General features: G+C 45.0%; 1 protein-coding gene across 6 annotated transcripts; it reads right to left on the bottom strand.

The window, feature by feature from the left end:
- Nucleotides 1-28,274: 28,274 nt before the first annotated feature.
- On the bottom strand, nt 28,275-107,950 carry BCL3 (BCL3 transcription coactivator). 6 transcript variants are annotated; one of them, XM_056542450.1, is made up of 9 exons: nt 107,878-107,950; nt 94,354-95,380; nt 76,537-76,705; nt 62,132-62,240; nt 54,025-54,220; nt 52,035-52,123; nt 49,814-49,903; nt 46,849-47,016; nt 28,275-29,256 (listed from the first exon to the last, which is right to left on the bottom strand). In XM_056542450.1, exons 2-9 carry the CDS (start codon nt 94,739-94,741, stop codon nt 29,116-29,118), a joined length of 1,350 nt encoding a protein of 449 aa, XP_056398425.1. In that variant the 5' UTR covers nt 94,742-95,380; nt 107,878-107,950; the 3' UTR covers nt 28,275-29,115. The 6 variants fall into 6 exon arrangements, with proteins under 6 accessions (XP_056398425.1, XP_056398423.1, XP_056398421.1 ...); XM_056542448.1 differs by lacking the exon at nt 107,878-107,950 and adding an exon at nt 101,134-101,220; XM_056542446.1 differs by lacking the exon at nt 107,878-107,950 and adding an exon at nt 100,352-100,418.
- Nucleotides 107,951-122,128: the final 14,178 nt, after the last annotated feature.

Raw genomic sequence — 122,128 nt, 5'->3', positions numbered from 1 at the left:
GAAGGATTAAAGGGGTACTCCGGCACTAAGACATCTTATCCCCTATCCAAAGGATAGGGGATAAGATGCCTGATCGCGGGGGTCCCGCCAGCGGGACCCCCGCGATCAGGCATCTTTTCCCCTATCCTTTGGATAGGGGATAAGATGTCTTAGCGCCGGAGAACCCCTTTAAATCTGATTATTAAATATTGATTGTAAGATGTGTATTGTGGTTGCTACTAGTGTTGCTCACGAATATTCGCAATTCGAATATTATTCGCGAATATCGCATATTCGCGAATTCGCGAATTTCGCGAATATAGCGCTATATATTCGTAATTACGAATATTCGTTTTTTTTTTTTTTTTTTTTCACAGTACACATCACAGTGATCACCCCTCTCTGCTTCCAGCTTGTGTGGTGTAAAGAAGGCTGTAATACTACTGTGTGAGACTGGCGTGCGAAAATTCGCATATACGAAAATTCGCATGTGCTACTTTTCGCATATGCGAATTTCCGCGTGTTATAATTTTGCATGTTAATATTCGCTTATGTTAATTTTCGCATACGCGAATGTTCGCATATGCGAAAATAAAACGAGACTATAACGAATATGCGAATATTCGCGAATATATGACGAATATTCGTCCATATATTCGCGAATATTCGCGAATTCGAATATGGCCTATGCCGCTCAACACTAGTTGCTACATTATTTTTTATTATTATTATTATTATTATTATTATTATACATTGTAGTTGTGTAGCTGAATAAGGCCTTGACTCTCCAATGAAAAGAATGCTGCATTTTTTATTTTATTTTTACATGCTAAAAACACAGTGAAAAAAACCACACTATGTAAACTATGTCTTGTATTTCCCATTGGAATCAATGGTTTTCTTAGTATAGTACGCTTATATAGAACACGTATATGCATTGGTATAGAAAGCAGCTTAAAGGGGTACTCCACCCCTAGACATCAATCAAAACCCCTGCGATCACTGTGCAGCACCCGACATTCATTTAGAACACTGGGTGTCAGGCCACGCCCTCTCGATGCAAGTCTATGGGAGGGGGCGTTGTCGGCCGCCACGGCCCCTCCCATAGACTTGCATTGAGGGGGCTTAATGTGACATCACTAGGGGCGTGGCCGTGGAGTCATGACTCCTCCCACCAGCCTCCAGGGTTCAGAATGCTGGGTCAGCGGAGTAACCCTTTAAAGGGGTACTCCGGCCTAAATACATCTTATCCCCTATCTGAAGTATAGGGGATAAGATGTCTGATCGAGGGGGTCCCGCCGCTGGGGACTTGAATGGGGTCTGTTGGGTGTTTGGTATTTAAAGGGGTACTCCGGTGAAATTTTTTTATTTTTTAAATCAACTGGTGCCAGAACATTAAACAGATTTGTTTTTTACTTCTATTTACAAATCTTTAATCTTAATTACATTTTTTTAAATTTATTTACAAATCTTAATCCTTCCAGTACTTATCAGCTGCTGTATACTACAGAGGAAGTTTTTTTCTCTTTTTAAATTTCTTTTCTGTCTGACCACAGTGCTCTCTGCTGACACCTCTGTCTGTCTCGGAAACTGTCTCGGAAACTGAAAATCCCCATAGCAAACCTCTCCTGCTCTGGACAGTTCCTGAGACAGACAGAGGTGTCAGCAGAGAGCACTGTGGTCAGACAGAAAACATTTTGAAAAAGAAAAAACTTCCTCTAGAGCACACAGCAGCTGTTAAGTACTGGAAGGATTAAGATTTTTAAATAGAAGTAATTTACAAATCTGTGTAACTTTTGGGTAGCAGTTGATAAAATATATATATATATATATATATATATATATATATATATATATATATATATAAAAAAAAAAAAAATATATATATATATATATATATATATATATATATTATTTTTTATTTTTTTTACCAATATGCCAGGACATGTCTTCATATTATGGAGCTGCACAGCTCTGCTATGTGTGAAACAATTGACTTGCTTATAGTATTAGGTAACATCACATATACAGTGACCCCCCCCCCCCAACCTACGATGGCCCCGACATACGATCATTTCAACATATGATGGTCTCTCAGAGGCCATCGCATGTTGAAGGCAGCATCAACATACGATGCTTTTGTATGTCGGGGCCATCGCATAAATGGCTATCCGACAGCGCAGACTGCTTCAGCTGCCACCGGATAGCCGTTTACGGTGCCCCGTTTGGTCCGGTGATGATCACTTACCTGTCCTCGGGGCTCCGGCGCGTCCTCTTCAGGATCCCCTGCATCGCCGTCGCTCTCCATCGTCGTCATCACGTCGCCCCGCACGCCGTCCCGTCATCCAATAGGAGCCGCGTGCGTAGCGACGTGATGACGGCGATAAAAAGCGACGATCCCGGCCAGCAGAGACGGTCTGGAGCGGCGGGGACAGGTGAGTATAACATCCTATACTTTTCATTGCACGGATCCATACTACGGTTTTAGGTCCGGTCCAAAACCACCTACGGGTCAAAACTGAGCCGACCGGAGTCACCGTTTGACTCCGGTCGGATCATTAAAGTAAATGGAGTCATGGGCTGATCCGGCCGGGGTACGGGAGCGCCCGTTTTGCCCCTCCTCCCCCCGCCGGATCCGGCACCCGTATGTACAAGACGTGGTGTGAATGCAGCTTTCTGGGAAACAAAAAACGTTGACAGTTACCAATATGCAGCGATTAGTTATCACTACTTTCAAACCAGATATAGAACTTCCGCTAATTCCGTTTCAGCCTTTGTAATGGTGATATTTATTATGGAGATTGATATAGTACGGAGGTCATGTTACCTGTGTATTATCTGATAGTCACCAGCAGAGAGAGCAATATGATTGATATTGTATGAAAGGAAATAAAACGTTATGATGAAAGGAATTATTAGAACTTCTAGAACTTATCATCTATCTATTGGATAGGCAGGGGCGTACCTAGAGAATTTGGCACCCGGGGCGGACCCTTTGTTTGCCCCCCCCACCCACACCCCTCCTTAATTACAGCCCCCCAAAAGCACCCCCTCCTTAATTATACCCCACTCCCTCCCCCCAATTACACCCCCTTTAATTACACCCCTCCCCTTAACCCCTTAAGGACCAGACCAATTTTATTTTTGCATTTTCGTTTTTTCCTCCTCGCCATCTAAAAATCATAACTCTCTTATATTTCCATCCACAGAGCCATATGAGGGCTTGTTTTTCGCGTCACCAATTGTACTTTGTAATTACATCCCTTATTTTACCATAAAATGTACGGCGCAACCAAACAAATATTATTTATGTGGGAAAATTGAAAAGAAAACCGCAATTTAGCAAATTTTTGGAAGGTTTTGTTTTCGCGCTGTACACTTTCCGGTAAAAATGACATGTTTTCTTTATTCTGTGGGTCAATACGATTAAAATGATGCCCATGATTATATTCTTTTCTATAATTGTACCGCTTAAAAAAAATCTCAAACCATTTTAACAAAATTAGTATGTTTGAAATTGCCCTATTTTGACTACCTATAACTTTCTCATTTTTCCGTATATGGGGTGATATGAGGGCTCATTTTTTGCGCCATGATCTGTAGTTTTTATCAGTATCGTTTTTGCTTAGGTTTTACTTTTTATAAATTTTTTTGGAATAAAATGTGACAAAAAAACAGCAATTTTGGACTTTAAAAAATTTTTTTACGTTTACGCCGTTCACCGTACGGGATGATTAACAATATATTTTAATAGTTCAAACTTTTACGCATGCGGCGATACCAAATATGTGTATTAATTTTTTTTAACACTTTTTTGGGGATAAAATGGGAAAAACGGACGTTTTACTTTTTTATTGGGGGAGGGGGATTTTTCAAATTTTTTTACTTTTTTATTTAAAAATTTGTAACTTTTTTTTTTTTTACACTTGTTATGTCCCCATAGGGGACTATTCATTGCAATCAGTTGATTGCTAATACTGTGCAGTGCTATGCATAGGACACAGCACTGCTCAGTATTACCTCCGGCACCTCCGGCCGCCATGCTGGATAATCGGATCCCCGCGGCAGCGCCGCGGGCGATCCGATCATCCATTCAAAGTACCGAAATGCCGCAGATGTCGTGATCTGTATTGATCACGGCATCGGAGGGGTTAATGGTGGACATCCGGTGATAGGCCGGTGATAGGCTGAGCCCACTGTCATGTAAGGAACTCTGGCCGGCTTCTTGCACTCAGCCTATCACCGGCCGGGGCGGGACATCGCTGCGGCCGGTGATACGCTGACGGCTCTGTGACATCTCTGTCCCCAGGAAGTTGAATGAGGTTCGCACCGCTGGACCATGAGGCCGGTACCGGACCGACGGGGGAATGTAAGAAGGGATGTTAAAGTTTATTTTGTTTATTTTTGCAGCCCGGTGTCAGCAATAAATAAAAGTCTTGCACTACAGAACGGCCTTGAAACATGTATGTTTTTATAGAGTTAAAGGGGTACTCCACCTCTAGACAGCTTATCCCCTATCCAAAGGATAGGGGATAAGATGTCTGATCACGGGAGTCCCGCCGCTGGGGACCCCCGCGATCTCGGCTGTGGCACCCCAGACATTCGGTGCACAGAGCGAACTTTGCTCCATGCTGGATGACTAGCGGTGCCGGGCAGAGGCTCGAAACTTCAGGGTCACACCCTGCTTGTGACGTCACACCCCCTCCCATAGACTTGCATTGAAGGGGCGTGGCCATGATGTCACATGCTTCTGGAGCTGCACCCGACGCTCTAAACAAACGCCGGGTGCAGCAGGGAGATCGCGGGGTCCCCACGATCAGACATCTTATCCTTTGGATAGAGGATAAGATATTTAGGGGCGGAGTACTCCTTTAATGTCTATGTATCCACCAGATCATGGCAGCACCCATTATTCCCTGGAGGAGAGAGTGCCCATTGCCCATCACATGACCAGGGCAGATTACTCTCGGTACAGCTTAATGTGGGTTCGTGTTAAGTGACAGCAAGCAGAGATATTAAAAACAATGAATAACAGATACAGAATATACAGTATATTGGAAAAATGTTTAACGTTTCATTACACAGTGAGTAACATTTATTGGTTGACACCAGAATACCCCTTGTAGTAGGTTTGGTGCTATCTATAGCTGTTCTTTTGAGCCTTCATGGCTGCTATGTGCACGGTAAGCTTCATGTTAGGAGACAGCAGATTGAATCACTAGTAACTGAGTCATTGAGGAGACATTACTGACAAACCCTCTGGAACATTTGTGTAGTAGGGATTCCCCTGAGATAAAGAGGCTCCTTCTGCTGATACAGTGTAGGTGGCTTCTTTTGACTTTGTAATAGCGATTTGTGAAATGTTGTTAAAGTGCAAAAACCCACGCGGCAAAGCTTACGGCAGGAGACCGCGAGACTCCGTTCATGTGGGTTACCATATGCAATTGCTGAATTTGTAGTCTCAGAGGACCCGGGGACTTCAAAAAATAAATGGGGCCCCATAGCAAAAAAGTAAAGGGCTCCCATTATGGTCCTGGAATGTAGAAGAACCTACTCCCTTGACCATTGGGCCAATTATCTATTCCCATATTGGCTAATGATGCAGCTCATCTGTTCAATAGAGTCTGGCGGGCTATCCCTACCCAATAGCATAGCCATGGAACAACTCCTGCTTCTCTTGGACGGCCGGGTAGCTCTGTGTGTCCCCTTGTAGCGGTGGATTTCTACAGTGACTGCCATTGGTTCATCATCAGAGTCAAATGTGCCCCGTGTGACCCCCTGCCCTTAGGACAACAGGTCTCACCATTCAGGGCTTGGATAAGACACAGACTCACAAGACTGTTGAGACCCCATTACCTCTTACCATAACCAATGTAACTAAACCCACCCCCCCCCCCCTTTTTTACATACTAAATAAATAAATAACTGACAATGACACTTATTAACTTTTGGGTGGTGAGGGTCGGCCACAGCGTTATTCATAGATAACAATTTAACAGTAAAAAGCAAGGCACCGATTGGCTTCTTGTCAACCTGTCCGGTGTGCAGGTCTACCCCAGGTTAACCCCGCTTTCTCTGTCTTCTTACCGCCAGCTGTGATATACAAAACAAACAGATATATAAAATGGGAGGAAGGGCAAACACTCTGGGTCCAGAAGAGATTGAAAGGGGAAGTTGGGGGGGCACACAAAATCGATTAATAATGTGAAAGTGATCAATGCAAAAAATTGGGGCTCACAGAAAACTGCTACATGTACAGACTCATTTACTGCAAAAAGTTATCAATAAAGTGCATATAATGGCTCTGGATCATATACTGAAGTATACTGCAAATGTATTCAAGTGATTTAGTTAAGGTGCCATAACTACAGCAGCACTCACACACTGCTAGGCATTGCCCAGATAAGTAATATTCCTAAATAGGAATGCACAGTGCCCATTAATATATAACACATAAGTCCTATTCCAAACTACAATGAGTGGTAATACGTATGTGCAGATATGAATCAGGGAGATAAGTGGCAGTGACAAGTAATACAAACACACATTTCTTACCCATGTGGGATAACAGCCTGCTCCCCGGCCCCTACGATCATTTTGTTTCCCTTTCTCAAGAGGAATGGAAATACCCCACATGTGGATGTAAAGTGCTCTGCGGGCGCACTACAGGGATCAGAAGAGAAGGACCGACAATAGCACTCCTTCTCTTCTGAGCCCTGTAGTGCGCCCGCAGAGCACTTTACATCCACAAATGGGGTATTTCCATACTCAGAAGAAATGGTGTTACAAATTTTGGGGGGCATTTTTCCTATTACCCCTTGTGAAAATGAAAAATTTGGGGTAACACCAGCATTTTAGTGAATAAATTTTCATTTTCACATATAACTTTAACAGAAATTCGTCAGACACCACTGGGGTGTTAAGGCTCACTATACCCCTTGTTATGTCCCGTGAGGGGTGTAGTTTCCAAAATGGGGCCACATGTGTTTTTTGTTTTTTTCTTGCATTTGTCAGAACTGCTGTAACCAGCAGCCACCCCTGTGCAAATCACCAGTATAGGCTTCAAATGTACATAGTGCGCTCTCACTCCTGAGCCTTGTTGTGTGCCAGCAGTATAAGTGTGTGTGTATATGTAGTGTGTAGTGTTTTACTTTTTATTTTGTGTAGTGTAGTGTTTTTAGGGTAGATTCACACGGGCGGTTTGTTCACAGCAAGTTTCCCGCTGGAAAATTTGCCACAGCTCAAACTTAAAGAGGGAAACTCGCTAGTTCAAACCTCGAGCTGTTGCAAAACTACAACTCCCAGCACTAACAGACCATGCATGCTGGGAGTTCTAGTTATGCAACAGCTTGAGGCACACTGGTCGAGAAACACTGAGTTAGGTGACAGACTACTTCAGTGTTTCCATATCAGTGTACCTCCAGCTGTTGCAAAACTACAACTCCAAGCATGCATGGTCTGTCAGTGCTTGCTGGGAGTTGTAGTTTTGCAACAGCTGGAGACACACGGGTTGGGAAACACTGAGTTAGGAAACAGACAATGTTTCCAAACCAGAGTGCCTCCAGTTGTTGCAAAACTACAACTCCCAGCATGCCCGGACAGCCTAAGGGCATGCTGGGAGTTATAGTTATGCAACAACTGGAGGAGAACAGTTTGGAGACCACTGTGTAGTGGTCACCAAACTGTGGCCTTCCAAATGTTGCAAAACTTCAACTCAAAGCATGCCCAGACTGCCCAGGCATGCTGGGAGTTGTATTTCTGCAAGGCTGTCTGGGCATGCTATAGTTGTAGTTTTCCAACCACTAGCACACTTACCAGCGATCGCTGACGGACAGGAGCTGCTGCACAGCGTGATTGCCGCTCGGTAACCGCGGCCTGCTGCCTGCTGATCGCCACCAGGAAACCGATGCCCACCGCCAGCACATCCCCCTGCTTTGCGCACCTTTGGTGGTCCAGGCAGAGTGGGGGATTAACTCTTAAACCCCCCCCCCCCATCTGCCATTGGTTGGTCAGTCCTGACCAACCAATGGCAAGGGATAGGAGGAGGTTTTACCCCTGCCACCTCACTCCTATCCTTCACCGTGATTGGCTCGGACAGACACTTATTTCCTATCCAGAGAGGGGATAAGTTGTCTTCGGCTGCAATACTCCTTTAAAAAGTGAAGAAAAATAAATAAAAGTAAAAAAAAAATTATATGTGGTCAGCCATGGGTGTAGTGGGGTAGATGCCGGGCAGATGTTAGTGCTCAAGGGGTAGATGGTATTAACCCCTTCATGTTCGTGATGCCAGGGCATGGTTTTCCTATATAACCACCCGAAGGTATTACACTAATTCTAGGTCAGGCAGAGGCAATAAAGAGTCCAAGGCCAGGTTAAGGGTAACAGTAGCTTTTACCGATGTAACAGGTGGTCCAGTCTATACAGTTCAGCCAGTATCCCAGAGAGGTGGACAGTGACACAGGGGGACCTCGCAGCTTTGTGGGACTTGCAGTGACTTGACTGACTATATTGCAGGCCATGTTGAACAGACGGTAGACTTGACGTGACTGACTTGATGAGTGACAATTAGATGACTTTGGCTTACTTTTGACAGGTAGCTGCAGACTTTAGGCTTGAGGCTTCCAATGCTCTTGTGATAGCCTGGGGGATGTAGGGTATGGGGAGCATAGCTGTGCTGTAATTAAAGGGTGTTTTTTTAACAGGGTGTAATTAAAGGGCTCCTCAATAACGCTTGTCCTACCGCCACCCTTCCCAAGAGTGATAGGGAGGTAGATAATAATAGATTGTCCACAACCGGAGAGTTTTCTGAAACAGGATTAACTTTTACTGAAGAATTTCTGTAAGCTTCAATAACAGAACAGTCTCTAAGCATAACAACTGCTTTCCTTGGAGATTGACAAAGGTTGGGACTTTAGCATTTAGAGTCTTTTAGTATTGTGCGCTGTTCCACTAGATTTAGGGGTTTAGTTGTGGTCCAGTAGTCACGCTAGCATTAGCGGGGATTTAGGTTTGAACTCACGGTTTTGGTTCAGCTAAGGCCGGCAGGTTTTTCAGGCCTAGCGTGTCTTTGAAAGTTACGCAGAACCGTCCTGTTAGTCCGGCATCCACGAGAGCAGCAACCCAAGAGAGCGATAATTGGATGCAGCTCCCTTATATGGGCAGGGGCTGGACTAGTGCTAATTGGTCCACACTGGTGTAAATCACCATTACAAAAGACTTGTGGGTAACACATGACCCAAGGACCTCCAAAGGTCCTCCAACATACCATAGAGGTTGCCAGCATGGTCAAATGACCAAAGGTCCTGCGTCGCTAAACAAGGTAAGTACTATACATTATCATAAAATCTATATAATTATTAAATATATACATGTATTATCATTAGAGAATTAGACTTAAGGAGAGGCGACTAGGGGCTGTCCCATCTGAGGAACCCTACCTGAACGTAGTTACTCTGACTTTGGGGACCTCTACACTAGGTACGGTATGCAATAGCAATGAGCAAAGAGAGAGATTGCAGCTCCTTCCTATCTTATATAGGGGGCTGTGCAGGAGCCCATAGGTCACTAGAGAGGTCACCTGGTCACTGGGTTCTCTGGGTAGCAATCATATGACTTAAACACAATCATGTGACTAATAATAAAGATTTACTTTACTCATTATATGAAAACCTTCATGGAAAACCTATATACACAGGGGGAGATACTGCAGGAGAGCCCCGGGGACAGACAGGGACTCAACCTGACGGGATAGAAGGACCATACGAGACCATATCCCGTTCTGGGACACCACATAGATATCAAGTGTTATCCTTTATTTGGCTCATCACAAAAACAGCATTTGCTTCTACACACACAGCTATATCGATTTTTATTTTGGCTTGTAATACTAACAACTTACCACTAGAGGACAATGTGTAAAAGATACTGTAAATATGATCCATGTTCAGCAGCACAAAATGTAGGAAAGTTCTTCACCATGCTAGGTGATAGGGCAGGTGGAATTTTAATTGTTGAAGCCTGAGCCTATATAAAGAGCCCTGACCTCCACCATCATTGTGTTGTTTTTTTAGGACAGGTGTTTTTGTCGCTTTTTATTTCAGACTCTGAGAACAGAGAAATGTTTTTTCCATCTTTAGCAGTACGTTTTTGTGCAATACGTGTGTTAGCTACTGTTGAGCACGAATATTCGTAATGCAAATTTTTATCGCAAATATCGTCACTTCGCGATTTTGCGAATATTTAGAATATAGTGCTATATATTCGTAATGACAAACATTCGTTTTTTTTCACATTGCATGGAAAAAAAAGTGAACCAACATAGCGAATATGCGAATTTCATATACATAGGACGAATAATCGTCAATATTCACAAAATATCATTAATTCGAATATGGCCCCTGCCGCTCATCACTAGTCAGCGCCTGCAGCCACTGATGCTGATCTCAGTAGGTACAGCGCAGAGGACCTCAGGAGAATGTCAAATCCACTGAGAACCCCTGCACCTGAGCCTGCTGGCAAGGTAAAAAGAATAACAGAGGAGGAGGGAAGAGGAAAAGTGATGTGGCATGAGGAGGGGTGGGAATGGGATAATTTGGCACAGGTAGAATAAAGTGGCATAGAGCGATAAAGGGGGAATGAAATGGCACGGGGAGGGGAGAAATGGCACAGGGGGTGGTAAAGAGGGGGTGATGAATTTGCACAGAGGGTAATAAAGGGGGAATGAAAAAGGGGGTAAGGGTGGAGGATTTGGCACAGGGGTAATAAAGTAGCACAGGGTATTAAGGGGGAAGGAAATGGTTCAGGGGGTGATAAGGGGTGATTAAAGGGCACTGGGAGCTTCTCCTGCAATATTGCATATTATCATGTTTTGTAGGTAATTACACTCTGGAGTGAGTACAGTACAGTATTTCGTCATTTAGAAAGATTTTCAAGGACACTCCCGGACCTTGAAATGCTTCCTACAAAGCCACTCTTTCATTGCCCGGGCGGTGTGTTTCGGATCATTGTCATGCTGAAAGACCCAGCCACGTTTCATCTTCAATGCCCTTGCTGATGGAAGGAGGTTTTCACTCAAAATCTCACGATACATGGCCTTTTATCTTGGTCCCTTTGCTGAAAAACAGCCCCAAAGCATGATGTTTCCACCCCCATGCTTCACAGTAGGTATGGTGTTCTTTGGATGCAACTCAGCATTATTTCTCCTCCAAGCACGAGTTGAGTTTTTACCAAAAAGTTCTACTTTGGTTTTATCTGACCATATGACATTCTCCCAATCCTCTTCTGGATCATTCAAATGCTCTCTAGCAAACTTCAGACAGGCTTGGACATATACTGGCTTAACCCCTTAAGGATGCAGCTCATTGTCACCTTAAGGATGCAGTCCTTTTTCGCAATTCTGACCACTGTCACTTTATGTATTACTAACTCTGGAATTCTGCTACCTTTCATTCTGATTCCGAGACTGTTTTTTCAAGACATATTCTACTTTAACATATTGGTAAATTTTTATCGTTACTTGCATCCATTCTTGGTGAAAAAATCCCAAAATTTCATGAAATTTTTTAAAATTTTGCCTTTTTCTTACTTTGAAACTCTCTGCTTGTAAGGAAAATCAATATTCCAAATAAATTATATATTGGTTCCCAAATGCAATATGTCTACTTTATGTTGACATCATAAAGTTGACGTGATTTTACTTTTTGAAGACATTAGAGGGCTTCAAATTGTAGCAGCAATTCTCAAAATTTTCACGGAAATTTCAAAATCTGAATGTGTGTATGTACTGTATGATAGATTTATGTACGTATGATAGATGTGTGTATGTATGATAGATGTTTATATGACTGGTGTACGTATAATAGATGTGTATATGTATGATAAATATGTGTATGTATGATAGATGTATGTATGGCAATGTGTGTATGTATGATACATATGTGTATGTATGATAGATCTATGTACATATGATAGATGTGTATATGTATGATAGATGTATGTATATTAGATGTGTATATGTATGCTAGATGTACGTATGATAGATGTGTGTATAATAGATGTGTGTATGTATGAAAAATGTGTATGATATGATACACATACATACACACATCTATTATACATATACACATCTATCATATAAATATACATTTATGATAAGTATACCAGTCATATACACTTATCATACATACACATACTGTACATCAGTCATACATACATCTATTATACATGCAAACATCTATCATATGTACAGCAGCCATATACACATCTATCATGCAACACACACATACTGTACATCAGTCATACATACATATACTGTACATCAGTCATACATACATATACTGTACACCAGTCATTTATACATACGTACATATACTGTACACCAGTCATACATATATGTACTGTACATCAGTCATACATACATATACTGTACACCAGTCATGCATACATATACTGTACACCAGTCATACATACATGTACTGTACATCAGTCATACATACATGTATTGTACACCAGTCATACATACATACATACATACATACATATACTGTACACCAGTCATACATACATGTACTGTACATTAGTCATACATACATATACTGTACACCAGTCATACATACATGTACTGTACATCAGTCATACATACATGTACTGTACACTAGTCATACATACATACATATATACATGTACTGTACATCAGTCATACATACATACATATACTGTACACCAGTCATACATACATACATGTACTGTACACCAGTCATACATACATGTACTGTACATCAGTCATTACATACATGTACTGTACACCTGTCATACATACATGTACTGTACACCTGTCATACATACATGTACTGTACACCAGTCATACATACATGTACTGTACATCAGTCATTACATACATGTACTGTACACCAGTCATACATACATGTACTGTACATAAGTCATACATACATGTACTGTACATCAGTCATACATATACTGTAGGTCAGTCATACATACTGTCTCCTGGCCAAATGTCAGTGCTGCAAAGTCAGGGCTATGACGGCATGCTGGACGATGAGATCATCAACATGGCTCAAGATCTCCTCCAAAGGCAATTCCCCGACTCCGATGGCCTCCAGCCTGTGGCCGCTGTCCTCGTGCCTGGGTATGAGGTAATAAAAGATGCCGTTCAGATCCATAACGATTGGGAAAGAATGCATTGGCTAACCACCTGCTATAGAGATGGAAAGATCATGGTGACCAATAGCATAAGAACCCACAATCTGTCACCTTCCATACGTGACCAGATAACAAACTTATACAGCGGAGTGGTACACAAGCCCCTTAATCATCTGCACTTTCTGGACGTAGACCAGCAGAAGAATAACTACGACTGTGGAGTCTTTGCCATCGCTTTTGCCTACAAGTTGCTGGCGGAGGATGGAGACCCAGAGGTGACATATGACCACACGGCAATAAGGGGACATCTCATAAACTGTTTACAGAACGGAAGCAAAACTACATTTCCCAGAATTGAAAAGACCACCACTGAGTCCACTGCGCAATTACAGTGCTGACAGTCAATGGACCAACTAAGTGCTAGTGTGTGCCTTATAATAAATATATATACCTAAGAATATTGTGCCATATTGTGTACTAAATATACATGCAAAAGGTAAAAGTGAAAATCATAGAATTAAAACATTCAACAACATTGATGACACGGTCAAAATACATATAAGCCTAGAGTTCTATTAGCGGCTCTAGACTCGGCCTCGGGTCCCCGCTCACCAGGGGCGCACATAGGATTTTCTCACAGGTTGGGGTTTAAAAACATAAAATAATACCGCTACACCAGGACAACATATTTGTCACGGTGCCGGCTGGCAGGTGGTGGATCCTCTGTGCCAGAGAGGGATTGGCGTGGACCGTGCTAGAGGATCGGTTCTAAGTCACTACTGGTTTTCACCAGAGCCCGCCGCAAAGCGGGATGGTCTTGCTGCGGCGGTAGTGACCAGGTCGTATCCCCTAGCAACGGCTCAACCTCTCTGGCTGCTGAAGATAGGCGCGGTACAAGGGAGTAGACAGAAGCAAGGTCGGACGTAGCAGAAGGTCGGGGCAGGCAGCAAGGATCGTAGTCAGGGGCAACGGCAGAAGGTCTGGAATCACAGGCAAGGAACACACAAGGAACGCTTTCACTGGCACTAGGGCAACAAGATCCGGCGAGGGAGTGAAGGGGAAGTGAGGTGATATAGGGAAGTGCACAGGTGTAAACACTAATTGGAACCACTGCACCAATCAGCGGTGCAGTGGCCCTTTAAATCGCAAAGACCCGGCGCGCGCGCGCCCTAGGGAGCGGGGCCGCGCGCGCCGGGACAGAACTGACGGGGAGCGAGTCAGGTACGGGAGCCGGGGTGCGCATCGCGAGCGGGCGCTACCCGCATCGCGAATCGCATCCCGGCCGGAGGTGGTAACGCAGCGCCCCGGGTCCGTGGAACCGACCGGGGTGCTGCAGTGAGGGAAGTGTAGCGAGCGCTCCGGGGAGGAGCGGGGACCCGGAGCGCTCGGCGTAACAGTACCCCCCCCCTTGGGTCTCCCCCTCTTCTTGGGGCCTGAGAACCTGAGGATCAGACTTTTGTCCAGGATATTGTCCTCAGGTTCCCAGGACCTCTCTTCTGGACCACAACCCTCCCAATCCACTAAAAAAAAAGTTTTTCCTCTGACCTTTTTTGAGGCTAAGATCTCTTTGACAGAGAAGATGTCCGAGGAGCCGGAGACAGGAGTGGGAGGAACAGATTTAGGAGAAAAACGGTTGAGGATGAGAGGTTTAAGAAGAGAGACGTGAAAGGCATTAGGGATACGAAGAGAAGGAGGAAGAAGAAGTTTGTAAGAGACAGGATTAATTTGACACAAAACTTTAAAAGGACCAAGATAGCGTGGTCCCAACTTATAGCTCGGGACACGGAAACGGACATATTTAGCGGAGAGCCATACCTTGTCTCCAGGGGAAAAAATGGGAGGAGCTCTTCTTTTCTTATCTGCGAATCTCTTCATGCGAGAAGAAGCCTGTAAGAGAGAATTTTGGGTCTCTTTCCATATGGTGGAAAGATCACGAGAAATTTCATCCACAGCGGGCAGACCAGAGGGCAAGGGGGTAGGGAGGGGGGGAAGAGGGTGACGGCCGTACACCACGAAAAACGGAGATTTGGAGGAAGATTCAGAGATTCTGAAATTATACGAGAATTCGGCCCAAGGTAGAAGATCTGCCCAGTCATCCTGGCGGGAGGAAACAAAATGTCGTAAATAGTCACCCAAGATCTGGTTAATTCTCTCTACTTGTCCATTGGATTGAGGATGGTATGCAGAAGAAAAATTTAATTTAATCTTGAGTTGTTTACAGAGAGCCCTCCAGAATTTAGACACAAATTGGACGCCTCTATCCGAGACGATCTGTGTAGGCAACCCGTGAAGACGAAAAATGTGTACAAAAAATTGTTTAGCCAACTGAGGCGCTGAAGGAAGACCAGGAAGAGGGATGAAATGTGCCATTTTGGAGAATCGATCAACGACCACCCAAATAACAGTGTTGCCATGGGATGGGGGTAAGTCAGTAATAAAATCCATACCAATCAGAGACCAAGGTTGTTCGGGGACAGGTAGAGGATGAAGAAAACCAGCGGGCTTCTGGCGAGGAGTCTTATCCCGGGCACAGATAGTGCAGGCTCGCACAAAGTCCACCACATCAGTCTCTAGAGTCGGCCACCAATAGAAGCGAGAGATGAGTTGCACAGATTTCTTAATGCCCGCATGACCTGCGAGATGGGAGGAGTGACCCCATTTGAGGATCCCAAGGCGTTGGCGTGGAGAAACAAAGGTCTTTCCTGGAGGAGTTTGCCTGATGGAGGCTGGAGAAGTGGAAATCAGGCAGTCAGGAGGAATGATGTGTTGAGGAGAGAGTTCAATTTCAGAGGCATCTGAGGAACGAGAGAGAGCATCGGCCCTAATGTTCTTATCAGCAGGCCGAAAGTGAATTTCAAAATTAAATCGGGCAAAGAACAGAGACCACCTGGCCTGACGAGGATTCAGCCGTTGGGCAGACTGGAGGTAGGAGAGGTTCTTGTGATCGGTGTAAATAATAACTGGAAATCTTGATCCCTCCAGCAGATGCCTCCATTCCTCAAGTGCTAATTTAATGGCTAGAAGCTCTCGATCCCCGATGGAGTAGTTCTTCTCCGCCGGAGAGAAGGTCCTGGAAAAAAAACCACAAGTAACAGCATGCCCGGAAGAGTTTTTTTGTAGAAGGACAGCTCCAGCTCCCACTGAGGAGGCATCAACCTCCAATAGGAAGGGTTTAGATGGGTCAGGTCTGGAGAGCACGGGAGCCGAAGAAAAGGCAGACTTGAGTCGTTTAAAGGCGTCTTCCGCTTGAGGAGGCCAAGACTTGGGATCGGCATTTTTTTTTGTTAAAGCCACAATAGGAGCCACAATGGTAGAAAAATGTGGAATAAATTGCCTGTAATAATTGGCGAACCCCAAAAAACGTTGGATGGCACGGAGTCCGGAGGGGCGTGGCCAATCTAAGACGGCAGAGAGTTTATCTGGGTCCATTTGTAGTCCCTGGCCAGAGACCAAGTATCCTAGAAAAGGAAGAGATTGGCATTCAAACAGACATTTCTCTATTTTGGCATAGAGTTGATTATCACGAAGTCTCTGAAGAACCATACGGACATGCTGGCGGTGTTCTTCAAGATTGGCAGAAAAAATCAGGATATCGTCCAGATATACAACAACACAGGAGTATAGGAGATCACGAAAAATTTCATTAACAAAGTCTTGGAAGACGGCAGGGGCGTTGCATAGACCAAAGGGCATGACCAGATACTCAAAGTGTCCATCTCTGGTGTTAAATGCCGTTTTCCATTCATCCCCCTCTCTGATGCGGATGAGATTATAAGCACCTCTTAAGTCCAGTTTGGTAAAAATATGGGCACCTTGGAGACGATCAAAGAGTTCAGAGATGAGGGGTAGGGGGTAGCGGTTCTTAACCGTGATTTTATTAAGACCGCGGTAGTCAATGCAAGGACGTAGAGAGCCATCTTTTTTGGACACAAAGAAAAATCCGGCTCCGGCAGGAGAGGAGGATTTACGGATAAAGCCCTTTTTTAAATTTTCTTGGACGTATTCAGACATGGCAAGAGTCTCTGGGACGGACAGAGGATAGATTCTGCCCCGGGGTGGAGTAGTGCCCGGGAGGAGGTCAATGGGACAATCATAAGGCCTGTGAGGAGGTAGAGTCTCAGCTTGTTTTTTGCAAAAAACGTCCGCAAAGTCCATATAGGCCTTAGGGAGACCGGTTACATGAGGAAGCACAGGGACACGGCAAGGTTTACTGGGAACCGGTTTTAAGCAGTCCTTGGAACAAGAGGGCCCCCAACTCTTGATCTCCCCAGTGGACCAATCCAGGATTGGGGAATGGAGTTGAAGCCAGGGAAGTCCAAGAAGGATTTCAGAAGTGCAATTGGGGAGGACCAACAGTTCAATCCTCTCATGATGAGATCCGATGCACATTAGAAGGGGCTCCGTGCGGAAACGTATAGTACAGTCCAATCTTTCATTGTTTACACAATTGATGTAGAGGGGTCTGGCGAGACTGGTCACCGGGATGTTGAACCTGTTGACGAGAGAGGCCAAGATAAAATTTCCTGCAGATCCAGAGTCCAAGAAGGCCACAGCAGAGAAGGAGAAGGCAGAGGCAGACATCCGCACAGGCACAGTAAGACGTGGAGAAGCAGAGTAGACATCAAGGACTGTCTCACCTTTGTGCGGAGTCAGCGGACGTTTTTCCAGGCGGGGAGGACGGATAGGACAATCCCTCAGGAAGTGTTCGGTACTAGCACAGTACAGGCAGAGATTCTCCATGCGGCGTCGTGTCCTCTCTTGGGGTGTCAGGCGAGACCGGTCGACCTGCATAGCCTCCACGGCGGGAGGCACAGGAACAGGTTGCAGGGGACCAGAGGAGAGAGGAGCCGGGGAGAAGAAACGCCTCGTGCGAACAGAGTCCATATCCTGGCGGAGCTCCTGACGCCGTTCGGAAAAACGCATGTCAATGCGAGTGGCAAGATGGATGAGTTCATGTAGGTTAGCAGGGATTTCTCGTGCGGCCAGAACATCTTTAATGTTGCTGGATAGGCCTTTTTTAAAGGTCGCGCAGAGTGCCTCATTATTCCAGGATAATTCTGAAGCAAGGGTACGGAACTGTACGGCATACTCGCCAACGGAAGAATTACCCTGGACCAGGTTCAACAGGGCAGTCTCAGCAGAAGAGGCTCGGGCAGGTTCCTCAAAGACACTTCGAATTTCCGAGAAGAAGGAGTGTACAGAGGCAGTGACGGGGTCATTGCGGTCCCAGAGCGGTGTGGCCCAAGCCAGGGCTTTTCCAGACAGCAGGCTGACTACGAAAGCCACTTTAGACCTTTCGGTGGGGAACTGGTCCGACATCATCTCCAAGTGTAATGAACATTGGGAAAGAAAGCCACGGCAAAACTTTGAGTCCCCATCAAATTTATCCGGCAAGGATAGTCGTATTCCAGAAGCGGCCACTCGCTGCGGAGGAGGTACAGGAGCTGGCGGAGGAGATGATTGCTGGAGCTGTGGTAGTAACTGTTGTAGCATAACAGTCAGTTGAGACAGCTGTTGGCCTTGTTGCGCAATCTGTTGTGACTGCTGGGCGACCACCGTGGTGAGGTCAGCGACAACTGGCAGAGGAACTTCAGCGGGATCCATGGCCGGATCTACTGTCACGGTGCCGGCTGGCAGGTGGTGGATCCTCTGTGCCAGAGAGGGATTGGCGTGGACCGTGCTAGAGGATCGGTTCTAAGTCACTACTGGTTTTCACCAGAGCCCGCCGCAAAGCGGGATGGTCTTGCTGCGGCGGTAGTGACCAGGTCGTATCCCCTAGCAACGGCTCAACCTCTCTGGCTGCTGAAGATAGGCGCGGTACAAGGGAGTAGACAGAAGCAAGGTCGGACGTAGCAGAAGGTCGGGGCAGGCAGCAAGGATCGTAGTCAGGGGCAACGGCAGAAGGTCTGGAATCACAGGCAAGGAACACACAAGGAACGCTTTCACTGGCACTAGGGCAACAAGATCCGGCGAGGGAGTGAAGGGGAAGTGAGGTGATATAGGGAAGTGCACAGGTGTAAACACTAATTGGAACCACTGCACCAATCAGCGGTGCAGTGGCCCTTTAAATCGCAAAGACCCGGCGCGCGCGCGCCCTAGGGAGCGGGGCCGCGCGCGCCGGGACAGAACTGACGGGGAGCGAGTCAGGTACGGGAGCCGGGGTGCGCATCGCGAGCGGGCGCTACCCGCATCGCGAATCGCATCCCGGCCGGAGGTGGTAACGCAGCGCCCCGGGTCCGTGGAACCGACCGGGGTGCTGCAGTGAGGGAAGTGTAGCGAGCGCTCCGGGGAGGAGCGGGGACCCGGAGCGCTCGGCGTAACAATATTATTACTGTAAGAACTAATACATCATACTGTTACTTAATATAAAACACTATACATGGACCAAAAACACCACTATGCAAGGCCCAAATAATTGTACAGTAAAATCTCCCTTAGCCTCCCAATAGTGGTCTGTTTTTAATTCCTCAGCAGAGTCCCATAAGACTTAATGTATTTGCACCTTCCAAATAGGGGAAACTCCCAATAGTGGAGGCGAACACACCCAATAAGGGACAAAACACTATGAATAGGGGACAAAAAACTCCCAATAGGGGATAAAAAACTCACAATAGGGGACAACCAGGCTTATGTGCCGGCCCTACCTTGTACACAGGGCCACGGTCAGGACGGTGCAGCCAATACCCCAGTAAGGAGCCCTTGCCCCTGCTGCACCCCCCTGCAGCAGCCCCAGCACAGAAGCAGAAGACCGCTGTTTAAACAGTGGCCTCTTGCTTCTGTACGCCTGCCAGACACATCATTCGCCCCCCGAACCCCATCCCCCCCCCCCCCCCCCGTGCCACTTTATTTCCTCAATAAAGGACGTTCTGATATGTGGTGAGCACTGACGAATGAAGCACCTAAAGTCACTTGTCAGTGCTAGAGTTGAGCACAAATATTCGTAATACAAATTTTTATCGTGAATATCGGCACTTCGCGATTTCGCGAATATTTAGAATATAGTCTATATATTCGTAATGAAGAATATTCTTTTTTTCACATGCTAATTTTTATGCAACTTTTATGCGAATTTTTCATTCGATGTTTCTGCATGGAAAAAAAAAAGGGAACGAACATAGTGAATATGCGAATTTCTCGAACTTAGGATGAATAATCAATATCATCGTCAATATATTCGTGAAATATTGTGAATAATATGTAAATAGTAAAGTAGCAATCTTTGTAGATGATACTAAACTCTGTAAAGCAGTTAACACAATAGAGGACAGTGCACTGTTACAAATAGATCTGGATAGGTTGGAGGTTTGGGCTGGGAAGTGGCAGATGAGGTTCAACACTGATAAATGTAAGGTAATACACATGGGGAAGAAAAATCCGGCCTGGGATTATGTTTTAAATGGGAGAACACTTGGGGCGACTGATGTGGAAAAGGACTTAGTGGTCTTAGTTAGCAGTAAATTTAGCTGTAGTGACCAGTGTAGGGCAGCTGCTGCCAAGGCAAATAAAGTAATGGGGGGCACAAAAGGGGCATAGATGCCCACGACAAGGAAATAATTCTACAGCTATACAAATCCCTAGTCAGACCACACATAGAATACTGTGTACAGTACTGGTCAGACCACACATAGAATACTGTGTACAGCACTAGTCAGACCACACATAGAATACTGTGCACAGTACTGATCAGACCACACATAGAATACTGTGTACAGTACTGGTCAGACCACACATAGAATACTGTGTACAGTACTGGTCAGACCACACATAGAATACTGTGTACAGTACTGGTCAGACCACACATAGAATACTGTATACAGCACTAGTCAGACCACACATAGAATACTGTGTACAGTACTGGTCAGACCACACATAGAATACTGTGTACAGTACTGGTCAGTAGTGTTGCTCGCAAATATTCGCAATTTGAATATTATTCCCGAATATCGCATATTCGCGAATTCGGGAATTTCGCGAATATAGCGCTATATATTCGTAATTACGAATATTCGTTTTTTTTTTTTTTTTTTTCCTTCACAGTACACATCACAGTGATCATCCCTCTCTGCTTCCAGCTTGTGTGGTGTAAAGAAGGCTCTAATACTACTGTGTGAGACTGGCGTGCGAACATTCGCATATGCAAAAATTAGCATATGCGAATTTTTGCGTATGCTAATTTTGTATGTGCTAATATTCACATATGTTAATTTTCGCATACACGAATATTCGCATATGCGAAAATAAAGCGAGAATATAACGAATATGCGAATATTCGCAAATATATGACGAATATTCGTCCATATATTCGCAAATATTCGCGAATTCGAATATGGCCTATGCCGCTCAACACTACTGGTCAGACCACACATAGAATACTGTGTACAGTACTGGTCAGACCACACATAGAATACTGTGTACAGTACTAGTCAGACCACACATAGAATACTGTGTACAGTACTGGTCAGACCACACATAGAATACTGTGTACAGTACTGGTCAGACCACACATAGAATACTGTGTACAATACTGGTCAGACCACACATAGAATACTGAGTACAGTACTGGTCAGACCACACATAGAATACTGTGTACAGTACTAGTCAGGCCACACATAGAATACTGTGTACAGCACTGGTCAGACCACACATAGAATACTGAGTACAGTACTGGTCAGACCACACATAGAATACTGTGTACAGTACTAGTCAGGCCACACATAGAATACTGTGTACAGTACTGGTCAGACCACACATAGAATACTGTGTACAGTACTGGTCAGACCACACATAGAATACTGTGTACAATACTGGTCAGACCACACATAGAATACTGTGTACAGTACTGGTCAGACCACACATAGAATACTGTGTACATTACTGGTCAGACCACACATAGAATACTGTGTACAGTACTGGTCAGACCACACATAGAATACTGTGTACAGTACTGGTCAGACCACACATAGAATACTGTGTACAGTACTGGTCAGACCACACATAGAATGCTGTGTACAGTACTGGTCAGACTACACATAGAATACTGTGTACAGTACTGGTCAGACCACACATAGAATACTGTGTACAGTACTAGTCAGACCACACTTAGAATACTGTGTACAGTACTGGTCAGACCACACATAGAATACTGTGTACAATACTGGTCAGACCACACATAGAATACTGTGTACAGTACTGGTCAGACCACACATAGAATACTGTGTACAGTACTGGTCAGACCCCACATAGAATACTGTGTACAGTACTGGGCACCAGTGTACAAGAAAGATAAAGTGGAACTGGAGAGGGTTTAAAGACGGGCAACCAGGGTAATACGGGGAATGGGAGGACTACAGTACCCAGAAAGATTATCAGAATTAGGGTTATTTAGTTTAGAAAAAAGAAGGCTTAGGGGAGACCTAATAACTATGTATAAATATATCAGGGGACAGTACAGAGATCTCTCCCATGATCTATTTATACCCAGGACTGTATCTATAACAAGGGGGCATCCTCTACGTCTAGAGGAAAGAAGGTTTCTACACCAGCACAGACGGGGGTTCTTTACTGTAAGAGCAGTGAGACTATGGGACTCTCTGCCAGAGGAGGTGGTCATGGGGAACTCTGTAAAAGAATTTAAAAGTGGCCTGGATGCATTTCTGGAGAGTAATAACATTACAGGTTATGTATACTAGATTTATAGGGACATAATGTTGATCCGGGGATTTATTCTGATCCCATATTTGGAGTCGGGACGGAATTTTTACCTCTAGTAAGAGGGTTTTTTGCCTTCCTCTGGATCAACTCAGTAGGGACACATTAGGGTTATAGGTTGAACTTGATGGACTCTGGTCTTTTTTCATCCTTATGAACTATGTTACTATGTTACATGGATCTAGGTAGGCGAGAATCAAAGACTCCTGGAAGGAGGAGCAGTCATTGATTCTTTCTTACCTAGGTCCATGTATTTGTTTGTTTTTGATATTCTAGTGACTCTTCTTCCATGTACTTTCCATTAGATGCACTTGGCACTTTATATGGACTTTGCACATTGCACTTGGTTTACTTGTAGCAGTTTGTATACCCTCTATATAAATATCTGCCCATGTTGCTCTGATGTTGTAATTCTTATCCTCTTGTGTGGAGTGAGTACTCCGCCCCAAGACATCTTATCCCCTATCCTAAGATGTCTGATCGCGGGGGCCTCGCCGCTGAGGACCACCACGATCTCCCTGCAGCACCTGGCGTTCATTTAGAGCATCGGGTGCAGCACTGGAGGTTCGTGACATCATGGTCACCCCTACTCGAGATGTCACATCCACGTCCCTCAATACAAGTCCATGGGAGGCAGGTCATGCGACACGCTCATCACGAGCGGGGCCTCCACCCTGCATCGCCAGTCATCTGGCACGGAGCTAAGTTCTGGGGTGCCGCAGACCAAGAACGCCACCAGACATCTTATCCCCTATCCTTTGGATAGGGCATAAGATGTCTAGGGGCGGAGTACATCTTTAAAGGGGTACTCCGCCCCTGGCATCTTATCCCCTATCCAAAGGATAGGGGATAAGATGTCAGATCGCCAGGGTCCCACTGGTGGGGACCCCGGGGATCGCCGCTGCGGCACCCCGCCATCATTACTGCACAGAGCGAGTTCGCTCTGTGCGTAATGACGGGCGATACAGGGGCTGGAGCAGCGTGACGTCATGGCTCCGCCCCTCATTACATCACGGCCCTTCCCCTTAATGCAAGTCTATGGCAGGGGGCATGACGACCGCCACGCCCCCTCCCATAGACTTGTATTTACGGGGGCGGGCCATGACGTCACGAGGGGCGGAGCCGTGACGTAACGATGCTCCGGCCCCTGTATTGCCCATCATTACGTGCAGAGCTATTTCGCACTGTGCAGTAATGATAGCGCAGTGTCGCAGCGGGGATCCCCGGGGTCCCCAGCAGCGGGACCCCGGCGATCTGACATCTTATCCCTTATCCTTTGGATAGGGGATAAGATGTCTAGGGGCGGAGTACCCCTTTAAGAAGATACATTCCTTTCTTCTCTCTGAATTGATAATAGAATCCTCCCGACCTGCCCTGTGGTTCTTTCTGACACAAACACATCCCCACTGGGTAGCCCATCTGGATTCCATAAAATCAGGGCTCGTGGTCTCCAGAGGAAATGTCAGAGAACTATAGAAGGCCGTTCATTTAAGGTGGGGATTAGAGATGAGCGAAGTTACAGTAATTTTATTTTGCACGAACCTCGTGGCTCGGCTGTTGCGGACTTTATCCTGCATAAATTAGTTCAACTTTCAGGTGCTCCGGTGGGCTGGGAAAGGTGGATACAGTCCTAGGTCAGTCTTCCTTTATTTCCAGGATGTCCTTTTTCAGAAAAGACAAGAATCATCTCCTCTCTATATCTGGATCATTTAAAGGGGAATTCTGGTGGAAACAAGTGGAAAACAATTTTTTTTCAAATCAACTGGTGCCAGAAAGTTAAACAGATTTGTAAATTACTTCTATTAAAAATATTTGTCCTTCCAGTACTTATTAGCAGCTGTATACTACAGAGAAAATTGTGAAGTTCTTTCCAGTCTGACCACAGTGCTCTCTGCTGACACCTCTGTCCGTGTCAGGAACTGTCCAGATTAGAAGCAAATCCCCATAGAAAACCTCTCCTGCTCTGGACAGTTCCTGACACGGACAGAGGTGTCAGCAGAGAGCACTTTGGTCAGATGGGAAAGAACTTCACACATTTCTCTGTAGTATATCTGTAGTATACAGCAGCAGCTAATAAGTACTGGAAGGATTAAGATTTTTAAATAGAATTAATTTATAAATCTGTTTACCTTTCTGGCACCAGTTGATTTGAATATTTTTTTTTTCAACAAAGTACCCCTTTAAGCTACTATATACACATGTTCCTTTGAATTGGGTCCAATAAGGAAAAGAAAGCCTTCAAGATCTCTATAGCAAGGTGAATTAGAGACACTATAGCTAATGTGCCAGCGCTCATTTCACATGGTCATTGCTAAACTTTATGGCAGATGGTTTACTACAGGGCCGGTGCAAGGATTTTTGACGGATAGATAGTAGTGTTAACGAATATTCATAATGCTAATTTTTATCACGAATATTGTCACTTCACGATTTTGCGAATATTTAGACTATAGTACTATATATTCATAATAACAAATATTCTTTTTTTTTAGTTTTTTTCATATGCAAATTTTTATGTGAATTTTCCATGCAAACATAGCGAATATGCAAATTTCGCGAACATAGGACGAATAATCGTCAATATTAGAGATGAGCGAAGTTACAGTAAATTCGATTCGTCACGAACTTCTCGGCTCGGCAGTTGATGACTTTTCCTGCGTAAATTAGTTCAGCCTTCAGGTGCTCTGGTGGGCTGGAAAAGGTGGATACAGTCCTAGGAAAGAGTCTCCTAGGACTGTATCCACCTTTTCCAGCCCACCGGAGCACCAGAAAGCTGAACTAATTTATGCAGGAAAAGCCATCAACTGCCGAGCCGAGAAGTTCGTGACGAATCGAATTTACTGTAAGTTCGCTCATCTCTAGTCAATATATTCACAAAATATCGCAAATTTGCATTTGGCCCCTGCCGATCATCACTAATAGATAGTTAAAGGAGTAGTCCAGTGGGGATTCAGTGGTGAGCAACTTATCCCCTATCCTAAGGATAGGGGATAAGTTGCAGATCGCGGGGGGTCCGACCGCTGGGGCCCCCTGCGATCTCCTGTACGGAGCCCCGATAGCCCGCGGGAAGGGGGCGTGTCGACCTCCACACGAGGCGGCGGTCGACACGCCCCCTCAATACAACTCTATGGCAGAGCCGAAGAACTGCCTTCGGCAATCTCCGTCTCTGCCATAGAGATGTATTGAGGGGGCGTGTCGGCCGCCGCCTCGTGCGGAGGTCGACACCCGCTATCTCGGCGGAGAGCCGGGGCCCCGTACAGAGAGATCGCAGGGGGTCGGACCCCCCGCGATCTCAAACTTATCCCCTATCCTTAGGATAGGGGATAAGTTTTTCACCACTGGACTACCCCTTTAATGGCCCCCTGGTAGGTAGATAGTGCCGGTAGGTAGGTAGATAGGTAGATAATGCTGGTGGTAGTGCAGGTAGAAAGTGTAAGTAGATAGTGTAGCTAGGTAGGTCGGTAATTAGGTAGTGCAGGTAGGCAGTGTAAGTAGATAGTGGAGGTAGGTAGTGTAGGTAGATAGTAAAAGTAGGTAGTTCCGGCGCCCTAAGGCAGCTGCCTTAGCTGCCTTATGGTAGCGCCGGTCCTGATGTGATCAACTTGACAAATTGGTTGTTTATATCTGGTAAGATGTTGATGGTCTTTTAATTTTATGAGTTGCTATTGTGCAAAGAGAGTGTGAGGTGGTCTAAAATCTAAACATTCATCTAGATTGGTGGTCTCCAGACTAAGGCCCTTCAGATGTTGAAAAACTACAACTTCCAGCATGCCCGGACAGCCAACGGCTGTCCGGGCATGCTGGGAGTTGTAGTTTTGCAACAGCTGGAGGGTCATAGTTTGGAGACCACTGCTCAGGAGGCTTGCACTGATTCATTGTCCATAATTGTTGATACTGCCGCTCAGCCCATTCAGAATGGCCGCGAGCCCCCCACAGACCCCCCCCCCCCCCCCCCAGGAACACAGAAAACATATTTATCTTCAAAGCTGCAGAGCGTCGCTAGACATAATCTACTACAATTTTAATAATTCGACAAACTTTCCCCTAAGAGTAATCACAGCGTAGGTCTGAAACAAAACAAAAATGCAGCTCGAGTTGATAAAAAAATATTTATTGTACAAAAAAAATATTAAATAACTTATAGGAATGCAAAGCTGACACCATAACTCGTATCACATTTCACCCACCCTGCAGCAAAAACACATAAGTCAAAGACAAAGGGAGTGGAAGGCAGGAGACATTTCCTTGTCTGTGTTCAGTAGAGATGAGCGAACTTACAGTAAATTCGATTCGTCACGAACTTCTCGGCTCGGCAGTTGATGACTTTTCCTGCATAAATTAGTTCAGCTTTCCGGTGCTCCGGTGGGCTGGAAAAGGTGGATACAGTCCTAGGGGACTCTTTCCAAGGAATGTATCCACCTTTTCCAGCCCACCGGAGCACCGGAAAGCTGAACTCATTTACGCAGTAAAAGTCATCAACTGCCGAGCCGAGAAGTTTGTGACGAATCGAATTTACTGTAAGTTCGCTCATCTCTAGTGTTCAGTCACGGTGAGTGCTGGAAAAACGGAGCGGGATTATGGTCTTTACAAAAAAATGGCCACCGGTGGGGTATCACCAGGATATGCCACCAATCGGACAATCCCTTGAAGTTGTAGTCCAAGCTGTAGAGCTTTATCTCGGAACCATGTAATGCTCTGGTTATATGTAGTCTATGATAATAATACATGTACATAAATCTTAAAGGGGTATTCCAGAAAGTTAAACAGATTTGTAAATTACTTCTATAAAAAAATCTTAATCCTTTCAGTACTTATGAGCTTCTGAAGTTAAAGGGGTATTCCAGGCAAAACCTTTTTTATATATATTTAAATCAACTGGCTCCGGAAAGTTAAACAGATTTGTAAATTACTTCTATTAAAAACTCTTAATCCTTCCAATAGTTATTAGCTTCTGAAGTTTTCTATCTAACTGCTCAATGATGATGTCACGTCCCGGGAGCTGTGCATGATGGGAGAATATCCCCATAGGAACTGCACAGCTCCCGGGACGTGAGTCATCAGAAAACAGTTAGACAGAAAACAGCAACTCAACTTCAGAAGCTAATAACTATTGGAAGGATTAAGATTTTTTAATAGAAGTAATTTACAAATCTGTTTAACTTTCCGGAGCCAGTTGATATATATATAAAAAAGTTTTGGCCTGGAATACCCCTTTAAGGTTGTTCTTTTCTGTCTAAGTGCTCTCTGATGACACGTGTCTCGGGAAACGCCCAGTTTAGAAGAGGTTTGCTATGGGGATTTGCTTCTAAACTGGGCGTTTCCCGAAACACGTGTCATCAGAGAGCACTTAGACAGAAAAGAACAACCTTAACTTCAGAAGCTCATAAGTACTGAAAGGATTAAGATTTTTAATAGAAGTAATTTACAAATCTGTTTAACTTTCTGGAGCCAGTTGATGAGTCTTCTCATTGGTCAGGCCCTCAAAGTGACCTTTTCGTAGTCCTCAATTTGTTTGTTCTTCTGGAAAGTTGGCACTGATTGACTCTAATAGCCTATGTACCCAGTGTTGGTGCAAGGATTTTTGCCACCCTAGGCAAAAGCTAATTTTGCCACCCCATTGACTCCGCCCATTGGCCCGCCCCACCTTACTACTGGGATGACACACTGTAACAAACCTCCTCCTCATGCTGCCGGCTGAGCGAGGGGTTCAGATGCTGGTTGTCTAACTTTCTTGTGGCAGGCAGAGTGGCGCCCCCCATCAAGAGGGCGCTCTAGGTGGCTGCCTATTTTGCCTATTGGCAGAGCCGGCCCCGTATGTACCACAGAAGCAGAGTATACCATTGCTGTGGGACCAGGCAAGTAGGCAAGTATGGACACCAACCAATGTCGCCTCCAAAATACAGTATCATGACATCATGTTTCAGTATCCCTTTAGCACCTGTCCTTCTACCTGCTTCTACGAGTTTCAAAGGTCTCTGGGCCTTGTAAGTCTATTCTGGTCTTTGCAGGTCATTGGAGGTGGAAGAGGTGCCACTTGACCCGGTTTGTGGATCTATTGGTTGAGTCCAGCATTCCAGATCCAAGGATAGGAGGGATGGTGAGTTCACAGTCTGGGGTTTTGGAGTAAGTAGTTGAGTTGCTTTCTACATAGTCATTCCAGGGACGATACAGATCCCAATGGGCAGTGATGGTGATTTCTCAGAATGGAAGACGTATTTGGAGGCCATGATGAATGTTTTGAGGTAGGGAGTATAATGGATCCAACTCCCTTTATGGAGGAGGACTTACAGATATATTACCGGATGTTACTCCTGGGGAGGTCGGACTACATGACCGTCCTTTAAAAGATCCTCTTAGTCTTTCATTTTGACTACGTGGAGAAGATGACTTGCCCCGCAGGATATCTACAATCTGAAACGAGAACAGAAAATAAATGATGAGTCACAACAATCTGTACTGCTTTAACGAACATCATATTTCATCCATCTTAAAGGAGTTTTCTAGGATAGGGGATAAGATGTCTGATTGTGGGGGTTCCGCTGGTGGGGACCCCTGCATTCTACCATGCGGCACCCACCAGTTATGGCTTCCGGAACCGCTGGAGGCCCTCAGGCTAATACCATCCCGACCACGAGAACGGAAGATCGTGGCGTCACGACTCCGCCCCCGTGTGATGTCACACCCGCCCCCTCAATGCAAGTCTATGGGAGGGAGCGTGACAGCTCTGGTAGAATGCAAAGGTCCCGGGTGCCGCATGGTAGAATGCGGAGGTCCCCAGCGGCGGGACCCCCGCCATCAGACATCTTATCCCCTATCCTTTGGATAGGGGATAAGATGTCTAGGAGTGGAGTACCCCTTTAAGGGGTATTTCTTCTCATACAGATATGTGTTACAAAGAGAAATGTATCAGAGGCATTAGGAACCAAAATTAAACAATCAAAACCAGAAAATTACACATTGTGGGGGAGATTTATCAAAATCTGTCCAGAGGAAAAGTTGCTGAGTTGCCCATAGCAACCAATCAGATCGCTTCTTTCACTTTTCAGAGGCCTTGTTAAAAATGAAAGAAGCGATCTGATTGGTTGCTATGGGCAACTGGGCAACTTTTTCTCTGGACAGGTTTTGATAAATCTCCCCCTGTATTCTTAAAACTATCTCCCTTTGTGACTATTGGACAAAGCTTTATTTTTTTTTTTTCATTTTCTGCTAAAATGATATAAAGCAGATTTATTAGGAACCGGCCTCGTATCTATCGGGGATTTCCAGCCCGAGCTTCCTCTTATGAAATATTTTGGTGCATTGCTTTAATATTAAGATTAGTAAAAAAAAAATATTACCCATAGCCTGCAATTATTCTCCACAAATACCAGGCGAAAGCTGCTATTTCCCAGGAATTCACAATGCTGGAGATCAATGGGATTGGTCCGGTTTGAGGCGGCTTTATTGCTTTGAGTTTTTTATGATATTTTCGTACTTTTTTATTACACTACTCACTTTGCCTTCGCATTGCTACACTTGTCACGTCTCCTCCTCATTTCAGACATAGACTTCTATAGCAATCTAATCTTGCTAAATTGGTTCACTTTTATGGCAGTCTGGCACACTGTGGTCAGGCACAAAGGAACAACTCAACTTCCTGTGGAGCATACAGCAGCTGATAAGTACTAAAAGGATTACGATTTTTTAATAGAAGTAATTTACAAATCTTTTTAACTTTCTGGAGCCAGCTGATGTGATTTTTTTTTTCCCAACGGCGTATCCCTTTAAAGGGGTATTCCAGGCAAAAACATTGTATCCCCTATCTCAGCAGCGGCCCCCCCCCCCCCCCCCGCGTTCTCCCTGTAGCACCCACATTCTATGCGGGTGCTGAATCTCCAGCTTTGGAAACCTCCGGGTTTCCGGGACTGGGGACGTGATGTCACGCCACGCCCCCTCCAGACATGAATGAAGGGGGCATGGAGTGACGTCACGTCCCCAGTCCCGGAAACCCGGAGGTTTCCGAAACTGGAGATTCAGCACCCGCATTCTGCAGGGAGATCGCGGGGGTTTCAACAGCAGGCCCCCTCCCCGTGATCAGACATCTTATCCCCTATCCTTTGGATAGGGGATAAAATGTTTTTGCCCGGAATACCCCTTTAAGGTTTCTTGCTCCAACATCTCATAGTGCTGTGCATAACTATTCTGTCGTCTCCCTACTTTTCCCCTCTCACAGTACGCAGTTGCACAGCAGTAAATAGAGATATACAGGGTGACTAAAAAAGGATGATGCTAAATGACCGCCTCTGTATTCATAAGTATTCATCTGGGAGCCATGTAGATGTGTTAGGTAAGATGGATAACATTTGGGGCACTGGAACCACTTCAGTGAGGTTTGTAATCCATGCTACTGATAAAACATGATTTTTTATATAGATGTCTCGTGATCATATCCTATAGGCCTGGGGGAATCTTAGTTGTCAAATGACCATGCAGTGTCCCACTGTTTGTTATTTATTCTGCCTATTGGTTGTCAGATGTGGTGCCCCTATATTTGCACTTTTTGTGTCACTGTACCTCACCATGTTTGCACCTTATGCATTGTATGATTAATGCTTGATTAAAGGAGTACTCCGGTGCACACTTTTTTCATGTTATCCCGTCCGGGCTGCAAAATAAAAGAAAACACACTTTCTCTTACCTGCCAACGAGCCCCTGGAGCTCCGGTACAGGCGTTCGGTCCCCGGGCTGTATTCTTCTTACTTCCTGTTAGCCCGACACGTCACACGGAGCTTCAGCCTATCACTGGCCGAGGTGGGACATTGCTGCGGCCAGTGATAGGCTGAAGCTCCGTGTGACGTGTCGGGCTAACAGGAAGTAAGAAGAATACAACCCGGGGACCGAACACCTGTACCGGAGTGTACCAGAGCACCGGGGGCGCGTTGGCAGGTAAGAGAAAGTGTGTCTTCTTTTATTTTGCAGCCCGGATGGGATAACATGAAAAAAGTGTGCACCGGAGTACTCCTTTAATGTTCTTATATATTGAGAATGATGCTGCCACCTAGTTGCTACATTGTATTGAAGGGGTACTCCGGTGGAAAACATATATATTTTTTTTTTTTTAAATCAACTGGTGCCAGAAAGTTAAACAGATTTGTAAATTACTTCTGTTTAAAAATCTTAATCCTTCCAGTACTTATTAGCGGCTGTATACTACAGAGGAAATGCTTTTCTTTTTGGATTTCTCTTCTGTCATGACCACAGTGCTCTCTGCTGACCTCTGATGTCCATTTTAGGAACTGTCCAGAGCAGGAGAAAATCCCATAGCAAACATATGCTGCCAAAAATGGACAGCAGAGGTCAGCAGAGAGCACTGTGGTCGCGACAGAAGAGAAATCCAAAAAGAAAATCCTTTCCTCTGTAGTACACAGCGCCTAAAAAGTACTGGAAGGATTAGGATTTTTTATTAGGAGTAATTTACAAATCTGTTTAACTTTCTGGCACCAGTTGATTAAAAAATATATATTTTTTTCAACTGAAGTACCCCTTTAAGACTAGGAGCAAGTGAGCTATGCACATACACAGGGTGGGAGAAAGCCCTAGAAAGTGGGAGGTCTTTTACTGTGTTCCATTCCCTTTCAGGCTCGCAAAAGGAAATCTCAGACCTGTTGGGCTTCAGGCCAGGCCCAGTCTTTAATATAACTAAAGAGCTGCACTTTGAGTTGCATGCACCCCACAGATTTGGGCATTGCAGAATGTCAGGGAATACTAAGAAAAAAATCTTCTAGCCATAGAGAATAAGTTGAACAAAGTGTCCCCCTTACACTGTAAGACCTGTTGGGCTTCAGGCTGGGCCAAATTTCAAGCAAGTCATTGTTTATTTTTAGAAAGTTTTTTAGTTTGTAATTTCCATAAAATACAAATCCATTTTCATGATGGAGAGTATATGGAGAGGTACATGTAAGAACACATGGGTCGCCTGCGTTACAAAGCCCTATGTAAGCTTGCAGAAAGGAATCTACTGTATATACTCGAGTATAAGCCGAGTTTTTTCAGCACGATTTTCAGTCCCTGTGCGTTGTCGTCAAGGCAACGTCACTAGTCCGGGGCCGGGCCCGGAGAAGAGGCCCCCCCCCAGTGAAAATGGACAGCCCGGAACGACTAACCCTCCCCACCGAACGGTCCCTGCAGCATAGATGGCCCGGACCAGCTCACCCTTCCTTCCCACCGAGGGGAGGTCAGTAGAAAACTAAAGGGGTGTCTGGATGATAACGAAGGCCTCAGTGGTCTTCAACCTGCGGACCTCCAGAGGTTTCAAAACTACAACTCCCAGCATGCCCGGATAGCCGATGGCTGTCCGGGCATGCTGGGAGTTGTAGTTTTGCAACATCTGGAGGTCCGCAGGTTGAAGACCACTAAAAGGAATTGACAGGCGGTGATGATGAAGGGGGGGGGGGGATGATGATGGGGGTCTGGATGATGACGAAGGCCGCAGTGGTCTTTAACCTGAGGACCTCCAGAGGTTTCAAAACTACAACTTCCAGCATGCCCGGACAGCCGATGGGATTGACAGGCGGTGATGATGAAGGGGGGGGGGGGGATGATGACGGGGGTCTGGATGATGACAGGAGGGGATGATGTATTTCCCACCCTAGGCTTATAGTGGAGTGAATAACTTTTCCTGGGTTTTTGGGGTGAAATTAGGGGCTTCGGCTTATATTCGGGTCGGCTTATACTCGAGTATATACGGTACCAATTGGGACCCCTATGAAATCTCCACTCTTGTCTCAAGGTGTCTTTCAAGCCAAACTATTTCCTTAAAAAATTACTTAGACATCTTAACAAATCGAGGCTGTGGGGGATCCTTGTATCGAGGAGTCTTCTCCTTTGCTGACAGTTATGAATTCCATCCCAGGACACTTTCGCAATGACTACCGTTGTGGTGTGAGTGGGTGGGGACTGTTTGTTGAGTTCTTCTGAAAGTCAGGCATAGAGTGAATGAAAAAGGTGTTTCGTGCCTTCTGGCAAAATGTCAGTAAAAATGAAACTATCTTTGTTGTGTATTATGCTGGGTTTACACTATGGGGTGCTGCACAGTTTTTAGCATAGCTCATGTTCTGGAGAATCGGCTGAAGACCAAAAAGAGATATACCTAAACCTATCTTCTGCCGTGAAATATGAACCCAGTCCCCTAGAAATGGAAACCCCCAAGAGAACACCGAAGAGAATGCAGTTTATTCCAGTGGTGTTCTTAGTTTGCACGTACATGTATTGTGTTATTGAACTCTCCAAGCAGTACATAAGTGTAATGCCAGGGAGCAGTGCTGAGCTTCTCTGTGTCCTGGCTGCAGTCTGAGATTTAGGACTCCAGCATGAGTCTGAAATCTACACAAAAAAAAAGGCTTGCGGCCAGGACTGATAGGGAAACTTCTAGTGGTAATTTTTTCATTTTTGGAAAATTAAATAGAAAGAAGCATATTTTTTAATAACATGCTATTGGAAAGTTTTTTTTTTTTGATGAAAGGTACCCTTTACGCTGTCAGTTTAGGCCGACTGTAAAGGGGTATTCCAAGAATTTTTTTTTATTTGACTGCGCTAAAGGGGCTGCCCCAATATTTTTTTTTTACAGGATACAAAATTAGTGTCATCTCAAGTTTTCCCAGGTTGCAGTGCGGCTCGCGACATTACATCACTAGTAAGTTGTTTAGAGGGAGCCTATTTTCGCTTCAATGGGTGAAGCGACCGCTGTGTGTGTGTGGGAGGATCATTCTCCACAGGGCTGCAGGGAATTGTCCCAGGCGTGCTTCAATAGGTGGGGTGGCTGATGTGTGGAGAGGAGAAAAGTGACCTCACACTTACAAACAAGGGATCCTGGGACTTGTAGTTGGAGGAAAGGAACTCCAACAGGAAATAGCCATTTCACAAAAACTAAGCAGTAGCATTATGGTGGACTCACAACACAGCCATTTAGCCCCAAGACAAGCACAGATCATTCCTAAGCATGTCCATCACTGTCTGGCAGGTAAATATTAAAATCCCTTCATGGAGGATAAACCCTTTAAGTGGTTTGTCCCCCTTCCCCAAATATAAAAAATGGATTGTATGGTGAGAAGTTGTGATAAATGTCATAAATGACTTTATCCTTAAAAAGATCATTGTGAAATATTGCATCAGCTTGTTTATGTTTTCAGTAACTGGAATTTGTCTTCCTACTCTAGAACCTCTCAGAACTTGCATTAACCACAATGGAAATTTATGTAAAAAAAAAAATAAAAAAATACTGTCATACTACAATGGAAAGCATAACGACTGCCTGCAGAATAGAAATGGCTGTAACCGAAGTGCAGTAGTTGTGTACAGGTAGAACGAGGTACAGCCGTTTCACATGTCAGTGCTTCATTGGGCTTCTGAAGCACTAAGACGTGTGAAACGACTGTAGCCTCAGTCTACCTGTACACTCCTTCTGCATTTCGTCTCCCCCCTGTAAATATATGTCATGAGTAAGCAACTCAATAAACAGAAGATCTAACCATTGATGGTGAGTGCTGCTATTCTATTTTTCTATGTTAAATTGCATTGCTGAAGACTCACCCGCTCCAGCTCGGAGAGGTTACATACCTTTGTGGAACCTGATATGTGAGGTTGTGCCACTGCCAGATATTTATCTTTTCTTTATATTGGATTCTTTCCTGTAGAGCCACTCTCTTAAAGGGGTATTCCGCCCCTAGACATTTTATCCCCTATCCAAAGGATAGGGGATAAGATGTCAGAACGCCGCGGTCCAGCTGCTGGGGACCCCTGGGATCCCCGCTGCGGCACCGCGCTATCATTACAGCACAGAGCGAGTTCGCTCTGTGCGTAATGACGGGCGATACGGGGGACGGAGCAATGTGACGTCATGGTGCTGCCCCTCATGACATCACGGCCCGTCCCCTTAATGCAAGTCTATGGGAGGGGGCGTGATGACCGCCACGCCCCCTCCCATAGACTTGTATTGAAAGGGGCGGGCCGTGACATCACGAGGGGGGCGGAGCTGTGACGTAACGATGCTCCGGCCCCTGTACTGCCCATCATTACGTGCAGAGCAAACTCGCTCTGTGCTGTAATGATAGCGCGGTGCCGCAGCGGGGATCCAAGGGGTCCCCAGCAGCGGCATTGCAGCGATCTGACATCTTATCCCCTATCCTTTGGATAGGGGATAAAATGTCTAGGGGCGGAATACCCCTTTAAGGGCTCTGGCCGTTTAATCAAAGGCGCACCATGTAATACCTCATTCCTCCTGTAGTAGCCACTGTGCAGCCAGCTGCAGCTTCCCACAGCTATTTCTGCAGATTTCTGACAGTTTCAGATGCTGGTTCATCAAGTCACTGATTCATGGATGGTGGACCGATGGAATGTTACTGTATTCCATGTATGTAATTGGATACAAGGCTTTTCCTCCATAATAACAAGACATAAGAAAAATCCAGAGAACTCAAAGCATTCTCTTTCACCATTGGGACAGACTTTATAGATGAAAGAGATGAAACCTGAACATCAAGAGGATAGCCTCCGTTATACAAGAGGATCATGCACATTTTTATGTGTAACATCTATAGCAAAGATATAATGGATAACGGAGCACTCACGCGGTGACTTATGTTCGAGGCGGGAAGATAGCTTTCAATCCCGGTCTTCCATAGCGGGGAGGTGGAGGATGGTACGAGGGGAGCGTCAGACGCTGGCCAAGGACCGTATCATGCCCTCTGGCGCTTCGTCAGGCCGTGTACACGGCCTGACGAAGCGCCAGAGGGCATGATACGGTCTGTGGCCGGCGTCTGAGGCTCCCCTCGTACCATCCTCCACCTCCCCGCTATGGAAGACCGGGATTGAAAGCTATCTTCCTGCCTTGAACACGGCCTGTTCCTGCCTTGGCCACGGACCGTATCATGCCCTCTGGCGCTTCGTCAGGCCGTGTATACACGGCCTGACAAAGCGCCAGAGGGTGTGATACGGTACATGGCCGGCGTCTGAGGCTCCCCTCGTACCATCCTCCCCTCCCCGCTATGGAAGACCGGGATTGAAAGCTATCTTCCTGCCTCGAACATAAGTCACCGCGTGAGTGCTTCGTTAACCATTATCTCTTTGCTATAGATGTTTAACTATTACTTTAAAACGTGAGCACCTCCAGACTTCAGAGTTCCCTCCGGTCCATAGTTATGGTTCATGAGCTTTGAGACATTACCGCCTGCAAACCTCAGCTCTATGTTCACATTAGACAAGTATCTTTGTTCTGGTGCCGTTTCGGAATTTTCTCTTTGCTGCTGAACAGATTTTTTATGTGGTTGTTGTACCTAGTTGGATTTGAACCCAGATCTTTAGGGCCACCTTAAAGGGGTACTCCCATGGAAAACTTTTTTTTTTTTTTTAAATCAACTGATGCCAGAAAGTTAAACAGATTTGTAAATCACTTCTATAAAAACATCTTAATCCTTCCAGTACTTTTTAGGGGCTGTATAATAAAGAAAAATCCAAAAAAGAAATGCATTTCCTCTGATGTCATGACCACAGTGCTCTCTGCTGACCTCTGCTGTCCATTTCAGGAACTGTCCAGAACAGGAGAAAATCCCCATAGCAAACTGGACAGTTCCTAAAATGGACAGAAGAGGTCAGCAGAGAGCACTGTGGTCATGACATCAGAGAAAATGCATTTCCTTTTTGGTTTTCTCTGTAGCATACAGCCCCTAAAAAGTACTGGAAGGATTAAGATTTTTTAATAGAAGTGATTTACAAATCTGTTTAACTTTCTGGCACCAGTTGATTTAAAAAAATTAAAAAGTTTTCCACGGGAGTACCCCTTTAAGGGGAGGTCCTACCTACACGGGGCAAATGGCCAACCACTGAGCTTTCATGATGTAAAGCATAGCCTCTGTACACCATAATGTAAAGCCAATGAATAACCACCACATCACACTGGCATAGACAAAAATAAAGATGTATGGAGAGCTATATGTTCTACGGATGACCTTCTGTAGATGTGCACTGGGCAAACAAAGGGATTTTTGTGGTGTTTTCGCATAAAGTGAAACAATTGTTCCCTTTTGAAGAACTTGATATGTTGAAGATAGCAGAAAATAAACCCAGTATAAGAGGACAGAAGGGCCCATTTACTGTTTTCATGAGTCATGGAATAGTACAAGAGGAACTAAAGTTTAACTGTGTTAACGTTTTTTTATATGCCGTACCTACCCCCGGCACATTGTGATACACACCATGCTTCAATATTCTTATCTCTATAACTCTATTAAATGAGTTATATGGAGGTCACCCATAGTGGCATGCTCCAACAAATGCTCTGTTTTCACGACACCATACAAGTCCTTGCACATGGCTCTGGGGCCTTACTCTCTTGTCCCCTTATGACAGTGTCACTTTATGGCTAAAGCTCCATGGTAACTTAAAGGAGTACTCTGATGCAGAGTATTCCTGCTCCGTTGTGCCCGGGCTTCAAAATAAATGAAAATAAACCATTTCTCACCTTCCTGGGTTCCCGCGGAGCGCCACTACAGCTGATCTGTCCTCCGGTCCATCCTCTTCATACTTCCGGGTGTAGCAAAGCATCACATGGCGCTCAGCCCATCGCCGGCCGCCGCGATGTTCCGCCTCGGCCCATAATAGGGTGAGCGCCATGTGACGCTTCGTTACACCCGGAAGTATGAAGAGGATGGACCGGAGGACCGATCAGCTGTAGTGGCGCTCCGCGGGAACCCAGGAAGGTGAGAGATGGTTTATTTTCATTTATTTTGCAGCCCGGGCAGGACGGAGCAGGAATACTCTGCACCAGAGTACTCCTTTAAAGGGGTACTCCAGTGGAAAATTTTTTTTTCTTAAGTGAACTGGTGCCAGAAAGCTAAATAGATTTGTAAATTACTTCTATTAAAAAATCTTCATCCTTTCAGTACTTATTAGCAGCTGTGTGCTATAGAGGAAATTCTTTGCGCTTTGAATTTTTTTTGTCTTGTCCACAGTGCTCTCTGCTGACACATCTGTCTGTGTCAGGAACTGTCCAGAGCAGGAGAGGTTTACTATGAGGATTTTCTCCTGCTCTGGATAGTTCCTGATACGGGAATCAGGTGTCAGCAGAGAGCACTGTGGTCAGACAGAAAGGAAATTCAAAAAGAAAAGAATTTCCTCTGTAGCATACACCTGCTAAAAAGTACTGGAAGGGTAAAAAAAAATTAATAGAAGCAATTTACAAATCTGTTTAACTTTCTGGCACCAGTTGATTAAAAAAAAAAAAATGTTTTCCACCGGAGTACCCCATTAAAGGGTTACTTTGTCGGAAAACCTTTTTTTTTTTTAAATCAACTGGTGCCACAAAGTTGTGTAGATTTGTAAATGACTTCCATTTAAAAATCTGAATCCTACCAGTACTTATCAGCTGCTGTATACAACAGAGGTAATTCATTGTATTTCTTTCTGGAGTTCTTCTCTGTCTGACCACAGTGCTCTTTGCTGACACCTATGTCCATGCCAGGAACTGTCCAGAGCAGGAGAGGTTTGCTATGGGGATTTTCTTGTACTCTGGACAGTTCCTGATATGGACAGAGGTGTCAGCAGAGAGCACTGTGGTCAAACTGGAAAGAATCCCAGAAAAGAAATACAACTTCATCTGCAGCATACAGAAGCTGATAAGTACTGGAAGGATTAAAGGGTACCTCTCATCAAATAAACTTTTGATATATTTTAGATTAATGAATGTTGAATAACTTTCCAATAGCATGTTAATGAAAAATATGCTTCTTTCTATTGTATTTTTCCCGATCAGTCCTGTCAGCAAGCATTTCTGACTCATGCTGGAGTCCTAAACACTCAGAGCTGCCAGCCTGCTTTGTTCACAGCCAAACAGGCTGTGAACAAAGCAGGCTGGCAGCTCTGAGTGTTCTCCTTTGTGAACAAAGCAGACTGGCAGCTCGTAGTGTTTAGGACTCTAGCATGAGTCTGAAATGCTTGCTGCCAGGACTGGTAGGGAGACCCCTAGTGGTCATTTCTTCAAAGTGGAAAATTAAATAGAAAGAAGCATATGTTACGCCGAGCGCTCCGGGTCCCCGCTCCTCCCCGGAGCGCTCGCTTCACTCTCCCCGCTGCAGCGCTCCGGTCACATCCTCTGACCCGGGGCGCTGCGATTCCGCTGCCAGCCGGGATGCGATTCGCGATGCGGGTAGCGCCCGCTCGCGATGCGCACCCCGGCTCCCGTACCTGACTCGCTCTCCGTCTGTTCTGTCCCGGCGCGCGCGGCCCCGCTCCCTAGGGCGCGCGCGCGCCGGGTCTCTGCGATTTAAAGGGCCACTGCGCCGCTGATTGGCGCAGTGGTTCCAATTAGTGTGTTCACCTGTGCACTTCCCTATATCACCTCACTTCCCCTGCACTCCCTTGCCGGATCTTGTTGCCATTGTGCCAGTGAAAGCGTTCCTTGTGTATTCCTAGCCTGTGTTCCAGACCTTCTGCCGTTGCCCCTGACTACGATCCTTGCTGCCTGCCCCGACCTTCTGCTACGTCCGACCTTGCTTCTGCCTACTCCCTTGTACCGCGCCTATCTTCAGCAGCCAGAGAGGTGAGCCGTTGCTAGTGGATACGACCTGGTCACTACCGCCGCAGCAAGACCATCCCGCTTTGCGGCGGGCTCTGGTGAAAACCAGTAGTGGCTTAGAACCGGTCCACTAGCACGGTCCACGCCAATCCCTCTCTGGCACAGAGGATCCACTACCTGCCAGCCGGCATCGTGACAGTAGATCCGGCCATGGATCCCGCTGAAGTTCCTCTGCCAGTTGTCGCTGACCTCACCACGGTGGTCGCCCAGCAGTCACAACAGATAGCGCAACAAGGCCAACAGCTGTCTCAACTGACCGTTATGCTACAACAGTTACTACCACAGCTTCAGCAGTCATCTCCTCCGCCAGCTCCTGCACCTCCTCCGCAGCGAGTGGCCGCTCCTGGGCTACGCCTATCCTTGCCGGATAAATTTGATGGGGACTCTAAGTTTTGCCGTGGCTTTCTTTCCCAATGTTCCCTGCATCTGGAGATGATGTCGGACCTGTTTCCCACTGAAAGGTCTAAGGTGGCTTTCGTAGTCAGCCTTCTGTCCGGAAAAGCCCTGTCATGGGCCACACCGCTCTGGGACCGCAATGACCCCGTCACTGCCTCTGTACACTCCTTCTTCTCGGAAATCCGAAGTGTCTTTGAGGAACCTGCCCGAGCCTCTTCTGCTGAGACTGCCCTGTTGAACCTGGTCCAGGGTAATTCTTCCGTTGGCGAGTATGCCGTACAATTCCGTACTCTTGCTTCAGAATTGTCCTGGAATAATGAGGCCCTCTGCGCGACCTTCAAAAAAGGCCTATCCAGCAACATTAAAGATGTTCTGGCCGCACGAGAAATCCCTGCTAATCTACATGAACTTATTCACCTAGCCACTCGCATTGACATGCGTTTTTCCGAAAGGCGTCAGGAACTCCGCCAAGATATGGACTCTGTTCGCACGAGGCGTTTCTTCTCCTCGGCTCCTCTCTCCTCTGGTCCCCTGCAATCTGTTCCTGTGCCTCCCGCCGTGGAGGCTATGCAGGTCGACCGGTCTCGTCTGACACCTCAAGAGAGGACACGACGCCGTATGGAGAACCTCTGCCTGTACTGTGCTAGTACCGAACACTTCCTGAGGGATTGTCCTATCCGTCCTCCCCGCCTGGAAAGACGTACGCTGACTCCGCACAAAGGTGAGACAGTCCTGGATGTCTACTCTGCTTCTCCACGTCTTACTGTGCCTGTGCGGATGTCTGCCTCTGCCTTCTCCTTCTCTACTGTGGCCTTCTTGGACTCTGGATCTGCAGGAAATTTTATTTTGGCCTCTCTCGTCAACAGGTTCAACATCCCGGTGACCAGTCTCGCCAGACCCCTCTACATCAATTGTGTAAATAATGAAAGATTGGACTGTACCATACGTTTCCGCACGGAGCCCCTTCTTATGAGCATCGGATCTCATCACGAGAGGATTGAACTTTTGGTCCTCCCCAATTGCACCTCGGAAATTCTCCTTGGACTTCCCTGGCTTCAACTTCATTCCCCAACCCTGGATTGGTCCACTGGGGAGATCAAGAGTTGGGGGTCCTCTTGTTCCAAGAACTGTCTAAAACCGGTTCCCAGTAACCCTTGCCGTAACTCTGTGGTTCCTCCAGTAACCGGTCTCCCTAAGGCCTATATGGACTTCGCGGATGTTTTTTGCAAAAAACAAGCTGAGACTCTACCTCCTCACAGGCCTTATGATTGTCCTATCGACCTCCTCCCGGGTACTACTCCACCCCGGGGCAGAATTTATCCTCTCTCTGCCCCAGAGACTCTTGCCATGTCTGAATACGTCCAGGAGAATCTAAAAAAGGGCTTTATCCGTAAATCCTCCTCTCCTGCCGGAGCCGGATTTTTCTTTGTGTCCAAAAAAGATGGCTCCCTACGTCCTTGCATTGACTACCGCGGTCTTAATAAAATCACGGTTAAGAACCGCTACCCCTTACCCCTCATCTCTGAACTCTTTGATCGCCTCCAAGGTGCCCACATCTTTACTAAATTGGACTTAAGAGGCGCCTATAACCTCATCCGCATCAGAGAGGGGGATGAGTGGAAAACGGCATTTAACACCAGAGATGGACACTTTGAGTATCTGGTCATGCCCTTTGGCCTGTGCAACGCCCCTGCCGTCTTCCAAGACTTTGTCAATGAAATTTTTCGTGATCTGTTATACTCCTGTGTTGTTGTATATCTGGACGATATCCTAATTTTTTCTGCCAATCTAGAAGAACACCGCCAGCATGTCCGTATGGTTCTTCAGAGACTTCGTGACAATCAACTCTATGCCAAAATTGAGAAATGTCTGTTTGAATGCCAATCTCTTCCTTTTCTAGGATATTTGGTCTCTGGCCAGGGACTACAGATGGATCCAGACAAACTCTCTGCCGTCTTAGATTGGCCACGCCCCTCCGGACTCCGTGCTATCCAACGCTTTTTGGGGTTCGCCAATTATTACAGGCAATTTATTCCACATTTTTCTACCATTGTGGCTCCTATCGTGGCTTTAACCAAAAAAAATGCTGATCCCAAGTCCTGGCCTCCTCAAGCAGAAGACGCCTTTAAACGACTCAAGTCTGCCTTTTCTTCGGCTCCCGTCCTCTCCAGACCTGACCCTTCCAAACCCTTCCTATTGGAGGTTGATGCCTCCTCAGTGGGAGCTGGAGCTGTTCTTCTACAAAAAAATTCCTCCGGGCATGCTGTCACTTGTGGTTTTTTCTCTAGGACCTTCTCTCCAGCGGAGAGGAACTACTCCATCGGGGATCGAGAGCTTCTAGCCATTAAATTAGCACTTGAGGAATGGAGGCATCTGCTGGAGGGATCAAGTTTTCCTGTTATTATCTACACCGACCACAAGAACCTCTCCTACCTCCAGTCTGCCCAACGGCTGAATCCTCGCCAGGCCCGGTGGTCTCTGTTCTTTGCCCGATTTAATTTTGAGATTCACTTTCGTCCTGCCGATAAGAACATTAGGGCCGATGCTCTCTCTCGTTCCTCGGATGCCTCAGAAGTTGAACTCTCTCCGCAACACATCATTCCACCTGACTGCCTGATCTCCACTTCTCCTGCCTCCATCAGGCAGACTCCTCCAGGAAAGACCTTTGTTTCTCCACGCCAACGCCTCGGAATCCTCAAATGGGGTCACTCCTCCCATCTCGCAGGTCATGCGGGCATCAAGAAATCTGTGCAACTCATCTCCCGCTTCTATTGGTGGCCGACTCTGGAGACGGATGTTGTGGACTTTGTGCGAGCCTGCACTATCTGTGCCCGGGATAAGACTCCTCGCCAGAAGCCCGCTGGTTTTCTTCATCCTCTGCCTGTCCCCGAACAGCCTTGGTCTCTGATTGGTATGGATTTTATTACTGATTTACCCCCTTCCCGTGGCAACACTGTTATTTGGGTGGTCGTTGATCGATTCTCCAAAATGGCACATTTCATCCCTCTTCCTGGTCTTCCTTCTGCGCCTCAGTTGGCTAAACAATTTTTTGTACACATTTTTCGTCTTCACGGGTTGCCTACGCAGATTGTCTCGGATAGAGGCGTCCAATTCGTGTCTAAATTCTGGAGGGCTCTCTGTAAACAACTCAAGATTAAATTAAATTTTTCTTCTGCATATCATCCCCAGTCCAATGGACAAGTAGAAAGAATTAACCAGATCTTGGGTGATTATTTGCGACATTTTGTTTCCTCCCGCCAGGATGACTGGGCAGATCTCCTCCCATGGGCCGAATTCTCGTATAACTTCAGGGTCTCTGAATCTTCCTCCAAATCCCCATTTTTCGTGGTGTACGGCCGTCACCCTCTTCCCCCCCTCCCTACTCCCTTGCCCTCTGGTCTGCCCGCTGTGGATGAAATTTCTCGTGACCTTTCCATCATATGGAGAGAGACCCAAAATTCTCTCTTACAGGCTTCATCACGCATGAAGAAGTTCGCGGATAAGAAAAGAAGAGCTCCTCCCGTTTTTTCCCCTGGAGACAAGGTATGGCTCTCCGCTAAATATGTCCGCTTCCGTGTCCCTAGCTACAAGTTGGGACCACGCTATCTTGGTCCTTTCAAAATTTTGTGTCAAATTAATCCTGTCTCTTATAAACTTCTTCTTCCTCCTTCTCTTCGTATCCCTAATGCCTTTCACGTCTCTCTTCTCAAACCACTCATCCTCAACCGTTTTTCTCCCAAATCTGTTCCTCCCACTCCTGTTTCCGGCTCCTCGGACATCTTCTCTGTCAAAGAGATCTTAGCTTCCAAAAAGGTCAGAGGGAAAACTTTTTTTTTAGTGGACTGGGAGGGTTGTGGTCCTGAAGAGAGATCCTGGGAACCTGAGGACAACATCCTAGACAAAAGTCTGCTCCTCAGGTTCTCAGGCTCTAAGAAGAGGGGGAGACCCAAGGGGGGGGGTACTGTTACGCCGAGCGCTCCGGGTCCCCGCTCCTCCCCGGAGCGCTCGCTTCACTCTCCCCGCTGCAGCGCTCCGGTCACATCCTCTGACCCGGGGCGCTGCGATTCCGCTGCCAGCCGGGATGCGATTCGCGATGCGGGTAGCGCCCGCTCGCGATGCGCACCCCGGCTCCCGTACCTGACTCGCTCTCCGTCTGTTCTGTCCCGGCGCGCGCGGCCCCGCTCCCTAGGGCGCGCGCGCGCCGGGTCTCTGCGATTTAAAGGGCCACTGCGCCGCTGATTGGCGCAGTGGTTCCAATTAGTGTGTTCACCTGTGCACTTCCCTATATCACCTCACTTCCCCTGCACTCCCTTGCCGGATCTTGTTGCCATTGTGCCAGTGAAAGCGTTCCTTGTGTATTCCTAGCCTGTGTTCCAGACCTTCTGCCGTTGCCCCTGACTACGATCCTTGCTGCCTGCCCCGACCTTCTGCTACGTCCGACCTTGCTTCTGCCTACTCCCTTGTACCGCGCCTATCTTCAGCAGCCAGAGAGGTGAGCCGTTGCTAGTGGATACGACCTGGTCACTACCGCCGCAGCAAGACCATCCCGCTTTGCGGCGGGCTCTGGTGAAAACCAGTAGTGGCTTAGAACCGGTCCACTAGCACGGTCCACGCCAATCCCTCTCTGGCACAGAGGATCCACTACCTGCCAGCCGGCATCGTGACAGCATATTTTTTAATAACATGCAATTGTGAAGTTATTCTGCATACATTAATCTATAATATATCAAAAGTTTTTTTGATGAGAGGTACCCTTTAAGATTTTTTTAATAGAAGTAATTTACAAATCTGTATAACTTTCTGGCACCAGTCAATTAAAAAAAAAAAAAAAAAAAATGGTTTTCTACTGGAGTACCCCTTTAAACAGAAGCCCCACCATCCCAACCAATGTGTTTTATTGTTACAATGAATGGATTGTTATGGCTCCTATGGCTCTCCAGGGTAACAGACTACAAACTGACATTGTGTAGTCTGATCCTCCAGTCCTACGACTACCCAGCTTTACTTCTTGCCCCTCAACTAAATATACATTAGTTATAAGTAGATGACAGATGGAAAGAAGTGTGACCTGAAGAATCAGACAACGTACGGTGTCTTTGTAGACTGGCACTAGAGATGAGCGAACTTACAGTAAATTAGATTCGTCACAAACTTCTCGGCTCGGCAGTTGATGACTTATCCTGCATAAATGAGTTCAGCTTTCAGGTGCTCCCGTGGGCTGAAAAAGGTGGATACAGTCCTAGGAGACTCTTTCCTAGGACTGTATCCACCTTTACCAGCCCACCAGAGCACCTGAAACCTGAACTAATTTATGCAGGATAAGTCATCAACTGCCGAGCCGAGAAGTTTGTGACAAATCGAATTTACTGTAAGTTCGCTCATCTCTAACTGGCACCCTGGAAACGCATCGATCTGTATAGGAGCTGTAGAAACAAAATAATATATTTTTTTTAACTCCTTCCTGACCGATGACGACCATTTAACTAATTACCGTAACCGATCTAATTTACTACGCCTAGTTTACATGCACTGAAGGGATATAACAATTTGCATGTGAAGGCGAACCATCCCTTTAAAACAGTGGCCTCAAACTGGGGCCCTCGAGATGTTGCAGAACTTCAATTCCCAGCATGCCCGGACAGCCGTTGGCTGTCCGGGCATGCTGGGAGTTGAAGTTTTGCAACATCTGGAGGGCCACATTTCGAGACTACTGCTTTAGTTGCATTTCTGGGATTCTTTCCAGTCTGACCACAGTGCTCTCTGCTGACACCTCTGTCCATATCAGGAACTGTCCAGAGTACAAGCAAATCCCCGTAGCAAACCTCTCCTGCATTGGACAGTTCCTGATATGGACAGAGGTGTCAGCAGAGAGCACTGTCGTAGGATTCAGATTTTTTTAATAGAAGTAATTTACAAATCTACTCAACTTTGTGGCACCAGTTGATTTAAAAAAAAAAAAACATGTTTCCTTCCTCAGAAGACTGTCCCTAAGGCCGGCTCACCTTTCTGTCTTTTGCTACTGTCATGGCCGTGTCATTGTGACAATTCTTTATGCTACTATCTGCTCCACTCCTCAGTAGTATCCGTGCTATCTCGGTAAGCCCTCGTCCACTCGCCACATGCAAAGCCGTATTGCCTGCATAGGTCAGTCCATTGACTTCCGCTCCTTTCTGTAGGGAGCAAGTAAACTGGTGTTAATGGCAAGGCCTAGAATCATTGCACGTCAACATTTCAACAAGACAACATTTACCTATAGAATTGTTGTTAAAAATAATTTACTTCTTACCAAAATTTCCTTACAGGTCCATTTTATATACTCATAGGCACACTATGGACGTGTTCATAATATTTCATGCATGGTTCCTAGGGCGAGCTGCACTGCCTAACCCTTTGTGTGTTAAATGGGCACTGTCCGATGCAAAAACTTTTTTTATGTTGTACATCTTGGCTAAATATTAACCTTTTTTATATATTGCATAAGAAAATTTTATTTCCTTTTTTTTATAGAACTCATGGATTATAAAATCATGGCTCTGTCAAAGCTGAAGCACAGGCATGGATAAAGTCCAGTAAGTGAGGGTGGGCTACCACTCCTCTGTGCTCTCTCCTGTCTGATAGCACTCCTCTGTACTCTCTCCTGTCTAATAGCACTCCTCTGTGCTCTCTCCTGTCTGATAGTACTCCTCTGTGCTCTCTCCTGTCTGATAGTACTCCTCTGTGCTCTCTCCTGTCTGATAGTACTCCTCTGTGCTCTCTCCTGTCTGATAGCACTCCTCTGTGCTCTCTCCTGTCTGATAGCACTCCTCTGTGCTCTCTCTTGTCTGATAGCACTCATCTGTGCTCTCTCCTGTCTGATAGTATTCCTCTGTGCTCTCTCCTGTCTGATAGCACTCCTCTGTGCTCTCTCCTGTCTGATAGCACTCCTCTGTGCTCTCTCCTGTCTGGTAGCAATCCTCTGTGCTCTCTCATGTCTGATAGCACTCCTCTGTGCTCTCTCCTGTCTGATAGTACTCCTCTGTGCTCTCACCTATCTGATAGTACTCCTCTGTGGTCTCTCCTGTCTGATAGTACTCCTCTGTGCTCTCTCCTGTCTGATAGTACTCCTCTGTGATCTCACCTGTCTGATAGGACTCCTCTGTGCTCTCTCCTGTCTGATAGGACTCATCTGTGCTCTTTCCTGTCTGATAGTACTCCTCTGTGCTCTCTCCTGTCTGATAGTACTCCTCTGTGCTCTCTCCTGTCTGATAGTACTCCTCTGTGCTCTCTCCTGTCCGATAGCACTCCTCTGTGCTCTCTCCTGTCTGATAGCACTCCTCTGTGCTCTCTCCTGTCTGATAGCACTCCTCTGTGTTCTCTCCTGTCTGATAGCACTCCTCTGTGCTCTCTCCTGTCTGATAGTATTCCTCTGTGCTCTCTTCTGTCTGATAGCACTCCTCTGTGCTCTCTCCTGTCTGATAGCACTCATCTGTGCTCTCTCCTGTCTGATAGCACTCCTTTGTGCTCTCTCATGTCTGATAGCACTCCTCTGTGCTTTCTCCTGTCTGATAGTACTCCTCTGTGCTCTCACCTATCTGATAGTACTCCTCTGTGATCTCACCTGTCTGATAGGACTCCTCTGTGCTCTCTCCTGTCTGATAGGACTCCTCTGTGCTCTTTCCTGTCTGATAGTACTCCTCTGTGCTCTCTCCTGTCTGATAGTACTCCTCTGTGCTCTCACCTGTCTGATAATACTCCTCTGTGCTCTCTCCTGTCTGATAGGACTCCTCTGTGCTCTTTCCTGTCTGATAGGACTCCTCTGTGCTCTCTCCTGTCTGATAGGACTCCTCTATCCTCTTTCCTGTCTGATAGGACTCCTCTGTGCTCTCTCCTGTCTGATAGGACTCCTCTGTGCTATCACCTGTCTCATAGTACTTCTCTGTACTCTTTCCTGTCTGATAGGACTCCTCTGTGCTCTCTCCTGTCTGATAGCACTCCTCTGTGCTCTCTCCTGTCTGATAGGACTCCTCTGTGCTCTTTCCTGTCTGATAGGACTCCTCTGTGATCTCACCTGTCTGATAGGACTCCTCTATGCTCTTTCCTGTATGATAGGACTCCTCTGTGCTCTCTCCTGTCTGATAGGACTCCTCTGTGCTCTTTCCTGTCTGATAGGACTCCTCTGTGCTCTTTCCTGTCTGATAGGACTCCTCTGTGCTCATTCCTGTCTGATAGGACTCCTCTGTGCTCTCTCCTGTCTGATAGCTCTCCTCTGTGCTCTCTCCTGTCTGATAGGACTCCTCTGTGCTCTCTCCTGTCTGATAGGACTCCTCTGTGCTCTTTCCTGTCTGATAGGACTCCTCTGTGCTCTTTCCTGTCTGATAGTACTCCTCTGTGCTCATTCCTGTCTGATAGGACTCCTCTGTGCTCTCTCCTGTCTGATAGCTCTCCTCTGTGCTCTCTCCTGTCTGATAGGACTCCTCTGTGCTCCCTCCTGTCTGATAGGACTCCTCTGTGCTCTTTCCTGTCTGATAGGACTCCTCTGTGCTCTTTCCTGTCTGATAGGACTCCTTTGTGCTCTCAACTGTCCTATCAGACAGAAGAGAGCACAGAGGAGTGCTAGCCCACCCTCATTTACTGGACTTTGTCCATGCCTGTGCTTCCGCGTGGACAAAGCCATGATTTCTTAAAAAAATAAGAGTTTAAATTTTCTTATGAAGTATATTAGATGGGTTACTGTTTGGCCAAGATGTACAACATATAAAAAGTTTTTGAATCTGACAGTGCCCATTTAAATATAGCAGTAACATACACATCTCCCTTCTGTCCCAGGCTACTTTGATGTCCTCAGCACCATCAAAAGGACAAGGTCGTGGTGGCTTTTCAGATGTAATTTCAGCATTATATTTTGGTAAACAGACAGTATTGTACTATACATATTATGATACTTGGTATACAGATTACAGTCTGATCATAACTATATGACTTATTCACCTGAAGCAAAAGTGACACCAGCTCCTCAGAACCATTCTCCACAGCCTGGATTAAGGGGCTCTGTCCACTCTTCAAATCCTGTAGTAGAGACTGGAATTAACCACAAAGGGATGGGACAGGTTTCTATATGAGAACTCAAAATATATGCAACATTTTCCCTATATGAATTCCCCTATGTCATACCAGAAAAAGAGGGACAGGGCTGGCTCCAAAATAATTTTGCCAAATAACTGGGCCCCCCACAGTTCTGCTCACATGAACCAGTAGAGGACAATCCCATCTAAACCTGACAAAAAAAAGCAAATATTGCTAGGTTTATTGGGGGTAAATGGAAAGACCTATTTACTAGTCCGAACGGCTCCTGTGGCAGGTACATAATTTATCAAATTGTTGGCCTTCAGAATCCTGTGCGGTGGCCCAGTACGAGATGGTGTTTTCCCATACCCTTCTCCTGCCCTGTCAGGCAAAGTCCCTTTATGTCCCCAGGGTCCCCTGCAGTGTTATCCCCTATCTACATATGTTATATGTTAAAAGTGTAATTTAATTACTGTGAGCATGTGCTTGTTACCCAGGAGGCACTAGTGGCTAGGTGACCCCTCAAGTGACCTATGGGGTTGGGTGGGGTGGAGCTACAATCTCTCTCTTCCAGCATTCTTGCTCCTGCTGAGGTCCAGTGCAGTAGTCTCAGTGTCTGTGTCCGGAGCATTTCAGGCCTCAAGCCAAAAGTCTACAGGCACAAAGTCAGCTCAAGTAAGGTCAAAGTCATCTTCATGTCAATTGTCAATGTCAGTCAAGTCAAGTCTTCTATATAGTCACCGTGGCCTGCACTAAAGTGTCTCTACATACTGCAAGTCCCGGCAAACCTGCGAGGTCCCCCTGTGTCACTGGTCACCTCCTTGGGATATTGGCTGTACTGCATAGACTGTATCATCTGTCTACCCTCAGAAAGCTACCGTTGTCTGTAACTTGGCGTCAGTGTCTTCATTGCCCCCCCCCCCGTGCCTAGCCCAGGACCAGCGGTATTACCTTCAGGTGGTTAAGGCTAAACCACGCCCTGGCGTCACAACAAGAAGGGGTTAATAACATCTGCCCCCAGGGTTACAACATCTGCCCTACATTGCACCCTCCCCATTACCACACCTGTTTACCCAGTTTTATACTCCAAAATTAGATGGTTCCGAGCTCCATTTGCAGGTTTAGTTAAAATGACGGGATTGAGCAGAGAATTTTACTGCAGGTCAGTTCTCTTCTGCGCTTAACTCAACAACAGACGGAAGCCTGACGGATCCCATTCAAAGTTAATGAGACCTGTCATGATCTGTTGGTGTCCGCTGTGCGGTCGACTGTCCGGCTCCCCTGTTTTGCTCGGTAATGGACTCTGCGACTGCCAAATGGATCTCCGAATGCAGATGTAAACAAGGCCTTAGATGTTGGGTTACATAAACCAACATCTATGTGTACTGAGGGAGTTAAAGGGGTACTCTGCCCCCAGACATCTTATCCCCTATCCAAAGGATCTCGGCTGCCGTGCCCCAGACATCCGGTGCACGGAGTGAACTTTGCTCCATGCTGGATGACTGGCGATGCATGGTGGAGGCTTGTGACGTCACGATCACGCCCCGCCTGTGATGTCCTGGCCACGCCCCCTCAATGCAAGTCTATGGGAGGGGACATGACGGTCGATTATAGGGGTACTCTGTCCCAGACATCTTATCCCCTATCCAAAGGATCTCGGCTGCTATGCCCCAGACATCCGGTGCACGGAGTGAACTTCGCTCCATGCCAGATGACTGGCGATGCAGGGCGGAGGTTTGTGATATCATGGCCATGCCCCCTTAATGCAAGTCCCCTTAATGCGTGACGCCCTCTCCCATAGACTTGCATCGAGGGGGCGTGGCCGTGACGTCTCGAGCCTCCGACGCTGCACTTGTTGCTCTAAATAAATGCCGGAGATTGCGGGAGTCCCCAGCGGCGGGACCCCCACAATCAGACATCTTATCCCCTATCCTTTGGATAGAGGATAAGATGTCTAGGGGAGGAGTACCCCTTTAAATCAGAATAACAACATACAGAAATGGGAACAGATACCAGGAATAAGGTTGGCCTGAAGCTCTTCCTCTTCCAAATTATAAACAATGATATAGGTTAAATACTGTGTAACCGATACCAACAATCTAAACAAGACCAAAGCCAAGAAGTAAGACATTAAAGGGTATTGTACCACAGCATTCACGTCAGCTCCATGCTCCAATAAACATGCAGTGATATCCCGACGTCCTGACCTGACGGCCACATGTAATGCGGTCATACCTGAAGGAACAAAGAAAACAGCTATGATGAGTGATGTGGAGCCAGTTGTATTACAATACAAACATACTAACACATTAAAGGCACCATCTAACCGAGCGAAACCTCAAAATACCGTACAATGCGGAGGTTGCTGTCGCTTATGCAGTTATTTAGTTGCCGTGTTGGTCATGTATAGGAGAATGCAAAAAATACAAAGTTTATTAACACACAGTCACAAAGTGAATGGACATTCACCATCATATTGTTTAATGGTCGATGGGACCATAACAATTGCATCGGTGGATCTGGTGATAATCTAACACTAAATGTAAAATGTGTTAAATGTAACGTGCTAAGGAACGTAGACTATTCATGACATGTTGTCATATACTGTAAAACGTAGGGGACTTCCTCTGTGAGGTCACTAAAATGATCACGAAATAACTTTAAGAAACAAAAAGTGTAAAATGGCAGTTACCTTTCATAGCCAGTAGGGGCAGAGTAGTGCAAATACGTTATCCAAACAGAGTACAGTGATCCCTCAACATACAATGGCCTCAGGTTACAATATTTTCCACATATAATGGTCTTTTCTGGACCATCATAACTTGAAACCAGACTGAACATACAATGTACAGACAGTCCAGATACGTGAAACATGTCAATGGCTGGAAGATCTGACCAATGAGAAAAGGCATTCACTGGTAAAACCTCTGTATTACTAAGGCGTATGCACTGAATTCCTGTCTGGTAGCGCCCCCTACAGTACAGGGCGGTACTACATATTCTGTACTCTTTACCTGTACCAGGGTTAGCTGCTCCTTTGGACACCAGGTGATGGCGGCTCCATGTTACTTTTTTAGAGCACTTTGTACTGTACAGGACCCTGAAGAAGCTCCTGTCCTCTACATAGACAGTGATTACAGCTCCCAGCAGATCTTTATTACTTTTATATGTAAGGATTTGCTTTATCTGTATTAGTTATCTACTTATTTTTCTTTAATCCTCACTTTTTCCTATTTTTAGATGACATTTTGGGGCTTCAGAACCAATTACCATAGAGTTATGGTCTCGACATACAATGGTCGTCCTGGAACCGATTAATATTGTAACTTGATGCACCACTGTATCATCTACAGTGGTCTGCAAACTGCGGTCCTCCAGATGTTGCAAAACTACAACTCCCAGTATGTCTGGACAGCTATCGGCCAACATGCTTGGAGTTGTAGTTTTGTAACGTCTGGAGAGCCACAGTTTGGAGACCACTGATCTACATGTATATTAGAAGTCCTAGATGATTTATTTTTATCTTGTTGTTTTCTTTAGGTCTTTATAGATGTAAAGCATTTCTGACCCCAATAGGTTATTTGGATATTTTTTTTTTTTTTTTTTTAATATCACCTCTAGGTGGCAGTGTCCCAACACTTGTGTTCCATCAGTATCAACAGATGTCAAAAATAGAACATTAAAAGGGTACTCCGGTGCTTACACATCTTTTCACCTATCCAAAGGATAGGGGATAAAATGCCTGATCGCCCCCGTGTGACGTCACGCTCCGCCCCTCAATGCAAGCCTACGGGAGGGGGCGTGATAGCTGTCACACCCCCTCCCGTAGGCTTGCATTGAGGGGCGGAGCGTGACGTCACACGGGGGCAAAGGTGTGACGTCACACGCCTGCCAGCCCTGTGGTCGCCGGTAATCAGACTACCAGCTCCGGGGACTGATTACAAACGGGGTGCCACGTGCAAGATCACGGGGGTCCCCAGCGGCGGGACTACCGCGTTCAGGCATCTTATCCCCTATCCTTTGGATAGGGGATAAGATGTGTAAGCACTGGAGAACCCCTTTAACTTATAAATTACATTGCCACATGCATTGACCGGGTGGATGACATAATTACATAATATGACATAGTCTCACACCATGGTAGTTAGTGGCCTCCAGGTCTCTGATGCCGGCCCTCATCAACACCTCCAGACTCCCCATGCTCCCATATTCACACGCCAGGTGAACGCACGTCTGTCCATTGCGGTCCAGGATTAGAGGGGAGGCTCTGTGCTGCAGGAGAAGAGCTACAAATTCTGGTTGATCAGTTATAACTGCAAGGTGAAGAGGTGTCTGGAGGAAGATGAGGAGATACAAAGAGATAGTGAGGAGGAATAGTGGATAAAGTGTAGTCATATTGCAATTTTATTTTTTCTTATTGTCCTCCCACATTTACATGCACTTCAGCAGAAGAGTCTCAGAAGACCGATACAAATTACACAAATTAGTTGAAATCACCTTGTTATTTGAAAAAAAAAATAATAATCAAAAAAAAAAAAAAAAAAAAAAAAAAAATATATATATATATATACATATATATATATATATATATATAAATGTTTTTTATTTCGTTTTTTTTATTTCCTTAAAACAATTATAATTATTTGGTACAATTAAGTTTACAAACCATACTTGTTTACATGTTTATCCAAATTATTACTTTAAAATTACTAAGTTTTTACAAATGCAAATTACAAACCTTTTGTAATATGTTTGTTTCACAATTTTCTAGTAGTTTATTAAGTAAATGGCTCATCAGAATCCCACCACTAGGGGTCCCCATACCTACTGGGACACCAACCAGTTGTGTAGCAGCCTCAGGCTTCTCCATGAGTCATAGACACAGCTGCATGAGCAGCCACCACCACAAGGAGGGACACACCCCCTCCCACCACCGCAAGGTAGGGACACACTCCTCCCACTACCACAAGGAGGGGCACACCCCCCCCCCACCACCGCAAGGTAGGGACACACTCCTCCCACCACCACAAGGAGGGGCACACCCCCCCCCACCACCGCAAGGTAGGGACACACTCCTCCCACCACCACAATGAGGGGCACACCCCCTCCCACCACCGCAAGGTAGGGACACACTCCTCCCACCACCACAATGAGGGGCACACCCCCTCCAACCACCGCAAGGTAGGGACACACTCCTCCCACCACCACAAGGAGGGGCACACCCCCTCCCACCACCGCAAGGTAGGGACACACTCCTCCCACCACCACAATGAGGGGCACGCCCCCTTCCCCTTGTCAGATTTATAACCCTGTGAGCTAATGAAAAGATGTAAAATGAAATGTAAAATAAAGGACATTCACAATGAAGCTGCAGTAACACACAAGGAATCCTAGAACTGTTACCTGAAAGTCATTTCTGAAATTGCACTAAATTTATAGCCCGACTTGTGCCTTTTTGTAAATTTGGTGCAGTGAGTTAAAAAGCCACCCATGAAAAAAAGGAGTAAAAACACACATACCACAGCCATTATTCGTAAATACCCCCCCCCCCCCCCCCCCACGATCTTTCACCAAATCCAAGCACATCGGAATATCAGAGGCATTGTCAGGGTTGCAGGGCATCAGAAGAAAACCCCATTTGGAGGTGACATTATAGCCAATGACTTGTTAGAGAGGATTCATTCTATTAGATGTTACATCTTGCTTATGTAATGATAAGTACCATTTATCAGTACAGAGAGTGGGTGACCCCTTCAGATATTTTAATGTGGGGAGCTTGAAGAACCATCAGAAAGCCAAAATGATCATACTACTCCATCTATTGAAAATGGCAACCACGTGATGGAGCCTTGGAACACATATGAACTATGGGATTTGCAGAGACTGTAATTGCCCCTTGGCCTAAGGGCTCTAAGTCAAGTAATGTAAAAACAGTGCAATGAAGTGCAAGAGAAGAGATGTAAAGGTATATTATATATATATTGTGATGACTCGCTCTTGCAGACAGGTGCGGTTGCAGTATAGAGGCAAGGAAACGGTACTTTTCAAATCAAAGTTCAGTGTTTTATTCACACTTGCCACACAGTAAACAGTATTTAAATGCAGAACAAAGGAAAATGTAACAAACACCTAAGAAATACAGGTGGACTTTTGTTAACACCTGAGTTTGTGCCGTGCGGCACCAAGCAAGTCTTTTCCAGGCCTCCAGGAAGACTGTTCACCAGCTTAAAACCTTAGCACGAATGCAGGGAAGAACTCTACTTTCAGCTCTCTCTGGCAGTGTGAGCTGCAACTAGCAAATCCCCCTCAGCTGGTGAAGCAGGCTGCCTTTAAAGGGGTACTCTGGCCCTAAGACATCTTATCCCCTATCCAAAGGATAGGGGATAAGATGTCTGACCGTGGGGGTCCCGCCGCTGGGAACCCCCACAATCTTGCATTCGGCACCCACCTCTTTGAGCTGCACGCTGCACTGCCAGCTCTCAAACTGCCGGGTGCCGACCACGGGGCCGGAGTATCATGGCATCACGACTCCGCCCCTGTGTGATGTCACCTCATGCCCCCGCTATGCAAGTCTATGGGAGGGGCGTGGCAGCCATCACGCCCCCTCCCATAGACTTGCATAGGGGGGCGGGGTGATGTCACACGGGGACGGAGTCGTGATGTCATGATACTCTGGCCCCGTGGGAACTGTATGTAGAACTATCTTCTAATCAACTGCATACATTTTCAGATGCAGATATAGCTGCAAGATGCGAGCCAGCTCTGTGAACGGCCACACTGTGATTTCTGCTAAGGCACTTCCTCTGTGTACACCCGGGGTGAGATATTCTGCAGGACTGTATTCATTCACAATATTCTCTGTGTTCATCTGGAGAATGTTCCTTTGGAACTGAAATGCTGCAGATTTGTTGCAGATATAATGTACACTTGTTGGGAATTTGTTCTACACTTTGCAAATCTGTGCCACTTTGCCCTGTGTGAACATACCCTAAATGTTTAAATGGGCACTCTCATTAAATTTTTTTTTACTATTGCACTCCTTATGGTAAATAAAAAATCTTTCTTATGTACTTTGTTTAAAAAAATAAAAAAAATAAAAAATCAAGTTTTCTATGTTTTATTTGTGTTTAAAAATAGCTGCCACTAGGTGTCTCCCTACTTGTCCAGAGCACATTTCCCCACATCTCATGCACAGACTTTGGACTCCTGCTGGCCTGGCAGAAGTCCAAAACCAGGAAATGCAATCTGGAGTGCTGAGGGGTGTATGTGCAGTCGTATCCAATCATAGCTCATCTCACACTGAACTGCTCTGGGCTGTGTGTAGCAGAGTGAGGGAGGAAGTTCTCCCCTGTATGGCTTCAGATGATGTCACTCCTGCTGGGGAACGCCCCTTCCCAGTCTGTGCATCTGACTGAGACTGAGCAGAAAATACAGAGCAAAATCAAGATAGAAAACTAACAAAGAATAAAAATAAAGGCAGGGGGTGGTTTATCATGATGGGGGCAGTGAACTGGGGGGAATATAAAATTTAACAAAATCATGAACGGCACTCTTTAAAGGGGTACTCCCATGGAAAAATTTTTTTTATTTTTTTTAAATCAACTGGTACCAGAAAGTTAAACAGATTTATAAAAGTTCCTAAAATGGACAGCAGAGGTCAGCAGAGAACACTGTGGTCGTGACAGAAGAGAAATCCAAAAAGAAAAGTATTTCCTCTGTAGTATACAGCCCCTAAAAAGTACTGGAAGGATTAAGATTTTTTTAATAGAAGTAATTTACAAATCTGTTTAACTTTCTGACACCAGTTGATTTAAAAAAAAAAAAAAAAAAGTTTTCCACCAGAGTTCCCCCTTTAATGATAAAAATTAATGTAAAACATTACATTTTAATGGGTGCTTATGAGACAGCTGCCTGACCTTTTCACTGACTTCTGTTATTAACTACGTCTTATGTACATTGTAGAGGGAGAAAGTCTCCAGCTCAGGACCTCATGAGCTGGTGTTGAGCTCTGCTGCTCCTGTTTAGACCAACATGCATCACACGGACCACCCTAAATCGAAAGTAGCCTATCTCAGGAACTGGACATGGCCACCAGCTGCAGATCACACGTCTTTGATAAGATCTGATGTGATGCAACACTCCGATCACGTATGTAGTGCACATGTAGCTAAGTTTGAAATCTAGCTGTTTCTTTTGTGCTCGGAAAAGGTTTTTCTGCAGTCCCATGTAAAACCACATTAAACCGGCTTTGCTACATGTCTGTTCCTCCGAACCAGAATAAGGCTTTAGGTCACAATGTGCGGGTTATTTCACTATTACGCTTTTTGTTGTGTTCTTCATCCTGCAGCCACGTCTGTTGTGCGGTATCACTGGTTCTCACCCATACTGCTGCAGAAGGAGGAAACGTAGATAAACAGCCAAGGGGGATCCCCCGGGTCATGTGACTTCCAGCAAGAACGAGAAACACTGAACTAATAATAAAGTGCACGTCTGCCGATGCCGCAGAATCCACAATGATGGGTTTTATTGGGCAGAATTAGACAGGGCCGGGGACAATTGTGTTATATAAAAGTTATTCATTAAGACTTGTCGTACCAGGCTCTATGCTTGTTAACAAAGGAGGTTTATGTTTTTTTATTTTTATTTTTTGTGGTATTTCTTATTATGTATTTTCCTTTTGATTTTAATAGGTGACCTGCAGGGATGCACTTATGGGGGTGCAAAAGTACCAAACCCCTGATGTTAGGGTGGGTTCATACCACGATTTTGCTATACGGTTTCAGCATACAGTTTCATAAAAAAAAAAAACATATGCAACCGTACCGAAAACCATGCCCATAGACTTCCCATTCAAAACTGTATGCACCATAATGTATACAGTTGTCTTTATTTTTCAAACCATACGGTTTATTACTTTTTTTTTCTTCGGACAGAAAACCATGGTTTTTGGTCTGGGTGAAAAAACGTATTAAACCGTATACATTTTTTTTTTTTAACATGGGAGTCAATGGGAACTGTACAGAACCGTATGTGCATACAGTTCCCCCTGGTTTTCACCATACAGTTTTTGACATAACAGTTTTTTTTTCTTGAAATTTCAATCAAACAAGTGAAACTTTATTCATAATGGAGAGAAAAGTTAAAAATGTATATGTTTTTTTCTTAAAAAACGGATGCAACTGGACATCATTTTTCAAACCGTATATGGTTTTCAACCACTTCCATAGACTTGCATTGCGGGGCCGGGCCGCGACGTCACAAGGGGGCAGACCGGTCATTACGAACAGAGTTAGTTTGTTCTGTGCAGTAATGATAGCGGGGCGCTGCAGCGGAGATCCCGGGGTCCCCAGCGGCGACATCTTATCCTTTGGATAGGGGATAAGATGCTAGGGGCGGAGTACCCCTTTAAATGAGCACTGTCAGATTTAAAAACTTTTTATATTTTGTACATCTTGGTAGAACATTAACCTTTTTAATATACTTTATAGGAAACTTTTATTTCCTTTTTATAGAAATCATGGTTTATGAAAAAAAAAGACCACTAGGGGTCCCCTTACCATCCAGAACATAATCCTATCTGGCTGCAACATCATTTTTGTCCCGGCTGAAGCACAGGCAGGGACAAAGTCAAGGAAGTGACGGTGGAGCTAGCACTTCTCTGTGCTCACTCCTGTCCTATCAGAATACAATATGAAAAGGAGGAAAGGGATGCAGAGCAGCCTGCAGTGATTTGATGAAGGGACACAGCATAGCACAGTAGACTCAGGGAAGAAGATGAGTCATACAGAATGAGGACACACTTCTGTAGAGCACAGGATGACAAACCAAGTGAGCAACAGATATAAGATATTTGTTAGAGAAATATAGGCGCTAGACACATAAAATCTACATAAATGTACATGATCAGGATTAGATACTGAGTAACATATTTTTTTTTTTACAACAACAGGGCAGATTGCAAGAAGCCTATCATTGGAAAGTCTGTCAGTCACACCTTAATATATTGAAGTTACCATGTCTCCAGAAGCTATTAATGTGCTGTATTATACGACAGTCATACAAACCACTCTAGCCAGCTGATATATGATGACTAACACCATGGACCGTAAGCTTTACAAGCAATGAATTATTTTAGAATCACTTAGTTATTGATTTGCCAAATCCACATAATAGCAAGATAGAGAATTATGTTTTATAGCCAGTTAAAGGGCAAAGTAACCCAGAAATCCACAATATTGTAAGCATCTGCCAATGCTTCTGGCTGTTGTCCTGTAACTATGCCATTTGGCTGGGAGTTTCCTGCCCTAGCTTTCACCTTCGACCACTGAGATCATAAAAAACCATCTTGGCATGTCGGCGCCTTATATGGGCAACCAACTGGCTGCAATAAAAGTTGTGAAATCCTCTGTGGTGGATTTGCAGGAGAACTGAACACTTACTGCCAAATTCCTATACAGAATACAGGTGATCGTGAGAGTTGCAGCAACGAGAGACTCTGTAATCATCCGAAGTGTAATTTTAAAAAAATGGGAAAAAAAATGGTGAAAAATAGACAACCCTTTAAGTTTTAATGAATTTTTACTTTATTTAATTCAAGTTATTCTTGTTACTGAGACAAGTCAAAAAATAGCATTGGTGGTGTTCTATGGTCAACAAGACATCCAAGTTATAAAAGTATTGGACCTGTGTAGAACCAGGGCCCACCGGACAATCTTCTGGGGCTTTGTTTGGCCATTCCGACTGTGGACTCTGATGACTACCAAAGAGCGCTGACCGCATGTCATACACTCGTTGGGGGAGATTTATCAAAACCTGCCCAGAGGAAAAGTTGCTGAGTTTCCCATAGAAACCAATCAGATCGCTTCTTTCATTTTCAAAAGGGCCTCTGAAAAATGAAAGCAGCAATCTGATTGGTTGCCATGGGCAACTCAGCAACTTTTCCTCTGGACAGGTTTTGATAAATCTTCCTCATTGTGTATTTCAATGACTTTGGTTACATTCACCCTACCGTTGCACGTGTTTGACGGCTGTCTTTTTGACAGGGCACAACGGGCAACAGCGGGTCCTGATGGACCCCATTATAGTCAATAGGCCTGTCGGGCGCCGTTGTTTTTCAGCGGGAGTAGCGGTAGAAAAAGACAGTGCAAGCTGTATTTCCCCCCCCCCCCCTCTATTTTCCCGGTGGCCCTGATGGCCGTCACACTGCCGTATGACAACGGTAGGGTAAAAGTAGCCTTTGAGTGATTTTTTTCAAATTAACTTTTATTTTAAAGGAACGTTTCATACCAGAATAATAAGTAAAATTTCAACTCTACACCCACTCAAAACTCCAAAAAGCCTATCATTTTGTAAGAATAAGTGAAGTAAGGATAGACTCAGGATTGATGTTTCTACTTTGTGATTCAGGCTGGAGCAACTTGATATAGAAAAGGTCAATCTTAGCTTCAAAGGACAGGATGTGCGAACCCTTTGGGATAGGCTCAACCTATCCAAACCTTCACCCAATGCTTATAGAGTACCTGTCATAATGAGCTTGTTAAATTTTAGAATCCTCCCACTTCACTGCCCCCATCATGATAAATCACCCCCGCCTTTATTTTTATTATTTTTTAGTTTTCTACCTTGATTTTGATCTGTATTTTCTCCTCAGTCTCATCTGAGGCCATACAGGGGAGAACTTCCTCCCTGTGATACACACAGCCCAGAGCAGTTCAGTGTGAGATGAGCTATGATTGGCTAAGGCTGTACACACACCCCTCAGTACTCCAGACTTCATTTCCTGATTTTGGACTTCTGCCAGAACAGCCAAAGTCCAAAGTCTGTGCAAGAGATAGGGGAAATGTGCTCTGGACAAGTAGGGAGACACTTAGTGGCAGCTTTTTTTAAACACAAATAAAACATAGATTTTTTTTTTTCAAACAAAGTCAGTTTTAATGACAGTGCCCATTTAAGGTTCTTAATGGATAAAGAAGGTGTAAGCTGCTACCAGACTGCTCTGTTGGTGGCTTACTCTCTGAGGACAACATTTTTGGGAAGTTGAAATCCAATATCCCTTCTTTCCCTCAATATCACCTTCAGGGAGATTTGGGGGGCCACATACACATTAGACAGTCGGCCGGTCCCACCAAAGTCAGCAGGTTTGGCCAACTATTGGGTAATGCTCATGGGGACCTTTTGAGACTTTACCTAAAATGACATCTACCAAGTGTTCACAAGCCAAATACAGAAATTCCCCGTGATTACCTGTCTAAGGTTGTTGAGGACATCTATATCTCTTCTACCATGGTTTAGTATAGAGAGAACTCGCTGGGCTATTGATAGATTTCCATGTGCAACAGCAATGTGCAATGCCCTGAAAATGAAACACAAGGCAAACATATGAATAAATAGACAAAAATAGGGAGGTTGAAACTATTCTGGAAAACGGAAGAAAAACAATGTGCCACACCACATAGTCAGTGGGGCATGGTGGCTCAGGACCAGAGTGGTTTGTCTATAAAGAAGACAGGCCTTGAAGAAGTCAGAGAAGCAGACATGCAATAGATAAAGCAATGATATGCAGAGAAAAAGACAGCAGACCAATAAATCAGCACACCTAGAATACCGCTGTATACGTACCCTCATCTAGGGGTCTTAGCACCCGGACCCTCACAGTTTAAAACTTCTGACATATCACTATGACATATAAAGAGTTTATCAATGTGCTGTTTAAAGGAGTAGTGTAGTGAAAGAGAACTTATCCAATATCCAAAGGATAGGGGGTAAATTACAGATTGCGGGGGGGCAACCGCTGGGACCCCCTGCGACCTCCTGAATGGGGCCCCGGCAGTCTGCTGGAAGGGGGAGTGCCGACATGACCCCTCCATGTATCCCATAGAGATACACTAGGGGGTGTGTGGGCCACTGCTTCCTGCGGGGGTCAGTAAGTCCACTTTCGGCAGACTGTTGAGGTCCCATTCAAGAGGATGCGGGGGGGGGGGTCGAACCCCCCCACAATCTATAACGAAGTTATTTTTCACTGCACTACTCCTTTAAAGTGTCTTTGAAATTCCAGCAGGATATAGTACACAAGAAGCATTGTGAAACATACACATAAAATATATTTAAAGGGGTACTCCGATGGAAAACATTTTTTTTTTTAAATCAACTAGTGCCAGAAAAGTAAACAGATTTGTAATTGACTTCTATTAAAAAAATCTTTACCCTTCCAGTACTTTTTAGCAGCTGTATGCTACAAAGGAAATTCTTTTCTTTTCTTTTCTTTTTGGTCTTGTCCACAGTGCTCTCTGCTGACACCTGATGTCCAGAGCAGGAAAAAATCCCCATGCAAACCTATGCTGCTCTGGACATTTCCTGACACGGACAGAGGTGTCAGCAGAGAGCACTGTAGACAAGATAAAAAATTAATTCAAAAAGAAAAGAATTTCCTCTGTAGCATACATCTGCTAAAAAGTACTGGAAGGGTAAAGATTTTTTAATAGAAGTAATTTACAAATCTGTATAATAGAAACAGAGTCCGGCACTGCTTAAGTGGAGATAGGCTAGCACTCGAGCGCAGGTGTGGAGATAATACAGCCAAATGGGGGTGCTCAGTCCAAATAGCAGAGGATATTGTACAAACAGTCCATGTAGAAAAGAGACGGCACTCACCCAGGTAGTTGCTGATGAATATACTTTATTTCAAATAGGAAATCAAACGGGGAGGTGCAGTGTCAAGCAGGTATCACGGCAGGGACGCAGGAGTCCACAGCGTGATGGCAATCACGCTGTGGACTCCTGCATCCCTGCCATAATACCTGCTTGACACTGCACCTCCCCGTTTGATTTCCTATTTGAAATAAAGTATATTCATCAGCAACTACCTGGGTGAGTGCCGTCTCATTTTCTACATGGACTAATTTACAAATCTGTTTATCTTTCTGGCACCAAAAATTCAACTGGAGTACCCCTTTAAGCAATAATAGTGCACATTTATCTCTATTACATCTGAGGAAGGGATAAGCTGCAAAACCAGAAAAAGCCTGTGAACAAGGGTGGCGCTTCACCAATGTTGAAAAGATCAATGACATGATGGAAGAAATGTGCATCAGACGTTTTATTGTGGTGGAGCAAAGACCAATTAGACCAGTATTTCCCAACCAACGTGGCTCCAGTGGTTGCAAAACTACAACTCCCAACATGCTCAGACAGCCAATGGCTGTCCGTACATGTTGGGAGATGTAGTTTCGCAAACCGCTTGAGCCACACTGGTTGGGAAACACCAAGTTAGACAATGAGGAAGCCACATTTTGACCCTGATGAAGGTTTTCTGTAATTCTATGACATCCCTTTTGTCAATTGTGCATCTTCTGCTGCCATAGCCACTGGTTGGGAAAAATTGATGCACACATCATGTTGTAAGCAATAAGTGTTACCGAAGTAGACATGTACTAAGACTGACCTGGGCCTTTTTGGCTGGAGCCTAACCTTGATCTAATGGAAGATGATTGACTGGTTATACACCTTCAAGCATTGGCCTACCACTATGTCCCATGTGGGATTGAGCTGTAGACTCCAGGCCTCTTCAGTGTATGTGTATGTATGTATGTATGTATGTGTGTGTGTGTGTGTGTGTGTGTGTGTGTGTGCAGCATAAAACCAGAGAGGAAAGGGTTACAGAGCAGGGCTCCAGGCTCACTCCTGAGAGCAGTGAGTCAGCAGAATGAGGGAGGGGGAGGAGTCATCACAGTGCTGGCAAGAGAACGACATGCCCCCTCCCTTTGGGTAAATGGAAAAGACATTGTGCAGCTGTAATATGTTTTTTTTTTTTTTTAGCAAAATATCAGTGATAGCTACATAAAAATTATATGTACAGGATTAAAATGAGGTACTGAGTAACATATAACAGTTTTGCTTTTTTTGTGGGATCTGACAGGTCCGCTTTAAAGGGGTACTCTGCTGCTCAACGTTTTGAACAAACTGTTCCCAATGCTGGCGCCAGCGTTGGGAGCTCGTGACGCCCCCTCCTATAGACTTGCATTGAGGGGATGGGGCGTGACATAATGAGGGGCGGGGCTATGATGTCACAAGCTCCCGGCACTGACTTCAGCTTTCGGAACAGTTTGTTCCAAACGCTGAGCAGCAGAGTACCCCTTCCCCTACTATTATATGTGTTTGCAGATCTCTGGTAAGTAAACTTTTAGGGGAGATCATTGTGTACGTTGAGTCGGAATTTCCCTCAACAATCATGTAGTGTAAATGCGCCTGTTTCTAAACTTCCACCGATATAAACAATTCAAAACTTTCCAAACATGAACATTGATTCTACACAGAACGTCTATGAGGTCTTTGAGGTTTTCTGCAGCAAATGCATCTATATGAAATGGTAGTGCAGCTGCTACCCGTGCAAGATTATCTTCCTGTCACAGTAAAATATAGAGTACATGGGAAGGGGGCACGCACAGGCTGGGGGTAGAGATGGGGTGGGGGTAACAAAGTCAGATATGTGTCAGCATTAGGAAGTGAAGGGATTTCACAGAAAAGGTTCTTACTATAAAATGAAACTTAAGACTCGAGTGGGAGAAGCTGAGCAATGACGCCATCGGTAGATACAAGCACAGATAATGTAGAGACGAAAGAATAAGGGGGGTATAGAGGGGTTTTAATGAAATAGGAGAACTCTCAACTGCATGAAAAGTATAGAAGTAAAGCATGGTGGGGGAGAGATAGAGAGATAGATAGAGATAGAGAGAGAGAGAGAGATAGATAGATAGAGAGATAGATAGATAGATAGAGAGATAGATAGAGAGATAGATAGATATAGAGATAGATAGATAGAGAGATAGATAGAGAGATATGACATAGATAGATAGGTATGAGATAGATAGATAGATAAATAGATAGATGATAGATAGATAGATAGATAGATAGATATGAGATTTACGAGGCCTCGGAGTCCAGCTTAAAGGGCTACTACTGGGGGGGGGGGGAGGTTCAAATCAACTGGTGCCATAAAGTTATACAGATTTTTTCATCTCTTCTATTTAAAAATAGTGCAAGTGAAAACCATAGAAAAATAAGTGGCACCGATACCTCACAAACGTAGACCCTCAGAAGGACAATAAGGCATTTGGACAGGTAGCCAAGCAATCTCCAGCAGCGGCGGTGCTAGAACAAAGTGAACAGTAGTCACCAATATGAATGCCAAAGAAAACAAAGGTGCTCTGCACTCACCGCTAGATGCTGGTTACTCCGGCACGGTTCTCAGGACAGTGTGGGGCAAACAGAGCCTCTAAGCGCCCCACGCTGTCCTGAGAGCCGTGTCGGAGTATCAGCCCGAGATGGAAGCCGTATAACCAGCATCTAGTGGTAAGTGCAGAGCACCTTTGTTTTCTTTGGCATAACAAATTGTAATCCCTCTAGTTCTTATCAGCTGCTGTATGATCCAGAGGAAGTTGTGTAGTTCTTTTCAGTCTGACCACAGTGCTCTCTGATGCCATATCTGTCCGCATCAGGAACTTTCCAGAACATGAGCAAATCCCCATAGCAAACCTTTCCAACTCTGGACAGTTCCTGACATGGACAGAGGTGACAGCAGAGAGCACTGTGGTCAGACTGGAAAGAACTACACAACTTGAAGGGTTAAGATTTTTATTTAGAAGTAATGTACAAATCTGTATAACTTCCTGGCTCCAGTTGATTAGAATTTTTTTTTTTAGGTGCTCATAACCTTAGACTAAAGTTGGCAGAACCTGCTGCCTTCCACACTTGTGGACGACTGTCTAAGGTGTATGACAACCTCAGCGACAGATAATATTAATGGAAAGAAGGGTTCGGTATGTTGGATTTTCATCACCCAACTATTGTTCTGCGAGAGCTGTCTGATTGCAGATCAATCCTCCCCTCCCTATAGACAGAAGGTGAACGTTTGGCAGTGCCTAATGTTCTTGTGAATGGGGAGGTCGGGAGAAACAACTGTCGGCCAAACAAATGTTATTGAAAGTGTATAGCCAGCTTTAATCCTTTATGGCATCTCTGTGAGGAGGTAGAACGGGCTATTCAGAGCATGTCAGTATCTCCAGCTAATGCGGGATAACTGTGAGAATCACTTCAATGGGACCTGAACTGCAGTAACCCTACACAGCCACTACACAATACACTAAACATTCTACTTCCAGCCCCATTTATTATAAATATTCACAGCATTTCCAAAGGTCTATCGCAAGCCCTTCTCCGAAAAGAGAGAGGCCCCCCAACAAACCTTACTCTTCCCCTCCAGGCCAAAAGGCACCTGCGAGGTTCCAGGTTCAATGTCCCTTTTTGTCAAAGCTACTAATGGACCACAAATGCTCCCGGCATCAACCTAGGCATTAACCATGGTATCTGCCTGCAGAGCTTTACATGGTCGGGACCCTGACCATGCAGGAGTACCCGGGGTTTTTGCAGGGAGTTGAGGAACCTGATGGCCACACACACCTCTCCTAGACCGGAAGGAGGGATACCCAAAAGGGCTACCGCACCCTGACCAATCCTGTGAACACACAAACATGCAAAGTGGCACAGTGACAAACAAAAAAGAAATAAATAAGTGGATGAGTGCAGATATACTGTCCGGACATCTGGCTGGATCTCTAAAAATGTCCCTGATCCTGTCCAGAAGGCCAAGATGACAAAGGGGGAGTGTAATGGTGCTTCAACTCAGTGGGCCCCATCCTCGCAGTAAGTTTTGGTTCCCCAGTGTTACCAATCCCTGAGGCACAAAAGTACCTCGGCTCTAGATCGGCCTATGGCCAGACCCGGAGGAAGGCAGGTCTCATTGTGACAGCTGTTGAGCAAGCTTTGGGACTGGCTCCGGAACGCCCTGGTACACCTACTCCCTCCATGCAGCATCCATTCCAAATCAGTGTGTCAAGCCACTGATAAGAACAGACACTACACTTGATCATAGCCAAAACACCGAGATCTGATCAACAAAGGTGCTGAGTGTAAGGTCCATCAGACATGGATAACCATCAATGTAAAAGTTCTGGAAAACCCCTTTAATGGCTGGACAACTCCTTTAATGCATTTCATGGAGAGAAAGGCCGTAGGGTTCCAGAGTAGGCAACACTTCCTTTGCACAAGCATGCAAGAGTGTCATGCTGGATGTAAGAAAAAAACTTAAAAAAAAAAAAATATGTATGTCTCCGGCCATACAAGAGTTCCCCTCTGGAAGGAAGGTAACAATATGTACGTGAGACTTGGAATGAATATCTGGTAGGTGTTTATCCACAGATAAAACTTCTAGCCTATGGTTGTGCCCCTAGGGAGAGACTTATCAAAACTTTATTAAAACTTGTGCAGAGGAAGAGTTGGCCTTACCAAAAAGGTTCCAAGATTCCAAAAAGGGGAATAAAATATAAAGAAGAAGGCTGGCACTCGTGATCTTACTTGATATGATGGATATAAGTATTCATTTGTTTAGGAACAAGGGGTGTTTGTGCAAGCAAATTCATTAAAGGGGTACTCCAGTGGAAAACATTTTGTTTTTAAATCAACTGGTGCCAGAAAGTTAAGCAGATTTGTAAATTACTTCTATTAAAAAATCTTAATCCTTCCAGTATTAAGGAAGAAATGCTTTTCCTTTTGGATTTCTCTGATGTCACGACCACAGTGCTCTCTGCTGACCTCTGCTGTCCATTTTAGGTACTGTCCGGAGCAGCATATGTTTGCTACAGGGATTTTCTCCTGCTCTGGACAGTTCCAAAAATGGACAGCAGAGTTCAGCAGAGAGCACTGTGGTCGTGACATCAGAGAAATCCAAAAAGAAAAGCATTTCTTCTGTAATATATAGCCCCTAAAAAGTACTGGAAGGATTAAGATTTTTTAATAGAAGTAATTAAATTTAAGTCAAGAGATATAAAGAGAGAGATTTTTTTTTTATGTTAGAAAATATGTATCTGTTACGCCGAGCGCTCCGGGTTCCCGCTCCTCCCCGGAGCGCTCGCTTCACCTCCTCCGCTGCAGCGCCCCGGTCACGTCCTCTGACCCGGGGCGCTGCGATCCTGCTGCTAGCCGGGATGCGATTCGCGATGCGGGTAGCGCCCGCTCGCGATGCGCACCCCGGCTCTCCTACCTGACTCGCTCCCCGTCTGTTCTGTCCCGGCGCGCGCGGCCCCGCTCCCTAGGGCGCGCGCGCGCCGGGTCTCTGCGATTTAAAGGGCCACTGCGCCGCTGATTGGCGCAGTGGTTCCAATTAGAGTTATCACCTGTGCACTCCCTATATTACCTCACTTCCCTTGCACTCCCTTGCCGGATCTTGTTGCCTTAGTGCCAGTGAAAGCGTTCCTTGTGTGTCCCTTGCCAGTGTTTCCAGACCTTCTGCCGTTGCCCCTGACTACGATCCTTGCTGCCTGCCCCGACCTTCTGCTACGTCCGACCTTGCTTCTGCCTACTCCCTTGTACCGCGCCTATCTTCAGCAGCCAGAGAGGTGAGCCGTTGCTAGTGGATACGACCTGGTCACTACCGCCGCAGCAAGACCATCCCGCTTTGCGGCGGGCTCTGGTGAAAACCAGTAGTGGCTTAGAACCGGTCCACTAGCACGGTCCACGCCAATCCCTCTCTGGCACAGAGGGTCCACTACCTGCCAGCCGGCATCGTGACAGTAGATCCGGCCATGGATCCCGCTGAAGTTCCTCTGCCAGTTGTCGCTGCCCTCACCACGGTGGTCGCCCAGCAGTCACAACAGATTGCGCAACAAGGCCAACAGCTGTCTCAACTGACCGTTATGCTACAACAGTTGCTACCACAGCTTCAGCAGTCATCTCCTCCGCCAGCTCCTGCACCTCCTCCGCAGCGAGTGGCCGCTCCTGGGATACGCTTATCCTTGCCGGATAAGTTTGATGGGGACTCTAAGTTTTGCCGTGGCTTCCTTTCCCAATGTTCCCTGCATCTGGAGATGATGTCGGACCTGTTTCCCACTGAAAGGTCTAAGGTGGCGTTCGTAGTCAGTCTTCTGTCCGGAAAAGCCCTGTCATGGGCCACACCGCTCTGGGACCGCAATGACCCCGTCACTGCCTCAGTACACTCCTTCTTCTCGGAAATCCGAAGTGTCTTTGAGGAACCTGCCCGAGCCTCTTCTGCTGAGACTGCCCTGTTGAACCTGGTCCAGGGTAATTCTTCCGTTGGCGAGTATGCCGTACAATTCCGTACACTTGCTTCAGAATTGTCCTGGAATAATGAGGCCCTCTGCGCGACCTTCAAAAAAGGCCTATCCAGCAACATTAAAGATGTTCTGGCCGCACGAGAAATTCCTGCTAATCTACATGAACTTATTCACCTAGCCACTCGCATTGACATGCGTTTTTCTGAAAGGCGTCAGGAACTCCGCCAAGATATGGACTCTGTTCGCACGAGGCGTTTCGTCTCCTCGGCTCCTCTCTCCTCTGGTCCCCTGCAATCTGTTCCTGTGCCTCCCGCCGTGGAGGCTATGCAGGTCGACCGGTCTCGCCTGACACCTCAAGAGAGGACACGACGCCGTATGGAGAACCTCTGCCTGTACTGTGCTAGTACCGAACACTTCCTGAGGGATTGTCCTATCCGTCCTCCCCGCCTGGAAAGACGTACGCTGACTCCGCACAAAGGTGAGACAGTCCTTGATGTCTACTCTGCTTCTCCACGTCTTACTGTGCCTGTGCGGATGTCTGCTTCTGCCTTCTCCTTCTCTACAGTGGCCTTCTTGGACTCTGGTTCTGCAGGAAATTTTATTTTGGCCTCTCTCGTCAACAGGTTCAACATCCCAGTGACCAGTCTCGCCAGACCCCTCTACATCAATTGTGTAAATAATGAAAGATTGGACTGTACCATACGTTTCCGCACGGAGCCCCTTCTTATGAGCATCGGATCTCATCATGAGAGGATTGAACTTTTGGTCCTCCCCAATTGCACCTCGGAGATTCTCCTTGGACTTCCCTGGCTTCAACTTCATTCCCCAACCCTGGATTGGTCCACTGGGGAGATCAAGAGTTGGGGGTCCTCTTGTTCCAAGAACTGTCTAAAACCGGTTCCCAGTAACCCTTGCCGTAACTCTGTGGTTCCTCCAGTAACCGGTCTCCCCAAGGCCTATATGGACTTCGCGGATGTTTTCTGCAAAAAACAAGCTGAGACTCTACCTCCTCACAGGCCTTATGATTGCCCTATCGACCTCCTCCCGGGTACTACTCCACCCCGGGGCAGAATTTATCCTCTCTCTGCCCCAGAGACTCTTGCCATGTCCGAATACGTCCAGGAGAATCTAAAAAGGGGCTTTATCCGTAAATCCTCCTCTCCTGCCGGAGCCGGATTTTTCTTTGTCTCCAAAAAAGATGGCTCCCTACGTCCTTGCATTGACTACCGCGGTCTTAATAAAATCACGGTTAAGAACCGCTACCCCTTACCCCTCATCTCTGAACTCTTTGATCGCCTCCAAGGTGCCCACATCTTCACTAAATTGGACTTAAGAGGCGCCTATAACCTCATCCGCATCAGAGAGGGGGACGAGTGGAAAACGGCATTTAACACCAGAGATGGACACTTTGAGTATCTGGTCATGCCCTTTGGACTGTGCAATGCCCCTGCCGTCTTCCAAGACTTTGTCAATGAAATTTTTCGTGATCTATTATACTCCTGTGTTGTGGTATATCTGGACGATATCCTAATTTTTTCTGCCAATCTAGAGGAACACCGCCGGCATGTCCGTATGGTTCTTCAGAGACTTCGTGACAACCAACTCTATGCCAAAATTGAGAAATGTCTGTTTGAATGCCAATCTCTTCCTTTTCTAGGATATTTGGTCTCTGGCCAGGGACTACAGATGGATCCAGACAAACTCTCTGCCGTCTTAAATTGGCCACGCCCCTCCGGACTCCGTGCTATCCAACGCTTTTTGGGGTTCGCCAATTATTACAGGCAATTTATTCCACATTTTTCTACCATTGTGGCTCCTATCGTGGCTTTAACCAAGAAAAATGCTGATCCCAAGTCCTGGCCTCCTCAAGCAGAAGACTCCTTTAAACAACTCAAGTCTGCCTTTTCTTCGGCTCCCGTGCTCTCCAGACCTGACCCTTCCAAACCCTTCCTATTGGAGGTTGATGCCTCCTCAGTAGGAGCTGGAGCTGTTCTTCTACAAAAAAAACCTTCCGGGCATGCTGTCACTTGTGGTTTTTTCTCTAGGACCTTCTCTCCAGCGGAGAGGAACTACTCCATCGGGGATCGAGAACTTCTAGCCATTAAATTAGCACTTGAGGAATGGAGGCATCTGCTGGAGGGATCAAGATTTCCTGTTATTATCTACACCGACCACAAGAACCTCTCCTACCTCCAGTCGGCCCAACGGCTGAATCCTCGCCAGGCCCGGTGGTCTCTGTTCTTTGCCCGATTTAATTTTGAGATCCACTTTCGTCCTGCCGATAAGAACATTAGAGCCGATGCTCTCTCTCGTTCCTCGGATGCCTCAGAAGTTGATCTCCCTCCGCAACACATCATTCCACCTGACTGCCTGATCTCCACTTCTCCTGCCTCCATCAGACAGACTCCTCCAGGAAAGACCTTTGTTTCTCCACGCCAACGCCTCGGAATCCTCAAATGGGGTCACTCCTCCCATCTCGCAGGTCATGCGGGCATCAAGAAATCTGTGCAACTCATCTCCCGCTTCTATTGGTGGCCAACTCTGGAGACGGATGTTGGGGACTTTGTGCGAGCCTGCACTATCTGTGCCCGGGATAAGACTCCTCGCCAGAAGCCCGCTGGTTTTCTTCATCCTCTGCCTGTCCCCGAACAGCCTTGGTCTCTGATTGGTATGGATTTTATTACTGATTTACCCCCTTCCCGTGGCAACACCGTTATTTGGGTGGTCGTTGATCGATTCTCCAAAATGGCACATTTCATTCCTCTTCCTGGTCTTCCTTCTGCGCCTCAGTTGGCTAAACAATTTTTTGTACACATTTTTCGTCTTCACGGGTTGCCTACGCAGATTGTCTCGGATAGAGGGGTCCAATTCGTGTCTAAATTCTGGAGAGCTCTCTGTAAACAACTCAAGATTAAATTAAATTTTTCCTCTGCATATCATCCCCAGTCCAATGGACAAGTAGAAAGAATTAACCAGATCCTGGGTGATTATTTGCGACATTTTGTTTCCTCCCGCCAGGATGACTGGGCAGATCTCCTTCCATGGGCCGAATTCTCGTATAACTTCAGGGTCTCTGAATCTTCCTCCAAATCCCCATTTTTCGTGGTGTACGGCCGTCACCCTCTTCCCCCCCTCCCTACCCCCTTGCCCTCTGGTCTGCCCGCTGTGGATGAAATTTCTCGTGACCTTTCCATTATATGGAGAGAGACCCAAAATTCTCTCTTACAGGCTTCTTCACGCATGAAGAGGTTCGCGGATAAGAAAAGAAGAGCTCCCCCCGTTTTTTCCCCTGGAGACAAGGTATGGCTCTCCGCTAAATATGTCCGCTTCCGTGTCCCTAGCTACAAGTTGGGACCACGCTATCTTGGTCCTTTCAAAATTCTGTGTCAAATTAATCCTGTCTCTTATAAACTTCTTCTTCCTCCTTCTCTTCGTATCCCTAATGCCTTTCACGTCTCTCTTCTCAAACCACTCATCCTCAACCGTTTTTCTCCCAAATCTGTTCCTCCCACTCCTGTTTCCGGCTCCTCGGACGTCTTCTCGGTCAAGGAGATTTTGGCTGCCAAAAAGGTCAGAGGAAAAAATTTTTTTTTAGTAGACTGGGAGGGTTGTGGTCCTGAAGAGAGATCCTGGGAACCTGAGGACAACATCCTTGACAAAAGTCTGCTCCTCAGGTTCTCAGGCTCCAAGAAGAGGGGGAGACCCAAGGGGGGGGGTACTGTTACGCCGAGCGCTCCGGGTTCCCGCTCCTCCCCGGAGCGCTCGCTTCACCTCCTCCGCTGCAGCGCCCCGGTCACGTCCTCTGACCCGGGGCGCTGCGATCCTGCTGCTAGCCGGGATGCGATTCGCGATGCGGGTAGCGCCCGCTCGCGATGCGCACCCCGGCTCTCCTACCTGACTCGCTCCCCGTCTGTTCTGTCCCGGCGCGCGCGGCCCCGCTCCCTAGGGCGCGCGCGCGCCGGGTCTCTGCGATTTAAAGGGCCACTGCGCCGCTGATTGGCGCAGTGGTTCCAATTAGAGTTATCACCTGTGCACTCCCTATATTACCTCACTTCCCTTGCACTCCCTTGCCGGATCTTGTTGCCTTAGTGCCAGTGAAAGCGTTCCTTGTGTGTCCCTTGCCAGTGTTTCCAGACCTTCTGCCGTTGCCCCTGACTACGATCCTTGCTGCCTGCCCCGACCTTCTGCTACGTCCGACCTTGCTTCTGCCTACTCCCTTGTACCGCGCCTATCTTCAGCAGCCAGAGAGGTGAGCCGTTGCTAGTGGATACGACCTGGTCACTACCGCCGCAGCAAGACCATCCCGCTTTGCGGCGGGCTCTGGTGAAAACCAGTAGTGGCTTAGAACCGGTCCACTAGCACGGTCCACGCCAATCCCTCTCTGGCACAGAGGGTCCACTACCTGCCAGCCGGCATCGTGACAGTATCAAAATAAAGTGAAAATGAAAATAAGGATACAAATATAAATACAGAACAACAATTAAATAACAATATAAATATATGAAAATGTAAAAATATAAAAATAAATAAAATTAAGAAACAAAAATTATTTTAGTATTTTCTAAACAAAAATCTATCTCTTTATATCTTTTGTCTTAATAAATGTGTTTAGGCTTCATTTAACTCTACTATATTTTTGGTTGACATATAAGTAATGTGTACCAAGTTTCATCGAAATATCTCCAGCCACTTGGAAGGTGTGCTGGAATATACGTACACATGTTGAGTTTTATATATATATATATATATATATATATATATATATATATATATTATTGGACTACCTACAACACTGGTTACATGAATTGTTTGCAGAAGAGGAATTCTGAAGCCACAATTGGAATGCATTAAAACAAGCTGGGGGAGGTGACACGAGGAAGTACTGGAGGGTTAAGGAAGTCTGTGGTCTCTAAGGGGGGGGGGGGGGGGATCTGTGGTTTTCGAACAGCCGGATTAGGTGGTTTTTAAGCTTTTTACCATTTGTGATCTTCCAGTAATGAGGCGAATATAAAATGATAACAGGTATATGGTCAGAAAAAAACAGTTTCTCATTTAAGACACAAAAGATGCCATACTGACTGTCTCTGGCATAATTCGCTTTATTTTATCCTTACATTGCATAGTCCTCTGTTCCTTTATTCATATAATAGTGAATCAGCCATCAGAGGTTTTTTTTTTTGTTTTTTGTTTTTAAACAGTGATTCACTAAAAACTTCCTCCTTCTATAGTCTGGAAGCACATACTTATACGTATATTGGCTTTCTGGCTCCCTACTGATACTTTGGAGTTTCATTTAGTCAATGCTTTTGTGCTCGTCATTATTATGATATTATGATTATTTTATACTGGAAGTGGATCATTCAGGTCTCCTATCTGAAGTGTAGAATAGAGATGAGCGAACTTACAGTAAATTCAATTTGTCACGAACTTCTCAGCTCGGCAGTTGATGACTTATCCTGCATAAATGAGTTCAGCTTTCAGGTGCTCCCGTGGGCAGGAAAAGATGGATACAGTCCTAGGAGACTCTTTCCTAGGACTGTATCCACCTTTTCCAGACCACCGGAGCACCTGAAACCTGAACTAATTTATGCAGGATAAGTCATCAACTCCCGAGCCGAGAAGTTCATAACGAATCAAATTTACTGTAAGTTCGCTCATCTCTAGTGTAGAACATGATGCTGGAAATATACTGTATAGGTTTGTATGATTTTGGTTATGAGTTTTATGCTACCATGAGTAATGGAGAAAGACTCCCTTCCCAAATTCAAGACTTGGAAGGGCTTGAGCTGCAGTACAAGATACGACCAAAGCCATATGTATGGTACTGTCAATGATAGGGATACAGGGGGGGGTCATCAAAACTTGTGCAGAGTAAAAGTGGACCTGTTAACCAATCAGATTTTGTCTTTCATTTTTGAAAAGGCCTCTGAAAAATGAAAGAAGAAATCTCATTGGTTGCTATGGGCAACTGGTAGACTTTTCCTCTTCACAGGTTTTGATAAATCTCCCCCAAAATGCCTATTGCAGCACTAGATTCCCTTTGATCCACTGATTGGTGGGAGTCTTGTAAGGACATCCTGCTATTTGGTCCTCTGCTTTAAAGTTGGCGATCACATGACAGGAAGTTCATGTACAAAATAATGTTGATGCTACCAAGGCAACCCAGGAGCAAGCACAACATTTAAGAGCTATTTCAGTGCCAAAAAACACAAAAAAACATATACCCTATCCACAGTGTAGGAAATAAGTGTCTGATTTAGGGGATGGGCCTTTGGGTTTGACCTATGAGACCTCCGACTGAATAGAATGGTGGCACGCTATCTTTGCTGCTCCATAGGGAATTAACGGAACGGCTGGGTGCACATGCCAACCCACTGCTTCATTCAGCCGGAGGATTTACCTCTTTAATATCCCCTTTAAAATGATTGCATCGGTCTTACATTATTTAATATTACAGAAAGAAGTTCTTTAGAGTTTCCATAAGAAATAAACAGGGAGTCAAGCTGAAATATTAGAGGTCCTTACGTGTCTCCATCTTCATCTGTTTGGGTAGCAGCAATGAGGTCAGCATGGAGGTCTGTTTCAGTAGGAACAAGGGTAGCATGATATGGCGCCATGAGTCTCAGGTGGGATGATTCCAAAACTACAGGGCTGGGAGTCGGGTACAATGTGTGTGGGAGGCATGCGGTATTCCCTGCAAAACAGGCAAAAAATGTAAGACAACCACATAAATCATGGAAGGCTGCTCCTTGTGCTGCTCTTGCTATGATAAATGAATGCAGATTCACAGAAGGAAGGAACCTAATTCACGCCTACAATTTGTACAAATGCAAATTTACCCAAAGCACCTTGGAAGAGGAAATGTTAAGAAATGTTTATCGTAAGATCTAGGACAGTGTTTCCCAAGCACCGCCCTCCAGTAACCCCCAGCAGGTCATGTTTTCTGGATCTCCTTAGTCTGTGAAACACTAAGGAAATCCTGAAAACCTCACCTGCTGGGGGTACTTGAGGACCACACTTGGAAAACACTATCATCACAGATAGTTATAAAGGGTCCGTGCTTCGTATTTGTTATTGTTCATCATCTTCTACCACATTCTTGACTGCCATCATCATTTGTTTGTGCCATCGTCCGTTTCATCATTCTGTTTACTGACGTCTATTGTCTTGTTGTCTATTGTCCTGTTTTATTATTGTTACCTGCCAGTATGGTTCTTGTTGTGACAGTTTGCCTGTCATACCATTAAAGGGGTGTTCCGCCCCTAGACATCTTATCCCCTATCCAAAGTATAGGGGATAGGATGTTTGATCGCGGGGGGTCCCGCCGCTGAGGAACCCCTGTGACCTCGGCTGCGGTACGGCAGACATCCGGTGCATGGAGCGAACTTCGGATGAGGGACGATGTTGGGCGGAGGCTCGTGATGTCATAGCCACGCTTGCTCATGATGCCACAGTCATGCCCCCTCAATGGAAGTCTATGGGAGGGGGTGTGATGGCCAACTCCTATATACTTGCATTGAGGGGGCATGGCCATGATGTCATGAGCGAGTGTGGCCATGATGTCACAAGCCTCCGGCGCTGCACTTGATGCTCTAAACGAATGCCGGGAGCAGCAGGGAGATCGCGGGGGTCCCCAGCGGCAGGACCCCCACGATCAAGCATCTCATCCCCTATCCTTTGGATAGGCGATAAGATCTCTGGGGGCGGAGTACATCTTTAAGTCCTACTGTAAGTCTTGGTAGCCACAATTAGGACCCAGGAAAGATAGCTGCTATGGTGGACAAGTGTTTCTACCATCTTGTGACCAGCTGACACCATGTCTACCATCTTGTGACCAGCTGACACCACGTCTACCATCTTGTGACCAGCTGACACCATGTCTACCATCTTGTGACCAGCTGACACCACGTCTACCATCTTGTGACCAGTCTAGATCAGACTCTAAAGTGTCTCCAATAGGTCATGTTTTGAGGATCTCACAAGCAAAACAATTATGGTCAGTACACCATGGAGAAATTCCACTCTATTGAATATCCTCAAGTCATTACCTGTTGGAGGTACCCAAGGACCAAAGCTGAGAAATACTAACCAGCAAAACCTATCAAAAATGCATCTAGGGCAAAAGTAAAGGTCTGGGCACAACCCCTTCAGATTGTGTTTATTAGCCATATAGAAGACCATCTGCTCAAATTTTATCTTTTCAAGATCAGCTCAAAGAATTAGTATCTTAAACGGACCATAACTTATGAATACATGGAAGCCATCTGTTTATCGTCACTATGTGCACTTGCTTTTGTTACTAACATTTAGGGGATTTTCCAATGTATCCCCTTTGGACTTATAATAGGGATGTCAAAGTAATGAACGCTTGACTCCTATACTGGCTTTCCTCAAAGCAGAAGCTGGTTTTCCCCGTTGTTCTTGCATACTTGTCTTAATACGGACAGCCGACAATGGCGTGATACAACCTTGAGTCTTTACAGCAAGTTTTTTATTTGTTGGAGGAAAATGTTCTAGTAAAGTTTGCAACTTGCAGCATATTTTTGCTATGGGACTTGCAGCATATTTTTGCTATGGGGATTTTCTCCTGCTCTGGACAGTTCCTAAAATGGACAGCAGAGGTCAGCAGAGAGCACTATGGTCATGACATCAGAGGAAATTGATTTCTTTTTTGGATTTCTCTGTAGTCTACAGCCCCTAAAATGTACTGGAAGGATTGAGATTTTTTTAATAGAAGTGATTTACAAATCTGTTTAACTTTCTGGAGCCAGTTGATTTAAAAAATAAAATAAAAAAAAAGTTTTTCCTTGGGAGTACCCCTTTAACACATGAACAACTCCTCGAAGTCAGGGAATTCTGCCATTGACTGGTTTCCCCTATTCAGCCTGACCATTGAATAGTATGAAGCATTGAATAGTGTGAAGGTTACAGTCACCGCACCCAAAAAGTGTGTCCCCTCCTATCATACATACAGTGGTCCCTCAAGTTACAATATTAATTGGTTCCAGGACGACCATTGTATGTTGAAACCATTGTATGTTGAGACCAGAACTCTATGGAAACCTGGTAATTGGTTCTAAAGCCCCAAAATGTCATCCAAAAATAGGAAAATGTGAGAATTAAAGAAAAATAAGTAGATAACTAATATAGATAAACCAAGTCCTTACATATAATAGTAAGAAAGATCTGCTGAGAGCTGTAATCACTGTCTATTTCAGCGTTTTCCAAGCAGGGAGCCTTCAGCTGTTGCAAAACTACAACTCCCAGCATGCCCGCACAGCCTTTGGCTGTCCGAGCATGCTGGGAGTTGTAGTTTTGCAACAGCTGGGGGCACCCTGCTTGGGAAACACTGGTCTATGTAGAGGACAGGAGCTTCTTTGGGGTACACGTAATGTCCTAAAAAAGTAACATGAAGTCTCCCTCACCTGGTGTCCAAAGGAGCAGATAACCCTGGTACAAGTAAAGTGTACAGAACATGTAATACTTCCCTGTATTGTAAGGGGCGCTACCAGAGATCAGTCAGTGCATACGCTTCAGTAATACAGGTGTTTTACCAGCAAATTGCCCATTCTGATTGGTCAGTTCTTTCGGCCATTGACAAGTTTCACAGATCTGGACTGTCTTTCTCCAGATTGTCATTGTATGTTGATTCTGGTTTCAACTTACAATAGTCCAGAAAAGACCATTGTATGTTGAAACTATTGTATGTTGAGGCCATTGTAAGTTGAGGGATCACTGTATTTATATACCATAACAATTTACAATACAGCAGCAGAAACATGACTATATTAAATACAGTGTGCATCCCCAGGGTTTTATGGGAAGCTCACAAGAATAACGCCAGCTCTGGAAACCACCTGAATTTTCTAGGCTTCCCATAGTTTTCCGGACTTTAATTAATATAAATGAAGAGTTAACACCGATACTTGTCTGCTCACGCCATTTGACCAATCTGTATTGACTTCAACTGTAATTGACCCGCGCATGTATGAGTGTAAATGCCTAAAAAAGGAATATCAGATTGGGAGCTCAGGGAAGTCATAGATCCATATAATGGGAAATTCAGGAATTTTTTGGGCAAACCTAAACTATCAAATCAAAAGAACAGAGGTTGTCATTGTAAACAGTCAACAAACTTGTTGACATTCACACCCCCTAACAGCTTAAAGGTGTCCATGTCATAAGGGTGCTCTTACACAGTGCAGTTGTGCTATAGTTGTGCTCAGGCTTTGTGGTGCAGATTTGAAGCCAAAGCACTTGATAGAGAGGATTTGTACACAGTGACCTCACCAGCAGAATAGTGAGTGCAGCTCGAGAGTATAATACAGGATATAACTCAGGATCAGTACAGGATAAGTCATGTAATGTATGTACACAGTGACTTCACCAGCAGAATAGTGAGTACAGCTCTGGGGTATAATACAGGATATAACTCAGGATCAGTACAGGATAAGTAATGTATGTACACAGTGAGATCACCAGCAGAATAGTGAGTACAGCTCTGGGGTATAATACAGGATATAACTCAGGATCAGTACAGGATAAGTAATGTAATGTATGTACACAGTGACCTCACCAGCAGAATAGTGAGTACAGCTCTGGAGTATAATACAGGATATAACTCAGGATCAGTACAGGATAAGTAATGTATGTACACAGTGACTCCACTAGCCGAACAGTGAGTACAGCTCTGGAGTATAACACAGGATATAACTCAGGATCAGTACAGGATAAGTAATGTAATGTATGTACACAGTGACCTCACCAGCAGAATAGTGAGTACAGCTCTGGAGTATAACACAGGATATTACTCAGGATCAGTACAGGATAAGTAATGTAATGTATGTACACAGTGACATCACCAGCAGAATAGTGAGTACAGCTCTGTAGTATAATACAGGATATAACTCAGGATCAGTACAGGATAAGTAATGTAATGTATGTACACAGTGACTCCACTAGCAGAATAGTGAGTACAGCTCTGGGGTATAATACAGGATATAACTCAGGATCAGTACAGGATAAGTAATGTAATGTATGTACACAGTGACCTCACCAGCAGAATAGTGAGTACAGCTCTGGAGTATAATACAGGATATAACTCAGGATCAGTACAGGATAAGTAATGTAATGTATGTACACAGTGACCACACCAGCAGAATAGTGAGTGCAGCTCTGGAGTATAATACAGTATATAACTCAGGATCAGTACAGGATATGTAATGAATGTACACAGTGACCTCACCAGCAGAATAGTGAGTACAGCTCTGGAGTATAATACAGTATATAACTCAGGATCGGCTCTAGTATATAACATAAGATGTAAGTCAGGATTAGTACATGATTAGTAATGCTAATTATTTGCTAATTTTTCTTATACAGAACATTTACTTTAACGGTAAACTGTAGAATGGTGTCCTAAAGAGGACATTCACTTCAAGTAATATAAAATCTCAGCTTATAAATCAAGTATAAAATATAAATCAAGTATAAAAAACAAGTATAAAAATAACAGAACTAAGAACTCTAATTTTGGATGTGCCTTGTTCCTCACTGACTAGTGCATTATCGGACAATCCAATCCTCTAACTCATAAACTGGGGATGGAATTTGGCTAAGAAAATAGAAACACTTGTACTTAGCGAGAGCTCCCTCTGTGACATCACTAATGCGCTTATTCCCATTTGGCATCACCAGCAAAACAGGTAGCACCCCACTTGGCCTCTTAGCAGCGTTACCTGGGTCACTTGTTATAGGAGTTTTGTAGCCATTGAAAACGAGGTAATTATTATAACACTCATTGTTCATATCCAGCTATGAGAATATTGGGCAGACTAGATGGGCCGGATGGTTCTTATATGCCGACACATTCTATGCTTCTATATGATGTTACTAAAAAATCATATCCTGGTGGGACAGGTGCAAATTGCAGTCTTTCCCTTAAAGGGGTACTCCACTGGAAAACAGAAAAGTAAAACAGATTTGTAAATTACTTCTATTTAACCTGTTAAGGACCCAGGGCGTGGCCCCACGTCATAGCGGGTCGGGCCCGGCCTCTAACAACAGCCGGGACCCGTGGTTAATAGCGCGCGGCATTTATCTCGCTATTAACCCTTTAGACGCGGCGTTCAAAGTTGAACGCCGCGTCTAAAATGAAAGTGAAACCATGCCGGTAAGCGCAGGGAGCTGTTCGGGATAGCCGCTGTGAAATGGCGGCATCCCGGACAGCTTACAGGATAGCTGGATCGCCAGTACTTATCAGCTGCTGTATACTACAGAGGAAGTTCTTTTCTTTTTGAATTTCCTTTCTGTCTGACCACAGTGCTCTCTGCTGACACCTCTGTCCATGTCAGGAACTGTCCAGAGCAGGAGAGGTTTGCTATGGGGATTTGCTCCTACTCTGGACAGTTCTTAAAATGGACAGAGGTGTCAGCAGAGAGCACTGTGGTCAGACAAAGAAAATTCAAAAAGAAAAGAACTTCCTTTGTATGATACAGCTGCTGATAAGTACTGGAAAGATTAAGATTTTTAAATAGAAGAAATTTACAAATCTGTTTAACTTTCTGGCACCAGTTGATTTATACATTTATTTTATTTTATTTTTTTAAAACATGTTTTCCAGCGGAGTACCCATTTAAATCTTGTGGTGGTAAGCGTATGGGGAGATTTGTCATTGTGCAACACCTTGACAGTCACAAGTCCCATACCAGTGACTTACTGTATTAGACAGCTTCTAAAGTACCTATGAAACCAAAAGTGACCATTTTATGGCACTACTTTTTGCTGACAATTCCCAAAATGAATCCATATCCTGTTGAGAAATGTATTTTCAATGCATTCCAGGAACGGGCTGTGATGTAGCCTTACATACACTCCTCAGCGGAGACGTTATCCCTATAATCTCTGTTTATATCAGTAAGTGACGTCTATGGGACGTTCCATGTAAGTGACACAGTCAGATGCAATAGACAACTCACTTCCCACATCTCTGGAGCAGCATCCTGGCATGTAGTTTCAGAGTGGGGAAAAAAAAGCCCTAAAAGTTGCATCACGTTAATTTCCCGATTGTGAGAAGGAAAAAATAAATAAAAAAAAAGAAGTACCGTATATACTCTAGTATAAGCCGACCCGAATATAAGCCGAGGCCCCTAATTTCACCCCAAAAACCCAGGAAAAATTAATGACTCCACTATAAGCCTAGGGTGGGAAATACATCATCCCCCCATGTCATCATCCAGACCCCTGTCATTAACACCCTCATCATCATCACCCTGTCATCATCCCCCCTTCATCATCATCACCTGTCATCATCCCCCCTTCATCATCCCCTCCTTCATCATTACCCTGTCATCATCCCCCCTTCATCATTACCGTCATCATCCCCCCCTTCATCATCCCCCTTCATCATCCCCCCTTCATCATTACCCTGTCATCATCCCCCCCTTCATCATTACCCTGTCATCATCCCCCCTTCATCATTACCCTGTCATCATCCCCCCTTCATCATTACCCTGTCATCATCCCCCCCTTCATCATTACCCTGTCATCATCCCCCCTTCATCATTACCCTGTCATCATCCCCCCCTTCATCATTACCCTGTCATCATCCCACACCACCCCCTTCATCATCACCGCTTATCAATGTCTAATTTAACAGTGATCTTCAACCTGAGGACCTCCAGATGTTTCAAACCTACAACTCCCAGCATGCTGGGAGTTGTAGTTTTGAAACATCTGGAGGTCCGCAGGTTGAAGACCACTGCCCGGGCCTTCGTCATCATCCAGCCCCCCATCCCCCCTTTAGTTTTGTACTCACCTCCGCTCGGCGGGACGTTCGGGTGAGCTGGTCCGGGCCATCTATGCTGCAGGACCGTCCGGTGGGGAGGGATAGTCGTTCGGGGCTGTCTATCTTCATGGGCCTCTTCTCCGGGCTTTGTGCCCGGCCCCGGAATAATGATGTTGCCTTGACGACGACGCACATGGACGCAATGTCCCTGTGTGTCGTCGTCAAGGAAACGTCATTATTCCGGGCCCGAAGCGCGGAGAAGAGGCCCCCCCGGTGAAGATGGACAGCCCGGAACGACTATCCCTCCCACCGGACGGTCCTGCAGCATAGATGGCCTGGACCAGCTCACCTGAACGTCCCACCGAGCGGAGGTGAGTACAAAACTAAAGGGGGGAGGGAGGGCTGAATGATGACGAAGGCCCGGGCAGTGGTCTTCAACCTGCGGACCTCCAGATTTTTCAAAACTACAACTCCCAGCATGCCCGGACAGCCGATGGCTGTCCGGGCATGCTGGAAGTTGTAGTTTTGAAACATCTGGAGGTCCGCAGGTTGAAGACCACTGTAAGGGATTGACAGGCGGTGATGATGAAGGGGGGGGGATGATGACGGGGGTCTGGATGATGACAAAGGCCGCAGTGGTCTCCAACCTGCGGACCTCCAGAGGTTTCAAAACTACAGCTCCCAGCATGCCCGGACAGCCGATGGGATTGACAGGCGGTGATGATGAAGGGGGGGGGGGGGATGATGACGAGTTCACTCGAGTATAAGCCGAGGGGGGTTTTTTTCAGCACGAAAAATTGTGCTGAAAAACTTGGCTTATACTCGAGTATATACGGTACAGAATTATAGACCAGAATAATGATGTCATATAATGGAGCTCTGCCCTGGAGAAACTTTACACAATATTCTAGAAAACCGCATTATCTGTTGTATATTGAGAAATACTTTACATGAATCACTGCCATCATGAGCAATAGTCCAGGTAAGGCTACCACTAAAAAAGTAACATTACTTAAAGCTATTTGCACAAATTTTTCATAAGTTATTCTATCAATATAAGTTTATAGCAGTGTTTCCCAACCAGGGTGCCTCCAGCTGTTTCAAAACTACAACTCCCAGCATGCCCGGACAGCCTTCGGCTCTCCGGGCATGCTGGGAGATGTAGTATTGCAACAGCTGGAGGCACCCTGGTTGGAAAACCCTGGTTTATAGTGTGGTGTCCGCCCCCTTTTTTTAATGCCTTGCACCCAATATAATTCTCCTGAATCACAAAAGGGACACATGACCCCTTCAATATGTCCCCCGGACCACTTCATCAGATGCCAGCATTAACCCCTTAAGAACCAAGCCCATTTTCACCTTAAGGACCAGGCCAATTTTATTTTTGCGTTTTTGTTTTTTCCTCCCCGCCTTCTAAAATCCATAACTCCTTTATATTTCCATCTACAGACCCATATAATGGCTTGTTTTTTGCGCGACCAATTGTACTTTGTAATGAAACCTCTCATTTTACCATAAAATCTACGGCAGAAAAATTTTTTTTTGAGGTAGGAAATTTTAATAAAAAACACAATTTTGCACATTTTGGAGGGTTTTGTTTTCACACTATACAATTTATGGTAAAAAATCTAAATTTTTTTGTACAAAATCAGTAATCTAAAATCTAAAACCTATTTTGACAACCTATAACTTTTTCATATTTCCATATATAGGGCGGTATGAGGGCTCATTTTTTGCGCCATCATCTGTACTTTTTATCAATACCACATTTGTATATAAAAAACATTTAGATAATTTTTTATTAATTTTTTTTTAATAACATGTGACAAAAAAGCTGCATTTTTAACTTATTTTTATTTTTTACATTTACACCATTCACCTCACAGGATAATTAACATAATATTTTGATAGTATGGATATTTACATACGCGGTGATACCAAATATGTTTATAAAAAAAAAAAACGCTTTTTGGGGGTAAAATGGGAAAAACTGACAATTTTCATTTTTATTGGGGGAGGGGATTTTTCACTTTTTTTTATTTTTTATTTTTTACATTTTTCAACTTTTATTTTACACTTTTTATGTCCCCATAGGGGACTATTCATAGCAATCATTTGATTGCTAATACTATGCAGTGCTATGTATAGGACTGCTCAGTATTATCGGTCATCTTCTGCTCTGGTCTGCTCAATCTCAGACCAGAGCAGAAGACCCCTGGAGATGGCCGGAGCAAGGTGAGGGGACCTCCAGCCGCCATGTTGGATGATCGGATCGCCGCGGCAGCGCTACGGGCGATCCGATCATCCATTCAAGGTACCGCACTGCCGCAGATGCCGTGATCTGTATTGATCACGGCATCTGAGGGGTTAATGGCGGACATCCACGCGATCGCGGATGTCGGCCATTACCAGCGGGTCCCCGCCAGCCGGAACCTGCCGTGTATGACGCGAGCACCGTTCCGATGCTCGAGGTCATACACAGGACGTAAACGTATGTCCTGGTGCGGGAAGTCCCGCCAAACCAGGACATACATTTACGTCCGTGGTCATTAAGGGGTTAAAGGGGTACTCTGGTGGAAAACTTTTTTTTTTTTTATCAATTGATGCCAGAAAGCTAAACAGATTTGTAAATTACTTCTATTAAAAATTTTTTAATCCTTCCAGTACTTATTAGTGGCTGTATACACAAACTGGAGTGTGTGATCAAGCCTTTGGCTGTCCGGGCATGCTAGGAGTTGTAGTTTTGCAACAGCTGGATGCACACTGGTTGGGAAACACTGCCTTTAGAGCTTAATCACACACTCCAGTTTGACTTGGAATCCACCAACAATCCATGTCCGATTTCCACAACCCTGTTCTCACGCAGCAGATCTTTGTCAGGCCTGCAGTGATTGGATAAAGAGACCAAGCACAGCAAAGTAGACTCAGGGAGGAAGTGAATGCACAGTGACTGAGGGAGGGGGGGGGGGCTCAGTGCTTGTCTTGGACAAGCACTCAGACGGATCCCTCCAAGGAACAGCACAGGATAAAGGCGGCGCACAAGACTTCAAAGGTAAAATGATTTATTTACCCGGCATGCAACGCGTTTCGCTGGACAACCAGCTTAATCAGGCAGCTGATGAAGCTGGTTGTCCAGCGAAACGCGTTGCATGCCGGGTAAATAAATCATTTTTACCTTTGAAGTCTTGTGCGCCGCCTTTATCCTGTGCTGTTCCTTGGAGGGATCCGTCTGAGTGCTTCACCTGTGTTACCAGGAGCGGCTGCCGATGTTCGCTCGTTGAGGGTTATTTCACGTTTACACCATAGTTGTATATGGCTGCAGTGCAACTATACTCGGTGAGCAGTATTGCTCTTCTCATCTCTTTTTCTATATATTACGTTATCACACTAGGAGCGCTTCTCCTTGTCTATATTTGTCTAGGACAAGGGCCTTCCTGAGCAGTGGATGTCGGAATGAGTGAGCAGCAGAGGGATTTGTAAGCCATAGCTTAGTCCTATTGAATGAGAACTTGGCTAATTCTTGGCTAATCCTTGGATTTCCACTGCGTAGGCCAAATTTAAATTGGGGCGTACTAACGTATTCTATCTACGACATCGATCCCCCAATATACATCATTATTATTCCATTTGCTTTCATTTATCTATTTACTTTAGCACTGGACAAAGGAAAAAATACCTATAAGGAAATCTGCAGTTAATGTTCGACTAGACTTTTCAGTAAGTATTGATTGAACATGACTGTTCCAAAATCAGAAAAAAATTACTTTTAAATGGGCACTATAGTGTTGTCTTATTAAATAGGCACTGTTAAATAAAAATAACATATATATATATATATATATATATATATATATATATATATATATATATATATATTGGATATCTTAGCAAAACATTAACCTTTCTAATATGTTTAATAAAAAAATGTTAGTTAATTTTTATATAAATCATGGTTTATAAAAAAAAAAAAAGACCACTAGGGGTTCCCTATAATATCCAGACCATAATCCTGTCTGGCTCTAGCATAGTCTTTGCACCAGCTAAAGAACAAACACGGACAAAGTCCAGTAAGTGATGGCAGGACTAGCACTCCTCTGTGTTCACTCCTGTCCTATCAGACTACAGCATGAAAACAAAGAGGAAGGGTTACAAAGCAGCCTACAGTGATTGGATGAAGATACCCAGCACAGCAGACTCAGGGAGGAAGTGAATGCATGGTGAGTGAGTGTAGGCTCAGTGCTTGCCTTGGATACGCCCCTTCCTGAGCAGTGGATGTCAGAAGTCAGAAGTGAGCAGCTGATCAGAGGGAGCAGAACAGGAGAGAGCACAGAGGAGTGCTATCAGACAGGAGAGAGCACAGAGGAGTGCTATCAGACAGGAGAGAGTACAGAGGAGTGCTATCAGACAGGAAAGAGCACAGAGGAGTATTATCAGACAGGAGAGAGTACAGAGGAGTGCTATCAGACAGGAAAGAGCACAGAGGAGTGCTATCAGACAGGAGAGAGCACAGATGAGTGCTATCAGACAGGAGAGAGCACAGAGGAGTGCTATCAGACAGGAGAGAGTACAGAGGAGTCCTATCAGACAGGAGAGAGCACAGAGGAGTCCTATCAGACAGGAGAGAGCACAGAGGAGTGCTATCAGACAGGAGAGAGTACAGAGGAGTACTATCAGACAGGAGAGAGCACAGAGGAGTGCTATCAGACAGGAGAGAGCACAGAGGAGTACTATCAGACAGGAGAGAGCACAGAGGAGTGCTATCAGACAGAAGAGAGCACAGAGGAGTGATATCAGACAGGAGAGAGCACAGAGGAGTCCTATCAGACAGGAGAGAGCACAGAGGAATACTATCAGACAGGAGAGAGAACAGAGGAATACTATCAGACAGAAGAGAGCACAGAGGAGTGCTATCAGACAGGAGAGAGCACAGAGGAGTACTATCAGACAGGAGAGAGAACAGAGGAGTATAATCAGACAGGAGAGAGGACAGAGGCGTGCTATCAGGAGAGAGCATAGAAGAATACTATCAGACAGGAGAGAGCACAGAGGAGTGCTATCAGACAGGAGAGAGCACAGAGGAATACTATCTGACAGGAGAGAGCACAGAGGAGTGCTATCAGATAGGAGAGAGCACAGAGGAATACTATCAGACAGGAGAGAGCACAGAGGAGTACTATCAGACAGGAGAGAGCACAGAGGAGTGCTATCAGACAGGAGAGAGCACAGAGGAGTCCTATCAGACAGGAGAGAGCACAGAGGAGTACTATCAGACAGGAGAGAGCACAGAGGAGTATATCAGACAGGAGAGAGCTCAGAGGAGTCCTATCAGACAGGAATGAGCACAGAGGAGTGCTATCAGACAGGAGAGAGCACAGAGGAGTCCTATCAGACAGAAGAGAGCACAGAGGAGTATATCAGACAGGAGAGAGCACAGAGGAGTCCTATCAGACAGGAGAGAGCTCAGAGGAGTCCTATCAGACAGGAGAGAGTACAGAGGAGTGCTATCAGACAGGAGAGAGCACAGAGGAGTCATATCAGACAGAAGAGAGCACAGAGGAGTTCTAGCCCACCCTCACTTACTGGACTTTATCCATGCCTGTGTTTCAGCTTGGACAGAGCCATGATTATATAAGTCATGATTTCTATAAAAAGGAAATAAAAATTTCTTCTGAAGTATATTAGAAAGGTTAATGTTTTACCAATATGCACAACTTATAAAAGGATTTTGTGTCTGACATTGCTCATTTAAAAGAATTAAAATTTTATTTTTACATTTTATCAAAATTTCAGGATGAAATGGTGCATTGTTCTGCGTCTAGGATATACCAGTCCAACACGTTATTGGCTCCTGTTGGGATACTTAACCAGTACATGGAGAGCTGTAGGTGCACAGTGTAATGTATGGATTCCAGACACTGTAACCTTCAGCTTAATTATTATGCCTACATGTAGCAACAGCTCAATAAAAGCAGATCAAATAATCAATATGGACTCCGATACTGCATACCGAGAGCACAGGAAATGAGCCAAACAGCTCCAGGCATGTCATTGTTGGGACAGTTCCAAATGGTTCCAGGTATATATATGTAGCAGAGCCAAATGTGTGATTTAACTCTGATATTGCATTATTTCTGCACTATTATAAGTGCTTGATCGTATTAGAAGAAAATGCAACAAATAGGCAAACTGAACTCTGCCATTTCTATATGTTTCATTAAAGGGGTACTCCAGTGGGAAAACAATTTTCTTTATAATCAACTGGTGCCAGAAATTTTTAAAAATTTGTAAATACTTCTATTTAAAAATCTTCATCCTTCCAGTACTTATCAGTTCCGTCATACTCCAGAGGAAGTTATATTTCTTTCTGGAATTCTTTTCAGTCTGACCACAGTGCTCTCTGCTGACACCTCTGTCCATGTCCGGAACTGTCCAGAGTAGGAGCAAATCCCCAGAGCAAACCTATCCTGCTCTGGACAGTTTCTGACATGGACAGAGGTAGCAGCAGAGAGCACTGTGGTCAGACTGAAAAGAACTACACAACTTCCTCTGTAGTATACAGCAGCTGATAAGTAGTGGAAGGATTAAGATTTTTAAATAGAAGTTATTTACAAATATGTTTAATTTTTTGGCACCAGTTGATTTAAAAAAAAAAGTTTTCCACCGGTGTACCCCTTTAAATTGGCACTGTCAGAATCCAAAAAACTTATATGTTGTACATATTGACAAAACATTAACCTTTCTAATATACTATAAAAAAATATATATATTTTCAAAGAAATCATCCCTCTCTGCTTCCAGCTTGTGTGGTGTAAAGAAGGCTGTAATACTACTGTGTGAGACTGGCATGCGAATTTTCGTAAATGCGAAAATTAGCATATGCAAATGTTCGCATATGCAAATTTTTGCTTATGCTAATTTTTGTATATGCTAATTTTCGCTATGCTAATTTTCACATACGCGATTTTTCCGCATATGCGAAAATAAAACGCGAATATATGACGAATATTCATCCATATATTCGCGAATATTCGCGAATTCGAATATGGCCTATGCCGCTCAACACTACCCATGACATACATGCACGTCATGGGTCGGGTAAGCGGACATGACGCGGGCCCGCATCATAACCGGGAGATATCCACTGCTATCAGCAGCTGACATCTGCCGGTAATGACAGACATTGGAGATCGCTCTGATGTCCGTCATTTAACTGGTTAAATACTGTGATCTATACAGATCACTGCATTTAAACATTAAATGCTGCTATTACCTGGTGTCTAGTGGTCCCATAGCCCCCCGCCCCCCTCTCTCTATATATATATAACAATACAACTCAGAAAACCCCTTTAGGGTTAGTTCACACGTGCATATTTTCTGCTGCAGATTTGCTGTAGCAGATTTTGCTACCCATTGAAGTCAAAGGGCAGCAAAATATGCTGCAGAAAATGTGCAAGATATCTGTAGCAAAAGAAAGGACAAGTGAACTGATCCTTAGGGTAGGGTCACACATACATAATATTTTCTGCTGCTGATTTTCCTACCCATTGAAGTCAATGGGCAGGGAAATCAGCAGCAGGAAATATGCAGCAAAATATGCTGCAAATACTGTATGTGTGACTCTATCCTTAAGCGTCTATTCCCACATACAGTATCTCATGCATATTTAGGGTAGTGTCCCACGTAGCACATTTTCACGCTGCGCCAAATCCACTGCGCATTGGGAAATATGCTGCGGACACACAGGGCTACTGGCGGCAGCACTGTGTGTGCAGTAATGGTTGGAGTCAGACTGTGACGCGTGGGCCAGCCCCCAAACCACACTGCGCACACAGAGCTCCCCCCGGGGTAGCCCTGTGTGTCTGCTCATAGGAGAATATGCAATGTATTTCCCACTGTAAAGCAGATTTCACACAGCATGAAATATGCTGCGTAAACATTACCGTACCCTTAAAGGGGTAATCCACCATCACGCCCCCTCCGATAGACATAAATGGAGGGGGTGTGGCAGGATTTCACGAACACAGAAGCTCCAAGCTTCCGTGTTTCAGACATGGCTGCTGCTGTCCCGGAGATCGCGAGGGTCCTTCGGATAGGGAATTTGATGTATTTCGGTGGAGTACCCATTTAATGCGTCGGATTTAAAGCTGCAGATTTTAATGTAAACTAATTGACTGATCAAAGTATAAAATTTGCAACTTCAAATCCTGCGCATCAAATATGCACAGGATACTGTACGTGTGAATACACCCTTGATGTTGTCAGTGGCAACGGCAATTTTGTTATATATTTAATGTGACGAACTGTTACCTACCATGCATATTATGGAGATGTTGCATTTGCATGAAATATACTCCTGGCATCAACATGAAATAACCATATAAACCATTCTGAACCAGTCGGCACACCCAAATAAATTGGCAATGTTCAGCCAGAACCAGTTTGGCTTTGCTCATTAATATACAGTACACATGGACGTAATTGCCTCGCAGTTGTCATGTGATGTAATAGTTTGTCCTCAGCTCCTGGGTGGCGTTGCCAAACATGCCAACTGTGCTATGAGTCAAATCGGGTCATGTCCTACATACATTCAATGGGCACGTATGATGCATGCCAAGCCATGGCTCCCGCCTGCAACTTTAGAACACTAAGTTTGGTTTGATAAAGTTGCAGGAGCGCACCCACGTTTTGCGGGCATCATACATGGCCATCAAATTTGTATTGGATATGACCCAGTTCAGAGGAAACATTGGGTGGTCCCCATCTTGTCATATTACACCCAACCTGCATGTCTTCTATCATGATGCACATCTTACTATAGATTAGCAGGCATTGTATTGATGACTGTCCAAATAAAACAAAATACATAGAATAAGAAAAAAGGAAACAAAATTGTCAGATTGGGCGAGGTGGCACAATACATTATATACCTGGGAACTGCAAGTAGAGCAAGTAACAATTCCCCAATATAAAAGCTGTCAGCAGGATATATATATATATATATATATATATATATGTATGTGTGTGTGTGTGTGTGTGTGTGTATATATATATATATATATATATATATACATATATATATATATATATGTATATATATATATATGTATATATATATATATATATATATATATATATATATATATCCAGATAGCAGCAGCACACAAAAAAGGTGCAAAAAAAGAAGGTTTATTGCATCATTACAGTGTATACAGAGCAACGTTTCGGCGACCTCTCGTCGCCATTCTCAAGCTCTGTGCTCGCTCTATATACACTGGAATGATGCAATAGACCTTTTTTTTTCTTTTTGCACCTATTTTTGTGTGCTGCTGCTATCTGGATTTAACAAAGTTGGGATCCCCTCACCAAGGCTCCTACACAGCGTACACCATCTAACTATATCCGCATTCCCTATATATATATATATATATATATATATATATATATATTTTTTTTTATTTTTTTTTTTTTTATTCCCCATACATATAATATATATATATACACACACACACACACACACACACACACACGGGCCAAAAAAAAATTATTATTTATATATATATATATATATATATATATATATTTTTTTTTTTCCCATACATGTGTATATATATATATATATATATATATATATATATACATATGTATATGTATATATATATATATATATATATATATATATATAAATAAATATATATAAATATATTTATATATTTATATATATATATATATATATATATATATATATATATATGTATATATATATATATATATATATATATATATATATATATATATACACACACACACACAAGGGCCAAAAAAAAAAAAAAATAAGTTAATAAATATATATATATATATATATATATATATATATATATATATATATATATATATATATATGGCAGCATGGCACACATAGCCTGTCATCCTTCAGTCCATTCATACCAGTATGAGTATATTCACATGCAGCAGATTTCTTGCAGACATTTCCGAAGCTGCCTCATTCATAAGACTATGGTTTGCAGAAATTCATGCTGAAGATTCAGATTTCTGCAAATATGAATGTACCCTGTTGAAAAACTACAACTCCCAGCATGCCCGGACAGCCGTTGGCTGTCCGGGCATGCTGGGAGTTGTAGTTTTGCAACAGCTGGAGCCACACTGTTTGGAAAACTGTCTTAAAGGAACATTCGTTTCTTCCAATAACATTCATTTCTTCCACTGTCTTAAAGGAACGTTCATTAATTCCAATCCAACCTTTCCTAATAGAATAAACATTTAACCCATTACATTAACCCATTATATCAAGCAAACAGCGGGGTGACCTTAGGACTGATTGTTACTGTGTTAATGGTAACAACCATAGTCAAATGGCTGATGCATTTCCTATTAATGCACATTCATGTTCATAGTATTACATGTAGCAGAGCTGAGTGTGTGATGGCCATCCTTTGTGCACTGTAAGGAAATAGTTTTCTCAGCAGTCCTATGCAAATTTGTGAAGAATACAAAATGACTTAGTGCTGCCAAACGTACAAGCTTTGATTCTCTCTCACCTGAGTAGTACGGTGACAATGGGGGTAACGTCACCGCCATGTATGGGGGGCTGCAGAATTTCCACTCCGAGTAGTCATTGGCACGTTTCGCAGCCGTAGCCTCCTCTTTGGGTAGTAGAGGAAATTTTCTCTTTCTCAGGGGCAAACAGGTTTGGTCTTTATACAGTCGGGGGTCCTGGCACGACCCGTTCTTGAGAGCGCTTGGTTGCTTCGTATTCTCTAGTTTCATCTCCTTTAGTGGCTCCAATGCCCTCAGTGATCTCGCCCAAAAACCTTGAGGACTCTTCGGAAGGGCATCCAACATGTCTGCGCCCCTCCTGATGCTGAGGTCCAGAGGGGACGTTGAGGTGTCCATGCCTTCTGCAGAATGGCTTGGGTGGTTGTCCATGGGATGTCACTCCATGAAGAGCTGGCACTCACTTATCCCCGGGGTACTTGTGTATGACACAATGTATCACTTTCTTCTCTAGTCTTCCCCTCCCCTCTTCTCCACCTTCTCTTATCTCTCTTCTCCCTCCCCTTTTATTATTTATTTGGGGCAATTTCCACCTTGCCCTTCCATTTTGTCCATCCAGTTTGCCCGTTGTATTCCCTTTCCTGTCACTTTGCTCTTCTGCCCCCTTGATTGTCCATCTCCTCCTCTTTGGGTGGTCCTTCTCTTCTTCTCCCCATCCTTCCTCAATGCACTGGCAGCATCAGGAACACCTTAAACCTTCTAACCTCTCCCCCGTCTAGTCTTTTCCATACAGTCGGTTCCCTCTAGGGTATGTCCTCCCTAACTGCACTAACCCAGGGACACCCTGTTTGTTTTTGGCTAATGCCCTTTAAGTCTTGTCTATAGGTTGTTGACCCTTCTTCCCCCTCCTCTTCCCCAGACTTCCCCTTAACCTCACACTCCCCCGGTGTTCTCTCTTGCAATCTTCAGACTGTCAGTCTGTGTAGGAAACAGCAGTATGATAGGGACTTCCCCGTGATCATTTTACACACCCAGGTGCTTTCTCATTCTGTTCCCTGAAGGGCTCCTCCCCTATGTATAAAGGAAACAAGGAAGGAGAGGAGGGGTCATCCTTATATAAAATAACCGGAAATTTCTATTACTCGCCTTATATTGCCCAGTATTAATACCCCTTAGAACATCTCCTTGCAGACCATCATATCTGGATTAACTTAGAAAAGTTCCTCTTATATATTACGATTAAATTCTGTCATGTAATCACATACAGTACATTTCTCCCATTAAATTGTAACCAGTGCCTCTTGCAGGCATGAAAAACTATTGTGGTGGTCCAGTCCTGCAGCCACAATCAATTCAAGTAAGATAAAGTCACAGCTTTGTGAGTCAAGTCAAGTCAGTCCCAGTCAGCGTGGTCTGCATTCAATTGTCCAGTCCTACTACAAGTCCCAGCAAGCCCTTAAATGGGCACTGTCAGATACAAAAACTTTTGATATGTTGTAAAGCATGTATAACCAATAGGTTTTGCAATTGCTTTCATTAGAAAATTTTCAGTATTTCATACTGAAATAGCCAGTCAAACAACTGCCCCCCCCCCCTGCCTGTATGGACAGATACTAGTCCTGCTGTGTCCATGCGTCATCACCTATGTCATGGACACACTTGATTGACAGCTGTGAGTGCAGGGCTCAGAGCTGGAGGAAAAATCCTCCCACTGTCATCTTGTGTCCCGCTACTGTCAGTGAGGACAAGCTGGGAGTTGTAGTTTTGCTAATGCTAGGGGAGATGTGAGCAGACAGCATACTGAGGGAGGGGGCGGAGACCTGCACAGTGAGGCCACGCCCCCTCCCTTTGAGAGCAATTCAGACTAGTGAGCTAAATTAAAAGTATAATAAAAAATAAATACAGGTGCTAGACACATAAAAATGAGTGATATATTTAAAAAAAAAAAAAAAATTTTGTTGGATCTGACGGGTACGCTTTAAGGTCTCTGCGTCTCACTGGTCACTTTCTTGGGCCCTGGCTGAAGTGTATAGACTTTACCAACTGTCTACCTTCAGTAAAGCTACCATTGTCCATAACTTGGTGTCAGAGTCTTTATTGCCCCCGTGCCTAGCCCAGGATCCAGCAGTATACCATCAGGTGGTTTTAAGATAAACCACACCCTGGCGTCACGAATACAAGGGGTTAATGCCATCGGCCCCTAGGGTAACAACATCTGCCCACATCACACCCCGCTACCACTCTATATAAAAAAAAATATATATATATATATGATTTCCATATACCAGTGTTTCCCAACCAGGGGGCTTCCAGCTGTTGCAAATTTACAACTCTCAAGAATGTTCATGGAATTGTAGCAAGTGACTCTTGTACCCAGGCAATTGTACCCTATTTCTACATATACCAGTGTTTCCCAACCAGGGTGTCTCCAGCTGTTGCAAAACTACAACTCCCAGCATGCCCGGACAGCCATTGGCTGTCCGGGTATGCTGGGAGTTGTAGTTTTGCAACAGGGTACGTTCACATGTACGTTCATGGAATTGTAGCAAGGGACTCTTGTACCCAGACAATTGTACCCTATTTCTTTATACCAGTGTTTTCCAACCAGAGTGCCTCCAGCTGTTGCAAAACTACAACTACCAGCATGCCCAGACAGTCAATGACTGTTCGGGTATGCTGGGAGTTGTAGTTTTGCAACAGGGTATGTTCACATTTGCCTTCATGGAATTGTAGCAAGTGACTCTTGTACCCAGACAATTGTACCCTATTTCTTTATACCAGTGTTTTCCAACCAGGGTGCCTCCAGCTGTTGCAAAACTACAACTCCTAGCATGCTGGGAGTTGTACCTTTGCAACAGCTGGAAGCACCTAGGTTGGCAAACACTGACCATTCACACCCCTACCTGTAAGATGTTCCACTCTGAGAATATGTGGGAATTGTAGTTTTTGCAACAGCTGGAGGCACCTTGGTTGGGAAACACTGCTGTGTACAGTCACATACACGAAAAACTTCAGCTCCGCTACATAGGCGCATCTGAAAACTTGATATATCCGTCCTGGAAATGCAAATCCCAGACTAGGAACCTTAGCTGGGACTTATAATTCTAGGAGACCCTACAGTAGTGTTCCCCAACCTGTGACCTTCCAGCGGTTGCAAAACTACAACTCCCATCATGCCCAGACTGTGCGTGTTAAAAGTTGTAGTTTTGCAATCGTTGGAGAGCCAAAGGTTGGGGGATGTTGCTCTACAGTATTTTGGAAACATGCTAAGTATTGGTAAACATCACTGCAAACACACAACATGATACATAATAGATGAACAAGATGTATTCAATTCTAGAAAATAACACTAATAAAATAATAATATTATTAACAACAACAAAAACAACAACAACAACAACAATAATAATAATAATAATAATTAGTGTTAATATAATTTTTGGTTTGTATTATGATGACCATATATTCTGCAGTGCTTGCACACTAGCAGCTTCCCACTCTCTCTGATAGGTCAAGGTCCCAACCAGAGGATAGCCCCTCAATGACATATATTTATTATAAGGGTCTATTTTTATAATTGTTATTATTATTATTTTTTTTTATTTTTTTTATGGCATTTATTTTCTTTATAACATTCATATTGTATAGGCATTTTTTTTTCTGGGATTCTCAAAATCCTATGGCACTGTTTTCCAACCAAGGTTGCAAAACTACAACTCCCAGCATGCCCGCACAGCCTTTGGGTATTCATGTGTTTGTATTACACAGTGTTTCCCAACCAGTGTGCCTCCAGCTGTTGCAAAACTACAACTCCCATAGCATTTGGCTATTCATATTTGTCTTACACAGTGTTCCCCAACCAATGCGCCTCCTGCTGTTGCAAAACTACAACTCTCAGCATGCCCAGACAGCCTTTGGCTATTCATGTGCTTGTCTTACACAGTGTTCTCAAACCAGTGTGCATCCAGCTGTAGCAAAACTACAAGTTCCAGCATGCCCGCACAGCCTTTGGCTATTTATGTGTTTGCATTATACAGTGTTCCCCAACCAGTGTGCTTCCAGCTGTTGCAAATCTACAACTCCCATAGCCTTTGGCTATTCATATTTGTCTTACACAGTGTTCCCCAACCAATGTGCCTCCAGCTGTAGCAAAACTACAACTCCCAGCATGCCCAGACAGCCATTGACTATTCATGTGTTTGTCTTAAACAGTGTTCCCCAACCAGTGTGCCTCCAGCTGTTGTCAAAACTTTGGCTATTCATGTGCTTGTCTAAGGCTGGGATCACACCACGTTTTTGTAATTCAGATCCCGTATCAGGTTTTTGATCAAAATGATGTCCGGCTGCATCGTTTTTTTTAAAGAAAAAAACGTATGTTTTTTTAATTTTTCACTCCATTATGAATACATTTTCACTTGTTTGATTGAAATTCCAAGAAAAAACAAAAGTGCCAATTCAAAAACCGTATGGTGAAAACCGTATGTGTTTGTCTAAGGCTGGGTTCACATCACGTTTTTGCAATACAGTTCCTGTATCAGGTTTTTGATAAAAATTATGTCCAGTTGAATCTGTTTTTTTGAAGAAAAAAACGTATGTTTTTAAATTTTTTCACTCCATTATGAATACATTTTCACTTGTTTGATTGAAATTCCAAGAAAAAAAATGTGCCAAGTCAAAAACCGTATGGTGAAAACCGGATGGAACAGTACGCACATACGGTTCTCTACGGTTCTCATTGACTCCCAATGTTTAAAAAAAAAAAAACATACGGTTTAATACGGTTTTTCACCCAGACCGTGGTAAGCAACGGTTTTCTATCCGGAATACATTATGGTGCATATAGTTTTGAATGGGAAGTCTATGGGCACGGTTTTCTGTACGGTTGCATACGTTTTTTTTTGTTTTTTTTTTATGAAACTGTATGCCGAAACCTATAGCAAAATTGTGGTGTGAACCCACCCTTACACAGTGTTCCTCAACCAGTGTGCCTCCAGCTGTTGCAAAACTACAACTCCCAGCATGCCCGGACAGCCGAAGGCTGTCCGGGCATGCTGGGAGTTGTAGTTTTGCAACAGCTGAAGGCACCCTGCTTGAAAAACACTGGTCTAACATTACCTTTCACACCCCTACCTGTGAAATGTTTTTGTAATATTGCGACTATGTCATTATTATTTATGTTATTGCCTGATATGTTTCCATTCAAGGGTAGGGTCACACCACGTTTTTGCAATACAGTTTTTTTTATCAGGTTTTTGATTTAAAAAAAAAAAACGGATTCCTCAAAACCTGACTAAACTGTATCAAAACGTGTGTACAAAGTTTTATCTGTATACGGTTTGAAAAATGATATCCGGTTGCATCCGTTTTTTAAGAAAAAAAAACATATACATTTTGAACTTTTCACTCCATTATGAATAAAGTTTCACTTGTTTGATTGAAATTCCAAGAAAAAAAAACTGTGCAAAGTCAAAAACCGTATGGTAAAAACTGGATGGAACCGAACACGCATGCAGGTCTGTACGGTTCCCATTGACTCCCATGTTAAAGAAAACCGTATACAGGTCAATACGGTTTTCTGTCCAGAAAAAAAAAAAAAGTTAAAAACTGTGTGGTGTGAAAAACGGAGACAACCGTATACAATATGGTGCGTACGGTTTTGAATGGAAAGTCTATGGCCACGGTTTGCTGTATGGTTGCATACGGTTTAAAAAAAAAAAAAAAAACGTATCAAAAAACTTTATAGAAAATTCGTGGTATGAACCCACCCTAAACGCTTATCTAACATAACATTTAATGTATGTTCCTGGAAGTTGTATTGGTGCACATAGGGCACATGCCAATATCACCCACATCCTGGATTATCGTAAACTTTTCGCCTCAGATCACACAGGGTGCCCTGCATGTCCCCACAAGCAGGGTAAACCGCAAAAGAATGGCGCTTGGCACCGACAAAGCTTTATCAAGTGCCACCTGACTGACACATGCCAACGCTACCGCGGGTGAATTTAAGTGCTAAACGTACAAGTAGCTAATGCCACGCACATAGGGGGAGATTTAACAAAACCTGTGTAGAGGAAAAGCTGAGCCGTTGCCCATAGCAACCAATCAGACTGTCTACTTTCATTTTCAAAATGGCACCTGGAAAATGAAAGAAGCCATGTGATTGGTTGCTATGGGCAACCGGCAACCTGATAACTCATCCCCCATTGTCTCTATGTAGATATTTTGTCGTGTTTCGGCTCTTCTAGATGAATCAGGAAACAAAAGATTCTTTGGAATATGTTGTAATGTGGAAAGAGGTGACGGCTGCGGAGGAGGCGATAGGGGCCATGACTAAGTCCCAATGAGGGAAGTGCGATTAAAAAAAACAAAAATAATAAAAAAAAAAAAACAACAACTACTTTCGTTTACATGCAGCACTTTGTACCCAGGGCTGGGGGGGGGGGGGGGGGGGGGGGGGGAGATATTCAAAACTTTTCTGCCACTGCCACTTTCTACTTTGGCGCAAACCGATCACCCTAGGGTTAACAAGGAAAAGATTGCATGATGCACTAAAGTTTTCGAAAAGCGGAGATGTCGGAATTAGTCAACACGGGGTCTTCCAGTTGTTACAAAACTACAACTCCCAGCATGCCCGGACAGCCGTCGGCTGTCCGGGCATGCTGGGAGTTGTAGTTTTGCAACATCTGGAGGTCCACATGTTTGGAGACCACTGGTCTAGATTATGGGACATTTCAAAAGCTTTTCTTCTCAATGTTAAATATTGGCTTTTTTTTTACTTTATTTTTCATTTTTGCATTTTGTTGTTTTTTTTTCCTCCTCACCTTTCAAGAGTCATAAGTCTTTTATCTTTCCTTTTAAGGGTGCGTTCACACTGCGGAATCTCCGCTCGGTGAATTCAGCGACCGAAGATTCCATCTGGCGGCCGCCGCCGAAAGTACTTCAGCGCTAGGGTTGCGGGGCACTGAGCCGTCACCATTGACGGCTGTGCAGTGCTCACGGCATCCGCGCAAAGAATGAACATGTTCTTTCTTTGCGCGGAACTATTTCAGCGGCACAGAATTCCGCCCTTGGAATTCCGCGGGAATTCCGCAGTGTGAACGTACCCTTAGACCCCTATGAGGGCTTCCTTTTTTTTGTTCAACCAATTGAACTTTGTAATGACATTTCAATTTACCATAAAATGTGCGGCAAAACCATGAAATCATAATTTGTGGGAAAATGTAATAATGTATTTTTTTTAATTTTTTTTGTGGCAATTAGAGATGAGCGAACTTACAGTAAATTCAATTCGTCACGAACTTCTCGGCTCGGCAGTTGATGACTTTTCCTGCATAAATTAGTTCAGCTTTCCGGTGTTCCGATGGGCTGGAAAAGTTGGATACAGTCCTAGGAGACTCTTTCCTAGGAATGTATCCACCTTTTCCAGCCCACCGGAGCACCTGAAGGCTGAACTAATTTACGCAGGAAAAGTCATCAACTGCCGAGCCGAGAAGTTCGTGACGAATTGAATTTACTGTAAGTTCACTCATCTTTAGTGGCAATTTTACGTTTTTGTTTTTTTGGGGGGGGAGGGGTTGTCGTTTTTACGCAGCATACTGTAAGGTAAAAATGATACATTATCATATATTAACAAAATTGATATGCATAAAATTGTCCTTTCCTGACCCCTATACCTCTTTTTTTTTCTTTTTCGGTAAAGAAGGCTGTGTGATGGTTCATTATTTGCACTGTGATCTGTAGTTTCTGTCGGTACTACTTTTATTTTGTTGGGAGTTTTTGTTAATTTGTTTATTATGTATTGATGTTATAGGATGTGAGCAAAAATCAGCATTTTTGATGTTTGGTACTTTTTTTTATCATAAACATTATATTTTAATAGTTTGAACAATTCTGCACAGGGTGATACCACATAAAATTATATATTGAAGATATCCCCCAGTATTTTGTTACCAAAATCAAAAGTCGAAGAAAAAAACTTTAAAGGGTTATTGCAGGAATTTTTATTTGACTATGCTACAGGGGCTGTAAAGTTAGTGTAGTCCATAATATAGTGTCTGTACCTGTGTGTGACGGTTTTCTCACAATTCTTCTGTGATTTTCACCCCAATATTTATTTTTAACAGCATACAAAATGACTGTTGTCTCAGATTTTTCCCAGGTTGCAATGCGGCCGAGACCTGACTGACTAGTCAGCTGATGACAGGGAGCCTGTCTGCTTCAATGGGTGGAACGATCGCTTGGTGGGAGAGAGATCAATCTGCAACTAATGCAACAGCTGTAGGCACCCTGATTGAAAAAACACAGGTCTTTTGAATGGATGCAGCTCATTTATGTTTCAATGGGTGGGGTGGCTGATGTGTGGGAGGGAGGAAAATGGAATTATGGGATTTGTAGGCAAAAAAGAAAACTCAAACAGGAAATACCAGTTCACAAAAAGCTAGCCACAGTGTTATGGTAATCTCACAGCATAGCCATTTACCCCCAAAGCGGCAGATGAGCGGTATAAAGCGGCAGATGAGCATCATATTCATTGTATTTGTCAACCCACTAGAGTAGTGTTTCCCAACCAGGGTGCCTCCAGCTGCTGCAAAACTACAACTCCCAGCATGCCCGGACAGCCAAAGGCTGTCCGGGCATGCTGGAAGTTGTAGTTTTGCAACAGCTGGTTGGGAAACACTGCACTAGAGATTTTAGAAGAAGGAGAGAAGTCAAGGGACTTTCTGTGACAGCAGCGCGGATCAGGGTGATCACCACAGTAAAAGGGAAGAAGCATAACACAGAAGAGGAGGCAAGAAATGCATTCACATGGCCATATTTGGGTGCAGATTTTATGCAGCAGTTTTTGCTGCCCATTAATTTCCATGAGTAGCATGAAGTGTGAACAGACCCTAAAAAGAATAAAAAATGTATAAGAATGACATGTTCCTGGGAAAGCTGGGAAGCATTTTTACTAATCTATTTTTTACTGAATGGCAAGCCTGCCCCCATATGTGGCAATGTATTGGACTACATAATTGAGCGTACAGTTTAACAGTGACAATGCCAACCTATGATGTATTGTGATCGCCATATTGGGGTCGGGAAGGAATTTTTCCTCTGCCATGGGGCATTTGTCATCAGCCTCATGTTTTTTTTTTTTTTTTTGCCTTCTTCTGGATCCACACGGTAGGATTTTAGGTTAAAGGGGTTATCCAGGAAAAAACTTTGATTTTATATATATATATATATATATATATATATATATATATATATATATATATATATACTGGCTCCAGAAAGTTAAACAGATTTGTAAATTACTTCTACTAAAAAAAACTTAATCCTTTCAGTACTTATGAGCTGCTGAAGTTGAGTTGTTCTTTTCTGTCTAAGTGCTCTCTGATGACACGTGTCTCGGGAACTGTCCAGAGTAGAAGCAAATTCCCATAGCAAACCTCTTCTACTCTGTGCAGTTCCTGAGACAAGCAGAGATGTCAGCAGAGAGCACTGTTGTCAGACAGAAAAGAACAACTCTACTTCAGCAGCTGATAATTATTGGAAGGAATAAGATTTTTTAATAGAAGTAATTTACAAATCTGTTTAACTTTCTGGAGCCAGTTGATATATATATATATATATATATATATATATATATATATAATTTTTTTTTTTTTTTCCCTCTGGATAACCCCTTTAAATGGTTACTATGTTACTATGTCCATATACTCAATATGAGACAACCTTTTTAAAGGGCGATTCGAGGATTTGTTTTTCCTTTAGCCTTTGGTGCCATGATGTCAAGTTACAAGTTATAATACTGTCTAATACGCTTTTATTACCTCCGCCTTTGGTTGTCCAGGCATGCTGAGAGTTGTAGTTTTGCAACAGCTGGAGGCACCCTGGTTGGGAAATCCTGGTCTAGCCATATGGGTAGGGGTCGGAGTGGGCCGTGTCTTTTCCATATTTCACACGCTGAAGAGTAACTTTTGTACTAAAAAGAATGACTGTCAACCCTAAATGGACTGATACACTGAATCTGTGCAAAATCCCCATAAGTCTTGTACCAGCCGTGTGAACAGTTGCTCCATTTTTGCAGATGGAAAACGCACATCACAATGTCGCTTTATATAAATGAACCTCGCTGTCATCTGGAAAACAGTTATGTTTTTGTTAAATGGGGAAAACCCATCGAAAAGGGGAACTCAACAAACTACCGTCTTCCAGGCAAATCTGTTTATTTTCATTGTGGTGCAGGAGGGCATGTGCTACCCAGATGGTCTTAAAAGGGTACAACTGATATAATGCACATTAGTCTGTAAATGCCGATTCACCTATGAGCAACCATAAAGGAAACTATTTAGTTGGTTTATTAGGGTAGGTTTCCCAGCTAAGTTTGATACATAGAATACTGACTTGCCCAAGCCCTTTCGTTACTATCTGTATAAACTTCATTTGGGGCCCAAGTCGGGAAATCTGTCATATTTGTTTCAGATCTCAACTTGGGATTGTCCACACAAACTATGTACAGGAGCAGGGACTCCTATCATAGACAGAAGTCCCTGCTACTATACAGTACACTGAGCATCTGAATCAGTTGCTGAGCCCCCATCTCAGAGGGTATAGTAATCTAATATATTAAAAGATATTTACTGCAGAAATTGGTGAATCCCCATCAATTCCGTAATTCTCTCTCTTCTGTACTTCTTAAAGGGGTACTCCATCCCTAGCAGGTTATGTTCAGAATGCCGGCCGTGTTCATGACGTCATGCCACACCACTTCCATGACGTCCACAGCCGTCACGTCTTCTCCCATAGACATGAACCACAGCCGTCACGTCCTCTCCCATAGACATGAACCACAGCCGTCACGTCCTCTCCCATAGACATGAACCACAGCCGTCACGCCCTCTCCCATAGACATGAACCACAGCCATCACGTCCTCTCCCATAGACATGAACCACAACCGTCACGTCCTCTCCCATGAGACATGAACCACAGGCGTCACGTCCTCTCCCATAGACATGAACCACAGCCATCACGTCCTCTCCCATAGACATGAACCACAGCCCGTCACGTCCTCTCCCATAGACATGAACCACAGCCGTCACGTCCTCTCCCATAGACATGAACCACAGCCGTCACGTCCTCTCCCATAGACATGAACCACAGCCGTCACGTCCTCTCCCATAGACATGAACCACAGCCCGTCACGTCCTCTCCCATAGACATGAACCACAGCCATCACGTCCTCTCCCATAGACATGAACCACAGCCGTCACGTCCTCTCCCATAGACATGAACCACAGCCGTCACGTCCTCTCCCATAGACATGAACCACAGCCATCACGTCCTCTCCCATAGACATGAACCACAGCCGTCACGTCCTCTCCCATAGACATGAACCACAGCCGTCACGTCCTCTCCCATAAACATGAACCACAGCCGTCACGTCCTCTCCCATAGACATGAACCACAACCGTCACGTCCTCTCCCATAGACATGAACCACAGCCATCACGTCCTCTCCCATAGACATGAACCACAACCGTCACGTCCTCTCCCATGAGACATGAACCACAGGCGTCACGTCCTCTCCCATAGACATGAACCACAGCCGTCACGTCCTCTCCCATAGACATGAACCACAGCTGTCACGTCCTCTCCCATAGACATGAACCACAGCCGTCACGTCCTCTCCCATAGACATGAACCACAGCCGTCACGTCCTCTCCCATAGACATGAACCACAGCCGTCACTTCCTTTCCCATAGACATGAATGCAGGAGATGTGACGTAACGGACTCCAACCCCATCCCACAATTAGACATCTTATCCCCTATTCTTAGGATAGGGGATAAGTTGTCTAGGGGTGGATTACCCCTTTTTGCCCTTCTCTATGGTCATGGGGGGGAGTTATCTTGTGGCAAGGCCAGTTTTTTTTTAGTTATTAAAAAAAGTCACAGGGACATGTCTGGATTTTGGTGGTCGGGGTCTAGGTGTTTGGTCTCTGAATGTGGCCAGGAGCGATGCCATGGCTGTGCACTTCACTACCCAGCTTCCTGCTGTCCCTTGCTGCACAAGATGGGCTCCATGATCAGTCTGTGAGGCTCGTCTTGTGCGAGATGGAGATCGCAGGGAGTAAGGTGCTCAGCCGGCTGTGTCTGGAGATTTGTGGGGGTCTGGGTGCTCAGAATGTGACTGATCAGGATTTTTGTTGTGTACAGTAACATCTCAAAATGTATTTATTCATTTTTTTACTAACTGCAAAAAGTGCGACATTCAAACTTTTGCGCAGTCCACAAATTTTTTGGGTGAAAAGTGGGCAGGACATAGTGGGACTGGGCATAGCCTGGTAGATTTTGTAAAATTGGCATACATCATAGCAATAGTAGGCCTGGCTGTACCTCTAGATGAATTTAGGACATATGGCTCTAGCACAGTGGTCCTAAACTGTAGCTCTCGAGATGTTGCAAAACTACAACTCCCAGCATGCCCGGACAGCCAACGGCTGTCCGGGCATGCTGGGAGTTGTAGTTTTGCAACATCTCAAGGGCCACATTTTGGAGACCGTTGCTCTAGTGGCATCATTTCATATAAAACTTTGGTCTTCAGAATGTCAATTGCCCCTACTGATAGAGCGATGCCCTCTGCAGGAGTACAGCAATTTCACCTGCAAAACCCTATCAGGTTACATAAAATGTAAAAAAAAAAAAAATTCCATAGTAAATCAACACAGCTACTTGTTTGTTTGCTATAGATAGACATCTGTGCCTTTTAGAACGAGAACTGCCCCAAGCAGGATCTACTCTATTATAATAAAGACACTTTCAAAGTAACGTCAAGACAATTCAGAAAGAATTCAGCTCCAAATAAACACCAGGGAATAGTCATTTAATTTTTCTAAAGGCATAGCAAGCAGGGGGGGAGGAGGTACAATAAGGGAGGCGGCTCCGGGCCCCTATAATCTGTAGGGCCCACTCACAGTGCGCAAGGGTTGGGAAGTTTAGACTGCGCCCAACTGCCCCCCCTCCCCCCCCCCCCCCCCCCACGCAACCCTCAACTACATCTGTGTCCTCTGCAGGGGTGTACCTAGAGCATTTGCCACCCAGGGCAGATCCTTTATTTGGCACCCCCCTTAATTACACCCCCTCCCTCCCCCAATTACACCCCCTCCCTCCTCCCACTTAATTACACCCCCTCCCTTCACATTGAATTGCGTCCGACCGCTGGTGATGGATCCTGATCCGTGAAAGCGGCGTCAGCGTCGTGACGTCACGTTGCGCGCTGCAACAACACTCCTCCCCCTGCTGCTTTAAGGAAAACCGCTGCGGTCACGGTGCAGCAGTGGATGGGGGGGGGGGGGGGGGGTGTGACTCCGTCATGTGACCCCCCTTGTGAGTGGCACCAGGGGCCCTTTGATTCCCCAAAAAGGACACTGACACATATTGTGGAAAAATTGGTCTGTGTGGCACGTTTATTTAACAATCAAATAAATAATTGTTAAATATCTTATACATATAAACATAACCAGAGTTCACTGGAGGACACTCCCCTCCCCCAATCAGACTTGTGCACCATGCTCTTACCCCTGGCCGTGACCACCTGTTCACACGTCACACCACCTATCAAAATCCAACCAACGGACGACAAAAAAGGGGCGGGTGGGCGGCACCTTCTTCCTGCTTCCACACACCGACTGGTGAATACCATCCCCCATAGCACCCCCTAATATACACTTCCCCCTCCCCTCCAGATGACCTCCCTGTTACCCCCCCTTCAGGCCACCTGCTGCCGTCCCTTAAAGGGGCAGCAGTAAATGAACCCCTTATACCCCCCCCCCCCCATTACCTTGTCATCCATCCTGCAACCAAAAATTACCCCCTATTCCATATGGAAGGGCCACTAAAACCCCCATCAAGGTGCCACTATGCCAGGGGTTCCCCCCGCTCTGTTTGCTCCCATGTCATCACCAGTGAAAGTTTCATCCAGCTCTACAATTTCTCTACAGTGGCCACTGCAGGGGAAATGGGGTATTACATGTGACCATTCAAATATGCTAACAGGCCGACCTGCCACAGTACAATCATATACTGTAAACCTTTTTATTTTGCACAATTTTACCTTCCTAGTTAAGGAACTAAAGAGCTGCCCGCTTCTCCTTTTTCCTTCGCAGAAATACATTACTGTTTACTACATGATTACTAAAAGCATACAGTACACAGAACAATGAACAAAATGAGTACTTCCCCTTTAAATTATAATGTCCTATTTTTTTCAAACCTGCCGAGGGGAATTGGGACTGACACAGAAAATTCCCTTTGACTCCAAATGGTGAGAAATGAGAAGAACAATTAACTAAATATTAACTTGTGGCTTCATAATGTTTCATACAAAATGATGGATGAGAAACGCGTCTTCGGGCAGCAGTATAGCAAAAACATGATGTTTTTTTATGGTAAAGTGAAAATTGCAGAAAAAGACTACAACACAACAACAGCAAATAAAAACCCAAAGCAAACATCTAGAGACTGACGCCCTCAAAAAATTGCAGTCAAGTACAAGCACTGCAACTAAAAACGAAATTGATGGTGCTTACATGTGAACAAGGTTCAATGGTAGTCCACAATAAACATTAGCAAATATAGAGAAAACATGGGCACTCACCATTAACAAGTAGGTTTTATTCGTCCATATTGAAAATTGCTTATGGACAGGGAAACAGAATACGACCCCGGAAGCAACATTTGGCTGTTTCCCAGTCTAGGAGTAATTTTTAATATGGATGAATAAAAGCTATGTTTTAATGGCGAGTGCCCATGTCTTCACTATATTTGCTACAGTTTATTGCAAAAAAACATCTAGTGAATACAGTGTGGTGGCCCAGTACGGGAGGTTTTTACCCCGTACCCCTACTGCCCTGTCCGGGAGCCTCCCTTCAGTGTCCCTTTGGTCCCTTGTACTTGTTTACTCCCTGTATATATGTTCTGCTATGTATTATAATATATAATGTGTTGTTGCTTTAAGAAATGTAACATGTGATTGTTTCCCAGGAGGTACCAGTGACCAGGTGATCCCAAGAGTGACCTATGGGCTCCCTGCTAGTCTCCCTATATAAGCCCTGGGAGGAGCTTCTCTCTCTTATTGCTGAGGTCCAGTGCAGTCACAGTCAATTGCACGTAAGCTACAGTCATAGCTTTGTCAGTCAGGTCAAGTCAGTCCCTATCATCAACTGTCAAGTCAGCATGGCCTGCATTAAATTGTCCAGTCCTACTACAAGTCCCAGCAAGCCCTTAAGGTCTCTGAGTCACTGGTGACCTCCGTGGGCCCTGGCTGAACTGTATAGACTTTACCATCTGTCTACCCTCAGTAAAGTTACGGTTATCCATAACTTGGCGTCGGAGTCATCATTGCCCCCGTGCCTAGCCCAGGATCTAGCAGAATACCTTTGGGTGGTATCAAGGATAAACCATGCCCTGGCGTCACAAATACAAGGGGTTAAAAGGGTTCTCTAGGAAAACTTTTTTATTTTTTAAATCAACTGGGGCCAGAAAGTTAAACAGATTTGTAAATTACTTCCATTAAAAAATCTTAATCCTTCCAGTTCTTATTAGCTGCTGAATACTACAGAGGAAATTATTTTCTTTTTGGAACACAGAGCTCTCTGCTGACATCATGAGCACAGTACTCTCTGCTGACATCTCTGTCCATTTTAGGAACTGTCCAGAGCAGCATAAGTTTGCTATGGGGATTTTCTCCTACTCTGGACAGTTCTTAAAATGGACAGAGATGTCAGCAGAGAGCACTGTGCTCGTGATGTCAGCAGAGAGCTCGGTGTTCCAAAAAGAAAAGAATTTCCTCTGTAGTGTTCAGCAGCTAATAAGTACTGGAAGGATTAAGATTTTTTAATAAAAGTAAGTTACAAATCTGTTAAACTTTCTGGCACCAGTTGATTTAAAAAAAAAAAAGTTTTCCACCGGAGTACCCCTTTAATGCCACCTGCCTCTAGGGTATAAACATCTGGGTAGAAAATCTGCAGCAAAATACTCAGCATAATATATAGATGTGAACGTACACTTAGGCAATGTCTGCACGTAAAATCTTTGTGCAGACATTCCTCAGACTGCAGGCCTTGGCATAACATGGCAGTATTAGGAACGCACAGGAATGCACCGTCTCATAGACGGTTATGCAGTCCATGTGGAGTCCGCAGAAAGAATGGATAGGTTCATTCTTTCTGTGGACACAGAATTAGAAATTTCCGTGCCAGAAACATCTGGCGAGAAAATTCTGCCGTGTGCACAGGGCAGCATAATCCAGTTGAATTGAACAGCTCTCTGCTGCAGCAGAATCTTCGTGCCGGATTCCAATGCGGAATTCCGCACAGAAATTCCTACGTGTGAACATGGCCTTAGGGATTGGAATTTATTGCAAGATCGCGGCATGTTTCCCTCTGTGAATTTAAAGGGGTACTCCGGCCCCAAGACATCTTATCCCCTATCCGCCCCCTCAATGCAAATCTATGGGAGGGGGCGTGACGGCCGTCACGCCCCCTCCCATAGACTTGCATTGAGGGGGCGGGGCGTGATGTCACATAGTCGGGAGGCATAAGACTGAGAGCCTCCAGCGCTTCTGGCAGTACTTACAGGTGGGTGCTGCATGCTAGGTTGCGGGGTTCCCCACCGGTGTGACCCCCGCAATCAGACATTTTATCCCCTATCCTTTGGATAGGGGATAAGATGTCTTGGGGCCAGAGTACCCCTTTAAATGGAGGAATTTGCGTCGCAGACAATCCGCCGCAGATTGCTGATGTTGGCTGTCCGGGCATGCTGGGAGTTTTGAAACATCTGGAGGTCCATAGTTTTTAGAGCAAGAACCTATAGTTTAGCTGCAAGTATGTATAAGGAAGGGAAACTACTGCTGCATAAACTGCATAACCAAGTGAATACAACATCTTTTGTGATTTATAACATTCTATTGAGTTCCCATAAAGTCAGATGCGTATGGACTGCACAACTGTTTACCTGATTCTGTCTCATCTTCATTATATATAATCTTTTCATTCTCTCCAAATTCTGGCTGGGATTACGGCTTCCTTGTATGCCAGTCTGCCAACCTTCCCTCACCGCATTGTTTACATAAAGTCAGGGTTTTATAATGAACGTGTCCTCGCTTTACCTCTGCCCGGCCCTGTACCTGCCTCCGTGTGGGAAAACAGCTGAAGGTGGCAAAAGGCTGATTGTGAACATAGTGGGTGGATCCATCTAAAGGAGAATTGCTGCCGTACACAGCCTCATAGTGTGCCAATTTGCAACTGGCATGCATGCAAAAAAAATCTCATTAAACATGTGAGCCAGGGTATAGGGAAGCGGAGGTTAATTTTGCATTCTGCACTGTAGACTACATTTAATCTACCCAGTGAAACCTACTGCACTGCACATACTGATAGAACAGGCTGCCAAAAAAATATATAACCATGAGTTTTGGAGAAGATACTTTAAATGTGACAACCAGAATGGGCAGATGTCCTCTTTAAGAGCAGCAATATTGTCTATGGATGGAATCTAGACACCACCGGCCCTGGTGGCTTCAGCCGCAGGAGCTTGCACCCTGACTCTACATTTGGTGCATGTATGGAAAGGTACAGTAGGTGTACAGGATGCAGCTACATGCCCTAGTATATTCATTGTAAAGTATAATTCAGACAACTGTCAGATCGCGTAATCAGGACAACACCCAATCCATAGTTAATACCAAAATTCTGAAAGTAAAAATTCAAATGGTCACTGTTTTAAAACATGTTCCCTCCAGTTGTTAGCCTATGTGATTCCTATCACTTTTGTACATCACTTACTTTAGCAAAAATGACTCACAAAAGAACATTAAAGTCTTGGCCACTAGGTGTCTCCCCTCCCTGCAATCTGACATCCACTGCCTGTCGTTAGGAGAAATCTGTCTCTAGTAACAGACGCAACAATGCGGAATTGCGGAGCTTAGACACTGCTATGTGCAGAAGAGAAAGATGGTCATGTGCTGATTTGGCGAGCCGCACCTATGTCAACCTCTGCCCATGTTCTCTCCACTTGATTTACTAAGAGGCTTTGTGGTTGCCCTTGGACCCAGTGTAAAAATGTATGGCAGCCATGAGCTGGCCTATATTTCTGCAAATCTAGGAATCAGAAGTTGGCCCTAAGGTCACATGTAAGGAGAGCGTGCCTTCAGCCTGCCCCCTCCTTATGAAGCTGAGCCCCCTTCCAGACTCCATTATCCTTCCTCCAGACACCCTTGGTGCACATGGCATGCATGCTCAAAAAGTCCCACATTTTTATGCAGAAATGACAATATTTGAGAAATATCACCATTTCTGTTAAAAAATGTGCTAGCATGTATGCCGCTGAAGCACCTCATTACATGATCCCCAAAGACTGTTTACAAGCATCAGTAATAATCTAGAGGATGTGCACTGTCCATGCAAGGTAAATCAAGGCTCTTCCTATCCCCCAGCACAGTGCCAGCATGTTCAATGCTTAGGGTATCCCTTTCCTTGCTGTCCTGCTGTTTCTTTCATGTCTGCTCACATAGCTCCTTACAAAAGCCTGCCCCAGTGAACCCTTCTTGCTCCACATGCCATCTATAGTATTGTGCTGAGCCAAGCACAGTTCACACTATGGCATACCGGAGAGGAGTATGTGATGTGCTGTGCCGTGATTGGCTAGAGAAGTAAGTAACTGTGAATATAAATGGCAAACAGCTCAAATCTGGTACTATCCTCTATAATGGAGGGGGCACTCGGAGCCTCAATAACCAGAGGGACAGCACTAAAATCATTTTGTTAGCACACAGTTTTTTTTTAAACTATAGGTACACTTTTAAGGGATTATCCAACATAAAGTGACTTTAGTATTACCTGCCAGACAGTAATGGACATGCAGCCACCCACTGCAGCACAGCTGAGCTTCCCTCCATGCTGTGCTGTGGTTGAAACTACAATTCCTTGCAGCCCGAGAATGATCTTCATCCCAACCAGTGGTCGTTCCACCAATTGAAACACAGACAAGCTCCCTTTCAACACCTGACTAGTGATGCAATGTCTCGGGCCACACTGCAACCTGGTAAAAGTGGAGACAACAGTCATTTTGTATGCTGATAAAAATAAACATCAAAGATAAAGATCACATAAGAATTGCGAGACCAGACAATCCCCACTCTGAGTGCCCCCCTACTAAAACTGCTTAAACGCAATGCTCCCAAAACATGCACTTGTCAACAGAATTTACTGATCAACCTAAGACTGTGGCAAGTACAGTACGCCAACTTGAGGATGGTCAGAACCTAGCAGACCCTTGACTATAGCTATAGCTATAAAGTTGGCCATCGAAATAAGAGGTAAACTATGTCCATGCAAATTGGTGAAGAATAAACAAAGCAATGACAAATAACTCGATGGTTTTTTTGCCTGTGTTTTTGTGTGTTACACTGACCACCTGTCACGATTCGGCTTACGGGTAGTGGATCCGCTGTGTCAGCGAGGGATTGGCGTGGACCGTGCTAGTGGACCGGTTCTAAGAGGCTACTGGTTTTCACCAGAGCCCGCCGCAAAGCGGGATGGTCTTGCTGCGGCAGTAGCAACCAGGTCGTATCCACTAGCAACGGCTCAACCTCTCTGACTGCTGAGAAGGCGTGGGACAGAAGGACTAGGCAGAGGCAAGGTCAGACGTAGCAGAAGGTCGGGGGCAGGCGGCAAGGTTCGTAGTCAGGATGGATAGCAGAAGTTCAGGTACACAGGCTTTGGACACACTAAACGCTTTCACTGGCACAAGGCAACAAGATCCGGCAAGGAAGTGCAAGGGAGGAGATTAGATATAGCCAGGGAGCAGGTGGAAGCCAATTAAGCTAATTGGGCCAGGCACCAATCATTGGTGCACTGGCCCTTTAAGTCTCAGAGAGCTGGCGCGCGCGCGCCCTAGAGAGCGGAGCCGCGCGCGCCAGCACATGACAGCAGGGGACCGGGACGGGTAAGTGACCTGGGATGCGACTCGCGAGCGGGCGCGTCCCGCTGTGCGAATCGCATCCCCGACGGCCATGACAGTGCAGCGCTCCCGGTCAGCGGGACTAACCAGGGCGCTGCAGGGAAAGAGACGCCGTGAGCGCTCCGGGGAGGAGCGGGGACCCGGAGCGCTAGGCGTAACAGTACCCCCCCCCTTAGGTCTCCCCTTTTTTTTGTCCGGTAACTGCCTCCCCTGGGATGAGGACACCGGGAAAGAATGGAGGGTTTCCTCAACGGCAGGCAGTACAGCAGGAGTTGGAATGGGGAGGGAGGGCAGAGGGTGAAGCTTGGCACGGGGCAGGGTGACACAAGGACGGGGGCCATGAGGAGGCACTGAGGTTTGTCTGACGGGACTGGGAGGGGGGGAGAGGCACTTCCTATGGCAGGCAGAGTCCCAGTTCTTGATCTCCCCGGTGGTCCAATCAAGGGTGGGGGAATGAAGCCGGAGCCATGGCAGACCGAGGAGGACCTCAGAGGTACAGTTGGGTAGGACGAAGAGCTCAATCACTTCGCGATGGGGTCCGATACACATCAGGAGAGGTTCTGTGCGGTAACGCACAGTGCAATCCAGTCTGGCTCCATTGACCGCGGAAATGTAGAGCGGCTTGACGAGACGGGTCACCGGGATGCGGAATTTATTCACAAAAGACTCCAAAATAAAATTTCCAGAGGCACCGGAGTCCAAGCAGGCCACGGCTGAGAGGGAGGAGTTGGCTGAAGGAGAAATCCGCACGGGCACCGTGAGACGTGGAGGAGCAGACTTGGAACCAAGAGACGCCACACCGACGTGAGCTGGGTGCGTGCGTGCGTTTCCCAGACGTGGAGGGCGGATAGGGCAATCCACCAAGAAATGCTCGGTACTGGCACAGTACAGACAAAGATTTTCTTCCCTACGGCGATTCCTCTCTTCCTGGGTCAGGCGAGACCTATCCACTTGCATGGCCTCCTCGGCGGGAGGCCCAGGCGTAGATTGCAACGGATACTGTGGGAGAGGTGCCCAGAGATCTAAGTCTTTTTCCTGGCGGAGCTCTTGGTGTTGCTCAGAAAAACGCATGTCAATGCGGGTAGCCAAATGGATGAGTTCTTGCAGGTTGGCAGGAATCTCTCGTGCGGCCAGCACATCCTTGATGCGACTGGATAGGCTTTTTTTAAAGGTCGCGCAGAGAGACTCGTTATTCCATGATAACTCGGAAGCAAGAGTACGAAATTGGATGGCGTACTCGCCCACTGAAGAATTACCCTGGACCAGGTTCAACAGGGCAGTCTCGGCAGAAGAAGCTCGGGCTGGCTCCTCGAAGACACTCCGGACTTCAGCGAAAAAGGACTGGACTGAGGCTGTGGCAGGATCATTGCGGTCCCAGAGCGGTGTGGCCCAAGACAAGGCCTTTCCTGAAAGAAGGCTTACTACAAACTCCACCTTAGACCGTTCTGTAGGAAACAAGTCCGACAACATCTCCATATGCAGGGAACACTGAGACAAAAATCCACGGCAGAGTTTAGAGTCCCCATCAAATTTGTCCGGCAGGGACAAGCGGAGGCTAGGAGCGGCCACTCGCTGCGGAGGAGGTGCAGGAGCTGGCGGAGGAGATGGTTGCTGCTGTAGCAGAGGCAGAAGTTGCTGTAACGTGGCGGTCAACTGCGACAGCTGCTGTCCTTGTTGGGCAATTTGCTGCGATTGCTGAGCGACCACCGTGGTAAGGTCAGCGAGACTTGGCAGCGGCACCTCAGCGGGATCCATGGCCGGATCTACTGTCACGATTCGGCTTACGGGTAGTGGATCCGCTGTGTCAGCGAGGGATTGGCGTGGACCGTGCTAGTGGACCGGTTCTAAGAGGCTACTGGTTTTCACCAGAGCCCGCCGCAAAGCGGGATGGTCTTGCTGCGGCAGTAGCAACCAGGTCGTATCCACCGGCAACGGCTCAACCTCTCTGACTGCTGAGAAGGCGTGGGACAGAAGGACTAGGCAGAGGCAAGGTCAGACGTAGCAGAAGGTCGGGGGCAGGCGGCAAGGTTCGTAGTCAGGATGGATAGCAGAAGTTCAGGTACACAGGCTTTGGACACACTAAACGCTTTCACTGGCACAAGGCAACAAGATCCGGCAAGGAAGTGCAAGGGAGGAGATTAGATATAGCCAGGGAGCAGGTGGAAGCCAATTAAGCTAATTGGGCCAGGCACCAATCATTGGTGCACTGGCCCTTTAAGTCTCAGAGAGCTGGCGCGCGCGCGCCCTAGAGAGCAGGGGACCGGGACGGGTAAGTGACCTGGGATGCGACTCGCGAGCGGGCGCGTCCCGCTGTGCGAATCGCATCCCCGACGGCCATGACAGTGCAGCGCTCCCGGTCAGCGGGACTGACCGGGGCGCTGCAGGGAAAGAGACGCCGTGAGCGCTCCGGGGAGGAGCGGGGACCCGGAGCGCTAGGCGTAACACCACCGCTGATACTGAGCTATTGGCAGAACTCTGCATTGCAGACAATAACCCGATGTCCTCAGCTGTAATTGTTATCCTTCAGGCACTGATGCAATGAGGAAATGCAATGAATGTGTTTCATAGTAATTAGCTTTTCAGTGGAAATCCAAGTAAATAGCAGATGTTTTTTAAGTTCTTGGCAGGTAGGAAGATAACATTCAAAGGTGCGAGAAAATAAATAGATGGAATAATGTTTCCATAAAATCAGTTATTGCAGAAGGCTAGGTTCACAGAGCATTTTTTGAGCCACATTTTATTGAGCAGTAAACAGCTACAAAAACAGCATACAAAGAGAAAGAAATTGCGTTTATTGATCAAATATTAGCTTTATTAATTACAAAAATGAGACTGTATATGAGAACCACAGTGGGACGGAGTATACCTGGGTAGCCACAGACTGAACCCGACGTTTCGCTTACTGCTTCATCCGGGGCGTCTGGAGGCCCCGGATGAAGCAGTAAGCGAAACGTCGGGTTCAGCCTGTGGCTACCCAGGTATACTCCGTCCCACTGTGGTTCTTATATACAGTCTCATTTTTGTCTGTGTTAATGGAGTGTATAGTTGATTATCTTATTTATTATTATTATTGTATTTTTTATTCCTTATACCCCGAGTGTTTTTTTTAAATGTATTTTTGTAATTAATAAAGCTAATCTTTGACCTATAAATGCTATTTCTTTCTCTTTGTATGCAATCTTCATGTACCGTGGGATCAGTTGTTGTATATAGCTACAAAAACAGACCGAAAGCAAAAAAAAAAAGACAAAAAAAAATAAATAAACCTGCTTGAATATTTTTTTTTTCTTTTTCTGCGGAGTATAGAACTACATGTATTTACTTTTTTTCAGTAAATTATTGGTTTCCTTCCTAGGTCTTCCCAAACCTTTCAGAGTGTCCACAGCTATTTAAAGGGGTTATCCAGGAAAAAAAACTTTTTTTATATATATCAACTGGCTCCAGAAAGTTAAACAGATTTGTAAATTACTTCTATTAAAAAATCTTAATCCTTTCAGTACTTCTGAAGTTAAGGTTGTTCTTTTCTGTCTAAGTGCTCTCTGATGACACGTGTCTCGGGAACCGCCAAGTTTAGAAGCAAATCCCCAAAGCAAACCTCTTCTAAACTTGGCGGTTCCCGAGACACGTGTCATCAGAGAGCACTTAGACAGAAAAGAACAACCTTAACTTCAGAAGCTCATAAGTACTGAAAGGATTAAGATTTTTTAGTAGAAGTAATTTACAAATCTGTTTAACTTTCTGGAGCCAGTTGATATATATATATATATATATATATATATATATATATATATATATATATATATATATATATATATAAATTCCTGGATAACCCCTTTAATGTTCCCTTTTTCCATATGCTTTATGTAGAACATCCTTCTGAAAATACAACGTGCAGAAACATGCAGCCCAGAAGATAATCCCTTCACGAGGAGGAGGAGGCGGAAAAGAATGCACAATTTTACACCTTTTATGACAATGACATTGACTCATTGTTGTTGTAATTTTCTCGGTAGCTTATTGTTTTAGGGATATCTAAAGGCATTTTGTGGCTGTAAACCGCATGTTTTTTTAGCCTGCAGATCAGCGCCTTGAATGACGGACTCGGAGAAGACGCCAATGCACAGACACACAGCCTACTGTGACCTATTGTGTTAGATGCAGCAGAGCTTTAGATATTACAGAGGAATGGACTAGTTCTGACACATTCAGATTTCATATGATCATTGCTAATGCATTGGATTGTGATGGATCATTGCACCCGTACCCCTGCTGTTACTCCGTACCCTTACTGTCCTGTCAGGCAGCCTCCCTGCAGTGTCCCCTGGGCCCCCCTACATTTGTTCTACTGTAATTGTCTATTATCCCCTATGTTATGTATATAAGAATGTTGTATCTTTAAGAAAGGTTAACATGTGATCACCAGTTGTCATGTGAGTTGTCATGTGATTGTTACCCAGGAGGTATCAGTGACCAGGTGACTTAAGGGTGACCAATGGAATCCCACCAGAGTCTCCCCCATAAAAGCCCTGGGAGGAGTCTCTTCTCTCTCTTAGTTCCTGAGTCTTTGCTGAGGTGCAGTCGAGCCTAAGAGTCTGGAGTCATAGGAGCCTCAAGTCAAGTCTACAGCCACAAGATACAAGTCTACAAGATAAAGTCACAGCTTAGTCCGTCTCCAGTCAAGTCAACTCAGTCACTGTCATCTATTGTCAAGTCAACGTGGCCTGCACTAAATTGTCCAAAACCACTGCAAGTCCCAGCAAGCCCTTAAGGTCTCTGAAGTCACTGGTCACCTCCTTGGGCTCTGGCTGAGCTGTATAGACTTTACCATCTGTCACGTAGTAAAGCTACCGTTGTCCGTAACTTGGCGTCAGAGTCATTATTGCCCCCATGCCTAGCCCAGGATCCAGCGGTATACCTTCGGGTGGTATTGAGGATAAACCATGCCCTGGCGTCACAAATACAAAAAGGGGTTAATGCCATCTGCCCCTAAGGTAATTCCATCTGCCCTGCATCTCACATCCCATACCACACTAACTTGCTTGGTCAAGTAAAACAGTCAGACTGAACGCTATACCTCTGGCTCTCCCATAGAGATACATGGAGGGGCATGTTGGCCGCTGCTTCATGCTGTGGTAATTATTTGTGCACTCTGTGCATGGAGAGAGCCGGGTTGCCAGGCAGGAGACCGCGGGGAGTCTCTGAGTTCTTTATCTTACAAATAGGGGATAATAGTTTCTGTAAAAGAGTGCCAGGCTGGGATTGGAGTTATGGCAGGTTGTGCTTGTCTGCATCCCCTGACATCCTTCACTCAGATTATTTTGTGCTGCATTGTATTGTTTGATGCAAGTGGAAAAGCTTTTTGTGCTGCACTGTGTTACTTGCTTAGCATTGCTGAAGAGCTATTTTGTGCTTCACTGTAGTATCTGTTTAGTGCTGCTGGATAGGTAAGTAATGCACTGTTGGGAGTAGTATGGTTGCTGCATGTTGATGCTGCATGGCAGTAATAGGGTATGTTCACACTACGGATTGTGAACAGAATCTCAGCTCGCAGAATTCCGCGAGCGGAGATTCCATTCTGGCGGCCGCTGCCGAAATACTTTGGCGGTAGGACCGTGCGGCAATTGACATTGACGGCTATGCAGTGTTCGCAGATTTCCTTGCAAAGAATGAACATGTTCTTTCTTTGCGCGGAAAAATTTTCCGCCGCTGAAATTCCGCAGTGTGAACGGGTCTCGTGTAGACCCATTGACAGTGATGTTTATGTTCACAGCGCCTAATTCTGATCACGGAATTCCGCTGGAATTACGTAGTGTGAACATACCCTTACTTTGATGGTGAGATCCAGCATCACCATAGGATGCCAGGTGAGGCCGAAATAGAAAAGATTTTGAAAATTCCGATTCTACATGATGATTTCTGTGGATTGTATTTTTCTAAATAATATGAGTCAATGTTATAAACTTTTATACTGCATATCCTGCCTATTTCTCAATGCAACTTCTAAGCATAGCAAATTGTATCTGCTTACACACCTTCTACAAACATCCTTATGAATGTTACTGCTTCTGGTCATCTGCCAGGTGATGATCTCGTGTTATAAGACTAAAATTGGCCATACACATGAAAGGTCCATGTCTGTGGGCGCAGCTCGGCTGTTCCTGTCACAGCAGGATGAATATAGGATTGGACATATTTGATTTCAATATCGTTGACCCTTTGAACTTTTCAAAACTTAGCTTTAGGAGGTTTTCCAAATTTTGGCAAAAAGTTTTGTTCGTGAGGGGTCCAACCACTGGGACCCCCGCAATCTCCTGCCCGTGACCCGGTGTTCTAAATATTTTTGTTCAGAACACCGGCTCTCCTTGCGCATGGAGCGGCGGTGGTCAACACACCACCTTCATGCACTGTCTATGGGAGAGCCAGAGATACACGAGTACAGTGCTCATGTATCTCTGGCTCTCCCATAGAGGTACATGGAGGGGCACAAATATAAAAAAAAAAATTACCATGAATAATGGCACTTCGCAATTTCATGAATATTTAGAATATAGCAATATCTATTCCTAATGATGAATATTCATTTTTTTTCTTCATAGTACACATCACAACAATGGTACTTGCACCAAAAATACGCTATTTTGGAATTTGTAATTATTTTATGCTTACGCCATTGACCGTGCGGTTTAATTAACTATATATTTTTATAGTTCGGACACTTTCGCACGCGGCGATACCACAATGGGAAACGGGGGGTGATTCAAATTTTTATTAGGGGAGGGAATAAAATTTACTTTTTTCATGCAGTATTATAGCTCCCATAGGGGGCTATAACACTGCACACACAGATCTTTACACTGATCATTGTTATCCATTGTTAGGATAACATTGATCAGTGATTCTGCCACTTTGACTGCTCCTGCCTGGATCTCAGGCACGGAGCAATCATTCAGCAATCGGATGCACAGGAGGCAGGTAGGGAACCCTCCTGATGTGTTCTAACTGATCGGGACATCGCGGTTTTACTGCGATGGTCCCGATTATCCCAACCGAGCAGTCAGGAGTGCTTTTTCTCAACTTTAGACGCGGCGGACAACTTTAGATGCCACGTCTAAAGGGTTAATAGCGCACGGGTCCCAGCTGTTGTTAGAGGCAGGGCCCAACCCGCTATGACCCCCCCCCCCCCCCATGACCCCGTGTTATAGAAAGGGAGCAGACTCAGGTCGTACAGGTACGCCCTGGGTCCTTAACAGATTAAAGGGGTATTCCAGTTAAAAATATCACCTGGCTCCAGAAAGTTAAACAGATTTGTAAATTACTTCTATAAAAATAATCTTAATCCTTCCAGTACTTATCAGCTGTTGAAGTTCAGTTGTTCTTTTCTGTCTGACAAAAGTGCTCTTTGCTGACACCTCTGTCTGACTCAGAAACTGTCCAGAGTAGGAGCAAATCCTCATAGCAAACTTCTCCTGCTCTGGACAGTTCCTGAGACAGACAGAGGTGTCAGCAGAGAGCACTGTGGTAAGACAGAAAAGCACAACTCAACTTCAGCAGCTGATAAGTACGGGTAGGATTAAGATTTTTAATAGAAATAATTTACAAATCTGTTTAACTTTCTGGAGCCAGTTGATATGAATTATTTTTTTTTTTTTTTTAACTGGAATACCCTTTAATGTTTAGTCCAATAGACGTCTGTGTATGTCTCTGTATTCGTCTATGCATGCCGGTGGTCTCAAACTGTGGCCAACGGCTGTCCGGTCATGCTCGGAATTGAAGTTTTGCAACATCTGGAGGGCCACAGTTTGAGATCACT

Source organism: Hyla sarda, chromosome 10 (assembly GCF_029499605.1).
Source record: "Hyla sarda isolate aHylSar1 chromosome 10, aHylSar1.hap1, whole genome shotgun sequence".
Taxonomy (NCBI): domain Eukaryota; kingdom Metazoa; phylum Chordata; class Amphibia; order Anura; family Hylidae; genus Hyla; species Hyla sarda.
The sequence above is the reverse complement of the archived record's forward strand: the minus strand, read 5'-3'. Positions and strand labels throughout refer to the sequence as shown.

Excerpts from the sequence above, each read along its gene's own strand:
- BCL3 (XM_056542450.1), bottom strand. The coding sequence starts at position 94,741 with ATGGACAACCACCCAAGCCATTCTGCAGAAGGCATGGACACCTCAACG. Across the intron at positions 76,706-94,353 it reads ATTGTCACCGTACTACTCAG|GGAATACCGCATGCCTCCCA; the intron begins GTGAGAGAGAAT and ends CCTGTTTTGCAG. Across the intron at positions 52,124-54,024 it reads GGAGGCCACTAACTACCATG|GTATGACCGCATTACATGTG; the intron begins GTGTGAGACTAT and ends TTGTTCCTTCAG.